The 132,220-nt window shown below is 44.1% G+C and overlaps 9 protein-coding genes and 3 non-coding genes across 14 annotated transcripts; 5 read left to right on the forward strand and 7 right to left on the reverse strand.

The window, feature by feature from the left end:
• Nucleotides 1-7,298: 7,298 nt before the first annotated feature.
• Nucleotides 7,299-12,998, reverse strand: LOC139644913 (protein Wnt-2b). 2 transcript variants are annotated; one of them, XM_071520450.1, is made up of 4 exons: nt 12,857-12,998; nt 10,546-10,827; nt 10,032-10,292; nt 7,299-8,501 (listed from the first exon to the last, which is right to left on the reverse strand). In XM_071520450.1, exons 1-4 carry the CDS (start codon nt 12,981-12,983, stop codon nt 8,272-8,274), a joined length of 900 nt encoding a protein of 299 aa, XP_071376551.1. In that variant the 5' UTR covers nt 12,984-12,998; the 3' UTR covers nt 7,299-8,271. The 2 variants fall into 2 exon arrangements, with proteins under 2 accessions (XP_071376551.1, XP_071376550.1); XM_071520449.1 differs by having other exon boundaries at nt 10,032-10,296; nt 10,550-10,827; nt 12,857-12,983.
• A 22,992-nt stretch (nt 12,999-35,990) lies between these two features.
• fkbpl (FKBP prolyl isomerase like) lies at nt 35,991-39,302 on the forward strand. Its single transcript, XM_071520460.1, has 4 exons — nt 35,991-36,078; nt 37,444-37,611; nt 37,718-38,016; nt 38,299-39,302. The coding sequence occupies exons 2-4, from the start codon at nt 37,446-37,448 to the stop codon at nt 38,971-38,973; spliced, it is 1,140 nt and encodes a 379-aa protein (XP_071376561.1). The 5' UTR covers nt 35,991-36,078; nt 37,444-37,445; the 3' UTR covers nt 38,974-39,302.
• Nucleotides 39,303-39,727: 425 nt separating this feature from the next.
• trnaf-gaa (transfer RNA phenylalanine (anticodon GAA)) lies at nt 39,728-39,800 on the reverse strand. Its single transcript has one exon. It is a non-coding gene; the product is annotated as a tRNA-Phe (tRNA).
• Nucleotides 39,801-40,648: 848 nt separating this feature from the next.
• ebp (EBP cholestenol delta-isomerase) lies at nt 40,649-44,411 on the reverse strand. Of its 2 annotated transcripts, none has more exons than XM_071520454.1 (5): nt 44,314-44,411; nt 42,223-42,535; nt 42,083-42,119; nt 41,848-41,978; nt 40,649-41,192 (listed from the first exon to the last, which is right to left on the reverse strand). In XM_071520454.1, the coding sequence occupies exons 2-5, from the start codon at nt 42,533-42,535 to the stop codon at nt 40,972-40,974; spliced, it is 702 nt and encodes a 233-aa protein (XP_071376555.1). In that variant the 5' UTR covers nt 44,314-44,411; the 3' UTR covers nt 40,649-40,971. The 2 variants fall into 2 exon arrangements, with proteins under 2 accessions (XP_071376555.1, XP_071376554.1); XM_071520453.1 differs by lacking the exon at nt 44,314-44,411 and adding an exon at nt 42,803-42,926.
• Nucleotides 43,549-43,620, reverse strand: trnah-gug (transfer RNA histidin (anticodon GUG)). The gene has a single exon. It is a non-coding gene; the product is annotated as a tRNA-His (tRNA).
• trnae-uuc (transfer RNA glutamic acid (anticodon UUC)) lies at nt 44,057-44,128 on the forward strand. The gene has a single exon. It is a non-coding gene; the product is annotated as a tRNA-Glu (tRNA).
• Nucleotides 44,412-44,478: 67 nt separating the features above from the next.
• ccdc115 (coiled-coil domain containing 115) lies at nt 44,479-47,584 on the forward strand. The gene is made up of 5 exons (XM_071520456.1): nt 44,479-44,722; nt 45,587-45,690; nt 45,799-45,911; nt 46,008-46,217; nt 47,062-47,584. Exons 1-5 carry the CDS (start codon nt 44,603-44,605, stop codon nt 47,199-47,201), a joined length of 687 nt encoding a protein of 228 aa, XP_071376557.1. The 5' UTR covers nt 44,479-44,602; the 3' UTR covers nt 47,202-47,584.
• Nucleotides 47,585-49,638: 2,054 nt separating this feature from the next.
• On the forward strand, nt 49,639-51,886 carry LOC139644914 (zinc finger BED domain-containing protein 4). The gene is made up of 2 exons (XM_071520451.1): nt 49,639-50,187; nt 50,407-51,886. The coding sequence occupies exons 1-2, from the start codon at nt 49,639-49,641 to the stop codon at nt 51,247-51,249; spliced, it is 1,392 nt and encodes a 463-aa protein (XP_071376552.1). The 3' UTR covers nt 51,250-51,886.
• Nucleotides 51,887-54,223: 2,337 nt separating this feature from the next.
• On the forward strand, nt 54,224-56,492 carry apobec2b (apolipoprotein B mRNA editing enzyme, catalytic polypeptide-like 2b). The gene is made up of 4 exons (XM_071520459.1): nt 54,224-54,516; nt 55,529-55,709; nt 55,881-56,230; nt 56,355-56,492. Exons 1-3 carry the CDS (start codon nt 54,236-54,238, stop codon nt 56,226-56,228), a joined length of 810 nt encoding a protein of 269 aa, XP_071376560.1. The 5' UTR covers nt 54,224-54,235; the 3' UTR covers nt 56,229-56,230; nt 56,355-56,492.
• Nucleotides 56,480-66,897, reverse strand: LOC139644920 (basement membrane-specific heparan sulfate proteoglycan core protein). The gene is made up of 20 exons (XM_071520458.1): nt 66,834-66,897; nt 66,663-66,715; nt 66,344-66,385; nt 65,142-65,432; nt 64,591-64,881; nt 63,879-64,157; nt 62,999-63,289; nt 62,282-62,560; nt 61,403-61,693; nt 60,680-60,958; nt 59,979-60,269; nt 59,592-59,861; nt 59,174-59,461; nt 58,631-58,745; nt 58,353-58,516; nt 58,066-58,167; nt 57,764-57,832; nt 57,445-57,504; nt 57,226-57,294; nt 56,480-57,086 (listed from the first exon to the last, which is right to left on the reverse strand). Exons 2-20 carry the CDS (start codon nt 66,691-66,693, stop codon nt 57,025-57,027), a joined length of 3,564 nt encoding a protein of 1,187 aa, XP_071376559.1. The 5' UTR covers nt 66,694-66,715; nt 66,834-66,897; the 3' UTR covers nt 56,480-57,024.
• A 2,375-nt stretch (nt 66,898-69,272) lies between these two features.
• Nucleotides 69,273-88,096, reverse strand: LOC139644919 (myosin-binding protein H-like). The gene is made up of 13 exons (XM_071520457.1): nt 87,805-88,096; nt 83,688-83,753; nt 83,114-83,248; nt 82,498-82,665; nt 78,651-78,739; nt 78,306-78,501; nt 77,571-77,710; nt 75,879-76,038; nt 75,118-75,254; nt 72,690-72,876; nt 72,300-72,362; nt 69,731-69,773; nt 69,273-69,600 (listed from the first exon to the last, which is right to left on the reverse strand). The coding sequence occupies exons 1-11, from the start codon at nt 88,094-88,096 to the stop codon at nt 72,322-72,324; spliced, it is 1,611 nt and encodes a 536-aa protein (XP_071376558.1). The 3' UTR covers nt 69,273-69,600; nt 69,731-69,773; nt 72,300-72,321.
• Nucleotides 88,097-88,595: 499 nt separating this feature from the next.
• On the reverse strand, nt 88,596-112,420 carry LOC139644916 (neuron navigator 1-like). Its single transcript, XM_071520452.1, has 28 exons — nt 112,380-112,420; nt 111,658-111,796; nt 108,070-108,376; nt 103,955-104,765; nt 103,340-103,734; nt 103,204-103,273; nt 102,047-102,088; nt 101,432-101,580; nt 101,136-101,318; nt 100,926-100,978; nt 100,641-100,661; nt 100,338-100,415; nt 98,317-98,400; nt 96,855-96,963; nt 96,613-96,734; nt 95,371-95,555; nt 94,945-95,107; nt 94,638-94,830; nt 94,423-94,511; nt 93,884-93,979; nt 93,571-93,742; nt 93,108-93,373; nt 92,828-92,979; nt 92,662-92,733; nt 92,329-92,531; nt 92,022-92,140; nt 91,695-91,883; nt 88,596-91,499 (listed from the first exon to the last, which is right to left on the reverse strand). The coding sequence occupies exons 1-28, from the start codon at nt 112,418-112,420 to the stop codon at nt 91,404-91,406; spliced, it is 4,599 nt and encodes a 1,532-aa protein (XP_071376553.1). The 3' UTR covers nt 88,596-91,403.
• Nucleotides 112,421-132,220: the final 19,800 nt, after the last annotated feature.

Genomic DNA, 132,220 nt, shown 5'->3' on the forward strand with positions numbered 1-132,220 from the left:
TTTAGTGTCTGATAAACACATTAGACCGTTGTTTACTCTCCCCTAAACTGTCCCAGTTCAAACACTTGACAGAGATGGGACTCCAAGCCAACAATGAAGACGTGAGCATCGCTATAACACTATGACAGTGAGAGCAAAATCATACTGCAACCCCATACTCCACACAAATAAGTATGTGCTGTAGTCATGTACATCTCTGACATTTATGAGTACTCAGTAGCCAGCGTGATTGAACTATTTCCCCGGGTGTCCATCCTTCCACCCTTCCCTCCATCCTTCCATACCTTTACTTCAACTCATTAATCATACAGAGCATCTTAAGCAGCGTGTGATGTCCTAGAGTTACTCTGAATGTGCGTATATGTGCATGTGTGTAGTAGGGGACAAGGTTAGTTACTAAGTTACAGTAACTATCTCTACACTCACTCTTCACTGCCCAGGGAGTCTTGTGAGATACCCTGCAACATGCAAGAGTGATGCTATGCTTTCCATCCTCAGTGTGTATTTGTGTGTACTTGGTGTGGGTGTATATGTGTTTTTATGTGCGTGTGTATGTGTGCATGCATGCATATGTGATGTATAGTGTACACACAATGCAGTGGGGTTGGTGCTGCTGCCTGCCCCCGCAGCCTCTGCACGAGAAGAGCAGTTTTCCACTCTGAATTGGATCAAAACACTGTCAGCAGGGGCTTTGGTTACAGGCTAGCTAGAAGACGATTTGGACATTTGGACTTCCCACCCACAGCCAAAACATGGTGTGGTCTGGCCCAGCCTATACCGCCAATGTGGCTGTCAGTGGGTATCATTAAAATGCCACTGTGTCTCCAGGCATTTTGCATGTGACACCAAGGTGATGCATCTGTTTCACTCTTGAGCTCATGCCTGTAATTAGGTTGGATGATTGCTATGTGGGTCACTGTGTATGAACTTATGATTGTGTGGGTTGCATGTGGATGCATGTGTGTTAGTTGGGTGCTGAAGGCATGCATCTGTGTGTTTGTTGATGACATTTGACGATTATTTTGTTATTGTGTTCCATTCTATTGTATTATCTGTGTGTCCTGTTATACTGCACTTGGTAGGTAGAATTTGCTTTAGATGGGATAAAGTCCGATTTATATCTTATACCTCTGTAATTGGGAATGGCCAATAGAAAAGTTACTTCTGTCTCTGACTGCCGCTGGTTATGGTGGAAAGATCAAATCTGTCTGAACAGAGTAAAAAGATGGTTGATTAATGACTACTAGCTATTCAATTACAAATAGTGGCAAAGGTCAGATGAAAGAGAAATTTACAACCTTGATCATATTCTATTCTATTCTATTCTAGTCTATTCTATTCTATTCTATTCTACTTCGATAGATGAGATCATGCTCCAGACGTAGGTCTTGTAGCATTAGCATTAATGCTGGGTTAAGCCTGTGTGAAAGCTCTATTATACTTGATTGAATTATCCCCTTACACAGAGTGGGAGCCTAAAGCATAAACAAGTCACTCTGAAGGGGGAGAGGGACAGATGAGTTTCCTCCTCTTGTTTTTGTTACACCAGCACTTTATTGTAAAACTGAAATGATATTGTTCCCCTGGCAGCTCTGTGTAAATGTTTTGTGCACAGTATTCCTCCATTCCATGCCAAGCGGCCGTTCTGTTTACCATTGTTTACTGAGCGACTGAGGCTACTGTACTGTGTCCTTGCTCGTGATCAGCTGTCTTAGAGCTGGTAGGTGAAGCCTAGTCAGTAAGTGTGTATTATAGTGTCTCTAGGCGCATTACTGCTCCACTGGACTGTAGGAATCAACAGCCTGATTATGGAAAGGGCACACAGTCTTCAGCTTTTTATAATCCTGCTAATGTGCCAAGAAAATACATATTCCTGCAGGATTGGCAGACCAACGAATATAGGGATGGGTTGCACCTCAAAACACAAACAAACCATTCTCCCAAATTCCACATGAAGAGTGTTTATGTTTGTATGGTGTGGTGTGAGTTTGTGATTGAGTGCACTTGTGAATTTGTGTGTATTCTTACATGTTGTTGAAGGTGAGGAGACTGGGAGAGAGGTGTTGGCTCCAGTGACATGGTAAACACACCTACTCAGCTCTAAGCAGCAATAAACACACATTTCTGAATATGTTTGATTACAGGTAGACACTCCAACAGCACAGCTCCCACTCCAACAACCCTTTTAAAAATTTGCTTTCTGGTATGTGAATGAAAAATCACCCGTTTTGCTGAAACGAGGTTGCAAGTTAGACTGAACTTGAAATTTCTAAAAATGTTTTGTTTCCTGCAGTAGAAGTTTGTATATAATGTTCAGGAGTCCGAGAACACGCCCCTGTGGTACACCATGTGGATTAAAAGCCATGGGGATGGGTTGAGGTCTGATTTGACTGTGTGTGTGTACACTGGGATGGCTCAACGCTATCTATCAGTGTCACTCAGGTAGCCATGGTATCACTGTTATTGTCAGCATCAGCGTGTGTCAGCTGGTATCACTCACTGGTATCTCTGCCTGTGAGGCCTGCACAATTTGACCCTGACCCTGTATCTCTCCTGTTTCCCACACCTCTGTCTCCCGTCGCTCTGTGTGTGTGTGTGTGTGTGTGTGTGTGTATGTGTGTGTGTGTGTGTGTATTGTCGGCCCAAACCCCCAGATTCCATGGTATGTTGGTGGAATTTCGACTATTTGTCCAGGTCACTGTTGTTTGTGCCTTGTGAGGTGTGTCTGTAAATTCCCACACAGGGAGGGAGATAAACACACTCACACTGTCACACACATATACAAACCTCCTCACATCGCAGCCCACACCTTGTACGGTGAAGAATTCACTTGCGACCGGTCTAACTGTCCGACTCAGCACTGACACTTTCGCTTTGTCCTTTAACCTCTCTGCAGAGACAGTTGTCAGCGAGCAGAACCTGCCTGTGGATATTCTGCTATCAAACACCAAGCTAGACATTAGACATAAGCAGCCATTATAGTCTTCTGCCGTAGCGGTGAGTGAGTTACATTACATATAAATTGAGGATGACAAATTGGTGCTGTGTCAGGTCACACAGATGTTCTACTCACAGCAAATTCATTGAGGTGAACCAGCATGTGGTTGCATGTGTCAGTAGGTGGAGCAATTACAGAAGTCCCACATTTTACTACATGCAACACTGAATGAGTACTGAAATATTGCCAATTGAGTGGAATTATTTGGCAAGTTCCAATTTTAATCTTTTGTTCTGCATTTTGAAGGTACAAGAAATGATCTGGCAACCAGTTGACTGAGGGGCACACGTTTTGAGTTACAGCAGTTGAGTACTATTAATGCATGATAGATGCAGCATAGATGCATGATGGGATACGTCTATGATGGCTACCAGTGTATGTGTTGCTGTGAACCATCCAAAGAAATAACTGGGCAAAGAGAGCAGTGAATACTGAGTGAAGTTGGGGAGGATGGGGGGCGGCTGGGAAGCTACATTTTTGCTGTAGGTCTCCACAGATAAGCATTTTGTGTTGTAATCCCCTCTTTCCCCCAATGCAGGCACTGCAATAGTTAGCTCTCTCTCTCTCTCTCTCTCTCTCTCTCTCTCTCGCTTTCTCTCTCCCCCTCAGGTCCTGGCAGGTCACGTAAATATTAGTCTGAGCTCCCTAATAAATCTGCCCCTCCTACTGCTCCCACAGCCTCCCAACCCAAACCTGTTGCCATCAAACCTGCACCACCTAATACCTAATGACTAACGCCCGCCCCATCAGACAGAGAGAGAGAGAGAGGGAGAGGATGAAAACAGAATGGAAGAGTTGACACTGTAGGCGGCTATACTGTAGGCCAGGTGTTAATCCAGCAGAGGAGGTGCTCCTCTGAATAAGTTCAGCTCATCTCCATTCATTCATGCTGACCAGCCAGAGCAGAGCTTAGCTACATATGAGCAATTATGTTGAGGAGGTGTCAACAGGAGACGGATAGAGAGAGGTGGCCATCTATAGTGCTGAAGGTGTTCTGTTGATACACCTAAACTGTATGACCTCTGACCTCGCCAGACTCCTCTCCCCCACCTCCGGAAAAAAATTGACCCAGGTTCCACTGGCCCTGAGGGGTAAACACATCCCACCACACACACACACACACACTCGTATGTTTGTGTGTGCGTTCTGGCCAGGCTGGTCTTGAACAGTGAACAGTGAGTGACAGAGTGGAAAGACTTGCTAACATACTGAGGATCTTACTCGACAGGTGAGAGGTGAGCATAGGGGGAACTGGGGTCTAAAGCCTGCAGGTGTGTACATGTGAGCGTGTGTGCGAAACAGATCGCATGGGTGCACCCCTGACACCCGGACCACCCCCTGGGTGAATGTTATGGGTATGGGGAGGTCGTTGGTGGGGTTGCTGGCTAGATTCCCATCGAGGCCTGTGCGTATCGGAGACGGGGAGCAGGAGGGAGGCGGTGAGGGGGATGTGGCAGGTGGGGCGGGTAATGATGATGAATTGTGGGGAACGCGGTTCTTTCTGCTCAGATTAAGATCTGCACTGCTGATAAACATGCCCGCCAGGCCTCTAAGTAACCCTATACATTTCCCTCTCCCCAACATCCATCCGTCCCTCGCCTACTTGATCTCTTTACTTCTCCCTCTCTCACACCTCGCCTTTTCTCCTCTATCACTCAGAAGAAGCTGGACTTTAGAACTGGATGTAAGAGTCAGCTCTCCCTCAGTCTTGGTGGGCCCTGTCCTGTCTGTGTACCTCCAGGCTGAGTGTGTGTGTGTGTGTGTGTGTGTGTGTGTGTGTGTGTGTGTGTGTGTGTGTGTGTGTGTACGTGTGCGTGTACGTGTGCGTGTATGTGTGTGTGTGTAATCGGAGCACAGTCCGTTCTCTATTCTCAGGGTTGTTGTCACTTGGCAACCAGACCTCAGACTGACATGCATTACAGCCTGGACTTAAGGTTGATAAATCTACATAGCTGTCACTACGGAGAAATGAGGGGAGTAACAGAGAGAGAGAGAGAGACAGAGATAGCAAGAGAGAGAGAGAGAGAGAGAGAGAATATAAAACAAGTGTAAAACATGGTGACACGCAGTTGGAAGAGAGAAGAATAACTGTGATGATGTTGAATAAATGATTGCTGCCTTGTGCTCTGTCTGCGTAACTCATCCTAAGATACTGCAGAACAGAACAGCCCTGTGCGTGAGTGTATTAAGTCAACATATGATTGTTGTTGTGTGTGTGTGTGTGTGTGTGTATGTGTGTTTGTGTGTGTCAGTATACCAGTTTGTGTCCAATGTTTTCCACTACAGGGGCAATGTCACAACTGGCTAATGTTAGGCTACTTTTCATCAAAAATATAAAAATGTACATAATTATCTTTGCTTTCAGCCAGACTACATAAACTACTTGTGCTTGTGATCTTATTATAAAGATTTTATGTAAGCCGTGAGTCTGGTTCAAATCACCAAAAATGGTGATTAAACCTCCTCTGCTGCTTGATGCCATTTCTGTGCCCTCAATACCATCTCCCTGTCCTGGGCCTGTACCACTGCCTGCCAGCTGTGAAGACTAATGGTTTGCCTGTGATACTCTGCTAAAGGAATGCCCTCACCCTGGCATCCAGGACACAGATAGACTCTGCCACAGGCCATACGCAGGACACTGACACTAGAATAGTCTCAATGACTGGAATGGCTTGATAATATTACCCTGAGGGACAATAAAGCTTATCTTATCTGGGGATATGGGCCTCCTGTGGCTATTATAAGACCACTCCTGGGATGTTAAGGGCTCTCTTTCGGATGGATGAGGTTGGTAGACTGAAAGGTGAATCACGCATGGCCTGAATAGTAGTCTGTTAAAAAACTTTGAATTATAAAGCCATGTCACCAGAATGAGTTCATATTGATCAGTTCTGAATACGGAGGCATCTCAGGAGAATAATGTAGGTTAGGCAATATCGGATTTTCAGCTCAGCTATCTGTTAGAAAGGTTTTTGTGTCTCCGTCCTGTATAAGGGTATCTCCACAGCAGATGCTTTGCATTTCCTGTGTCATGGAACCGGCGTGTCCAATCAGGCCTGAACATGGCTGCTTCCTGTCCCAAGCCAGGGCGAGGAGAGATGATCTTATCACCAGACACAGACACACATCTACCAACACAGCACAGAGGGTTATAGGATTACAGGAGGTTGCACTAGTGTTATATCTCTCACAGTGCAAAGCTCATGATATTATATGGATATGCCCCACAGAAGAAGCAGTGAATTAATGCCGTAGCAGTTGGTCTCTCTGAAAAGGCAGCAATGCAGATAGCGCTGTGGAAATTCAATCAAGGAATCCTATGTGCACGCAATATATGTGAAACGCAAGCAATCATGTGTGCATGCTGTTGATTTGCCTTTGTTTCATTCTTGTGTGTGATATCCTTTTGAATCCATGTTATCAGGAGTTTCTGGACTCAACTTGGCCCTAATATAACCATGGCAGGGCTGGACTGAACTGAGAGGCTGGGGGGGCTGAGGCAGAGAAGATTGCTGGAAAGTATTCCCTTTGATAAGCCGGCCAAGAAGCCTTTGATTAAAGTTGGTCCCAGCAGGAACCCACACTAGGTCCTCTGTGGCACGACCATGTCCAATCACTAGCTATCAACAGGCTGGGGTAATTACAGCCATCTAGTCATTAGCCAGGGACCCACCTGGAATTCCTCATAGCAGGGGGTGGGATGGGGCCAACGGGGGTCGGGGTTGAGGCTGGGCCTTTAATCAAACACTTCCCTCCCCTTGACTGATAGGCCACACCCCACCTCAATCCACACAGAATCAGCCTTTGTTAGCGGCATAGATTGTATTGTATTACGGCCCCAGTGTTTCTCAGCTCATGCACTGGCCAGGAGCAGCGATGGCGTGTTTCTGTGTATGTGTGTGTGTGTGTACGTGTGAGTGGTGTGTGTGCGTGTGTGTGTGTGTGTGTGTGTGTGTGTGTGATGGGAATAACACCGGGCGGGTTATGACAGCAGCACAACGGAACTCACTCACTGCCTGCTCAGTCACACTGATTAGTTCTGCTCTGTCTGCACTATCTAGTCTCTCTCTCTCTCTCTCTCTCTCTCTCTCTCTCTCTCTCTCTCTCTCTCTCACTCTCTCGACTTCTATCTGTTTGTCTGGCTGAAAGAAACATGGATCCCAATGTCATACTAATGCACCATATATTTCATATGAACATCTGTTTTTATAATAATAAAGCAATATACACAAAGTTACACAAGCAAGCTGGAGAGCAGAGAAGTCAAATCTGTCTGATGCTGTGGTTATGTGTGGGCAGAATGGATGACTGAATGACCATCCAGGCCTTCTTCCTCTCAGTGGCGATTTGCTGTCTTTTAGTAGAGTACACTGTATAATAAGAATAGTGGGAGTGCTCTTCTCTCTCCTCATGTCAGCCAATGTAGTGCAGTCTCATCCGCAGATGAGAAATGAAACAACACTTTACAATTTAAATAAATCACTTTACACAGCTCTCTTTTTTTACAGTTCCATTCAGAGTTCTAATGATGCATCCGTCCATCCATTTGTCCATCCATCTGTCCATTTGTCCATCCGGTGTCCATCTCCCTGTCCTCTGCTAGTCCTCTGCCTGGCCTTCTGTCTGGCCACACAGAGCCAAACATACCCATTGACGTCCACACTGTCCACTTTCAAAGTGCACCTGTCAAGCTACTTCCCACTGTCCAGCCAAGCATTCATTTTGGTACATAAAAGAGTGTATTTCCCAAAAAAAATATGTAAATTATGTGAGTATATGATAATGTTGTAATAATACTGGATATGCTTGAAGGCTCAGTTAATGTAAAAATGTGTCTTTAAAGCATCATGAAAGCAGCAAACCATTTTTTTTTTTTAAACCCAGAACAACACGCTAGAAAATGGCCTTCTGGACTGAATCTTTGATAAAAGCCAAATCCACCCACCTCCCAAACTTCACTGAGTGTTCACTGGTCTCACTGTCCATCATCTAATCCCATTCCAGCACCAAACAGTGAGAGGAATTCTGGGATCTGTAGTTCAGTCACAGGGCCATTCATAAAGAGGGGCTGATGGGTATTGTATTCATATTGATGGGCGTTGAATTCTAGTGCTTTCACAGAGACAGGTAGAAAAGCCATGCAATGAGGAACCGAGATTGGGGGGGAAGGCGGGGACGCAGAGCAGTTTTGGACACACTTTCCCAGAATGCCATGTTCCACAGGATGTCCTGCAAAGGGGAAGGGGCGGGGTTGCGTTAGAAGGGGTGTGTCCTCAGGTCTGATCCAACCAATCGGCTCGTTTGGGTGCCTTGCACGTGTGTATGTCCACGGCTTCCTCACAGTCCTTACACTCCACAGCGCAGCACCATTTGAACTTGCACTCGCACTTGGTGATTCGCTTGACCCGCGTGGTGTCGTAGCCCCGCCCACAGCACATGACCTCACAACCGTCGGTGCCGCGTGATGTCTTATTGCAGACCCGCCCGGCCGTGCCCAGGGATCCTGCACACAGAGGACACAAAAACATGCTAGATCCTTTTAACTGGTCTTTAGTTTGATGTTTTACTTTTTCACCACTCCTTAGGATTTCCAATAAGCAAGGTTCTGGTTCTGCTTTATGTTAAAGTACATGCTCAGATATGGACATTTGTTGAATATTTTCAGTCAAAATTATTCAAGACCTTAGTTTCCTGCAAAATGGGAATAGGTAGACAAAATAGAGGACATTGTTTCATATTAGTCAGGTATCAATGCATCTGCAGCAGCTTGCTAGCCAACACTGCAGAGTGTTTAGCAGTACTCTGGCTAACTATTACCTAATGCAGAGGCATGTTGTCTGTGTCTTGTGTGAATGTCATACCCACAGAGATTAGGGCTGGTGTTTGGTGGGAGAAGCTCCCTGTTTGAACTGCTACCTATCACAACAAGCTGCCCATAGAACAACAGACCCACACACACAACTATGCACTGTTGGTAGAGTGGCCTATAGTTACACTGCCTTTCCCAAGCCACTGCTCCCTTTGAAGCCACAGTCCTATGTGTGTGTGTGTGTGTGTGTGTGTGTGTGTGTGTGTGTGTCAGGGTTAAATGGACAGTGGAGCGTGACAGACAGACAGGCTCTCACACTCTGAGGCCCACTCTGCCCTCCAGCTACGCTTAGTTCAGACACACACAGAGAGAGAAGAGAGCGAGAGAGAGAGAGGGAGAGAGAAAGAAAGAGAGAGGGAGAGAGAGAGAAAGAGAGACTGTGACAGACAGAAAGAAGATTTTTTTTTTTTGGAAAAATGAGCTGCTTGTGTCCCTAGGCTGTGGATTCCACTGGGAGGGTGAGAGAGGGGGGGAGGATGGACCAAGAAAGAGGCAGACAAAGGGAAGGAGGAAGAGGGAGAGAGGTGGACAGACCTTTGATTTCTGAGAAAGATGGAAGTGTTGCCAAATATCCCAAAGGTTTGTTCTGACAGAGTGTGTCAGTGTGTCATAACTCACTATCAACCATCCAACCAAGAATAGTCACAGCTGATCTGGTGCTTTGTGTAAGCCCAAACAGGTTGGCTATCTTCTGACTATGGTTTTGTGTGTCTGCGTGTGTGTGTGTGTGTGTGTGTGTGTGTGTGTGTGTGTGTGTGTTGACAGAGACTGACAGAGGTCAGGTGGTCACAGAACGACCATGTCCCCAGGGTACAAGGATATAAGCTTCCACAGACATCACAGGGGAGGCTTGCTGTGTTATTTAGCTAACACCACACACCATACACACACACACACACACACACACACACACACAAGCATGGTCAGAAGATAGCCAACCTGTTTGGACTGACTTTTACACAATACACCAGATCAGTTGTGATTATTCCACACTAGTCAAGCATGAACATACACACAACATACACATAGCAACCCTAAAACATAACACAGTCGGGGCAATCCATCAACATCCATGAGAAACTGTCTCTCTGCTTCCATGTCTTTCTCTCTTTCACTGCCTGTCTACCTTCCACTCTGGCTCTGCCTCTCTCTCTGCTTACCCACCTGCTGCTTTATCCTGCAGGCAGTAGTCCGGAGAGTTCTCAAAGTAGACCAGGTCGTTCTTGGTGGCCTTCCTGAAGGCTTTGTTGGCTACAGCGAAGCCTGTCCCGTCCTGGTTCATGGTCACCTCGATGGCCCCGTTGTATTTCCTCCTCAGGTAGTCGCCTGTCTTCCTGAAGTCTGACATGGCCATCCAACATGTCCGCAGCGTGCAGGAGCCGCTCACACCATGACACTTACACTCCAGCTTCATAAAACGCTTCACTGCCTAAATACAGAGAGAGAGGGAGGGAGGGAGGGAATTGTGAGTTTGGACTCTATGCGTTTTAATGGAGATTGTGTGGTTTGTATAAATTCAGCTGCTATACAACTTGTTTTTACATGGTTGCTGGACTGTCATTGCACTGTTGATCATCCTTCAAGGAGGATTCTTGATGCAATGGATTTCTAAAATGGATCCTACCATATAGTGTCGATCGCACACTTGCATGTCCACCTGTGTCCTGCACACACACACTTACTGTTCTGCCACAGCGGTTGTTGTGCAGGTTCATGAGCGCCCGTGCATCTCGGACAGTCCTCTCCTTGGCGTCTATGAAGGCTTTGGCAAACTTTATCCCATAGTTAATATTATCGCTACAGCCGCCCCAGTCGAACTCTCCTCTCTCGTCGCTGGCCCGCCCGCGCTTGTGGGGGTCGCAGTTACACGTCTTGAGCTCCCCCTGGCTGCAGGCGCGGGTCAGCGCATACACCACGCCTGCCGAGGAGATGGCGTAGACGAACGCTGCTTCACGGCTGCCTGGGAAAGAGAGAGAGAGAGAGAGAGAGAGAGAGAGAAAGAAAGAAAGAAAGACGTTAACATCCATACACACACACACGCTGCCATGACCAGGCCTGGGTGTGAGCCATCAGGGCGTGATAGTGCAGCTGACGGGGGCATATCAGGCCTAGTGTGGAGTATAGGACAGCTCTGTTTAAATATTATCATGGAAATAATCCTAGCAGCGGGGCTCTCCTCTGCTCACATAAATTGTTTAAAGACAGACACAGTGATACCCCATTAATCAGCACCAGGATGATGTCATGACAGCATTATCTACCATTGCTGTTCTCATCTGGTCTCTTTAGTTTCTTAGAACTTGACTCATCTACCGTGTGGCCAGAGACATATCTAGATTTAGATATAAAGTTTGGTCACAGTTGCTTTTAGCAGCGCCCATGCACGGTAAATGGCAGCGAGAGTCATGAGAGTTTGTCCATGGTGAGTCGCTACACCCAGACCAAAGCACATCAACAGATTTCACCTGATGACTCAGTACCATTTTCTTACATGATGCTGTAAACATTTTCTTTTAGTAGGCGCAATGAATATTTACACTGTGCTCCAAAATGACCTGACAAAACTTACTGACAATGAGAATGGCTAACATAAATGCATCTGAAAACAGCAATGTACAAATTCACTCTACAAACCTATCTGAGCCAGCCAGGGCCAGAAGAGTGATCTGACCTGCTTGTTCTGTATTCCCTGGAATGTCCCATTTCATCCTTGGGGTGGGGTGGTGGTGGGGGTGGGATGGGTGGGGTTGGGGGGGTATGTGGGGGGGGGGGAGGGGGTGTTGGTCATCACTCAACCTGCGCTGTTTGTCTGACGGCGAGAATATCTCTCTAAATATTTACATCTACATTACTGTTTATTCCTTTCCACTGCACACACCCGTATCTCCGTATCTGCTACTTGTTTCCATGCATCGTCGGCCCCCACACATGCTTAGGATGGCTGAGAGAGGGACAATAACAACCCAAGGAGAGTGTCTTCTGTGACTGAAGCATTTAGGACTCTGCCTTGCTCAAATAGAAAGAAAGAAAAGAGAAAGCATAATCCAAGAGCATGATCCTAAAGATGTAGCCATCACAGAAGTCCCAGTTTTGCAGCAGTACAGACGAACCATTGCATCTATGCTACACCCACGAGAGTAATTGTTAGTTTTGTTCTCCATTCAGAAGTGAGAAGGCAGCAGTAATGATCTAGCAACCAGTCGACTGGCAAATATATTTTTGTTAGTATATACCTAATCACTTCTGCTTCATAACATTTCAGTAAAAACAGGCTATACTGGCCACTGCAGTACTAATGCAGGATAGATGCAAAATAAAAGCAAGGCTTCTACAACAGCTACCACTGGAACTCCCAAGGGAAAATGCCAGCTGACTCCAAGACACCAATAGCCTGGCTCACAGGTCTTTGGTTACATATTTAATATCCAGTGGGCTACTGAACAGTGACTATCCTTCTGTTATTTCTGTTATATAGTAAATGTTCATGATTCAGACTGTCTGCGGTAATAAAACCCTTCATAAGGAGGAATTATGTACACATCGGCTAAGAAGATGGGGGGAAAATGTGAATGTGTGCATGGGTGTGTGTGTACTGTATATGTATGAATCTGTTACAGAGCAGCAGAGTCTGGCGGGAGTGGAAAAACAAAATGACGACAAGCCCGCGTCTCCGAGCTTGTGTGTTTATTGACGAGGCGCAAGGCATTACAACAGTCCATTAGCGACTATAAACACGGAGCGCCGGTATACGTGAGTATGGGAAGGAAAGATGGGAGGAAGAAGAGAGCGGGGGGAAAAAACGGGGAAGGAGGGATGGTAGAAAGAGTAAAGGAAGAGAGGGCACAATGAGGAAGAGTGAGGCGAAAAAGAGACAGAATGAGATCGGCAGGGGATGGGGCCCGGGGTTCAACATCTAATCCATACGCTTACACACACACACACACACACACACACACACATATACACATGGACTACACACATGGACTTACTCCGTAGCATGACTCGTCCAAAGACGGTGTGGTCGCGGTCCAGTGTGCTGCAGTTCCAGCGGTGGTGTCTGAACTGGTGCTGGCACTCTCTGATCCATTCCTTGGCGCCCTCGCCGATGGACTGCATGATGTCCGGGTGGCGCTGGCAGAGCTGCCGCTGCTTGTTCACCAGGCCTGGGATGTTGTCACAGATCACACGGGCCCCCAGCGCACCGATGTACCTGAAGACATGAGAAAATTATAGCCGCTTCTTAACCTAATTCACACTAACACGTGTCATTTAGAGTGATTCATTCATTATCTGAACTGGACTGAACCCAGTGTACTTCAGTAATTGATGATATGTTGCAATTGGCTTCATTAGTATACATGGGTGTCAAAGTGTCAGCGAATTGACCCCCTCATATGGTAAGTATTGGTCTTGGTGTTGCACATGCGGTCTCACACACACACACACACACACACACACACACACATAAGGTAGTGAGTTGCGTGAAGGAGAGTGGTAGTAACAGTCCTCTATGAGTCAGAGTTCACTACACTTAACAGTTTAAGGTTTGCGAGTGTGGGGGGGGGGGGGGACCATTTACTCTGGTCTCCAAATAAATAAGCACTTAAGCACCTCTCCCCATGAGACCTGTGTGTGTGTGTGTGTGTGAGAGAGAGAGAGAGAGAGAGTAGGTGAGTTTGTGTGTGTGTGTGTTTAAACGTTTCCCAATGGGGTGTGTTTGAGTTGAAATCATGTCGTCACAAATCAGAGCAAGAAGTCAGGGGCCTCCAATAACCCTGTCAGACTAAGACCCCATTTACTCACTTACTCCTCTCTCTCCCTCTCTCTCTCTCTCTCTCGCTCTCTCTCTCTCTCTCTCTGCCATCTCCCTAACTTAATAGAGACTTTTACAGTATCCCATTAAGGTAAATGCTGCACTGAGTTTACTCAAAACGCAGTTTTAATCCGTATCCAATTGTGACACGTATGAGAGTGTGCGTTCGTGCGTGAATGTGTATGCATGCATGTGTGTGTACATACGTATGTGTGTGTGTGTGTGTGTGTGTGTGTGTGTGGGACTCCTTGCAGCTCGGTGGCTGCGGGGCTTTGGCGGGTCAGTGAGGGGAGGTCAGGGAACGTGTAGCTGTGTGGTCGTGTTTTACGAGGCTGGGCGAGAGGATGGAGACTGGAGGCTCTCTGCTCCCCAGAGTGGGATTAGAGAGGAGGAATAAGAACAGAGTGCTCATCAAAGGAAAGAGCCAGGGCAGCAATTCACACTTCATTCTCTCTCTCCTTCTCTCTCTCTTTCCCTCTCTGTCTTTCTGGGAGTCAGGAGGACTTGTGGGTTTTATAGGTTAGTAAATCATTATCCACAGGTCTAAAACAACACGATGTAAAGCCCCACGACTGCACTGTGGATGATAGGGGAACGACAATTAGACAGCTAAATGTGAGGTGGGACACAGGAGGTTTCTGTTGACTTCTGATGACAAATAAACCATAACTTCTCTTATATTACATTGGCCTCTGGCTGCTCTGTCATCTTCTCTAGCCCTGTTCTGGGCAATCCTCCTGTTTGAAAGCTATATAAAGAGGGAGCTTTGATCATGTAGAGTAGCAATTCAAGAAACTTGGCACATTCATTCAATAATCTCATCCATATCTCCTCATTTTTTCTGCTGTAATGAAGACTTAGAAATCTACTAAGAAATCCCATCATTTCCCCTACAAAGATTAGCCAAGACCTATGGATCAAGTGGCTGAGAGAAGTAATGTTTATTGAAGTAATTTTGCTTTATTGTTATGGATGAAACTGTCAAAGGGAACTTGGCCATATCAAACAGAAGCCAAACTTGCAATTGCCTGACATGGCCACACACACACACAAGATGCACAAGATGGATGAACTGTAACATCAAACACTAATAATTTTCCCTATTCAGGCTATTGCACTTGATGAATTATTGGAGGCAACCTAGAGGCTGTAGATGTTCATTATTTCACAAGAGCATTTATCACAGAGATTATAAACATGATATATTTTCTATTAGAAATATATATTTTTCACATTCCGCAAAAGGCTGAGACTCCCCACTATCATTTTGCGACCCCCTGGGGAGCCTCAACCACTGTCTAGATCATCGCTTATATAGGGAAACTTGATAAATGCAGTCTCTGGATGCGTTTTAACCCGTTGGATATTTTTGATTGAAGTTCTGTGAAACATTCTAGAGACCCAAGTTCACACGGACAACAGTACATCATCACAAGAATATCCCCTGTTAAATTTGCCATCTCATGAAAAGACACTGAATTTCCATCAAAGCCAATAATGTCCAGCCAAATCTGTTACACACACTCTTTCCACTGCTCCCCATAACTGCTTTTAATCTACACAAACTATTAGGCATTCCTTCACCCCCATACCCACCCACACACAGACACTTCTCATATAAACACGCTCACACACATGGACATTTTCACGTATGTTATTGCGCAGGCAATGAGATATTTTCACCCCTCACCTATGCTCTAGATGGCTGGTTTTGGGGTATTTTAGTGAAGTCATTGCTTTGAGTGTGTGTGTGTGTGTGTGTGTGTGTGTGTGTGTGTGTGTGGTGGTACCTGGTGAATTAATGACTGTTCTGCCTTGCCGAATGCAGGCTCCAGCTGAGCTGAACACGCGCGCAGCCAACAGCACCGACATAAATTACATTTATCGCTCTATTATTATTGCTCAATATGGCAGGCCAACAACTGACACGAAGAAAATGCATATTCGAAACAAAATCTTAGAGAGCCTTGACTCTCATTCACAAACTCGTAATTTAGGTTATTTTCACCGGTAAATGAATCTTTCTGTTCTGTTTTTTCAGGGCCAATGTAATAGGACCTAAATTAAATTATCTTAAACCAATGCTTCCAAAAGGATAGGAAAATACAGATCATAGTTTTTGTTCGCAGTCATTAACCCATAAAAATAATAAGAAAATGCACCCATTCGTGACAAATAAATATGAATTTTCTTTTAATAAATCATGTGCGTTTAAATTAACTGCAGCAATCAAAATGTAAGAATAAGAACAAGTACAAGAAAGTTGTTCAAAAATATTGCCAGCAACTAACCCTAACCCAACAGCCTTGATGAGAAATGCACCGTTACGTCCGTGATAATAAATTAATTGATAGTGGCCCTCAACATTATGGCCTAGCCCATATTCTGCTGGGGAAAAAAACACTGGTCCAAATTAATTGGAATGCACTACTTTTAGGGGAAAAAAGGCTGTTAAAATAGTCATAACTTAAATTCGTTGGCAATGTGTGCAGTTCTAACGAAAGACCCAGAGCTAGGCTGTAGTCCCAGGTTCGTTTCATACGATTAAGCTGAACGATGAATAACAGCCGCATCGTTCAAATGCGTGGGATGCCATTGCCCTCCCTTCTCTATTCAATTAGACCAACACCGATAGGTTCGTAATAATAATGGACAAATTAGGTTAATATTAATACGACAACAACAACAACAACAACAACAACAACAACAACAATAATAGCCTACAAATAATAATAATAATAACAACAATAATAATAATAATAATAATAATAATAATAATAATAGCCTAACAATAATAATAATAATTACACTAAATCATAATAAAACGCTTTCTTTAAGCAGCACTTTTCAGAGACGGACCTTATAATCCCTGCATTTATACGCCCAAAGACACCAAACATTTCAGCTCCCATAAATGTTACTGGCAGGCAGGTAGACCTGTAGGTGTGACGGGCGCAGGCTACTCACCACCACGACGAGTCCACCCGGGGCGTCACCAGCAGCAACAGCAACAGACACGCACAGTATATCCGCGAACTGGCACCGGGGCTTTGGCATGACGATGCCCTGGAAGAGTGTCTGACGCCAGGCGAACCAAAGCTCCTCATCCGGCCCGCCCGTTGGCTCTGAACCTTATTAAAACCCAGCATGGCAGCAAGGAGTTCCAAAGTAATTTCAGATTTCAGAGGAAAATGCCCAAGTTTAATAGAGAAGGTTTGATATGAAGTATGCTAAGTAACCATACAGTAGGCCTCATTATCCAGTGTGTGGCTCCCCGTCGCGCGGCTGTCAGGAGTGTGAGGAGCGCCTTTTCAGTGCCATGTGCGCACCAGACTCTCCACTGGGCGGTTATGGCTCCCGACAGGAGGTTTACCTGAGGAGACGGGCAGTAAGTGTTGGCTATTTCACCTCACGGGGCGGCCAATCATCTCCCCCCAAAAACACCTATCCTTGTTCTTTGCTCAGGTCAGAAGCAGGAATAACATCCAGGGTGGAAGGCGCTAGACTCGCCGCGGTTCTGCCGGCTCCCTGACTCTCTGCCGGGTCGGATGCTCGCGGCGGACCTTTCCTTTATCAGTGCGCGGTGGATAAAGTCACAGGCGCTGAGCTGAGGGGAGCTGAGAGAGAGAGCGTGTATGAACGAGTGTCTGGCTGTGTGAGAGAGGCAAAGAGAGACAGAGGGGTGGGAGATGAGGGAGGGCTCGCTGCTGACAGCTCCTCTCGCCCATTGGGCAAATGTATAGGGGTTACAGAGTTTGAGGAGGAAGGAGATATTGACGGCGAGAGGGATGGATGGAGAAGTGCGAGCCTTCAAGCCTTCATTTACAGCCCACAAGTAAGTGCGGCAATTTGATTATTGAAATTAAATGTCCAAACATATTGGAAATGCAATATTTAATAATGATACTATAGTAGGCAGAATTATTTGATTTATTGTAATTTTTACTGATTGATAATTATAATTAACAACAATAATCATATTTATGATATATATACATATGATTTATGCATCTTCTCCCTTCTCATGTAATATGCTGCCCCCCCACAACACAACACACACACACACACACACACACACACCTCTCAAATCACTGGCATTGCTGCATATTGCAAACATTATTACAAATGATTAAGGAAATCGTCAATAGGAATTTTATTTATTATTACAAATTATTTTAAGTATTTAAGTATTTTAGTTATTTAAGAATTTGTTTTGCCTGCAGGCTAAACCTAAAACACAGCAGAAGAAGTGAAAATCAGAGAAAAAAGGAGGGAACGTGGGACTGGGAGAACAGAGCCAAATCGTCCAGTGGAACAGCACTGTGGCTTAAATATGAACCACATGTGCCGTGTAAGAGAGAGTGCTGAGACAGCGCTAGAGTAAAGCATGAAACACTCACACACACACACACACACAAGCACACACACACCATGCGGTGTCCCTGGAGAGCGACCATCCTTACCTTCCTTCCTGTGTGTGTGTGTGTGTGTGTCTTCAGATTGGCAGCACAATGTTGTTCATCACCTACTCTGATGTTTCTCCTTGTCCTTGAATGGTTCCTGACAGAAAAACTTGCAGTTAAGGACCTTTCACAAACTCAAAAACCATTGTCCAACTTGCTTACAGGCACAAGTTCATATGCTATTTTTGTCGCCATAGACTCACATTTCTCTGGAGAGTTTGTGATATTGGATTAAGAATACCACAGTTGATTCAGCTGACCCAATAATACTAACTAACAAGTAAACAAATCAGGAAATCCTTGTCGGAATTGAAACTATTAGAATTAGCTAGCTGTCGCAAACTGCTATTTCATCAAAAGCCTGAGAAAACAATTATGGTGTTTATGCCAAAGCCGCTGTTAAAGCTAAGCTTCTTTTAGAGACATTTGTATTTCTGCTTAGAGCTCGGCAGGCAGGCATATATGCAGTCTGCTGTCAGAATGGGACACACACCCACACACACACACACATACACTTTGAAACATTTTCAGATAGGCAGGCACACACACGCACAAACACACACAGACTAGAGAGTGGGTACAAGTTTGTGAGAGGCCGTGAGGTGAGGAAAAGGAGCCAGACTCTGGTGAATATTTGTGCGCTGCAGCTTAGCTCACGATTTTCTGCTAAATCAAAAGGAATTAGGGAAGCACAAACACCATTGAGTTATGCTCCCTCTCCTGGGGCTGGAGCTGGAACAGGCTCTCCCTCTCTTGCTCTCTCTCTCATTCTCTCCCTTTCTCTCGCTCTCTCGAGTCTGTGAACTTGACCCCAGCTTTCTCTTCATAAACAATAACAGAGTCAAGTGGCTCCTTGTCAGCTGGAGGAAAAGTTTGCCCTGATGTACGGGGTCCAATCTGGCAACCATCTCCCCAGAGGAAAAGTACGGATGGGGGTTGCCATGTTTGAATGCTGCACTGGGGTGAAGGAGGGATAAGGGTGAGATTTAGAGAGGCAGGGGTTTTTGGGCTAAGCCAATTGATTTCTGTGTTGATACATTATAATCACTCAGGATTATTTTTGAAAGAAAAGTTGCTGGGGGAGCAGTGGAATGGGTTGAATGAATCAAGGGCAAGCCAGAAGCACGCGGTGTAGGTGGAAGAGTTGGACTAATGGCCCAGTAATGTGTCCCCTGTGGGGCTTATGCTGCGGGCTGTCACCAGCTAGGCGGTCAGGCAGGGATGAGCTCAGCGTCTATTCCCAGGGAGGACAGCCTGCCGTCAGGCCTGGCACAGCTCCCACACAGATGGGACGCACAGGGGAACAACAACAAGGGACAGGTAGACAGGAGGAACAGAGTGAGGGACAGAGGGGAGGTGAACAGATTCAAGATGGGGAAAAGTGGGGAAGGTCGCTGCATCTACCTTCATTCTGCCACATCTCAAATAAACTAAAGGTATTTTTTTGGAGATGTAGCAGATATGTACAGCGATATCGGGAAAGGTGGACAAGGTTGCTGCAACCACCAGGTCATATTCTAGAAATTAAAATAAAAAGTTCATTATGATATATCCATCTATATTTGCATTATTTCCTTTTGTCTGTCTGTCTGTCTGTCTGTCTGTCTGTCTATCTATCTATCTATCTATCTATCTATCTATCTAGATGTATATGTAGATACAATTGAACTGAATAGATATTGATCAAGTTTCAATGAATCAAGATGATAATGCATGAGAGAATTGGAAATCACAGCAGAAGACTCAGCTAGCTTTCTGCAAACTCAGACAAACATATCATCATGAGACAAATTATTCAATCACTGCAAAGGCGAAACACATGAGTTGTTTCATGCAGAGATTTTATCTGTATTTATTTTTGTATTCATTACCATCACAGTTGTGTGTGTGTGTGTGTGTATAGGTGAATGCGAGAGAACTTCTGTGTGATAAGTAATCATGAGGATAACAGGGCCAAGCCTGAGTGGCTGTCTAGATATTAATCAGCTGGAAATCCAGTAGCATTATCTATAAAGCTAATGAAAGGTCAAAATACAACACAGACCCTAAAAATACCTCCGCCCTCCAGGGACAGACAAACCACAATGTGTGTTTGTGTGAGTGCGCGCGCGTGTGTGTGTGTGTGTTTGCATGCATGCGTGCAAGCCAGAGAATCAGCTCTGTGATAATTTATTATCCTGTAAATTTAGATCTGCTGACAGCGATGAACTGCCTTGAACAAACTCAGTGGCACTGGAACTCCAGAAGCCTCTGAAACTCGGGGCTGGTTCTCAGAAAAGGTGTCAGGACCTGTTGCAGTTCCAGCAGCTACCTCCAATGCAAAGGGTAAGAAGAAGGTAGGTAAGAAGAAAGGTATGCAAATCGAGAGAAAGTTTGCACATGCATAGATGCATAAAACGTACTCACACACACACACACACACACACACACACACGCACACAGAGACACACACAAGTGCTGCTACACTATGTACCCTTGGGTTACATCATGGCTGGCCTCTATGGGGCTAAGCCCTCAGTGCATGTGACCCTTTCTTTCTTTATCCCCAGGATAGCCTGTCAATAATAGATTTTATAGTTGCTGTGAACACACAGTGTCAGTAGATGTGATGGTGATAACTCTATAATAGAATGTTTACTAAATAGCCGGAGGATGCCGTCATGCTGGACCAATTTGGAGCACGCACACACACACATGCACACACACGCACACGCACAGAGTATGAGTGTAGAGCAGGTGATACATGAGTGAGATCAAAGGCAGATCTGGGGCAGCATGGCCTCTTTGACACCTAACACACATCTCAGACACACCTGCATGCCACACACAGGCAATACACAGACTGGGAGACAGATACACACAGAAGTAATGAGACAGACATCATCCATATTAGATGAGATGAACTGGGATCAGCAGTAAGATGACTGCTTCAATGCCTTTGTCCAGTTAAAATGGTCCCTAAAAGAGCAAATTATCAAAAAAAGATTACTTACAAAAAATATGTGAATCCAACATTAAAGTTTACTTTCATGGATGCCGGTGGCTTTGTACAGCACAGTGTCTCCCTGCTCCTTCTGAGTGGAACTGAGTTTGTGCTGACTAGTTTCCTGTTCCAGTGGGGAACTGTCTGTGTGACGCACACCGCAGGTCATGGGCAGCTGGTCACATGGCGGCTAGCTGAGGTAGCACAGAAACAGGCCCAATGCTGCTCCAATAGTGGATCCTTCCTTTCTCTCCTCCTAGTTTCTACACAAGATAGCCAATGCAGAAAGAATGTCAGGTTATGGTTCGGCGCCAGTGTTTTCCATTTATTTATTCAGCAGTTAAGTGAAAAAGTATGATAAAAGCATTCTATTTTGTCCATTGCAGGTATGGTTTTCATGCAAGAGGCTGCACTAGAACATAAACTGCAATCGAAACATGGAGGGACATGGACTCTGGTGGGTATGATTACACTGACAAACAGAACACCCTGATTGCAGTTTTTTCCTGTGCTATTACATTTGTCTCTTTGTCTTTCCCACAGCTCTCATCTCTCTTTTTTTTCCATCATCCTCTATGTTCACAAGTCCTTCCTCCCTCTCCTCAGCCTTCACCTTGAAATTAGAGATATTTTCCATTTTACATAGCCGTTGTGGTTTCATTCCTCTCACACAAATGCTTACACATCCATGAGATTCAGATGATTGACTTTGTGTGTGTGTGTGCTCGTGCATGTGCATGTGTATGTGAGTCTGTATATGTGTGCATATATGCAGATGAAAGAGAATCGTGAATTATTTTAATGAAAAACAAGTATTATTTTAGTCAGAGTGGCTGCCTGTATGTGTAGCAATACTTTGCAGTCTGTCATAAACTATTGTCCTACTGTCATACAGTCAAAATCAGGCTAGAAAGCACAGTTTAGAACTCAGCTAGTGTAATTTGTACAAGAAAACAAGCCAGCCACAGTGTTTCTCTTTTCTCAATATCTTTCTCCTTAAAGGAATAGTTCACCCAAAACTGAAAATTCTGTCATCATCTACTCACCCTCATGCCAAATGAAACACAGGTGAAATTTGTTAGTCCATATAACACACAGGGAGGTTGCCAGCACAACTTGGTAGCAGCCTTCTCCAAAACAACTGAAGTCAATGGGGACCTGTTCTTTAGAGTTCCAAAACAAAAACAGCCAAACAATCACACTGTGAAGAGAAAGACCTATACACCATTATTTGTTGCAAATCAATCAGCTGTAGTTAAGATTTGCACTAAATAGTGGTGTAAATATACTGTAGGTCTTTTTGGAACTCTGAAGAACTGGTCCCCACTGACTTCAGTTGTTTTGGAGAAGGCTGCTATGGAGTTGTGCTGGCAACCTCCCTGTGTGTTATATGGACAAACTTCACCTGTGTTTCAACTGGCATGAGGGTGAGGAGATGATGACAGAACTTTCAGTTTTGGGTGAACTATTCCTTTAACTTACCAAACAACTGAAATAACTGAATGGCAAAGCAAAGTGTAGCTCTTTGTGGAGCCTTAAAGGTACAAACAGTATTCTCTTTAAAATCACATCAGACACATCGGAGTGGCAGGCGTGTGGGGTGCGTCCAGAAGGTAAAGAGACAGAGGCACCCTGGGAAAGAGCTGAGTCAGCAGGACTGTCATACCACAGAGGGCTCTCGGCACAGTGACTGGGTGCTGATCGCTGTGCGTGAGTGTGTGTTCTTGTATGGGTTTTGTATCCGTGAACATGTTTGTGATTTAGTGATTTCCATATACATACAAGTAACTGTGCCCCTGATTAAGGGCTAAGCCTCTCTGGTGTTTGTTTAGTCACATAAGCCCCAGCTTACTTACACATTTCTCTCTCTTTCGCTGTGGAGGAAACACAGGCTGACTGGAGTTGGTGTACGCTGTTTGAGCCCTGGGGTGGCGGCTGTCTAGACCAGGGGTTCTGAAAGTGGGGTCTGGGGACCTCCAGGGGTCCTTGTCGTGGTTCCAGGGGGTCCCCCGGCAAAATGAAGAACAGTTTATTCTCACTGCAATTTTAATTTAGTGATCCCATTGAGAACATATAAGAATGACTATTGTATTCATAGCTTTCACGCTCACCACTATTATCTCTCCACATACAGTTCTGCAATTCAGTTCTTAATCCAGAACAACAAAAACCTTCCCATGTGGGGGTCTCTGGGACAAACTCTTATCTAATAGGGGTCTATGGGCTAATTTGTGGCTGTTTGGGAATGAAAACATTTGGGAATACCTGGTCTAGACCTTATGGTGGAAGTTATATGGGCACTTATACCATATGATTGAGGCTCAGTTCTGTAGCAAAGGTTGTTGGGGCTACCTGGTGTTCTAGGTTGAATTCTTGAGGCCATTACGGCCCTTTGGCAGAGGCTCTGTGCTGTGTGGCGAGGGCTCTAAGTTGTAGGTGAGGTCTCTCCACGCCCTGAGTGATGAGAGCAGGGTTTAACCGGCTGCAGGTGCGCCTGAGACAGGCGGGTAGGGCCTTTGAAGTGGAAGCCAACTGGGACCCCGGCCCATCTCTGACCAGCCCAGCCAGCCCAGACACATTCGCTTTCAATTAACACTCTCCCTTCCCTCCCTATCGCTGCTCTCTCACTTTCTATCATTCCCTCTTTCTTTTCTAATACTTATCTGTATTTGAGTTTAGATGAGAACCATTTCTGGCTGACAACTGCAGTGCAATAATTTTGATTTCCTGTTTTGTAGTGAAGAGTGAATAACCACGCACTTCTGATCAGTGCACCGCTATCATGACCCTGTCATTATTGTTAAGCGGAAGAATTCACAAATGTGCTTGCGTGCAAGTCATTGTAAGTACATGTTATTTGGTCTGTGTGTGTGTGTGTGTGTGTGTGTGTGTGTCTCTGTGCGTGTGTGGGTGTGTCTATGTGTGTGTGTGGGTGTGCGCTGGGTTCTTACCTCACCTCTCACTCAGGCTCCATGAATCTTCTTGTGTCTCGGGGCCAGGCTGAGAGTCCAGAGGACAGTGAGTCCACAGAGCTCTGACACCCTGATCTATCGTCTCTCATTTATCTTTATGTGATGAAATCATGGATCTACTCACTCTCACACTCTGTCTTCTGAATAGGACACGTCCTGTCTTTGGCACGGACAAACGAGCGAGGGTAGTCATATCACTTCTATTACACATTATTGAGTTTGATAGAAAAATAATCAGCAAATGCTATTGTGGCTCATTGGCCCTTTTTACTCACACCTATATGCACACAAGTGTGTATATGAGCATGCACACACACACACGCATATACTCATTAAAGAGAGTGAAAGAGAGAAATAAATGGCTGCTTCGATGGTAAGCTCCCTGGAGGCAGCCACATCTGGCTCCTGTTAGCCACAAGCGTATAAAAATCAAATGCGGTTTAGTCCCAGGCATGCTATAGTACGGGCACACACACACACACACACACACACACACACACACACACACACAGACACACACACACACACAGACACACACACACACACACACTGGGAGGTAGGACTCTGGCATGGTGGTCACCCCCACCAGTCCCAGCCCCTCTGCAGTGCCAACCCTAGTGAACCCAGCAGACATCAAGGGGCTCAGACAGGGACTAGTGTTCCTGGCACAACAGCAACAGCAGCTCATCTACAGCCACCACACAAACATATGAAACCCTTAAAACCCTGTAGATACCTGTCTGCCTGGCTTCTCCTACTATGTCTGAGTGTGGGTGGGGGGTGTCGATAATAATGACTAGGTAAGTAAGCATTCAGAGTTAGAAAAAAACCCCCATCTAGCACACAATTCTCTCTCCGGGAACCTCATGGAGCATCAGGGAAAATAAGTTGTTATTTACCAGTAAATTAAATTTAGTATGCAAATGTATAAGAACACACTCCATAGGTTTAGTCATGAGCCTGTGACACAGAGTGAAATGGAGTGAAAATATGCTACTGTACAAAATGAGGAGGCTATGAAGAGAATATCAACAGAATCTAAGAGCAGGTTTAGGGGACATAAACAGACACTCATGGCCAAGCCAGTGAACTCAGACCAGACCACCTCTGGATCCCAGACTTCCAAACAAATCGGTCTCACTCCCTGACACATGGCAGCGCAGCAATTCACTGGAATCATGACTCATCGATCGGGTCGCCATCTTCGCTGGTGATACTCAAATTGACGACTCACATGCGAAAATGTGCTGCGGTGTCTTGGGCGTGTAATCGGTGTGTAATCAGTATGTGTCAAGTGTAACTGAGCGTCAACAACATCATTAGGGAAGACTGTTTACTGTGTGATGTTAGAACTGAGACACAGAAGCAAGACAGAAGCAAGACACAAGCAAGCGAGTGGAGAAATAAAGACATAAATAAGGCTATCAAATGCAAGCCTTTTCACCCCGTATGAGACTGAAGTTTAAGTTTATTTCGAAATGTTTCTGGTATTGTGATCGTCTCTAAATGTCACTGAGGTCAAAGCCAACTCAGCCTGTGTGTTCTCCCAAGCCCCGCAGGCATGTCTGAAAGACTCTGAAGCTCTGTGAGTCTGTCTCTGGCCTTCAATTTCCTGCCATGTTAAATCCTGGATAAAGCAGCCATCTTCAGTGCAGCTTGGGTGGGATAGACAGCATTTCAATAACTTTTGTATTATCAATATTAGCATCTGATGTTGCAGTAATATCACTTGTCTGCAAGCTGGCTGGTTGGAATCTTACAGCTTTAACAGAAGTCCTCACTCAGAAGCGTACGCATGCGAGTGTGCATGTGTTTCTGTTTTGACAGTTTGGAGGCTGGTATTATCTAAAACCTTTGTGACGCACGCTGCCCTGTGTGATATAGTGACACCAGTTTACCAGCTCCATATATAAGGCTCTCTGCTCGCCAGGCCTATGTCAAAAAGCTGCGAGAGACTGTCAGCATCAAAATGAAAACATTTTCTTGGTGAAGAACATCAAATTTCACGCCATCTTTCAACAATAGGTGTATTGTGGCCGGCTGAAGGAGTCCAGTAAAAGCTGGCGTATCCTTGGCAGCAGGCTGGCGCTAGTCCTGGCCTGTCAGGGTGAAATGTTGCCCCTGTGTCAGCTCTCTGTAAACTCTACTATCTCTGACTGTGATGGACGGAGATCCAACACACAGCCAGTCACAGGTTGTGAATGTTATCGGCTCATAGATCCGAGGCTTAGATCAGCCTCTGGACTGCTTTAAGGGCCTGGAAGCGTCTGCCAGGGTTCTGTAGATGGTAAGGATCAGAGCTTGAGGTCTGCTTCTGCAAAAAGATACACTTCTCTAGCCTGGCTGCCATGTAGGTTTGCATGTGTTGATTTCTTTCATGGAGATATTACGTACATCTTGGAATTAGCCCTACATGAATAGTCATCCATGTTACGTATGTCTGTTGCAGATATCTAAGCCCAGCCACGTCCAGAAGACTCTTAATGCCCATCTGACTGCTCCCACATACCCTGATCCTCCCAACACACACACACATACACACACACAAATGTTGCAACACCCGGACCTCTCACCATGTGCTTCTAATCGAGCTCCAAGGCCCTCTTTGGTGGTCTTCGGTCTCTCCATCTTCTTACCCCGAGCTCTCTCCTACTCCGACTCCTTCAGCATCCTGCCCCCTCCCCTTAACCTCTCTCCTCCCGTCCCTCGCTCACCCGTCCAGCTCTGCTCCACCACCCTGATCGCACCTGACACTAATTCATCTCTTTCCCCAAGACACTTCACCCAGATTTACCACTGGTAATGCATGATCCTCTTGATCCTGCCTCAGTTCAACACAAAAACTTACCCTGCGGAAATATATCCATCTTAAAAAGTCATTGCATCTGATATCTGACATCTTCAAATTTTATGTTCAAATTGATTTTTCCTTCATCTGGTCAGATCAAGCAGAAAAGGAGGTTTCACACTACAAGAGAATCCAAAAGGAGTTTAGATGACATTGCATGATCTACAAATTAAAGGTCTTGTAAATCCCACAAACTGCCTTATTAGCCTTGCTCTCTGTCGGATTTCCTCATTCAGTGTGTGTATATGTGTGTGTGTGCATTTGTGCCCTGTAGCACAATTTTAGCAAGGGAAACACATGTCCACATTAAGCAGTTTCACAGATCAAGCAGATATGACTGGGGATGAAAGAACGGATTGGGAACTTGCGGCTGCTGTGAGCCGTCAGTGACAATACTCACCAAATCTTTTCATGTTCATTATCCAACTCTTATGTCACTCTATTGACGCTGCTTATAAGCCAGAGTAAATTGCAAGGGAAAGATAATCAGAGTAGGTTTCATTGACTTTGACAAAGGTGTTTGTGAAACACACGATATGAATTCACATTTCAACACAAAGGTCTTCACAAGTTTTTGCAAACGTCTTCAGAATGAAAAGGATGAACAAGAAAGAGAGGGAGGGATGAGAGCGGAGGAGTGACTGATTGCAGGGCATCAGACCAAATGGGAACCAGAGACTGCAAGATGTCAGAACTGCTATGGATTTATACTTTACCTGCTCCCCTGAGATCTGCCACACATACACCCACCCTAAACAGAAACAGAGAGGGGGAGGGATGTGAAAAAGTATGGGCAAGAAGTCATAGGTCAAACGGTGCGAGAGGATTAGTAAAAAGAGGCCTAGGAAGATGAGCGAGAGGTGGAGGACGGGAGAGCGAGAGAGGGGTGGGTCTGAGGAGAAAAGAGTAACATCAGCTGGGTCTTATTTAGACCAACCTTTTGTACTCTGAAAGGAGCCCCGAACGGCCTTCTCTTACATCTGTCCTCCGCATGTTGGACTCAGATGGGTGGGCTGCCCCTTTCTGCCTTTGCCCTCTCCTCTCACTGCTCTATGTCTCTCTCTTGGGTACAGGACTGGTCAGATGACTCACTTGAAGGGTTTGACCTAAATGGGATTTTGAAGGCTGGTACTCTTGTATTACTGCTGCCAAAAGGTGATATTTTGCATCACATTCGATATGTTTAAATTTGAGCATTTTTATACCCCCAAAACATGACAAGTCCTTGTCAGGGTGGAAAAAAGCCTCTGAAACTGAATTTAGACCAAGAGACAATAAAACACAATTGAAAGCCATACTAATGAAATTGTATTAGTTGCTTTGGCAGCTCTTTAAGGCAGGTGACACTCCCCAACCCCCACCTTTTCGATGGTATAGAGAAATTCTGGGACACATACTTTTAAAAAGCCCCTAAATGGAGAAATAATTGACAAAATCATTTTGAACAACTGAGTAAATTAATATAATCTGCAAATACAAATTCATGGAAAGTTCTCCAGGCTTCTTTTTCTATAACTGTGGCCAGGGAGGAACCTCCATCATATCAGTGGTGGATGACATGACAGGCCTGACATATTGGCAAACCGATGTATCAGTCTAACCCTACTCACTTGTATCTAACTGTATCTAAGCCACTCCAGTGTTGGTGCAGTGTGGACAACTGACCACTATCCTCCAGCTACAAGACAAACACAGCTCTTGTCTGATAGACGAGTGTCGTTCCTCCACAGACAGCGTGTTGAGGTCAGCGCTGTGCGGTGTAACTTGACAGACACAGATGACAGGACATGCCCGAGTCACACTCCACCAGCTAGCAGAGCGCAGAGCCGCTAACTGTTACCTCGACTGGAGGCTGGACTGAATTAGGCCCCCTCGCCCCCTCCGCAGACCTCAGACCCCGATCCAAACCTAACGCCTATATAAATCACAGCAGGCCAGGTGATTTCTGAATCTTGACATTTGTTTCTTTTCACTGGCCAACTCAGCCTCTCTCTCCCTCTCTCTCTCTCTCTCTCTCTCTCTCTCTCTCTCTCTCTCTCTCTCTCTCTCTCTGCCCCTCCCTCTCTTTCTACCCACTATGAGTTAACTCACTGTTTAAGAAGGTGTGCAATTGGGTGTGCCACACCTGTACGGAGTTAACTACGATCTGATACGTCGCTAAATTTAGCCTCCAGGCCTCACAGACAAGGCCTCCCCTAAGCTTCGGCCGTAAAATCTTTATGGATATGTCAGCCATGCTTTAACATCAAACCCCCTTATAGGCTGCATCATCAGAGACGGATGCTGCTCTTACTGATTACTCTGTTAACAGCTGACAGAGTGTGTGCTCGTGTACACCAACTATAAGGTGATAACTGACTTCATATTCTTGTAGAATCCTTCGCAGATGTATGGCAATAGTGCGCGCATACATTTACGATCTATGGGAAATGATCAGATGGGCAGGTGTGTGTGGGTACAGATATGGTGGTCACACACTGGTGGTGGTCATATGCCAGTTAAAAGCCCTAACTGGTTTTATCTAAAAGTGTTCAACTGGCATTACAAGGTCAAATGCACTATCAGACTGTATGTATGTATGACTGTTTAAGTGGAAGCATATCCAGATGTGTGCTAGTATGCGTGCGTGCGGAGGTCTTATGGCCCACAGCGACTTGCTCAGATCATAGAACACACACACAATCACACACACACACACACACACACACACACACACACACACACACACACACACACACACTACATAGGAAAAAAAAAACACATGAAAGCTATGTCAGGAGGAACACCTCCGGCCCCCACACAGGAAGCCCCCATTACAGCGTGTGTATTGATAAAAACGGTCCCCCCATCTGCCCCGTAGCTCCCGATAGCCATCTCCTCCCCTCAGTGGGTTCCCACTCAGGCTGTGCGGGTCCGGCGGTATAACTGGCCCCCAGAGAAACAACATAATGGAGTTAAGGACCCTGTTTATGCTCCAGATAAAACAGATTTACCCTTACTTGCTGCACTTACTAATGCCAGATTCCCCATATTGCTGGTGGGCATACACACACACACACACACACACACACTTTACAAGCTGCGTCTTAAATGTGCTGCAGTAATGGCAAAATAGTGGCATACTGTATGTGCGCGTGTGTTTGTGTGTCTGTGCGGGCAGCGGCTTTGATGTGTTGTGGTTCTTATGATCACACTTCAACACATCTTGGAGCAGGAGAGGGAGTCTGTTCTGTCTGCTTCTAAACACAGCATCTGGAGCCACCAGAACACCAGACAATGCACATGCAGACACACACACACACACACACACTCACACACATACACTGCCAAGCAGATTGATTCTTTTATCTGTGCAAATTTGCTCTTGCTTTCAAGAACCACAGCACTGGAGTAACATTTATCTACCGATCTGTATCAAGGATAAAGATAAATAAGGCTTGGTGGATCTTAGCGGGTTTTTTTTTATAACCAGACCATATTATATCTAATGAAAAACTGTCCGAGTGAAGAAATGTCATTCAATCTCCCTCTCTGTCCAAGATAATCAATCAATCATCAGTCACTCTGAGCTGCAACAGTTTTTAATGGCAGTCCATGCTCTTCCCACAGTTGTCTGTGGACTTTCATGCGTAGCCTCTGCGCACGTAGTGCTGTGTCTCAATCTGCCACGTAACAATGCAATGCTATGAAGTCCAGTTACCCTGGGAGTTGAACTAGGACCACGTTTTTCTCCTGCAGTGGGAGCAATCTCATCATGACATTGTAATGTAGATGAATGGCTCTGACCTGGCAGACTCCGCTCCATCACTTCTAATGGAGGAGAAAAGTCATATTTCACTACTTGTGCAACTCTGCTGGCAATCAGCCTGAATTACAAGGCTATGCACCAAGACAGTCTTTGTTTTTTATTGATTGGTCTTAACGCAATAGACTAAGACAGTGATTGACTGGTAGATAATGGACACAATGTGCCTCCTATATTGGTACCACAAGTGGTAGAGTGATGCCTTTCACCCTCCTTACATCTGTCTCTCCTGACCTCATCGTTTCAGTGGCTCTAATCAGCCTCAGGATCAGCCTTGATCCCCACTTGACCTGGAAACCTCAATAAATCAAACTCCTCTGACTGGCAACTCTTTGGTACAGTATGCCATTCTTCATAAGCCAGCATAACCCGATTAATTTACATCTATGATAACCACTAATTTCTTGAAGATTACAATGCTGTTGTTTCAGTGTTTGACTCAAGCCAGTTTGACTCATGTTAGACCTTACATCTTTAGACAAAAATACAGTCTGCTGGAGGAGTCTTGAAGAAGAAGTATGATGATTCTCTAGTTTGTCTAATGTACTGATGCTGAGTGTGGGAACCACTTAGAACGGGCTTCTGCCTTCACATTGACAGTTTACATAATGAAGGCCGAGCTGTTGTCAGTGTGTTTCTCACTCTCAACAACAAATAGCCCCGGGGGACCAAAACTAGATGTGATAAAAGTGCACACATGCTCACGTGCTTGACATACATGCACGCATCCACACACACATGCACACACATACACGCGCAGACAACATTATGTACAGCCGTCCTTCTGTGAGGGATAAACACCCCGTTAGTGTGGCCCGATCTGTTTACGAGTTAGCCTCTGGCCAGCCAGGGTCGTGGAGGTTGTGTGTGTGTATGTGTGTGAGAGTGTTAGGGGATGTGTGATAGAGGGATTACAGGCGAGTTGACTGCTCTTTCATGAGGCAAAACAAACACAAAACACAGCCCGAATGTTAGACAAGCTTAATGTTTAAGGTTTTTGGTGGGGGAATCAGTTTGTCTTGAACACAGCCTGTCATCTATCAAGTAACAGCACACACAGAAAACCCACATCTTCTCCCCTTCTGTTATGCTTTCCCCACTCTCGGTCTCTTTAAGATTTTTCACAGTGCCTTATTCCCAATTAAGACGTACCGTATCATAGGTTAAAAGGTCATTCTCTCAGTTTATCACCTCTCTCTCTCTCTCTGCCTCTCTCTCCCTCTAAGTGAGCCAGTGAATTGTGTTGATAGTCTCTGTGGTGGGATTGACATTCTCGGTTAGTTCCGGTGTGCGCTCCCGCTGGTGGTCGGACCATCTTTATCCCCGTGGGAAGAGTCTCCACCCCAGTCACAGCGGCCACTCATCCATCCATCCATCCATCTATCCATCCATCTATCTATCTATCTATCTATCTAATCTTATGGAATTGCAATGTTGCAAGCTAATATTTATTTCACTGCAGAGTCAAGTAGGAACATGCAGGTAAGCATTTCACTGCGCTGTCTAAACTGTATCTGACCTGTACAAATGACCAAAAACAATAAATTTGGAAAACAATTTCTTCTTTGTCCTGATTTTTCCACTTATCTTCCCTTGTCTCTATATCTGGCTTATTTCTCCTTTGCGCTCACCTGTCTCGCCCCACCTTCTCCCCGAATGACGCAAGTAGAGGCCCAAAGAGAGAGCAGCAGAGGTCATACCAACCCTGCTAGCAGCAGTCAGTCCTGGCTATTGGGGTTGCAGCTGTTCCCTGGACACCACTACTGGCAGGTTGTAACACCCTTCTGACGAACATAGAGCGGTCCGCGGGCCCTGAGATACACGCTTCTGAACCTACCCACTGGGATGTTTCACAAGAGGCCAGCGGGGGAGACGATAGGAGCCAAGGGGAAGGTGAGGGGGGTTGAAGAAGAGGGCAGATAGGAGAGGCAGGGGAGACATAGACGATATGGAGAACACATGGAGAAAGAATAAAGAGATGGAGGTTCTGGTATTGTGTGTGTGTGTGAGAGAGAGAGAGAAAGAGAGAGAGAGAGAGGGGGAGAGAAAAAGAGAGAGAGGGTGGGACAGTATTGGAGGAATTGGTCAATGAGGTAGACATGGAGGAGAAGAGGGTTGATCTCCTTCCCTCTCACTCTTTCACTCTCTCTCTCTCACACACACACACGCACACGCACGCACACACACACACACACACACGCACGCACCAAGCTCTAGCATCTCCAAGCTGATTTGTTCCAGCACATTAAAGCGCAGCTATTAAGGACTGGCCTCACTCTCGCTCGTTCACTTGAAATCAAGACAACTATTTGTCTTTTCTTTTCTGGCTGCACTACGCTGAATGATATCAGTAAGACATAATGGAATAATTTCCATCCTCCCCCTGCAAAATACACCATGCACACAGGCACTGTGCAAAATATTGCTTGCATTATGATACACATGCAAGTAAGTAAGGATTACATTAGAGTTTATGAAGACTTCAAAAACCTCATGCAGCAAAATAACTGGAACTGGGTAACATCAGCCTGCCAGTGATACTGACAGTACTGCATACCTGTCCAAGTTATGTCATATTACTAGGGAGAGGGAGACCCCTATTGGTAACATAGGGTTTTAAAAAATAAAACAACAACTGAGCTACCTGCTGGCTACAACAGATCTCAAACAGAGGAGGGATGTGGATAATGTTGATCACATGAGTGGAGATAAACAGTAACCAAGCTAATTATTTTACCATCCCACTGTGACAGTATAATCCAGGTAATTAATTATCCGGTGATGCAAACGTCTTCTGTTTTGTACTGGTATATTCATCTGTTTTGGATTACTTTAATATCTAAACATCTGCTTTTTTGTCAATCTTTCAACCATCTCATGGAGAAACAATTATAGAAATATGCATTTGATTAGACTTTTCTAGGCAAATTAGAATATATCACACCATTACAGCAGCTAAAGCCCCACACTATACCATGCATATGTGTTCGGGTATAGAAATAGGCCTGCCCGTGCCTTTGCCCTGCCACTCACCAAATGCCCTCAAAGAATGTGTTCATTTGTGGGTTTTTGTATAAAGTTGTGTTGCTCATCATCTTAAAACAAGGCGTAACAACACCAGATGGATACTCAGCAGGAAAACTGCAGGTAGCAGAGCTTTTTCTTACTTAGTTATCTCCCTGCTGTGATCAGAGAGGCAAATTGGTTTGCTGTGTGTATGGGTGCGTCTCCTATCTCTTTGCATTTCAGGTTGTTGTGGTTGTGGCTGGGCAGTGTCAGTGTGGTCCTGGACTCTTCTTCCCTCCTTGCCTAGTTGTTGCCCTTGGTGACCGAGGCAGCTCTGACGTCAATGTACTGGATGATGACGACAATGACGATGGTGACCGAGTTGGTGTTGATGCCCCTGTGCCAGACCTGGATGCTTCACCCAAGCACACTTATTCTGTTTATTCTGTGTGCTTTGTTTATGTTCCGTTTTGTCACCAGTATTTGATATTTGTTTGTTTCTAAGCACCCATTGCACGCCTGACCGAAGGGAGATGCCTCTTAGTTCCTTCCCAAGGTGGGCTTTTGTATGTTGTAGACCAGCTAATCCCCAAACTTTCCAAGTCAAGGACTGCTTAATAGATACACATAAGGCCAAAGACCCCCATTTGAGAACAATTTTTAGATATGATTTTAGTCCGGAATTGCTGCCTATGTAGGTGGGGAGGTAACAGTGGATTTTATTCCACTGAATAAAATAATAGCAAAATTCAAGTTTTCCTCATTTTCATGGGAGCTCCCTGAACCCTCTTAAGGACTCCTGGAAGTGTCTGGAGCCCACTTTGGGAACCACAGCTGTAAACCTAACGCTAAAATGTGCATGACTCTTGTTATCCAGCACAGTCTCATTAGTGTAGCAAGTTTATTACCTTGTCTCACCCTCATAAGGAGACAGACAGCAACTAAGATAAGTCATCCCCCCCTCACTCTCTCTAACACACACACACACACACACACACACACACACACACACACACACACACACACACACAAATACATGTTGGTTGCTCAGTGAGGTATCCCTCTGATAGCCCTAATGGTTTCTAGTGTCCAAAAGATAGAGCCCTAACCCATACTGACAGGGGGGATTAACACACAAGCCTTAAACATGAGTGGTACAGGTCAAAGGTCAATACACACAGATGCAAATGTGTGTGTGTGTGTGTGTGTGTGTGTGTGTGTGTGTGTGTGATGTGGTGAGAGGTGGGGAGAGTTAAAGCACTAGTATTTCGTCACATTGTACAAAACCATTTTCTAATCCCTGTAAAGAAATTATATGACATAAATTCAGGGATATGTATTATAATAATGTATTATACTTGGTACAGCTTGCTTATAGTAGTATATAGTCCAGTATATACAGTATATATATACTTATATAGCCCATCATCCAAAAATCAAAAACACTAGAGCATTTTTTTTTTTTTTACGTCTATTTGTAATGTTTTGTATCTATTGCCGCGTTTTCCCCACTTGCTTCTTTCTATTCACTGTTCATCTTCCTTTCATTTTCTACTCTTTCCTCTCACTCAGTTGTTTCACAATCTCCCTGGTCTTTGTCTCCACCTGCTGTTTGTCACGATAGCTCTTTTTTTATTTTGCCACATTCCTGTCTGAGGGAGTGGCAAAATCTTTTAAATCACCACTTTCTAGACAGGCTTTCGTATAATTTATTTGTCACTATTTTACGTTTTATTTGGGCCTCATGTAAGGCAAGTCCTTTCAATTTGGTAACAAACCTTGATTTAGCTTGTTTTTAAATCATAGGCAGAATGAATTGTTTTCCAGAAGGTTGTTTTCTGAGACTTCCGGGAAATGGAAACCGTCCCCCAAGTAGTCAAAGGAACTAAAATTGTCCCCTACATAAACTATAGCACCATCATGCTGGTTATCTGCAAAGTACACTGTTAGTAATTCATAGTATTCTGTCACATCACCACACTGCCATCTTGGTAGGAAAATAACAGGTGATTGTAATAAATTAACAAGTGATTACAATCAAATTACAAACACAGCCAATGAGATGTGTAGGAAATGGAGAATTGGTAGGAAATGCATGTGACATCATGGGAATACTATGAATTGATAAGAGTCTTTCTGCACCAAGGAGGTTCTGCACTAGAATAATGCTTCAACATTGCGTGTGTCGTCACGTCCGGTAGTAGACGGACGCTCTCACTGTCACGTGGCTTTTGTTTATGATCTGACACATTAGTCTGTCTCATCTCTTTGCTAAGCAGTAGCTAAATTCTTAGTCGATATTAGACTTGTACAGTTTTGAGGTAAGATAGACCATAGATGTCTTAAATCTACGGACACGAATACCATTCTGAATGTGTAGAATGTAATACGTTGAAATCCAACGTGTAATTTTGCTCGCGCTTGGTTTTCCACGCTAGCTGATGCTATCTAACGTTAGCTTGTTAGTCAGTAATCGAGTCAACGAGTTTGCTAAGCTGATGAAAGCCTTTCCGCCTTGCTGGTTTGTGTTGAAGTAGGCTAGCAGGTGTGGTAGGACTGTTAAACTTTCACTTCTTAAGTCACAGTACGTGATTTTAATTCAACGAACAGAACATAAACCCTCCTTTTAACTTATATGCGCTCGGGTATTGGCTTTTGAAAGTCTTCCAATATAATGTTTCAAATCATAATTGTAACAAAACAGACTTCTTAGCCATCAGTTCCTCAACTTGCTTCTGGTCAGGACGGTTTGCTGTAATGATTTACGTTTGGAATTAGCCTACCTACTGGAAGACATGGATATTTCGTCAAGACCCAAACAGCAAACAGGGCTGTAGCCTCTTACAGGGTTTGGCTTCAGTCAGTTAACACTCCCGTGAAAGACACTCAAGGCTTACTGCAGCTCGAATATTTATGATGTGTCTTGATTTCTACATGCCGCTGCACAAACAGTTCAAGTTTATTGCCGTGTCCATTAAAAAATAATGTCAGACTCAGTCCATTTTCGATACACTGAAGCGGGCAGTACGAGCTCTGATGCTTTGATATCACTTTCCAGATGGCAGAACTGAGAATAGACCATGAGCTGGATGGCTAGAATCCTCAATGATGCTCACAGCGAGTGGTGTAAATATCCTGGAGCTGGAGTGGTAGTTCTGTGCCTATGATTTTTTGATGCAGATTGTATAGTTCTTGCATGTGGTCCCGTTTGCCAAACTAATGCCTGTAGTGAGGATGCTCTGATAGAAATTAACCATGGTTTTGGTAGATAAGCCAGATCTTTTGAGACATTTCAGAAAGTGAAGGAATCTGAGGGAAGGAATCTGATGTCTGGATCTAATACCTAAGAATTTGAAATCTCTAACAACTTCAACATATGTCCCATTGATGTATGTTGTGGTGTGAGTGACTTTGGACCTTTCTGAAATCAACAATGTCTTTTGTCTTTTATCGACATTAAGAGAGAGGTTGTTCTCCTGACACCATAAGGATAGGTCACTCATTTCCATCCTGTATGTATCCTCATGCATTTATCTACAGGTTATGCGGATGGTTAGCATAGATAAATATTAGATGTGCTGCAAAGAACAATTATCTCACTCATAAAATATGCAAATAAGGACATGACAAGATGCATATCTGAAACTACTGTAGATGTGAAGATCTCTTATTTTTTCTGTACCCAGCGATGGATCCTGTTCACCCTCCAGAAGCGCAGGATGGCGATGGTGATCATGACGGCTTCGATGTCACATCCTGGGTATCTGTGTGTCCCAGAGGCCTCTGGAAGGTCCAGCGAAGTCGAACCGACAAGAGGGGTCAACAGACTACCTGTAATGCTGGAGATGATGGCTGTATGGCTCTTTTCTGACCTTACATTCTGCTTCAATGTAAATGATTCATTCTTAGTCCAAATGCCATACTAGCAGTGATGAAGCTCTGCATCTTTGTCCCATGTAGCATGCTCATCCAGCGACTACCCGAGGCTGGGTTCACTGTGTCGAGTCCGAGTGTGGCTCAAAGCGGATCTTGATGAAACTGAGAGTCCAGCGTCTGATAAGGGAGATGAGAAGCTGTCGATCCAATCTGACCAGCCAATCACAGAGCTCCCAGAGGTGCCGGCTCCGCCCTTTGCACGCTGTCAGGACTCTGTGCTGCAGGTTCCGCTTGGTGATTGGACGACGCTGAGGCTAGGGGAGGGTCAGTGCGACATCACAGAAGTGTGTGTGGAGGGGATGAGAGCTGAAGAGAAATGTGAGGTAAGAAGAAGTATAATAATTTACCGTAACAAAAATAATCTGACTCTTGCACTTTTTAGTATTGGTTGTTTGTAATGTTGGTGATCTATGAATTGAAGCTTTTTCTACTGTTGCTGTCATTTTAAGATGCTAGGGCTAAGAGCATCAGTTATATCCCTAAAATGTAGAATATGCATTGCAGGCTCAAAAAGAATAAGACACTATTTTTATGTAGTCTTTATTCTTTCAAGCATGTGAAAATGAAAATGTACAGCAGGTCTGATCATTTTATTTGCCACTCAGATTCTACTGTCTCCACTGGGAAATGGACCGGAAACCTCTGCGCCCCAAGCTGCAGAGGGAAACCGGCCTTTATGTGCCACGGTTGAACTGCACTCTTTCACACCAGGCAGGGAATCCTGGGAGATGCCTCCTGGTGAAAAGTGGGAGTGGGTGAGGTCGCACAAGGAAAGGGGTGGAGTGAGATTCAGGAGCGGGGATGTGTGGGGAGCTGCAGACAGCTACAGTCGGGCCCTCAAGCTCCTCATCACTCTCCACAGCCGTATCAGCGAGTCGGGGATGAAAGGACAAGAGCAGAAAGACTCAGACGGCTGTGATGAAACACAGACGCTGCCGCAAGACTCCCCGGTTCCTTCCGCTAATGAATACAGAACCATGAAGGCAGATCTCCACTCCAACCTGTCTTTGTGCCAGCTCAAACTGAACCAGCCGGAACGGGCCAGGGCCAACGCTGCGAAGGCCACACAGCTGGAGCCCAGGGGGGCGAAGGCCTGGTACCGGCTAGGCCAAGCCTGTCAGATGGTGAATGAGCTGGAGGAGGCCAGGCGGGCGTTTAGGAGACTGTTAGAGCTGCAGCCAGACTCGCCTGCTGCACAGAAGGCACTTAAGGATGTAGCAAGTAGAGAGAAAGAGACAAACACACAACTGGGACTGAGACTGAGCAAAATGTTCAGCTGAAGACGATAAAACCTACAACCCAACAGGAGGGTGAAGTCCGGGTCTGCGGTTATTTTCACAACTTGCATTAAAATAAAAATGCATCTACAGCTACTGCCTTACCTTACAACAAAAGCCATTAATATTGAGATGCATGGCTTTTCTTCCATCTCTATATTGATTCACTGCAGCAGTCAATTTATGGAATGTGACTTGCCTGAATGTAAATTATGCAACTTGTTTACACATAACATTATTTGTCGTGGCGCAAGCAAATGCACTCATGTCTGGAAATGAGGAGTAGATGACTGGAACGTAGTAGATTCTGTATTCTACACTAAATAAAATAATACACCAACAAACTTGTATTGTAATGCAAATCTTCACAGATGCAATTTTCTAATCTGCCACGAGGGGTCGGGCTTTGCTAGCCTTGTCCCCATGAGAAACGGCAAAGATGAGAGAGGAAAGTCAGTTTGCAGAAAAAGTCAGCGGTCCTAAAACGAGCAGAGTAACTCATGGACACAAATGGTTTGTTTTGTCATTCTGACTTAGATATTTAATGAAGTGGATTTCTTCTTGAAGGGTTTGCACAGTTGTAAGTAGATTTGTCCTACCACAGTACAGTGTATGTAGCTTTAGGGAAAGACTGCACTGCTGCCATTTTGTCCGACAGTGATTGGACAAAAAGTCTTGAGTCTAGGCAATTACGTACTGCGTTAATGGACCTAACAGGTTTGAAATTGTTTTTTGTCAATATCCAGCTGAGACAAAATGCCGAAACCCGGGATCGAACCAGGGACCTTTAGATCTTCAGTCTAACGCTCTCCCAACTGAGCTATTTCGGCGTGGAAACATATAAGTATACTGTAACATAATGAATATGTCTCAACGTAGTTTACAGTGCTAAATTTGACGTCAACGCTTTATGTTCAGCTCAACCTCATTTTGTGTTAAGAAATGTAAACGTGAAGAGAATGTAAGATGGTCCGGTCAGTGGGAAAGGAAACATGACAACTAACATTGCATCTGAGTGCATAGCTGCATCCTTTGACAGATAAACTATTTTTCTTTTCATAAACATAAACATGCATGAAGTTTAGGTTCAAATAAGGCCTTACAGAAGAGTCCCTGTTGACCAGTTGTAATAATATGGGATAACCACAAGATGGGGCACTTCTACACAGTCTCCCGTGATCACTCCTTCTCAAGTGACTATCAATTCACTTCAAGGCACAAAATTTTAAGATATGATTAATTTTCTCAAAGCTAGTTAAATTTTAGTTTAATTTTACCAGCCTTCAATTTTCAGCTGCTGGAATAATGGAAATAGTGCTTTGTTATATTCCTCTGTGGTGTAACATTTTACACCCATTGTTTGCTTGGTGTTGTGGTATGCATTTTGCTCCCTGATCATTTATTCATTAAGCCAAGTTGTGGATTAAATTCATTGGCTTCCATAAAGGAACATTAGAGCGACCAAAAGACCAAATAAAGTCTTAAATCAAATGCTCCAGAGGGAATAAGGCTTGACTTCAGATTATTGTTGTTTGCAAGTGGCAGAGTAAGAGAAAATGCTACATCAGTGATAACCTTTGTATCACCTAAGGCTAAAGTGTGTTGAGTCAAATAATCATGAGGATTGTGTGAAATACAAACAACAGATGAAGATGATTTTGTGAAAACACAGGTGATTTTATTTTCCCTCCCCCCTGTGACCCCTCCAAAATAAACTCCACAAAGTCAGACAGTTCTTGGGTTTTGTCTGTTCAAAAGGCACAAGATGCAACAGGCTACATTGGGAAAAATAAACTTCTTAGATAAGAGAAGTGCAACTCCATACTCGGGATAACATAGAAACAGTCACACATTTGTTTTGCATCAGTTTTTTGTTTTTTGAACGCACAGTATTGTGTAGTGTATGACTTCCCCACTTTTCTTCCCCATATATGCTTCCTGTTGCCAGTAGACAACAGTAGCCTATACTGTCCCACAGTCAGTTATCTCTCCCTTTGCTGCTCAGTTCCTCTTCGACTTCTGCGGCCTCCTGGCGTCTGTGTGTGTCTGGGCTGCTGACAGCTGTCTCCATGCGTCCACAATGAGCAGCAGGGGGATGACGATCCACAGCACGTTCATGAACACAAAGTAGAACCAGAAGTAGATGGGGTGTCCCAACTCGCTGTGAGCGTAGCCATCTCTGTGCTCTGTGTAGAAGTAAAGCACCGCTCCGTACAGCTGACCTGGAATCAGATTATGCATTAAAATCTAATAGAGATGGTATACAGCAATTCATTGGCTCCAGAGAACTTTTTTTTCCCAAAAGTGTGTAGGTCCTAAGTTAATCGGTTAGTCATTTAGTCTATAAAATGTCAAAAATAATAATGACAAATGGCCATCACAAGTTACCAGAGCCTTAAGTGATGTCTTAAAATTGCTTACTTAGTCTGACCAGCAGCCAAATAAAACCCTAATTATTCATTTTATAATGATATGAAATGAGGAAAAGCGATCTTAGCATTTGTGAAGCTGTAACCAGCAATTGTCTGGTATTTTTACTTGATAAATGACTATAAAGATTAAACGGTTATCAAAGCCATAATCGACTAATTCTCTGTTGATCGACTAATCGACTAATTGGTTCAGAACTTAAGTTATGGTCATCATTGTTTCACTGTAAGCCAATAGACAAAGATGATCTTGGTGCTAAGATGCTTTAGTGAAGTTGGGCCCTAAGCAACAGTTGTGGATATTGACAGATTACCACTCAGACTAAAGATGGATTTAACTGTCAAACTGTTGATTTTAGCTGTTTCATGTTAGAGTAATTTCCTCTGCATAACACAGTATGATGGAGTGGTAGGGTGACAAGTTTTGTAAGCAACTGCATCCTCTTACCTAATGAAATGATGAGCTGCAGTACGAATCTGTAGGGCTTGTTGGTCAGGAAGGCAAACACAGCCCAGAAGCTGAATGGTCCCCACATCCACGCAGTCACTGTCTCCATACAGACGGTAAAGTTATCCGCTCTGGATAGGAAAGAAAGGCGCGAGGTACAAAACAAATCACAGCTTAGTCCTCCTACTTTAACGCTTCGTTCTTTCATCGTATTTCTGTGCAAAGGTCAACTTACATTACATATCGGCTGTCACCTTTGGAGTACTCTTTCCCTGCGGGTAAGAAAAGTGACACTTATTATATTGACCCAGCATGCAGCATCACACTTTACCACGGTTTGACACTTCTTAAACCGTTTCTGTCGTCTGGACTCACACAGCTGTGAAAGGAAGCTCTGGTCCGCTGGTATGATATCGTAATACAGTGAGAACCAGCCCTCAATGACGCCGTGTATGAAACCGCAGACGGCGAACCAGCACACCGCCAGACGCCGCCAAGCCCCCAGCCTGCCGGCGGGCCCTTCCCGGCCGGTGATCAGCCAGGTGACCAGCAGAAACACTCCAGACACAGAGAACAGAAACACCAGGATCTCTGACATAGACCGGTCGTTGGCCACGTAGGTAGGGATGGACAGGTCACGTGGCCAATAGGGGTGAAGAACCCCAGTGGTTGAGGTGGTCTCCATCATCTGTTAGAAGAAGGGATGGACAGAACACTTAAAAAAATCCACACTGGGTCTAAAACCTGTGATAGATTTGAGACAATATGCATAAATTCATAGTGTCAGCACTGCCTGCATTGTACTGACTCACATTGCATGTGGATTTGGTCTGCAAAAGGTTCGTCATAGATAACAAATTCCCAAATTAAGTAAATACAATATGGATTTAATTTGATGTGTTCAGTAGTAAGTCAGTAATGCATACTGCATAATCAGTGTATCTTTTGTTCTTACCAGTGATGCTGCCCAGAGTGTCAAGCTGCACAGATTTGAAAAAAGTAAATAAATGACTGAACAAATATATGGGAGACTTAAGAGTCCACTGCTGTCTAATTAGTGTAGTCTCAATGGAGACACTCGAACGCGGAACTCGGTACAGTAATGGGGAGGTTACTTGTGATTACAAGGACCAATCAGATTGCCTGATTGGTCATAGAGCATAGAGCTAGCGACACATGCGATCTGCCGGCTCGTTGATTGGTTTTTCATCTCGGAACATGGATGTTGTCAGCGGATGTCGCCAATGAAAATGCATCTCTCACACCCATGACCGCCCACTGGCACTTTTACGGGCAATTTTGACTTGACGACCGTTATATCTTTACCCAGACTGTGAATTGTGAAGGTAGTTAATGAATTTATTTCTCTGCCGAAATGATATGAGCAAATTGAAGAGGCCTTTTTACAATACAAATCTGTATCATTTCAATAGTATCAGTATCATATCATATTTCAACAGGTAATAGTTTTGCGATTTGCATTAATTTTTATTTTCAAATTGGAGTTACATTTCAGTGTAACTTCAGACGTAACGTTAACTCAGTTTGTGAGTTCTAGACAGTGTCTTTAATTTAACATGACAACATTTACAGACGTTGTCCATCAATTCGGTGCAGCATGTATCACGTATTATTCCTTTATAACGGATGAACATAGAGGAAAAACAGATCCTCCCAAGCCGTGCCAGGGGTGTTAATCCCTGCCGTGACCCGGATTCGAACCGGGGTTGCTGCGGCCACAACGCAGAGTACTAACCACTATACGATCACGGCGAGCTACTGGGAGTCATGCTACCAGCCCCCTCGCAGGGCTTTATGAAACCAAAATGAGAGACTGTAATTCACTATTTGTAGGGTTCTGTTTTCTTTAACGCCAAACGTAACTACACGCCGTGATAACCATTACAAATGTTTGAAACGACGCCCTTCAGACACGTGAGACCATGTAACGTTATCTTCCACCAGTAATGACAAACGTTGAGAGTTTCTACTTTTTCTATGGAAAGGAGTTACGCTAGCTACCGCTCTGTTAGCTAGCCGTTTGCTAGCTAGCTAATGTTATCGTCACGAAGCTAGGGGATGGATGAAACTTCTGATTCCGACGCTGTGAATGGCACACGATAGTCTTACAGCGTCAAACATCAAATTAACGGTTTGTACGGTTTGCTTCAAGTTTATGATGATAGATCTTACTTATTGTTAACACCGGTCCCATATGGTCTAGCGGTTAGGATTCCTGGTTTTCACCCAGGCGGCCCGGGTTCGACTCCCGGTATGGGAACTACCTTTTTTCTTTTGTATTTTTGAGGTGGTTGACATCCACTGCTACTTTTACGTTTTAATATAACATTATATTGCCTGAGTTTTAGGTATATCAAGAGGCAAATCAAGCACGACGTACGCTTGCCCTCCGACTAAACGTGCACAATCAAAGTAAATACAATATTGTAGCTGTAATGTACTTACAAAAGGTACAGTTTACATAAATGTCTTTCTTTAGCTTTGTGAGTTGTGGCTGGCAGGATAAAGGAAACTTCTTTGACCTTATTCTGACAAAATATCTGTTCGACTTTTGTTTGCTATTTGAGGTATAAGCCAGGTGACGTAGTTTGTCACATGATGTTAAGCGGAAGTAGCAGTAGCGTCCAGGCTAAAACCAAGGAGCTAAACGTCCACCACAAACGTCTGAGTTTAAAAAAAAAAAAAAACGTCTAGCAAAGATTGTATCAAAGAAGACTGAAGCAAAGAAGCCGAGATGGGTCTGTCAGAGTTGGAAGAATCATCTCTCCTACTGGACGAAAACCTGCTTCGTTTCATGGACCAGCTGGAGTTACTGGAGGAGAAACGAGCCACTCTCAACTCTCTCATAGAGCAGGTGGGACTGCGAACAGAGAAAATTGTATAAAGCATATCTGTAATTGTCTTTTTAGCAAGCGTAGCACCAACAGAAAGCCTCTGCCAACAGAAGAATGTATAGCGTGTGTGTCCTTAGCCAGGCCATACAGCAAAATATACATGTAACATGTCCCGTGCTTCAGACATGCTTAGAGATGTGTTTCAGAACATACAAAAATTGGCCCAAAAATATATTTGAACATGTAGGTGGTATTCATTCACTGATTCATTATTTTGTATGCACTGGAAATAGTTTCTTCCTATGTGCTGTTGACACTACAGATCTGTAAGTAGGCTCTATCCAAAATATTTTTTGGCCACTTAATATATTTGATTTTCAAATGAATGTCCTTTGCATGCACAAATACATTTTGGACAGCATGAAACATATCTCTAAGCATATTGTGCAATATGTATAATATATTATTTTCCACATGAGGTAAATTTAGAAAATATCAATGAAGAAAACTAACGTTTTTGTTTGAATTATGGCTTGTAAACAAATAATCAAGATCCTAAATAGGTAGCCAGGTTTGGCAAATTCTCCAAAACAATATAGGCCAGTAGTGCAGTGGAAGTTATAGCCCACTCTTTCTCGTGGAGTACACCCACCTATTAGCCTGACCTCCAACAAACAACAGGACTATGGCATCATAGTGCATGTGCCCGCCTCCTCAGCAGGATACCCAGCTGTTTAACTTCCACTACACCACTGATTCAGGGAATTTCTTTATCACATTAATTTTGTTAATTGCATATATTTCTTCCTGCATCCTCCTCCTTCACTCTGGTGCCTATTTGTTATAGATAAAGATCCAATGTTACTATTTCACTCCCCCCACAGGGATGGTTTTCCATGTCCAAGGCGCGGTATTCCATGGGAAACAAACAGGTCTCTGCTCTTCAGTATGCGAGCGAGATAGAGCCACTGGTCTGCGTACATGCTAGGTGAGGACTTACACACATTTCATGGAAGTGAATGCTCCCACATGAATGGCTGTCCATTTTGCAGAAATATTGTCTTAATTTTGCATGACCTTGATTTCTGTGTTACAGGACACTGGATAACAGTGAGCTAGAGTTCTCCACAGAAAGAGTTACGCAAAAGTGTAATAATGAGTCTGGGAAAGATGTGAGGTCTGTAGAGGATATTGGACCTCAAGAAGAAGGTGAGTCTGTCATGGTCAGTATGGTGTGGAAAATGTCTGTTTGCATCCACCATAAACAAATAAATGTGTTATTCATTACATTATTTCATTTCATAGGTGTAAGGAGAAGAATCAAATCAAAAAAAGACTTTGCAGAAAAAGAGGAGGGTGAAAAAGCAAATAGTGAGAAGCTCTTTACGAAAACGGAGCCTCCTGATGTGCCTCCAGTAGCCAAAGGCAACCAAAACCCTCAGCAAGACCCACTGAAATGGTTTGGGATTCTGGTGCCGCAGTCTCTCAAACAAGCACAGTCGTCATTCAAGCAAGGTGTGGTGTTACACTTCAGAACATGTTGATGCTGTATTTTGTTAAGTTTAAAACAATCTAAAATGTCTACTACTTGAATTGCTTTTATTATTTTACTCAAAATATAGTTAAGGTTTACAGTCTAAGAATAACACAGATTGCTGTCTCTACAGAAATAAACTGTGATAGTACAATGGGCCAATGTGGTGAATAAACAACTTTGTATTCTTAATGATGATGACGATGACGATGATGATGAATGGCTGGCATGTGATTGGACAGGGTATAACGGTGGCTTGAGCCCCTGCCTGTCCCAAAATGCTGTCTAGAATCTAGTCATAAGTATAATTTTTGTGTCAAGATTTTTATTTACTATCAGGTTAATTGAAAACAATAGGAGGATATTAATAAAGAAAATAGGAGCCTCATAGGAACCTCATTCAGTATATTAGGCGTGAGACTGATCTTAGTTTTACCTTTGCCTGCTGCCCTCCAGATGTCAGTGTGTGGTCGTTGTGAGAGGTTAATTAATTCAAACAATCTAAATTGACACTGATGAATTTGACATGATGAAAAAACAAAGGTGACTGGTGATCGGATGACCGGCATTCATTTTGTCAATCGCATTATTTATCCTAACAAAACACTGATCACATCCCAACCCATCTTACATCCAACATGGCACTCTCCCAATAAAGTGAACCTTTAATTTTTCACTAACACTAATGAGATGAACACTGTAATTTCATGGGTGACTGGTGGTATTGATGCATGGACTGTGAAACCTCTGAGACAGTCCTTGGGGGACTAACTCTCATTCTCCACCTTTTCCCTTGTCTCCATTTTCTGTTCTGTTGTGTTGTAGTGATAGAGCTGTCTGCTGAGATCGCAACCCTTCAGAGTGCAGTTTTCAACACCAGAGAAGAGCTGAAGCTCGGCATGAAACAGAAACGCTTTCTCCAAGAAGAAACCTCCGCAACTCAGTTGGACAAGGTCACAGAGTAACTGTTTCTGTCGAGTCAAACCTGGAGAAGAGCTGAGATGAGTCTCCAGTGTGACAGGTTCAGGCTGGAGGCACAATGGGTTATGATGCTTCAGGGCCCATCTAACTCCAAAATGATCCCTGGTGGATTTTAGGCCTGCACCACAAAACATCTGCGTAGGGAAATGGTCAGAGTGAAGACCACAGACCTGGCAGTTACTGAATGATTTATTGCCAATAGATTTTGTGTTTGTTCTGTTTTGACTGTGTGTCTATAGCAAATGTGTATTTGAGATGGATTTGTTTGTGATTGCTGCTGGTTCATTCAAATCTTTACTCAGGCCTAGTTAAATCAATGTTGTAGATCGTATGCATAAACAGAGACCCCTTGAACCTATTCCATTAAAATGATTTTTGATACAATCTGTGTATTTTGTTATGGCTTTTCTAAAGAAATGCAATGGGCTAATTAAGAGTGATAAATCTGGTATATAATAGCCTATAAAGAGTCTTCTCAAACGTAAAGATTCATAATTCTATTCCAACTTATATATGGGGACCCAGTCCCTAGGAAAATTGCGTATTCCTCTTGTTTTCACGGATCCGACCATTAAATGAAAACATTTGACCGAGCGCCACCACCCTCGGATCCTCACCGAATCGTAGCAGCTTGGCTGGGGACAGCCGAACATTACCGGGAACTGTCGAAATAGTAGGAAACGAAAGTCCCGTTTATTGTGTGTACTTCCTGGTCCAATTACAACAGAGATAGTCTGCCTGTATGCCTCCATGAAACACGCCGCTCAGCCTCCACTTCGGTTGCGTCCGGAGGTACGACGGATGGGAGCGCAGGAACAACGGATGCAGCTTCACTATTATATTACTGATGTTTCCAAACATCCGCAGCAGCTAGTGTAGCCCGATTGTGGCCGATTTCGGACGTGCAAGCGACGCAACTCCTGCATGGAATTCAATTTTCTTTTGTCTACGCAACTGGCAGCAACATTTTTGATGTGTGATCACCAGGATTGAGAAGTAAACACGTCGGCCTGTGCTGATGATTAGAGGCGAGGTGAGATTCATACCTCTAACTCGGATTGTCCTTGATCGCAAGTTGATTTTTTACTTCTGGGCAGAAGAACTGTGAGCTCCAATGGCGTCAATTTCGAAGGTGTCTATTCTGGATTACTTTAATATTGTGTTTGAGGGTGAGAATGGCAAGATCGAGTCCAACTGCAAGGCTTGTGGCACCAGGATTCAGGCGAAGCGAAGTGTCACGTCCAACTTCGTAACGCATCTCAAGGTAATGATTTCAAAATAAAATGTTCTTTATCCCTGCCAGCATGAAAGGACGAATAGCCTAACCCTCTAATACACTTATTGCTGGCATTGCCCTATTTCTATTTATCATGTATGCATCAATAAAGACGGCCCTACAGCATCTTTTGGGGGCTGTATATTACACTTGGACAACTAAGTACTGTGTTGTCATCAGATTGACTGTAATGGCAGTCTGTTGCTTTTCTTTACCAGGGGATTGCCCATGTGTCTCCCCTCACAGATATGAAGACAAGCCAGACACCAAAATAATCTGACTGTCAGTAAATAACATTGTTTGTACCCCCTCTCTCTCTCTCTCTCTCTCTCTCTCTCTCTCTCTCTCTCTCTCTCTCTCTCCCTGTCCCTCTCTTACTCAGCGTAAGCACCAGGCTATGTATGATGAGTTTGTGAAAAGGAAGGATATGAAGAGAGAGGCTTACTCCTCTGGTTCGCTGCACAGTTTCACCACCAATGGAGGGAACACCCGCTACACCCACCCTATCAGCACTGGAGGAGGAGGAGGAGGAGGAGGGGTGGGAGGAATAGGAATCCTGGAGGGAGGAGTAGGAGGAGGTGCTGGAGGAGGCGTGACCAAGTTCGACAGACATGACCCACGGCAGGTGTGGGTTATAGTCCACCATCACTTAGCAATGCGGATAGTCAGGCTCCTAGTAATGAAAACCTACCAATAAGTCTTATAACATTGCAATTACATGACAAGATAATTTATGCCGGTTCTTGTCACTATTAGGTTCTAATCTCCGAGGCCATAGCTAAGATGATCGTGCGTGACCTGCAGCCAGCCTCCATGGTGGAGAACCAAGGCTTCAGAGAGTTGCTGCAGCTCCTGGAGCCACGCTACACCCCAGAGCCACAGCACTACCTCCAGAGCCAACTGCTCCCAGCCTATGCCTACCAGGCCCAGCTGGCAACCCGTCAGGCCCTGGCCTCAGCGCACGCCCTCAGCCTCAGCTTGGATCTCTGGAGGGGCCTCTCTGGAGCCACTTCAGGGTAAGGAGATAAAATCAACCAGAGACAACACAATGGCCACGTGGTTTAATTATCTCGCTGATGAGTCCATTTTTCTTTCTCTGCAGGTACCTCGGTGTCACCTGCCATTTTCTTACATCTGACTGGCAGATGCGTTCAGCCCTTCTGGCATGCCTTCCCCTGGTTGGTGGAGGCTCAGCCAATCGCGTGCTAGCAGATTTCGATGAGGTGTGTCACTCTCACGGTGTGTCCGGGAGAGCGTTCCGTGTCGTCGCTGACCCTTTCCTGGCCCCAACAACACTACAGCCATGTTGTCTTCCTGGTTTCCATATTCATCGCAGCGGGCAAGAGGAGGAGGATGAAGAAGAGGTGGATGATAGTAATGATTTGGAGGAAGGGAGTAGGAACGGTCACGGTGAGGAGGGAGGAGAAGGAGAATGGGAGGACTCATGGGAGCAGGGTCTGGGTGTATGTCGAGTGGACTGTTTCTCTCGCTCTCTTGACCAGTGTGTCAGAGAGGGGTTGCACTCCTGTCCCCAGCTCTCCTCCACGTTGGCCAAAGCTGCCTGCTTCTACAACTACATTACCTCCGCTGTCCCACCAGAGAAACTCAGCCAGGTGTTCGAGGGTCCTGGGGTGGTGATAGGGGGACCAGGAAGCGCCCCTCCTGTTATGAAAGACTGGGCTGCTCAGCTTAAGGTATGTAATGTTGCTAATGCATTCGTACACATACAGTAGATGTGTCCATAGTTGTGTAGATTAATTATGTAGCTGTCTCAGCAAGATGCATTAATCTGTAATGGAGCGATGTTAGATTTTGTGCAATAATACCATGAATGTGTTTCTGTAGTTTGCCTGGCTTTTGACTGTTTGAGTGATGTTAATTTATTGGTGTTTGGTTTGATCAACTGTGTGCAGGTGCTTCGGCGGCTGCTGGACTCTGTGGAGTTCCTGGAGGAGGTGAGCGGTAGAGGGGAGCTGGCGCTGGGTGGTCCAGAGAGGGCCCTGCTGAGGGAGCTGACTGACACTCTGGAGCCCTTCACCGAGGCCTGGGACATGGTGCACGGGGACAGACAGGCAGACAGACAGACAGACAGACACGTATCCATCAGCCTAGCCTTGCCATGTGTCCTGGGCCTCCGTAAGCACCTCTCTGAGACCTCAGCCCCCCACTGTCCCTCTCTCCTAGTGGGCCTCGGCCAGGCTGTAGAGCGTCGGCTGGCCCCCATCCTGGAGGACCCCCTCTACATCACTGCCACCACCCTGGACCCCCAATTCAAGCTCACTTGGAGCAGCAACCCCGACTGGCACAGGCAAGTTCTCATAGAGGAGTTGACCAAACATTCCCCGGCCTCCAGCCCCTTAGACCCCAACACAGACCTCCATTCCCAAGCCCAGTCTCCTCCAGCTTCCACTCCATCTCCGGTCTCCTCGCTGTCCCGGCCCTGCAAGCTGTTCTCCTTCATCAAGCAGAGACCCACGACACAGGCCAAGAGCCTGGAGCAGGAGCTGGCTGTCTACCTGCGTGAGGAACCCACAGATGAGGAGGCCTTGCATTACTGGCGACGTAAGGCAATTGACTTTCCTCTGCTTGCCCAGGTGGCGAAGAGGGCCTTTACCATACCTGCTAGTGGCACTGCGGTGGAGAGCATTTTCTCTACCGCTGGGCGCTGTCTGCGGCTGGAGAGAGGCCGTGTCTTACCAAAGAACCTGGAGACGCTCATCTACCTCAAAGCCAACTACAGATTATTATGGACTTAGACATTAGGGTTAAGTGTTTCTCTCATCTAAAGAGCCACTGAGGGTTGTCACAGAGCCAATTATGTTTTACCTACAGTAAAGCTACTTCTCGGATACTAACCTACGTTCTCCAAGGAACATGACCTAGCAACATAACATGGTCCTTATACATCATAAGTGGATATGAGGTGACATGAAGACTTACCCAGAATTCAGAGCGGAGACCCAGTTTCCATTCTTGAGTAGGACTTTCCAGATTACTGTAGGTGTGGGATACTACAGTGTATGTCTGTTTACCATGTAGCCTGCATATGGACTATCCTACCACATGCTGTGGACCAAGGGGACAAGAAGCAGATCAATACTAAAGAATTTACTTTGACATTATAGCCTGAGCAGGGTGTCCACAACACAATACCACTAATCCCGTACCCTCCACCCTCCCACCCCCCAAAGACAGCTTGTGCCCGTATATTACCAGCCAATAATTACTCCAGTGGTTACCTCCAAGGGTAACCAAATGGTCCTTTTAAAGCATAACATACAATTTATTTACATACACAATAACCCTAGAGGTTGTGATTAATTCAATTTGATGTAGTCTTCGAAATGATATAGAGATGGAAGGCATCATCCAGTGAACAACATGACATTGCATCATCCCATTTTTCTTTTTTCTCTCTGTATGTATGCCTCATCACTGGGACATCATAATAAATGAGTTTCACTCCTTAATGCAGAGGTGTGTATATAGCCTAGTGTGCGGGTGTGTGTGCATTCATGTATGTGTGTGTACGTTTACACACCATTTTCTTGTTAGTGGAGGAAAGCTGAAAGCTGCTGTGCGTCTGTCTCATTTTTTTGACCCTAATGCATTTATATCTTCCCCTGCCAATCCTCCTAACCCCACATGCCCTCTAGCGGAGTGGAGGTCAATTCCATTTCAAATTCATTATCGGCTCTTTTTTTCCTTTTCCAATTGCATGTCCAATTCTATTCCTGAATTGTGTGGAATTGAAATGGGTTTGACCCTGCTTCTGCCCTAGAAACCTTAGAGAAGAAGTGTGCATGTGGTACACCAGAGGATTTCTCTTTGTCTGACTCCACTGAATTATTGTGAAACCACTGTGCTGGGCATTAGTTTGAAGGAGAAACTGTGAATCTTGCAGTGTGTTTGTCTTTATTCAGGGACTCTGTGTTACTCTGGGCTGGGCCAGTGGGGAGGAAGGGTAATTGGAAGTAATTCCATTACAGCTGAATTTGAGTCAGCAGGCAGGCAGCAGTCACGTCCTACTCTGTCCTTTCTCTCACAGCACTAACCTCACTAAACCTAAAAATACATGGAAATAAATGGGGAAGAAACTATATTAAGCTATATACTCTTGTTGCTACCCTCTTCTCCAGCCATATGGGAGAAGGTACACACTGCCTAAATGAATTGCTTGATGTGTTGTTGTTTGTTATTAATGCGAAACAAAGGAAGACACATCCATCAATCAATCAATTTGTTAGTGACAGGTTGTGAAGGGAATGGAATAGATCTGATTCTAAGTGTCACAAGGATTATATTTATTTGTCACCAATGGCAACACAACCCCCATCCCAGTGACACTTTTTTTCCAAAGCGGCTTTCTTGCCATGTGAGGTGAAAACCACTTCAGAGAGAGCGCCTTAATCTGTGTGAGATACAATGAGATTACCCTCATAGATCATAATTATCAGAGATTGCTGTGATCTTAATGATTATCACCCCAGGATGTCTCTGTAGATTTAGATGTGCTGCTAGATATCTGTGTGGCTGTGTCAGTGTGTTTATCTTGTATGTCCTTTGAAAAGTGTGTTGTTGCTCTTCCCATGGGTGTGTTGTTGTTTGTGAGTATGTGGAGCAGCTTGAAGCCTCCCTCTCCCTCCCCCTGGCTGTGACAGCTCATCCATTTGAGTTAGACGAGCAGACTGGGCTGCAGTCCTATTGGTAATTGCCTCTGAAATGAATTACTTGGCAGAGAGTGAGACTGAGGGAGGGGAGGAAATTGTAATTGAACTGCCCCCTCCCTCCCGCCCTCTCCCTTATGCCTCAAGTTATTACATCTGCAGTGCAGAAAGCCATTTTGCGTCCACGCACACACACACTCACAAAACCAATTTTTCCCTTCCCCCACCCAGTGGCCTCAGCAGAGGACCATATTGATGCAGGGTGATTTCAGAGATTGATTGTTCATGGGCACATGCGCACTGGGCGACACCACACTCTTACACTCTTATTCATAGCACAGAGACAAATACTGCCTCTACACATTCTCAGTGTGTGTGTGTGTGTGAGTATGTTTGTACTGCTCTGCTGCCCCCACCTTCCCCTATTTGGGATGCCCTTTAGCTGGCCTTGGTGTATTGCTAAGGCCCAGCGGGCTGCAGGACTTTGGAGTTGGCAAGAACAAAAGTGGTGTTCAGTATCAAAAGAGAGCCCTGGTTACCCATACACATAGACACACACACACAGCCAAAGTATCGTTATTTATAACCTGCCTGTTGTTGGCCTGTTGACAGTCACAAAGCCTGATGGATTGGAGGGGCCAAGGCTTTTTGAGTATGTTTGTGATTGTACATTTATATACAAAGTATGTAACAATCTGTTCTTAATTTGGGCATTGTATTAGGTATGTAAGAGCTATCTCATCAGTCCAGTCTTGCTCCACCTATCCACACACTTCCTCGCACAATGCATACACACACTGTGTTGCCCCTTGGCCTTTTAACAGCTAGGGCATGGAAAGAGGGGGAGTGAGTTAACTGAGCCACATATCACTGCCTTGGCCAGACGCACACGGACCGCAGCACACAATAGCATCTATTTCTGTAAATGCACTCAGGTTATCACTCCACTTACACTGACTGACACTCTCTCTCTCTCTCTCTCTCTCTCTCTCTCTCCCCTTCTCTCTCTCCTCCCTCTTTATCTCTTTCTCTCTCTCACACACACACACACACATACATACAAACACACAAGATCATGGCCGACAGAAACAGCCGGTCCAGTGTGAAGAAGAAAGAGAAGAAGGTGGAAAACAAAGCACATGAAGACAAAGAAAAGGAAAAAGTGAAGGAGAAAACAGCTAAAAAGCCTGACAAACTTGTAAAAAAGCCTGAGAAGACTCCTGAGCAGCCCAAGGCGGAAGAAGAGACAAGGAAAGAAGATGATGGAGGAACCGTGGAAGGAGCAGAGGGCAAGAAGACGGAAGAGAACGGAGAGTTTCAGCCCATAGAGCTGCCACCTTTTGAGATCGTCACAGGGTGGGTAAGATCAAATCCACACACCACAAAGAGGCTACATACAGTATATCACTCTAACACACTCTTGTTTTTGCTCTTTCATTGTGTATCAATTTATCGGTTAGTGGTTTATCTTTTGCTCTGTTGGAGTTGTTTTTTTTCTTTTTGTATGTCAGATTGTTCCCAATGTAATGTTCTTGATTTCAGTGAAGAGGGATACTAATGACTTGCACCTGCCATCTTTACTAACCCAGCAGTAAGAATAGGGATGAGTCACTGAGTCGACACAGAAGCCAGCCCCTGCTATATCACTCTCCCCAAAGCATCTGTTCCCTCAGTCTCTGCCTTTGAGTATTAGCTATTTGATATCAAGGCTGTAAAAGATCTATTTGTGTAATCCCTCTGGCTATTCATGTACAATATAACAATGGTTTAATCAAGAAAGGCAGGAGGGGCACGTGTTTTGTAAATCTATTGCAGCAGCCGAATCATGAGTTATCTGGGGCCTGGCACATCCACAGATCATGGGATGATTTGGAAACCAACAGTGTTTGGAGAAGCATCAGTATACTTGGACTGGTAGCTGCAATTTACTGCTGTGATTTACTTTGTCATCATAGTCCATGTTGAGGACTCACCATCATCACTGTTTTATTAGCCTTTTACTGTGTCTCGCATGGTTGACAGTTTTGGATGGTTAACAAATTCATCATCGAGTGAGTGACTCGATGATGAATCTCTCTCGCATTTCCGGTTCCACTGTAATGTCTGCACTATGAGTGAAGTGATTGGAATTGACAGATTACTTTGAAAGCATTGTTGATACACATGGCATGCTGATTGTTTTTCACTCAGTCATGCTCATCCAAGCCTCGTGCTAAAAAGCCCCAGCCATGATGACAGATGGAGCTGTCAGGACAGAAATAGTGTTTTGTGAAACACTTGCTTTGGTGTTCCCTGAAAAGAAAACAGGCTACTTAATATTAGATTCATGGAATCTCTCTCTTTCACTTTCCTCCTCTCTCTCACCCAGGGAACAAATGAGCCCGTTCTACTTTAAGTTTCAGTTCAGGAACGTGGAGTACTCGTCAGGGCGGAACAAGACCCTGCTGTGCTTCAGAGTGGATACAACAGGAGGCAGCGTGGAGCCTCTGAACGGTTATATGGAGGATGAGCATGCCACAGCTCATGCTGAGGAGGCTTTCTTTCAACAGGTACACACACACTGAGCTGTTCTTAGAATCATGTTACACAAACATGAGTGAACTCTATGGAAAGTCCCATTACAATCCAGTAGTTTGCAATCTTCATTCTTTTCTCATATAATGACTTTATTATTTTCTCCTTCTCTATGCCCCCATACACCCTCACTCCTATCCTTCCAGGTGCTCCCTAACTATAACTCTTCTCAGGAGTATAATGTCACATGGTACGTATCATCCAGTCCCTGTGTGGCTTGTGCAGCCAAACTCGCCAACATCCTTCAGCAGCGCAAGAAGCTCCACCTCTGCATATTCTGCTCCCGCCTCTTCGAGTGGGAGCAGCCAGAGATAGTGGAAGGGTTGAAGGCCCTGGTCAGTGCGGGCTGCAAGCTGCGGATGATGAAGCCGTCTGACTTCCTGCACGTCTGGGAGACATATGTGGAGAAGGAGGAGCAGAGCTTTACCCCCTGGGAGGATTGTCAGGAGAACTATGACTACTACGTCGAGAAGCTGGCTGCTATCTTGAAGTAGCTGTGAGTCCATCAGATCAATTATTGCATTCATATAGCAGGCCTACATGCTTATTCTGGAAGTCAATAAAAAATACTCTATTTTGTGTGTGATTCTAACATTTCACCCGTCTTGTTTCTGTTACAGGATCATCTCATCAACTGAACCTCAGTGACAGCCTGCTCATGTGAAATTCCCACCTTTTCTATGCGTTTCTTGCAGTCACATCAGATGCTGCTGATCAGTACAAGTTTGAATGAACACTCATGGAAATATTTATTCTTTTGTATTTTGATATTTTATGTAGGGAGGCACGGCATGCTTGAGAATGCTCTATAACATGACATGGATAAATATATCATAAACATATCACACAGACTTATCCCTTTAGTAAACAAAGCAATACCATACATACTGAACCATTTATGAAATTAAAAAGGCAGAAAGACATTGGAGAAGGCTAAATTATATCTACTGACATCTGGTGTTTGTTCAAAGAATTGAAACATTAGCTATAAGGCAGAACTGATGGTCTACATGTTTGATAAACTGCTGATAACACTTGAGATGTATGCTTATTTCATGAATAATGGTCCGTTACATATTAAACAGTGGCTTACAGTAAAACCTCTTTATAATATAGCACTAAATTCAACAATACAAGTAATAATAATAATAATGTGAATAAAAAAGGACATTTACAGATCTCAGCAATATGTAATGTGCAACCATGAGTACTGTTCAATGCAGAAGAAATGTGTACACAGTTTTTAATAATTATCTGCTAAAATTATGGATATACATCGTCAGTGAGTCATTATTTGAAGGACAACAGCCCACCATTGCTGTCTGCTGTCTCAAGGCTCTCAGGTGTCACAGCTAGAGAGAAAGAGAGAGGGAGATGTGGAGAGATGGATCAATATTACATTATGTGTGTGAAGGAACTGGCAACGTGCCCGTCGTCATAGAGAGAATGCTTCGAGAGAATGTAAGTGCATTTGCAATATGGCTGAAATACCTTGGTCCTCCTGGGAGGTTATGGGTAGGGGTGTTGACTCACTGCAAATTGTGCCATTGTCATCCCCATCTGCAAGTGAGATTGCAAAACATACACACAGATTCACAACAAGGCAAAGATAAATGGTCAGGTAAGAGATGAACTGAGGGACTTAAGGTCATTTTTATCATATTAATCATTTTTTCCATCAACTGCATTACTGTTGTCTAGGTTATTTACCTTTATTTGAAGCAGTCAGTGCTGCCTCAGTGACATACTCGGCCAGTGGACAGGGTGCATCTGTAGGAGGGAGGAAGGTACTTACAATAAATACAAAGCCATATATGAGGAATATATATATATCTATCTCTCTCTCTATCTATATATATATTAAAGGTGTTAAACACAGGCCTGATTAACTTGGAAAAATCAGTAATAGTTTCACATGCAGGAGTTTCAGAAATAGCTCTAAAATGAGTCCCTGTTGGTGCCATATATAAAATATGCAGAAGCAGTCACAGAAACCACAGTTAGACAGTTAGACTTGGTGTCAACATACCATCACGTGCCTTCAGCTCAGCCATGGTGAGAAACAGGTTGGCCTCTTCTGACTTATCTCCATTCTCAGCTATAAGAGTATAAATAAGAGTATGTCACCTCATTGTGGCTACAGAGGCCATGACCTATGCGTGTCATTTGAGGTGAAAGATATTCTCATAAATGATTGTGTAGTCTACATGCAGTACATAGGTTGATGTTAAATGAAGCTATCAGGATGCCACTATGCTATTGTCACATTTAAAAATGCTTATTTTTATACAGCGCATGCACTGAAAAACTCCCAAAAAGGTAAAGCAAAACCTGGTTTGCGGGTCAGTCTGAGGGCGATGCATCCAAGAAAGACGGCGATGATGCCAAAGAAGAGACAGCCAGAGATGGCGAGAAGCACCCTTCTCTTCAGAACTACAGAAAGAGGTGAGAGAGACAGAGAGAATGACAGTGAGAGAGAATAGATAACATTACTTCATCTCATCAGGGAGATATAATTATACTCTAAGCAATATAATTCATCTATTTCCAGAGCAATCCTCACACAGACTCCCCACCCTTCCTACCCTCTCTTCCTAGCTGACCCCAGTAATACTCACGGAGGTTCTTGGTCTTGAAGGGCTCGCTCTTTGTAGAAAAAGATGGCCTCCCAGTGCGGGTACCCTGGCAGATGTATTGGCTCTGGTTCGGGTTATCCTGGGGTGTGACTGTGTGTTTTTCAGAGTGAGCCAGGTCGATTTTTTGTTGTTGTTCCTCTCTGTACCTGTACAATTTTGCATGTTTGAATGTTCAAAGAGGTGAGATTACACACAGTACACATGAGATACGCATTTATTACACTTCATTCCAGAGTGTGAACTGGAGCTTTGGATCATACCATGTGTAGTTCCAGAGGTCTTGGCTTCCCTGCACCTCACATCTGAGCACCAGGCTATCGGTGGAGAAGACTTCTGACCAGCCAGTTAACAGGGTCATGACCGCCCATGGACGCACTGCAGAACCACAGTCGGAAATTAGATTGACTCATATTCACTCACATTCAATTGTACATCTCCTTGTGCTCTGGATTCTGCATCAGTATAGCCTGAGGCATCTTATCTGAGGGTAGGTAATCATGCCATTGTCATCAATATGTTAATACTTTGATGTAGATTACACTGCATTTTCCAGTGCGAGGAGCAACTGACCTTTCTGTCTTAAAAGGATACTTTGACATTTTAAGGTTATATTTCTTCACCAGCATAAAAAAAAAATGCCAGTACGTGTCGTACAGTTTTCCTAAAATTACTAACATTCCTTATTATAGAATCTCTCTCCCCTCCTCCAGTGTCTGGTGAAGAAAAATAACAATATACAATTCAAAATGTCAAAGTATTCCTTTGAAGTGCTGCGTCACTCAATTAAAAAATAAAAATCTCACCATAGACTTGGAGTGTAAGTTCAGAACTGGTCTTGGTGCTGAGAGACCTGCTCTTGTGTCGTCCCCTACATTTGTATTGTCCTTGGTGTGAGTTTGAAGCAGAGTGGATGGATAGAGTAGCTCCATCCGAGGTCAGAGAAATTGAATGATCAACCAGGAGCTCACTGCCTCTGTACCAGTGATAAGACCAGTCAGAGTTGCTCTGAATGCCACAGCTCAACTCTACACTCTCAGTGGGGAACACATCCAGCCACGGGGTCATTAGCTTCAAGAGTGGTACAGGAATTTCTAAAGACAAACAGATACATTAGCCCTTTTCATATCCTTAGAAATATCATGTTATATATTTCCACATTATTGCTCCTATGTAATACACATCAAAACATGACAACAAAAAGTTTTTTCTTCTTTGGCTCACCAGATATGCATAGAATCCGTTCCTCACTGTACTCTGTATTGAATACTGTGTTGCCTCTCCACGCCATGCATTGGTAAGTCCCATTGTCCAATGAATTAGCAGCAGGGATGTTAAAACTATCGCCACTGGTAGGGAGTAGCGCTTTATTTTTGTACCATAGATACTTCCAGTCAGATGAGACATTGACTGTACAGCCAAAGGACACGGACTCTCCAGTATACACCTTCTCATCACTTGGATCTTGAGTCATCAAGGGCTTAGGCTTGTTCGCTAAATACCCAAAGCAAAAGAAATGTGTGTGTTTATTTTTTGTGATATCATCAATTGTTGTACAAAGAACAGTAACCAGAAGAGGACAAGTTATTCTGAGTCTTACAGAATACTCACGATAAACAGTGAGAAGGATTGCATTGCTGAGTTCGGTTTTTACAGGCCTGTTTTTGTGTTGTCCGCTACAGGTGTACCCTCCCGCGTATTCTTTCTTAGCAAAGAACAAAGTGAGAGATGATCCCTCCACACCAAGGGACACATTCTGGTCAACACTGAGTTTCTGGTCATTTCTGTACCATGTATAAGCCCACTCAGAGCTGCCTTGAACCCCACAGCTCATCTCCACTCTCTCAGAGGGAAACACATCAGGCCATGGTGTCTGTAGCTCCAGAGATGGAAAAGGAATATCTACATAAAAAAACAGCAATATATATTATTTTGTGAACATTATATTCATTAAACATTTTTTTCTGGGTGCTGTAAAGACATCTCCCTTAATACTATCCAATGCATTGTTGATCAATAATTGAACATGAGATTGATAAATCCCAACATACTGAACACTGTGATCAGTTGTATCTGATCACTGCTTTTCTCTATCCTGTTTCAACAGGAAATACATCAAATTAAGAAAGCAAGATGCTCTCAAAATATAATTTCATTGTAACTTTAAAAGCAGCTTGGAGGTTTATAAAGGCTTCAGTGAGGATAGCAGCATACATACACAAAAAAACAATATATTTTACTAAAACATAACACAAATAATTGAATTGTTTAATTGTTTAATTGTTTCACAAATAATAATTGTTTCTACCTACCAATAATATCTAGAGTCAATTTGTCACTGTCCTCTGTGAGGAACGCTGCTGTTCCTCTGGTGGCCTTGCATGTGTATTTCCCACCATCAGAGAGAGCAGGAGAGCTGATATTATAACTTTCTTTACTGTTGTCAGAAGTGGAGAGTTGTTTTCCATCTTTGTACCACAGATACTCCCAGCCAGACGACACATCAACCCTACAGCTGATGGACACTGCTTCTCCAACATATATCTGCTCAAAGCCAGGATCCTTGCTCAGTGTTGGTTTGGGTTTGTTGTCTAAATGGAAAGGACAGTTAACCCCAGGTCATTACTACTGTAGTTCATTACTTGAAGAGCCTTTATATGTAACCACAGTTACATCTACACTATATGATAATGTATTAATCCAAATTTTGTCTGATATGTCAATGACATATAATGTATCATTACAATATCAAAAGTCTTAGACAGCAAACAGTAAAACATTCTTTGTATTCTAGGAACAGAAACGATACTGTGCATCTGCCTACTATGTCTCTTCACTTCATGTTAGCATTTGGTGCTAAACAACACTCAAACCAAGTGTCTGCTACAAAGATATGCAAGTGTAATGTCTTTGGTCAGATTAGATTAAAGAACATGGCAAATTAAAATAAAAACAAAAAAAAAACAGGTAATCATATATTTTTAAGACAGCTGAGACAAATTTATTAAATGTTTTACAGAAGCATTAGAACTCACCGTAAACTTTGATATCAGTTGTGTTGCTGAGTGCAGAGCTGATTTTCCTGGTTTTGTGATGACCTTTACAGGTGTAGAGTCCTCGATGTGTTGGACCGACTGAAGAGATGGTGAGCGATGATCCCCCTGCACCCAGGGACAGGGTTGAGTCTTTAGGGAGGTCCTGTGCATCTCTGTACCAGGTAAAAGTCCAGTCAGAGCTGCCAGTAACTTCACAGCTCAGCTCCACTTTCTCAGTTTGGAACACATCCAACCAGCGTGTCTTCAGCTTCAGAGATGGTTTGGGTGGGTCTGGAAGTATGCAACAAATGGTAAACTCACAGTGGTTTTGATATTAAAGATGTAAGGTGTTAGAGAACCTAACTGATTCCCATGGGCAAATGGCCTAATTAAGCACTGGCATACAAGTGGCAGTGACCAGTTTCTTTATAGTTACAAAAGAAAAAATATGACTTGTTTCTAAAATAAAATCCCAGTGTCAGTTTTAGTTTTGTGGAAAGGAACTGAATATGTGGCCTAAAGGAAAGGCAGTCATCAAGTAAAATTCCTAAATACTCAAAAGACAGGACTTAGTCACTTTGTCTTCTAGTAACAACAGGTATAAGATATTTTGGCCTAGTTTTTGAGTTGGTATACAATATAGGTTTTGTCTTCTGAGCATTAAGAATAAGTTTCAAATGAAATGGAGTAGCTTGTACAGTTTTAAAAACAGCTTGGAGGTTTTTAAAGGCTTCAGTGAGGATAGCAGGACGACAGGAAATGACCATGTCATGTGCATATAGATGAGGATCAGCATTTTACACATTTCCAAAAAAGATTTAGTCATATTTTCCTAAAACATAACACTTAAAATAATTTTAAATAATTGTTTCTACCTACCAATAAAATCTAGAGTCAATTCGTCACTGTCCTCTGTGAGGAACGCTGCTGTTCCTCTGGTGGCCTTGCATGTGTATTTCCCACCATCAGGGAGAGCAGGAGAGCTGATGATATAACTTTCTTTGCTGTTGTCAGAAGTGGAGAGTTGTTTTCCATCTTTGTACCACAGATACTCCCAGCCAGACGACACACCAACCCTACAGCTGATGGACGCTGCTTCTCCAACATATAACTGCTCAAAGCCAGGATCCTTGCTCAGTGTTGGTTTGGGTTTGTTGTCTAAATGGAAAGGACAGTTAACCCCAGGTCATTAGTTAATTACTTGAAGAGCCTTTATATGTAAAATCACAATTACATCTACACTATATGATAATGTATTAATCCAAATTTTGTCTGATATGTCAATGACATATAATGTATCATTACAATATCAAAAGTCTTAGACAGCAAACAGTAAAACATTCTTTGTATTCTAGGAACAGAAACGATACTGTGCATCTGCCTACTATGTCTCTTCACTTCATGTTAGCATTTGGTGCTAAACAACACTCAAACCAAGTGTCTGCTACAAAGATATGCAAGTGTAATGTCTTTGGTCAGATTAGATTAAAGAACATGGCAAATTAAAAAAAAACAAAAAAAAAAACAGGTAATCATATATTTTTAAGACAACTGAGACAAATTTATTAAATGTTTTACAGAAGCATTAGAACTCACCGTAAACTTTGATATCAGTTGTGTTGCTGAGTGCAGAGCTGATTTTCCTGGTTTTGTGATGACCTTTACAGGTGTAGAGTCCTCGATGTGTTGGACCGACTGAAGAGATGGTGAGCGATGATCCCCCTGCACCCAGGGACAGGGTTGAGTCTTTAGGGAGGTCCTGTGCATCTCTGTACCAGGTAAAAGTCCAGTCAGAGCTGCCAGTAACTTCACAGCTCAGCTCCACTTTCTCAGTTTGGAACACATCCAACCAGCGTGTCTTCAGCTTCAGAGATGGTTTGGGTGGGTCTGGAAGTATGCAACAAATGGTAAACTCACAATGGTTTTGATATTAAAGATGTAAGGTGTTAGAGAACCTAACTGATTCCCATGGGCAAATGGCCTAATTAAGCACTGGCATACAAGTGGCAGTGACCAGTTTCTTTATAGTTACAAAAGAAAAAAATATGACTTGTTTCTAAAATAAAATCCCAATGTCAGTTTTAGTTTTGTGGAAAGGAACTGAATATGTGGCCTAAAGGAAAGGCAGTCATCAAGTAAAATTCCTAAATACTCAAAAGACAGGACTTAGTCACTTTGTCTTCTAGTAACAACAGGTATAAGATATTTTGGCCTAGTTTTTGAGTTGGTATACAATATAGGTTTTGTCTTCTGAGCATTAAGAATAAGTTTCAAATAAAATAGAGTAGCTTGTACAGTTTTAAAATCAATTTGGAGGTTTTTAAAGGCTTAAGTGAGGATAGCAGGACGACAGGAAATGACCATGTCATGTGCATATAGATGAGGATCAGCATTTTACACATTTCCAAAAAAGATTTAGTCATATTTTCCTAAAACATAACACTTAAAATAATTTTAAATAATTGTTTCTACCTACCAATAAAATCTAGAGTCAATTTGTCACTGTCCTCTGTGAGGAACGCTGCTGTTCCTCTGGTGGCCTTGCATGTGTATTTCCCACCATCAGAGAGAGCAGGAGAGCTGATGATATAACTTTCTTTACTGTTGTCAGAAGTGGAGAGTTGTTTTCCATCTTTGTACCACAGATACTCCCAGCCAGACGACACACCAACCCTACAGCTGATGGACGCTGCTTCTCCAACATATAACTGCTCAAAGCCAGGATCCTTGCTCAGTGTTGGTTTGGGTTTGTTGTCTAAATGGAAAGGACAGTTAACCCCAGGTCATTAGTTAATTACTTGAAGAGCCTTTATATGTAAAATCACAATTACATCTACGCTATATGATAATGTATTAATCCAAATTTTGTCTGATATGTCAGTGACATATCATAATATATCATTACAATATCAAAAGTCTTAGACAGCAAACAGTAAAACATTCTTTGTATTCTAGGAACAGAAACGATACTGTGCATCTGACTACTATGTCTCTTCACTTCATGTTAGCATTTGGACGACTGGCAGGAGTGTTAAACAACACTCAGAACAACAGTGTTTGCTACAAAGATATGCAAGTGTATTGTCTTTTGTCAGATTAAAGAACATGGCAAATAAACATAAACAATAAACAGGTAATGGTGTATTTTTAAACTAGCTGAGACAAATGAAATGTTTTACAGAACTCACCATAAACTCTGATATCAGTTGTGTTGCTGAGTGCAGAGCTGATTTTCCTGGTTTTGTGATGACCTTTACAGGTGTAGAGTCCTCGATGTGTTGGACCGACTGAAGAGATGGTGAGCGATGATCCCCCTGCACCCAGGGACAGGGTTGAGTCTTCAGGGAGGTCCTGTGCATCTCTGTACCAGGTAAAAGTCCAGTCAGAGCTGCCAGTAACTTCACAGCTCAGCTCCACTTTCTCAGTTTGGAACACATCCAACCAGCGTGTCTTCAGCTTCAGAGATGGTTTGGGTGGGTCTGGAAGTATGCACATTAAGGGTCACTATTAAAGTTATTTTACTCTTGCTTACAAAACAATTATGGTTCTGAGGATCATCTGTGCTCTTGAAATATTGACTGATGAAGTTCAGATAGCATTTTTTTCACAAAATGAATCTACTGTTTTAGAATGACACCCTTCAAAAAGTGATGGGAACCTGCATGATCACTCCTACACTAAGAGGCTTGATGAAGGCAAGTCTTTGTCTATGACACAACCATTAAAGTTGAAATCTCACCAATGACAGCGAAAGAAATAGCATTGCTGAATGCTGACAGCTCCTCTCCTCGCTTGACTTTGCACCAGTATTTGCTGCTGTCAGTCAGCACAGCAGGCATAATGGTATAACTGGGATCAGAGATTTGCAGAGGTGTTTCTTGGTCATTATGGAACCACAGATAGGTCCAACTGGGAGAGCTGCCACTGGCTGTGCAGTTCAGAGTAGCCCTCTCCCCTTGATAAATCAGGCCAGCAGGTGGATCCAGAGACAGAGTCGGAGTCACACTCGACATTGGGAGCAGAGTGGAGGCTGGGGAAAGCAGGGGCATGGAGGGCAGCATTTACATCACGACAGCCAACACCTGTGCTTTAACAATATCACAAGTGGATATTTAAACAGTGATAGCAGTAACTCTACTTCTGCTTCTATGTCCACGTATGAAACCTTGATAGAGAAACCACTGTGGATGGAACCTGTGTTGAATTTAAAGCTAATTAAATTGAAAATCAATTCAATAGACTTTAGATAAACAGGGAGAATGCCGTGTATTGAAAAGAGTAAATATAATACTGCACAATACAACAATACAATAATAAAACAACACACTTGACAAAAATTAGGACATTACATGGATGATACAGTTCAGAAACAGGCAAATAGAGCCAATTGAAAACATAATACTACCACAGTATAATGAAATATGGAACTGGATTAATTATTGCTGGGAAGCCTGTGCTTGTAGTCATAGTAACAGCATGACAATAAAATACATTCATCAGGTTCAGTTCCCAACTGTTGTCTTTGTCTAATTCAGTACCTTGTGTTAGCTTCCTCAATACAACACGTTGCAGGTGTCTAAGCTTGAAATTAAGTCTATGAGGGACTCAACAAATCAAATGAATTCCTAAAGTTTCAAAACTGCACAGTTATTCCAAATTTTACCACATTAACACGGTTTAGTTAATTTAGTTTATGGTGACAACACTTGACTAGGAGATGGGTTTTTTGGTTGGGTTTTTTTTAACCTCTGTATTTTGTGTCTTGTGTCTGTCTCAAGGAAATGTGATAGGCATGAAAGAGTCTGAGTCCAACTGCTTCAATCTATAAAACCCAGGGGGAAAGTTCTCAAGTAGCTTTAAATTGCAAATTCCAAATCATTTGTCATCTGTGGCACAAAACATTGAGGTTTTGTCAAAGAGTGTGTAAAAAACCTTTCTTACCATCCATTTCAGGATCCTCAGCTGCACAAAGAGCAGTGAGAGCTGTTGAGAAGAGACAGATTCATTTACGGCTCTGAATTCAGCTAAAGACATATTTCACATATTTTATTTCTTGAATTAGCTGATAGCTTGATAGATTGATTAAACCCTAATGCAACACAGTTTAAATGTAATATGGTGAAATTTCTGTGGGAATTAATTAAGGTAATTTTAACTCTAACATGAATATTTAAAAATATGTTTTGTCAGTAAATACGTGTTGCTGAATCACAAAGATTGAGACAGTTGTTTTTACAAAAAGTGCAACTTCCTAACTTACATATTACGCTGAAGATCTTGATAAGCCACATTTTCCATTGAGCTGTGTAGAGACTGTGACACATGCACAGAGCACAGCTATCGTCAGCGAGTTCAGTCATATATCTGCACAGTTTCTGTCAGTAAAGGAAATAAGTACATGGGTGTGTTTGAAGTGAATTTCTAAACTCACCTCAGGACAGCAGCTTTCCTGTCTATGTCTCTGTGGCGCTTTCTTTGAAGCAACAGGAAATGTGTTGGCCAACCACACTCAGATGTTTGTCTTCACGACATGAATTTGTTATTGCTCATCAGCACAAAAATGGTGTTATGCAAACGTACGTTTTAAATTTTAAAGATCTGACAAAAAATATCTCAAATGCCTATTCTTCTATTCAATTACTAAGTGTTTTGAGCATTTAAAATTATTCTAGTTACTTTTAGAACTGATTGATCAAACTGAAAGCAAAGAAGACCTCAAACCAAACCCTATGCAATGAAGCCAAAGTTACGAATGGCTTGCTGTAATCCCATAATGCATCATCTTATTTTCACCAATGTGCATGTTCACTTTCCAACTGTGTTTGCATAACATAAACTTGGGAGCATTAGAGGAACTGCAAGCTAGTTTCATGAATCTTTTTTCTGCAAACCCTGCCCATCAACCACAGACACCACAGTGACATTTGTGTTTTGTCGGCTAGAAGTCATCTTCCACTCTCTGTTCTTGAAAATGGAAAGCATTTTATTCACAGCTGTCAATTCCCATAAGTCAAAAACCATTTTGCAGTCATCAAGAGTTAATTAGTTTGAGAGAAGAAGGGTGCTGTAGAGAGTTATCCATACACAGTGGTAAAGGGTGACTAAATGTACAGACAACATGAGATGTCAGACAGATACTGTGACACATGGGCGTTCCCCTATCAGTGGTTTTGTCTGGCCATAGGGTGTCAGTATAGCACAGGAAAGAGAAAACTGTCTGTAATATGCCTCTTACATGGGCAGACTGCACATTTCTAACAAAGCTTATAGCATTTGCTGTTTTAGACAAATTGGTGCTTTTGGAAAAGATAGATATAAAGCAAAGTATACTGTTCACATACTACTGCATGTCAGATAATGGGTTTAACTGAATGAACCACTTGCTTCTCACAAACCCAATTTGCACACAGTTATGCAAGAATTTACTAAAATGGCCTTAATACACAAAATCGTAATTTGTGGTAATTCATGTTGATGAAAACATCCTGCCATAGAAGCATATTTTTGCCCAAATAAAATAAGCATGTTTCATGAGATACATTGAAATTAACAAACTGTGTAAGAGTGCCTCTTCAGGTCCAACATCAGTTCTGAAGAACATGGAAATATACACTCACCGAGCACTTTATTAGGAACACCTGTACACCTGCTTATTCATGCAATTATCCTATCAGCCAATCGTGTGGCAGCAGTGCAATGCATAAGATCATGCAGATACAGGTCAGCAGCTTCAGTTAATGGTCACATCAAATATCCGGGGGGAAAAAATTTGACCGTGACATGGTTGTTAGTGCCAGACGGGCTGGTGTGAATATTTCTGAAACTGCTGATCTCCTGGGATTTTCACACACAACAGTCTCTAGAGTTTACACAGAATGGTGCAAAAAACAAAAAACATCCAGTGAGCGGCAGTTCTGCGGACAGAAACGCCTTGTTGATGAGAGAGGTCAGAGGAAAATGGCCAGACTGGTTGGAGCTGACAGAGAGGCTTCAGTAACTCAGATAACCTCTTTACAACTGTGGTGAGCAGAAAAGCATCTCAGAATGCAACATGTCCAACCTTGAGGCGGATGGCACTTTGGTAGCTGGTTGACACTGAGCTGAAAGCTGATACCTACCCAGTATTAGCATGGTGTTCCTAATAAAGTGCTCAGTGAGTGTATATATGGTCCTTCAGGCATCAGTTGAGCTTTGAAAAGCAGACAGAGCCCTGGGCCAAATCTGAGGTTGCACACTGGGAGGTAAAGAGGCACCGCAACTTGAACTAGCACCAACAGCAACATCAATGTTGTATGGTTTAATAATAATTTAATAATGTGATACTTTATTGATCCCCCGTAGGGCGCTTTTGCCTTGCTGCCCTCCACCGGCTGGTCAGACTGCAGGGGATTCACTGTGTTGCTCAAGGACACGTCAGCAGGTTGGGTGCTTGCCCACATGGGGGCCTGAATGTGGGACCTCTGGTTGTGGGGTGGTCATGCTACTCACTACGCCACTGTGTCACCCCTTTTAAGCCAGCACTGCTTTCTAGGTGACTCCATACTGAAGACACTGACTTTTATGAGGCAGTGGAGATGAGCATTATGCCTTCAGCAGCGATGGGGATTAGCAACTGGGACTATTTCATGAGTATTATTCATAAATAAGTAATGGCCAAATGTTTCCTATGCATCATGGCCTATAGACCCAGATTTTATGTAGCCTAAAGCTATGTGTAGTGTTACATTGTTAGGAGCTTACAATAAATATTGTGATCATGGCATTGATGACATGTGATAGGAGCCAAACAGAGGAATAGACAGCAAATTTTCTGTAATGTTGGCTTAATACACATCCATACAGTCATTGCTATAGCATGTCCATGGATTCACTATTTTATTGAGTAGTACACATAAATAACAAACAGTCCACAGGCAGGAAATAAACACTGTCAATACAACCTTAGATACATGTCGTTATAGCCAACTAAAATAACGCATACAAAATGTAGCATGTTTCTATTTCTGACGGAAGGAGGGTGGGGGGGTGAGGTGATCTTCCCTGCATACTGAAAGCGGTGGGGAGGGAGGATGTGTAGGTGGGTGGGGGCGGAAATAGATGCAGAGTTGGTGGTGTGTGGTGCGCTCTTCCTTTCTTCATTATGTACACGCTGCTGCACAGCCAGCCTCTTGTCTCTTTCTCTCACCTCCCCAAACACTCTGGAGCAGAAAAGGAGAAGAAGAAGAAACACAAGCAAACGGTCAGAGAGATATATTACACATGGGCATTGGGCACACATACACACAGACCCAGAGACACATATAGACACAGACACACATGAAAACTCACCTTAAAACATAAGACCTGGACTCCTGCTGGTCCTTCTGAGGCACTGGTGGAAAGAGAGTTAAAGCAAGAAGTGGATTAAATTGGGTCATAATCACTTGGGCCAGGAATATTTTGCTTTCCTTTTGACAGAAAGTGTGTGTGCAGGACTGTGCATTTATTTGTTTGTATGTGTGTGCATATAGAATCTACTGTGTCTTTCCATAGGTGGGGGTTATCTGGCCTGGTCCTGTAAGCCTGTTGACTCATGGTAATGTGAAGAGTTTCTCTGAGTGGCGGATCATATGGAGTCATTTTTAGAAGCTGTGAGGTGCCGTGCTGACACCCCCACCCCCCACCCTAAGGCGTTCCCTCCCTTCACTTCCCTTCACTGAGGAGCCCTCCCATGTATGGCTGTGACTTATAGGACCACATCACACACCGTCCCACTGCCACTTATATGCCAGTGGAGATTGACAGGAGACTACTGAGTGGGAGAAGCAGAGAAACTCAACTTAACAAGCCTGATCACGTCACTTAATCATTGATCTCCTCTAACCTACCTACCACTAGTTCTGCTTAGGAGATAGCGAGATTGAAGACAAGGAGAGAGGGGGAACGGATAGAAAATGAAAGCAGATGAGAGAAAAAGAAAGGTGGGCTACTGAGGAGATAAAACATAGCAAGCCACTTTATGAAAACCTAATTTAATTGGTAATGTGAATACAGAAGTTGACCAAACATTTAAATGCTGTGGGAGGGATCAGTCATCTGACTAATATGACATGATGCGATTGGCTCCTTGCTAACAGGATCTGAATGTACAGCAGGAGTGTAAAGTGATACAGTGTTTCACAGTGCCGTAAAAATATCCAGTGGTATGTCCTTTACAGTCAGAGAAAACCATTACTCTATCGCTAACCCTCTTGCAACTCTGAACTATCCTATGCATCCATTTACCGATATCTCTCTCTCTCGTTCTACATAATTCTCTTTCTCCCCATTTTGCCTTGCCCAAATCTCTCTAACACCTCTTCCACATGCTTTTTTTGCACTTAACGCCCTTTTGACACCAAGCAAAACCCCACTTTTGACACTGAACAAGCATTGTAAGCATTGACGTAAGTAATGCTAGCATGGCAGCATGATCACATCATTTTTAGTATCCTATTCATATCCTAATTAATATTCTAGGTCAATATTAGATTAATGTAAATATGTTAATATTCCCATGAAATACTATATATTCAAAATGTTATTTTATAATGTTTGGAGTGTGAACTGGTCAAGATGAGCTCTGATAGTAAGACTGCTGGTAGCTGAAGTTCTCCCTCAGTGTTATGAGTTTTACAGGTCTTTGAATGTGTCCCAGGAAACATCAATAAGTGTACTGGGACACATATTATACTAGCAAAAGAAAAGAAAAAAAGTAGTAGTTTAGAATCAAAAGTCGTTTCTTATGTCTATAGAGGTTTATTAAAAAGGTTTATTAAAAGTTTTTAACAGAAAAAAAAAAATCAATCAATTTGATATGTTCCATGTAGCCTACAATTTTAAAGGCCTTGGTGAAAGTTGCTGAGCATTACTTAAAGATAAAGATATTAATTCTGATCTGTTTTATATTTCAGTGTTGATTGAAGTGTAAATGCTAGATTTGTATTAAAATGAGTTTTACAATTGTTTACTTACATACACCCATATTCTGCATGGCTGTATTGGGATAATGTTTGTGCCAAAAAGGCATATTTCACTCTTTTGCCATTTTTAAAAAAGTAAACAAATATAATTCAACTTAAACTGTAGCTGTATTGTTTTATGGTAATGCTCAATCTGATAACACAAAAAGTTAAAATATTGTGCTTAGTATGTGGTAACGGCAGCTGATCCAAGTTTGATCAAAATTTGTTTTGGCTCTCCTGTAAAATCTACTATAACGCACTTACGCCCCTTTGGCTCCAAGCCCTCGATTTAAAAAGCTTAAATGAGAGCGTCAATACCCAAACCTTCTGCTTAACAGTGAGGACAGAATATAGAAATATCAAAGCTGGAAAAACATCAATTAGCTATTTGGTGTTGCTGTTTGACTGACATTAATCTTTGCCACATTACTGCATCCAAAAGTGGGGCATGCCACGAGTAAGAAAAAGAAGGAAGGAGAGGAAAGGTGGGGAGGAGGGAGCAAGGGGGGTGAGACTGGGATCCAAAGGCAGGATCCAAAGGAGGGGGGGGGGGGGGGGGGGGGGGGGGGGGGGGGGGGGGGGGGTCAAGAGGGAGGGGGTGATGAGCTGTTATTGGCTCTAATGTGATGCTATGAGCTTGAGAACATTGCAATTGATGGCTGGCCAACACACACTGTAGTATTTTCCAAGAGGTTAATAAGCAGTGTCCTGTCAGAGAATCATGGTGACCCTCAAGAGGGGAGGTGATTAAAGGATATTTTAGTTTCTGAGGAGATGGAGAAAGATATATATAGAGATAAATTGGGCTCCCACAAGTGGCATACTAGTGAGTGAAACGCTGGATTACACTCTGGATTACACTCGCAGACAAGATCTTGTATGTGATTCTCTCTCTTTCTCTCTTTGTTCCTTACCTCTGGGTGTATAGGTGTTGGTTTATTTGGCCTTCTCCTTGTCAGCTTCCGCAAGAAGAATCTCTGTTGGGACCAAGAGGAGGAAAATGGTTTCATAACAGCTTAAAAATGGGTTTACGTCTGCTTTTACACTTTTCAGGTTTCAATTTTGGGTCATGGAAACAGTATCATGTGTTGTACCAATAACAGGTATTATAAACTCCCTACATTTTGGTAAAAGAGCTCATGTAACCCTTTGCCTATAGTTTTGGACAGCATTTACAGATAATTGTGTCCATCATATATCTTCTGTGTACATAATGCTGGAGTAACTCTTACAATATTGCAGCGACAGCCATTCTGCCACTTCCAGGTGCATTTTTAACTGTTCTGCCATTTTCAGATACATACGTTTGACCTCCAGCTTGCAGGAGACAGTGGCCTCTCCCTCGGCGTTCTTGGCTCTGCAGGTGTACACACCACCGTCGAAGCTGCAGGGCTTACGGATCTCCAGGGAGCAAACGCCCTGGTTGGAGATCTGACGGAACTTGGCGTCTTCACCAATGACCATCTGGTTCTTCAACCACTCCACCTTAGGCTGAGAGGGGAAAGAAGAAAGAGTGCGAAGGAAAGAGGAAGCAATGGCATGAATGTGTGTCACCATTGGATGTACAGCTGATTCCCTGTTACACTGGATCTACACAAAGCATTAGTGTCTCAAATTCTGCACATTTTTTGTTCCGTGTCTCTGCGGCCTCGATGTTAACTAGCTTGGCGTTACTTGAAGATTAATATCAAAATGTGAAATATTGTAAGTGTGTATGTGTTCAAATCCATCATAGAGGAAGAATATGCTTTTACTCAGCTGGAAAAACTCACTCTCTTGTTGTTACCATGCTATCGCTATCACTATACCCCTGCTCTCCCTGCTATTATTTTAACCTTGTCCCATCCTCTCTCTGTCTTTTAGCACCCGGTGTGGGTCTTTCACTGATAGCCAGTTAGCCATACTGATAACAGAGCTGCGGTCTGGACGGGTGGCAAAAATAGTACCTTCAATCTGTGATACAGCAACATCTCCACTTAGCCATAAGAGGACAACAGGCTGTTCTTATCTCCGTCTCTTCTTTTTCTTCCCGGCTTATCTACTCTTTCTCTTCTCCCTCTCAGCTCTATCCCATTACTATTCCATTTTCTACCTCTCTATTCTCACTCAGTGACAGCTCTTTATCAGAAACTGCAGGAGAACTTATCATACTAGTGTCTACATGCCTCTCTGTTGGACCTCCTCAGTGGTTCTCAATAGGCTATGGACTCTGAGCCAAGGAAGAGACGGTGGCACAATAGAAGCACGTTGCAAACACTCACATAGCCCACAGACACACACACACACACACACACACACACACATACACACACAGTAACACGCCTTTGTTTCCACAGCCCCCTAAAGATGATTAGTAGCGGGTAGGTTTTCACACAGTTGCTACTGCTGGGTTGCTGCGCCTGCAGAACCCAAGCCTCCCCTCCCACAGAGAGAAGCGTGAATGACTCATTTAGACGTGGTAAGTCCAGTTATATAGATCCTGGTTTAAGGCCGAGGGCGTGAATCAGCACCTGGCTCCTCATAGAAACAGAGGGATTCATTTGGACACGCCTGATGAGCCAGGGTTTCATTGTGCATTCAGTAGCCGTGCCATTAAACACATTCAGGGCTCTGTGACTCACCCCCACACACACACACATATAGACACATGCAACCCCGCATTAAAAGCTACACATACACAGGTTGCTAGTCTCTCCTCAGCTGTCCCTGAAACATGATTATCTCCCAGCCTTTTACCCCCCTGTTCAGTACTCCTCCATTCCTCCTCTCCTTTCTGTGTACTGTGTGTTGGTCTTCATGGTCAACTTGGTGCACTTAGGGGACAATTAGGCAGGCTGAGGGCAGCCCTAGCCTCTATGGACCTGTGTGATATGTCTCAACTACACTGGCATGCACAGACTGTCCACTCCCCTCTGTTCTCACTGGGTGAGGAGCCAAGGACGGCTAGGTCGCATAATCAACTGCATTTCCACCATGGCCATCTGCGTCAGTCAGACAACTGTAAAGATATGTTTAACCAGAGCCGTGGTCGCCAAGAACAGAGAGAGAGACATACTGAAACCTCACCCACACATACCAATGCTAGCCCAGCCCTGTTCAACAGCGGCTTTACAGCAGCGACATTAATACCTCATTTGGAATGGTATACAAGACACTCAAATGGTTTACTGAGGGTAAGAACTTCTGGTATTTTTCTGGTAAGACAAAGAGCGACAATGTTAAAATAAAGAATAAAAAATTCCATGATTGGATCCAAATTTTCAAGAATAACAGGAAAATGGTCATTTCAGCTTCATTAAAAAAATATCCAGACTCTCAACAGACCCACTGCAGCGTAGTAATTTGGTGGGAATATCTTGCCTGTGCCAGGATACACACTTCCTTTCTTCACAAGGATCAACAGAGGCTCTCCTAGCTATGCTAAGTTTGCTTGTGCTCCAAACAAATTACTTACAGGTCGCCATTTAAATACCATCCAATCACATGCTAAAATGCCAGCCAATCAGCAGCTGTCAGCGGCTATTGGTGAGGCATGCTGGGAAGGCCATTGTGATGCTGGACATTCAAGCGTGGAATTCGTAAACTGGATATTAACCTCAGGAGGGGGCTTAGAGGGTCATGGACATGTCACATGACACAGTGAGCTGACCCAGGGGCTTCAATGCAGACTGTAGTAAGTGTGTGTGTGTGTATTGTGTGTGTATATGTGTGTTAGCAAAGTAAGAACCTGACCTTGGGGAAACCACGAACGGAGCACAGCAGTTTGGTGGTGTATCCCACAGTAGCAGCGCGGTCTTTAAGGTTTGTAGTGAACTTGGGCGCCTCACTGAAGTTGTGCTCCAGGTACTCGGGGGGCCTGTAGACGATGCCTGAGACACACGGAACAAGGTCTAGATCACACTGGCCGCAGAAAGACTCTGTACAGCTCTTACACCTTGTCAGCATACACTTTTCAGCATGCAGGCAACATTAAAAGAGAGGAAAAACACATTGGATGCACACGCACACATACACACAATCCTGAGCGGGAACGACAGAGATCTAGCATGTACACATATACGTCACTAAAAGACACTCATTGCAGGAACTAGGCCGATATGAAAGTTTCCTAGTATGATTATCTCGGCCAAAATGATCTCTATATACAATGCTATCTTGATAATTAGTGACGCTCATTTATCGCTTGCAGCCTGATTATCCCCGGCTTCAGCCATGACTGTGTTTATGTGTTTACCATGGACAGTTCCTCTATAAATAAAACATCAATGACGACAGTGCATATGTGCACATATACGCACGCCCACACACACACACATACACACACACACACACACACACACACACACATACATACACAGAAGTCTCACTTATAGCCCATTAAATTAATATCCCAGTAGTTTCCAGCTGTACCAAAAAAACTGCCAGTCAAACACACTTGAACTCTTGATCATATAAACAAAAGGACTTCTAAAAGGCATTCATCCTAAGGTTACCTGTCTTCTGGATGGTGGCCACCTCTGCGGTGACAGTGCACGTCTCACTGATGCCCACTTTGTTCTCAGCAAACACTCTGAAGGAGTAGGAGTTGCCCATGATGAGGTCTGAGATGGTGGCATTTAGCCTGTGGTAGTGATCCAGCACGGTGAACCAGTCCTTCATACAGAGACACAACAAAAGTCAGATTTAGCACGGCACACAGCATGACTGGACAAGATAACACAAAATCACAATAAAGTTTCTCTTCTTTTGCAGCATAACACCTGGCAGAGACCACTACCGTATTAGTAACTGAATAATCTAACACTAGTTATGACAATTCATTGTTTAAAAGTACATAAATTGCTATATGCCATATATTGTTATTAAAGCATAGATATCTGATCAATTGTTATCAATAATCCTTTTCCGGTTAGCCTGACAATCATTATGCATTTAGAGACCGAAGAGACTGACTGGAAGTGAGAAATGTTTTTTGTTATACTGTTATGATGTTGTGATTTGTCCTAGTCACATCAATTATTACCAATAGCTTATTATTATTGTTTTAATTCCATGTGAGGAACTCCTTATGAACCTATGGCTTCTGACCTCTCCTGCACGCTAACTATATCTCTTTTTTCTTTTCTCCTTTGTACCAATTTTTGTTATATTATGTGCAAATTAATAGTAAAACAAGGTCCAGTAAATGTCAGACCCATACAAGGTCTATAAACTGTGTATGTTGTGTTTTCTGTAGTTGACTGTTGGCAAGGAATGTGTGTGTATAGCAACCTACCAGGTGTCATGTCATATGTTGTAGCTGCCTGTCTTATCTTTCCACTGTCTTGCTTTTGACATCCACCTCCATGTGGCGGTCAGATTTTCACTTTGACAGCCACTGGGCTCCTCATAAAGAGCAGGACACTTGTTTTAACCTCACCCCATTTACCCTCATCAACACCCTAAATCACTTTTCACACCACCTCACTGTAACTCCATGTGGGACAGAGAAAGAAAGAAAGAAAAGGAAAGAAAGAAAAAGAGAAGAGAGACAAAGAGGGAGTGTGTGTGCATGTGTGTGCATGTGTCTGCACTGGGCCAGGCCTGTATCTTTATTTCTTGGCTCTGGGCGCGCTTGGTTAAATAACCCCAGGGCTCCCTGGCAGCAGCACCCTCTCACCTCCCTGCCAGACTCCTTTCAGAGCCACGAAAGAGACCATCAGTCATGGCGCTAAAAAGACTCCTTAGCATTTCGAAAGGCTGAAGAATGATCCCCCAGATAACAGAGACATAGTGTTCCGAGTCAGATCCACTGATTAGCGGTAGTTTTGTCTGGATCCACAAGATGGAGAATGAGGGGGGCTTCATAGTTTAAATCCTGTGCGATTAAGTCCATGGCACATCCACATCTAAGTCTGAGCTCACATCATCTTTATAAATGTTCCCAGGATGCTGTTATAGTTGAGTCAGAAATAAATCAGCTCGATGAGGACTCCCATCGAAGTGACTGAGCAACACTGATGAAAATAATTGATGATTCGCTGTTGAGGTTCAAATCTCATTTCCCATTCCATGTTTCCCTGCCTCATACTTCCAAAAGTGTGTGATCCTGTGTCTGCTACTTAACACACAGAGTCTGACAGTGTGATTGACTGGGTGCTAGCACGTATGTTTGTGAGTGGACTTGTACTGTGTGCGCGTCTCACCCCAGTCTTCTTGTCGGCCTTCTGGATGGTGTATCCGGTGATCTCTGTGTTGCCATTATCGGTGGGTGGGGTCCATTCCAGGGCGGCGTTGAAGCCCCAGGTGTCCACCAGCTTCACACTGGCAGGAGGACCAGGCAGCTCTGTGGAAACACATTGTTATTATCATCTAAGGTTAAGTACATAACAACGCTAATTTGTACATAACAATGTTAAGTTGCGGGAAGTACATAGAAGTGTCAACATATGCGTGGTAGTACATATCTGTGTTACAGACATCATTCGCTAGCAAGAACTAAAGAGTCTCTCCAGTTTTGTTTCTGAAAGCATGAGATGGCTCCGCTACCAACTGAGGTAAATCAAAAGTGAATATCTTTTTTTTTTTGGACAAACACATAATTTTTCAAATAATGAGTTTAGACTAACTTCTTGAATTGTTGCACACATCATAACAGCAACTAAAAGGGAGAGCAGGCTGCTCCACACAATCAGGGTCAAACGGCATCATTGTTACAGGTGTCATTGATGTTGGCTAGCGCTCCAGCTTTCTTTTAGAGTCAATCTCCAGTCTAAGACCCAGACATCCTGCGCCTGCCAACAAGCTAGACAGCTGCACACCCAAAACAGCTGATTCAACAGAGTGCCCTTGAATAAGACTGGAGTTCATGCATGTCACACACACATACAACTGTGCAGCTAAATATTTTGCTTCTTCTGGATATGCATGTACAAACTTACCCACAATCTGCAGGATAATGCTGGCCTTGTCCTCGAAGCTGTCCACCTTGACAGTCATCTCGTAGACACCGGAGTCCTCCCTCTGGGTGGTGCGGATGAACAGGATGCTGTCCTTGTCACTGTTCCTAATGTTGGCCCTCTTTGGATCCAAAGGCTGGCCGTCCTTAAGCCAGGACACCACAGGCTTGGGCTTACCCTGAGGGGTTGGAGAAGAGGCAAAGAGGCACATATCTTAACAAGATGCAAGGTTGTAATTACTGTATGTATTTGGTGCTAACTTTATATATTGCTATTGGAATATGAGTGTGTGTGTAAATATATATGTGTGTGTGTTGGCTGGCTTACGTTGAAGGGGATGACCAGATTGACCTGCTGTCCAACCTGCTTGACGTAGCGAGCTCTGAGAAAGCGGGGCATGCGGATCTTGGGACGGTCTGAGGAAAAACATAACGACATCATTTATGACACTTATGGAGAAAGGTTTTTGCATATTATCTGCTTAATACATATTCTTTATTCTGCTTAACACACCAACAGTAATTTGGTGCTGCGTGGGGTGGATTTTATCTGTTGTTGCTTTGGCTGGAACATTTTGTGTGGTAACTACCTGATATCATTACCAGCTAACTCTGTACAGAGGCAGAAATGTGTGATGCACACTCCCAATTCTGAGTGGGGTCACGTATGCTGAGAATGACAGGTCAGCAGGACCCTAAATAGACCAGCCACTCATGGGCAAAGCTCACAGGGGAACATGTGTGAAGGACCTAAAATTAGACACCTAGTCAGCCCAAATGGTCCAACCATCCAAACAGGAACGGAACTGTTATCAAGGCAAAGCCGTTTTAATAGTTTTAAGTACATTAAATGGTATAAAGGCATTCATGACGATTATCAAGAAAATGTTTCTGAAGATCATTAGTGCTATTACTGCTGCACAATTTCATTCATAATTGTGTCTGGTTTTAAATGAAATGGGACAAATTCATTCTAGTGTTGCTGGGGGAGGGTGAGAGGAAAAGTAGAGCATCTAGATGCAGAGAGGCAAAAGAGCATGCCTCCACATCCGAGCTGCTCCTAAAATAGATTTGATGATGCGACGGTCTGGGACAAACCCCAACATGTGTTCACACATATTAAAGAAGCAGTGGGACGGTGGCACCACTTTCAACTGATGGGCATTGAGTCAGTCTTTTGGATTGTTCCAACATCAAGTCTAGAAATACTGGCTTCACTCACATTATGACAAAAAAATATAGGCAAGCCGTCTCAATTGTGATTCCTACAGCAGAATAAAATGTAGCTAATATCACAATTCACTTTTCTGCCCCACGATACGTATTGTCAGTTTTGTATTGCGATATATTGAATTTCAATATATCGTCCCATCCCTATCTCTTGTATATGAAATTGTATAGTGGTTGAAACATAGTCAATGAGGCAGTTAATAACCTAACCACTATGTGGGACTGTTTGGTTTAGGCAGGGTGCTGAGTGTCGCGAACAGAATCCCTAGCATGTTTCTACATAAACAGCAAATCTCTCAAAAGCTCTCACGGCTTACAGGATATATGAAACCCCCAAGCTGTTACCCTCCATCGCCTCTGCCGTCCTGCCGCAACCATTTCTCCTCTTCCACTCAAAATGTGCTCCGACCTCACACCCCATGAACCTCCTGTCCACCTTCATCTAGCTGTCCTATCTCACTTTCTGCGTCTGTTGGTCTCTGTCTCACTTAGTCCCCCCCCCTCCCCTTCCCCCGTCCCTCTCTTTTGTCCCTCCGCCTGTGCATCTCCATGTCCCATCTCACCATCACTCGGCTGTTGGGATATTGGTGTATAGGATGGGATCAGGCACCTGGAAGCATCGTTCCAAATGAGGATCTGGTCCTCCTGCTTTGGCTCAAACCCTAATCCCTTCTAATCAGCACACTTCTCAGCTATGTCCAGAACTGTTCCTGGCATGACAGCGTTCGGCAGCCAGCGCGTCCTCCCGCAAAGAAATGATCTATAATCTGGCTTTGTCTCCGGACAAAGGTGTCTTTGCGGGGGCTTGCAGCATGATTTATGTGGGACAGTGTGTATGTCTATCAAATGTGTGTACTTGGGCGTCTGCAGGACAGTGTGTGACGGACACACAGCTGAATTTATCCCCCACAGGCCACCCAAAATCCATCAATTAGGCTCATGTTTCGCTCCCCTGAGTTGACCAGTGGTTCTGGTTGCATGACCACATTTCTCCCCACTGGGTTCCTGTTTGTTTCCCAGTAGTTTATTATCCTAAGAGACAGACAGTAAGGTGTCCTTCTGAAAGTGGATCACTAGGACGTGTCAGGTTAGGTCTGCACTGCATCCTAGTCCAAATATGTGTTACATCGACCTCTCAGGGGAAGGCGCTAAGACTCTTTAAGCCATGAGGGACTCAGGCAACTCAGGCAACATAACAACATAACTCAGTAGGGATGGGACGATATATCGAAATTCAATGTATCGCAATTCAAAAGTGTGACAATACATATCATGGGGCAGAAAAATGTATGGTGATATTAGCTCCATTTTATTCTGCTGTAGTAAACACAAAAGAGACGGCTTGCCCATCACAATTTCACAAGCTCTCCATCCAAACTATATTATTTGCACTTTGTAATGACATTGTTGTTTACATTCTAGCAAGCCAATGCCATTGCTAGAAAGATTTGTGGCTACTTCGTCATACTTTGTTGTCATTGAACTTTTATTCCTTACATCATATCGTGGTTGTATGGAATCATAAGCCCCAGATCACGTATTAAATCGTATCGTGAGATAAGCAGATCGTCCCATGCCTATAACTCAGGCAACTGAACTAAGGCAACATAGGTGCAGATGGAAAATCAAGGCTCTAGTAACTAAACAGACTCACTGTTTAGAGGGAAAGTTCCCCCACAAACAAAGAGAAGGTTGATAACCGTTTTGTCCATGTGTATTTTGAGGCCATGCAGGGCCTCTCAACATAAACCAGTATCAGAGGAACAGTACTCTATAGCTAATTGCATAAGAGTAACAGTTACTGTTGGGATCATTACAAGGACATAAGGAGCATCAGTCTATCCTGAGTACCCTTTTACTGCCAGTGCCAAAAATGTCCAATATTGACAGTTTATCAGGACACTGGCTTAATGTAGATAAGGAAGACGAAATAAATAGTTATGGCTACTTACAAAAACATCCAAACGTTTCCCTTTGGACTGTTATTTAAGCACAGGTAAGCGAGGTGATTGTGACAATTTATATACAGTAACTTCACTCAGCTATAGGGCTAGTTGTGCCAACAGTGCACTTGAGAGTCAATGGCATAAATGATAGTGAGGTTTGACAGTGAGGTCACACTCACAGGGTTAATGCCAATAGAGAGTATGGCTGACAGATGGCTTATTAGCCAAACGTCTTCCCTCACCTGCCTGAAATCACACTGCAGCCTGGCTGATACTGCAGCACCCATGTGTGGAAAGAGTGTTGACCTTGGCCTGGATCCTATGTTTTACTTGTATCATGTTTTTTCTATGTCTACATCCAAAATATGTCACATCAGTCAATCACTAGTAAATTAATTGTAACCAATTAATCATATTTGTGTAACTAATTCACACATGTTCCAGTTACACAGAAATACTGTATTGCCAAGCCTGCCTACTTTAGGTGTGTGCACACTCAACTGGAGGTATAATTTGAAGCTAATGAAAGGTCTTGTCAGCAGCTATGGGATTTATGCGCGTACAGCTGTGGAGTCCATCTGTAGCACTGGCACTGAAGACTACCTCTACCTCCTGAGTTGCAATATGAGTATGCTAAGGATAGGTCATACGTTATAACTATCAAACAGCTTCTGATGAAGAGGCTGCAGACACCTGAAAACCTGACCTTTAGACTACGGGAGGTTATTGTGTTTTACCCCCACAAAAACCTCAGAGAGCATCCACACAAAAAAACATTTGTGTTACTTTTTGGTATTTTGTTGGGTTTTTTTGTGGCATATTTTAAGTGGACGTTTTTCCTACAGTAGAAAATATTTTGTATGGTAAAAAAAAAAAAACGTCAGCTTAAAATATACCACAAAAAAACCAAACAAAATACCAAAAAGTACCACAAAATTCACTTCAAATAGGTTTGTTTTATGAGTAATTGCTTGAGTAATAAGTGCGGTGGGTACTCACCAACAATCTCACGGATAGGCACAGGCTCGGCGAGGGCGGCGGCTTCGCTGCGGCCACCGGCGTTTACAGCTACCACACGCACATGGAGCAGGTCACCGGTGGTCAGGTTCTTAATGCAGTAGCGGTTCGCTGGGGTCAACGCCTCATTGGCCACAGTCCAGTCAGTCGCTATAGGGAAACCCAGGGTTGTGATTAGTTGTGAAATTTGGACTTCTTATGGTGAAGAGAACAGAAAGACATTTACATCTTACATTAGTTACACAAGGTTTAAATTTTGGTTGTTTTATGCATTCGTTAACAGTTTTCGATTTATCAAACTGTAAAATAACCACTAACATAGTAAGTGGTTTATCGCTTGTCGACACAAGTTTACAAAGAACCTGCCCATAAGGGGTGCGTTCTGGCCGCCATGATGAAACCTCAGAAGGCATGTTGTCATCTAAGCAAACGGGCGGTTCTAAAAGTGGCGTCGGGAGATATGGTGACAGCCGCTGAAATGCTGCCGGCCGTATACGGCCTGGACCCAGCAATGAGTCAATCTGCCCTCTGACACTCTGGGGACAGGTGCAGGCTGTAGGCCTCACACACACACACAAACACAAAATACACAACTTACTTCCATCCTTGCAGTACTCGATGGTGTATCCGTCCAGGCCAGAGTCTCCAATGGTCTCTGGGGGCCTCCATTTGATGGTGAGGCTGCTCTCATTCACATCATCCACAGCTACGTTCAGAGGGGCGCTGGTGGGGACTGAATAGTTCAAACAGAGCCGCTGAATTAAGGATTGTAGTTGCCAATAGCAAGATGGACACAAAATGGAATAACGGTGGACACAGAGATGATTAGTACTAAATCAAGTGGAATAATATATGGAATAATTGCCCCTACACTTTCCATTCCATATTGTGATTTTGAGAGTTTTATTCTGAAAGCCTATGTACATCCATTTTCTAAACTAACTGTTACCTGAGGCTCATCATCAGATATATCTGTGAAACAATTATCATTCTGTCAACAAAGGAGTTAACAAAACTTCAGGTGCTGCTTTGAGCTGGTTGCATGTGTCCACAGCGGGGATCAAGACTGTGTTATGAATGAATGAACAAAAATGGATTGCTAATGCTGGATGGTTGGCTTAGAGGAGCAGGCAAATTTCTCAGTGAAACCTGAGCTTAGAGGCTGATGTTACCTGCAGGAGGTGGGGGCGTGGGGGCCTTGGGTGGCTCCTCAACTGGGGCGGCTTCAGCTGGAGCAGCTAGCATTAAACAAGCAGTAGGTTAATGTCATTATAGCAACAAAGCCAGCAATGAGGATCTAAGCATCTAAAAAGAGGAACAGATAGCAGGAGGTTCAAAGATTGTGTGATCCCATACAGTTAAGAACCAGCTAGTCCTCACAGCCGGATGGATGGAAATTGCGTGATGGTGTTTTTAATAAAGCCTTTCTTTTAGAGCATCAGCGTTTGTAGTATAGTGTCAGTGTCTGTTATTTTGTAGTTGAGTAGTAATGCTGTTATGTCTGTGTTGTGGTTCACGTTTACCATCTGCGGGAGCATCTGCAGCGGGGGCGGCGGCACCGTCTTCAGCAGCTGGAGCAGCAGCTAGTGTTGAAATGCCATTAGAGAAGCCAATTAGTAACTTACATTACGACATTACTCATGCAGGGGATTAATCCGTTTGAAGCTAATCTTATCAAGATCTAATCTGTTCTACTGAAGCAAGCAGCGGGACAGAGCACTGCAGACACAGCTTTCTGTATTCAGAGTGACGAGGACGACCATGGGCTTGTGACCAAAAAACAGACTCCTAAACACACTTCTTGAGACACTCTAAGACATTTGCAGATAGACCAGTAGTAGGACCACATGAACAGCAGAATGCATAAGACCAGCATACGTCCAGAAAAGAGAACCTCCACGGCTTAGTGAAAGAGACACAAACCTAAAAGATACGGACTCACACATGAGGCAGTACTTGTGACAGAAACAGCACGAAACACAGCGTGTCATGAGCAGGACATGTACACAGCATGTGTATTACATAGTGGGACACACACACACACACACACAACATGCATTACAGCTTGTGTGTGCGAGTTCCCTGTGGTGTGTGTTTACCGTCTGTAGGAGCAACGGCTGCTGGAGCAGCTCCATCCTCGGCGGGCGCAGCAGCAGCTGAGGTTACGGGTTACAGGTCGAGGTTAGCAGGCGGAAACAATGCTGGTCAGTCTAATACATTCATCTATGTGCTACACCAATCGAGGGCTGGTGAGTGACATTCACAGAAGTAAAGATTTGAATAAGATAAATGAGAGAAACCTTCTATGCAGGTAGAAGTATAGAGTGAATTAGAGTAGGAGAATGCAAAAACTGAAAAATAGTGATGATAGAGGGTGAGTAGTTGGCCCATAGTTGGTTTGTTTTCCAATAGAAGGTGTGTGAAACAGGATTATGGTGCAATTGTGAGTAGCTGCTAGCTGGTCTGTGGGTTTACTAGTAGCTGGGGGGGTGATATAGGTGTCAGTGGTTGGTCTACCAATGTAGCCATTATACAAGTCCCACTTTTAACATGCTTGATGGTTGTTCCTCCCCCCACGAGAGGAACTGCTGGAACAACACTGCAATATTTCTGCAGGATGCGTATAGGAGGGGGGACTTCTACAATGGCGAATTCAGTGTGAGTGTATTGACATTAATGGCCAGTAAATAGTCATTAATGTGTGTAATTTACCGTCAGCAGCAGGGGCCTCAGCAGGTGCCTCGGCGGCAGCATCAGGTGCAGCACCGTCCTCGGTAGCAGGAGCGGCGGCTGCTGTTAGATGTTAGATATGTATTAGCAGGTGATAAGGAGAGGTTAGTTCGAGACCTAATTCAGTGTGAATGTACTGACATTAATGGCCAGTAAACGGTTATTAATGCCAGTGTAATTTACCGTCAGCAGCAGCAGGCTCAGCAGGCGCCTTACCCTCGGCGGCAGCATCAGGTGCAGCACCGTCCTCAGCAGCAGGAGCGGCGGCTACTGTTAGTGTTAGATAGATGTTAGCAGGTGATGAGGAGAAGTTAGTTCTAGACTTGGAGAAATAGCCCTATGAAAAGGCACTTGGTAACTGCAGGTGTATTTCTCCAGTTAAAGGTTAGTATGGTACAAAGAGTTATGGGAACTGCCATCTCCAGTCTCCTGTGTTACCATTACTGTCTTACCAGTAGCAAAGACTCAACCATTGATGACCATCAGAAGAGACCAGAGCAGTGTTATGCTTTTATTATACTGTACCTTGAGTTGGAAGAGGTTAGAGAATGTTCTAGCGTGCAAAGTTTTACCTTTACCATGAAGAATGACCATATTTTAGAGTTACAAGACGTTATAGTATAGCTTGGTTAAGAGAGATGCGGGTTACCATGATCTGGGGCAGCCTCAGTTTCAGGAGTTGGGGCTGGAGCCTCCTCTGCAGCGGGTGCAGCGACTGGGGTTAGGGGTTGAATGTCAGGAGTCAGAGGTTAGTATGAAGGACTAGAGATAGATTTCCTCATGGAAAGTAGCCATAGTATTCAACAACACTGACCTATTAGTAGCCAATAATACTCAATAAACAGTATACTGTCATTGGTATACTTCTCTGTACCTCTTAGGGGGGCTTCAGCTGCAGGAGCTGCTGCCTCCTCAGGTGCAGGAGTGACTAGTTTTAATGTTACTGTACATCAAGCACATGCAAGAGATGCTAAAACAACTAGACTACAGAAATCTGGATAGGTGCAACTGCACTTCAAAATAGTATGTAGACCTGGGGGTATAGCCTGGCAATGCTGTCCCCAGATCGAATAATAATTACTTATACTTATGATAATGCAAATACTAATAACTAGTAGTCCAATAAGTGTGGAACTAGCCAGGATTGGGGTTTAAGGTTTGCCTCTGCAGGGGCATCAGCAGAAGGAGCAGCCTCCTCAGGTGCAGGAGCAGCTGGTGTTAACAAACAGTTAATGTTATGAGGTCCACATGCAAGAGATGTTAAACCAAATCTTACCTTCATTCATAATCAAAAAGGAGCCATAATTCAAAATTCCAGCATCACTGCAATTTCATCACATAAACCATTACATTTTGGCTATTCAGTGATGAAGCATGCATCACAGAGTAATGCTTTCCAGGAAGCTGCATAGTATGAATGATATTTATTACTAGATTACTAGACAAACCACCAGTGTAATTGTTTTTACCTTCTGCCGCTGGCTCAGGGGCAGCGCTGGGTGCAGGAGTGGGGTCTGCCGGTATGTTAGGTGTTAGGTATCAGACAACATGCACATTGTGGGCCTGGAATTTACAATAGTATATCACATAGTGAGAAGAGGGTATTTGTGTTGCTTTCTGCCACAAGCCTTTGAGATTGTATGCCGGCAACAGGTCTTGATCTTTAATCAGTACAGATCAATTATGCTCTCAGATTCTGTCCTTAACCACAAACCTTAAAAAAGATTATTATCATTAAAAGAGGAACTTAACATTCTTCTCTGTAATCAATATGCCTGGAAACCACAGATACTGGAGACCTTGAAAGTAGAGGTGCTGCCAAATTGTAATAAGTTGGCAAAATGTTGGTCAGGAGAAGCCAACAGCGATTTTCAGTGATGAGGCAAACATATGAGCAGCACTTCAATTATGGCCAACAATGATCACCAGATGACAAATATCTCCAGTGTGAATAATTACACCCTCGTCAACTGGCTCAGAGATGGGCTCAGCTGGGGCAGGTGGTGTGGTGCGTTAGATGCCATGTCAGCAGTTAAAGGGCAAATCAGTTGCTCTGACATTTTAAAATCACAGTATTTGATCACAATGAGTGGAAACAAATGCCCAAAAAATGTATAATGTAATGTAATGTGTAGAAAGTCCAATACCAGGTGCCTGTTGCATGGAGCAACTGGGTCAGTACATGCAGGACACGATTGGAACATATTCATGTGGAACATATTGGGTTACAGGTACATGCATGGGATAGCCTATACATAGTCAGCGCTGCTCATGTGGACTAGCAGATGAGCATGGCCTAAAAACGTGCTGGTCAAAGTTGAATTTACCATCGACAGCTCCGCCTCAGCTGGGCAGGTGATAGGTTACCCGTCCATTTATGGTTAGGTGTAATAAAGTTAGAAACAAAATAGATTTCCAATTAAGATGGCAAACAGACTATAATAGCCTAAGTCGATATTCTGCGCCATTTAATATTAACTAGAATTAGTTGAGACGTTAGTAAAGTTAGCGTATCCGTTCGATATTTCGCAGAGATTGGCACACTTAATTCCAAGGTACCAGGAGCGCTACCTTCAGCAGCGGGGGCTTCCTCTGCCGGGGCGGCGGGGGCTGCCTCTCCCTCGGCTGCAGGAGCTGCCTCGGCCGGTGCCTCGGCGGGAGCAGCTTCCGCGGGGGCAGCCTCGGCGGGAGCAGCCTCCACAGGTGCAGCTTCCGCAGGTGCAGCCTCCGCAGGTGCCTCGGCAGGCGGGGCTTCTACCGGGGCGGCTTCGGGCTCCGGGGCAGCCTCAGGCGCATTCTCGGCGGCCTTCTTGGCGGGGGACTTCTTGATGGGTGCAGGTTTGGCTGGCATGATGCCGATTACCCTTGGGAACGGCCAGTCCTTTGGATGAAGGAGTCAGGAGGGACTTAGGTAATATATATAGGTTGGGGGCTACGGGACTCCACCCCTTCCATGACTTCGACCTCCCCTCCCTCAGTCACAAAGTCTAAAGTCCTGCCTTCTTTAACGCCAGAAACTTTGCAGAGACAATATTGTAACCTATGTAAACGTATCCATTTTACACAGACGTGCAAAAAACATCATTTTGGACAGAAAAAGTAAGTACACACAGACATGGTAGCTATACACCAATAAATAATCATGTAGGTTTGGTGCCCTCCAGTGGATAAGATTCATATAAACCAACAGCAAAACAGGGAAGACTTCCAAGAGACATACTGATGTGAAGAATGGCATGACTTTATTGAGTGTCCATAGAGCAATGTTAGACATATGGGATTTGTTGTGGTTATAGAGACATGCCATAAATCCATTATTAGCCCCCCCCCCCCGCCCCCTATCAAGCCAAGTGCTCCTTCCCACTGGAGGAAGACAATAAGACCACCAAGGATGCCCATGTTCTGCATACAGGGGCCATGCCTTCTCTTAGATCTCTATACTTTAGTGATTGTTGTCGCAGACGCGCTGACTATTTACAGTGTGTACAATAGTGATGTCCTGTACAAAAGAGAAAGAAACCTTTACAAATAATTGCATAAGAAAAACAAATATCTGCTCTTAAAAAACAACATGGAAAGAAGAAGATATCCAGTTATTAAAAATCCCCCCCCATCCCGCTTGATAAGGTAAGCATGGTAGGTCCAATGAAACAAAACTTTGGGAACACTTCAGGGTTACATGCATCAACATTACATCTCCAGGTAACATCCACTGCAGCTCTTGTTACACTGCTTACACTCTCAGGCAACTCCTCAAAGATACTAAGTATTTCACACTTATATTCATAACACGCTGTTATGTGTTAAATGGTGTCAAATCACACATACTGGTAAGCAGCCCAATCATGACCCACAATCTATTCTATTGCAGAGTGCACATAGAAACTGATACACACACATCATCTTTACTATCAGTCTATCACCATGACTACCAGCCAAAGGTCAAAATGGCTGCCCACTCTCTACCCAGCATGTTCTTTAAAATCTGGGCATTAAAGTGACATTAAAGTGACATCAGAGTAGGTCAGAGGAAGTGATGTTCCCCAGGTATGATATCTCCCTCTAAATCCAGGCCTCTGTGTGGTAGTTTAAAGCAGCTAAGGAGCAGCTCCAGGCCAAATAGTGTTTCAGGCACAGATAGTCTGAGGCAGCATGTCTCTACTTTACACCAGCACCCTGTTTGGAAGGTAGAGGGACACCGGAAACAGAATATGGCAGTCTGAGGTACTTCGGGGTCAAGGGGCACAGAGCTGAGAGGTTAGAGTGCATCTCTATTACCTACAGTAGCTTCCTCTCCTTGCATGTCCTTTCCATGCGTTCTTCCTTCATCAACACCTCCGCGAGAACAGTCAAGATGTAAGCAATAAATATTCTTTGTAATCTAGTACTCTTTAGCATATATTATGTGCGAAGCAATGAAGGAGGAAACCACTTGTAAATGAGATGCAACCATTCCTACCTCCAGCTCTGTGTACAGCAGCTGACACTGTGTCTAACTCCTAAAAATGATATATAGAAGGAAACTCATTTCTACAGGTTGAAAAAAAAGTAATGTTATTCCTCAAAGATATAAATAGCCAATACAGTGAAGTAGGAGAATGCTTATTGTTGTACAGGTTCCACTCACTTGAATGGCAGTTTCTTCACTGGTGTTCTGCACTACACCATGTGGGATGATGAATGAGAGATGATGGAAAAAGTGACGACTGATGTACAACGTCTCCATACTGCCGCTGTCAAACTGACTTCCGCTGTCTATCAGACTCGATGGCATGTTAGGTAAGGGTGATAGTTACTGTATACAGGTGATCAGTCAGTGTGACTCAGTATAAAATCCTACAAAAAACAAGATTTCAAAGCTGTATCCTCCTTATCTATCACAAGAGGATTTTGTATGTTTTTAAACCGATATCTAAGTACAGAATGTAAGCAAGCATAGCCAGAAATGGTTGGCTGTGTTGGCAGACTAGATAAACAAGCAGTTTTTCGTCCTGTGTGTTTGCAATATGTTGTGATGGGTCAGTGTCTGCTCAATTCACCACAGTCAGTTAGCTAACACTGTCCACAGGTGGATAATGAGGGAATGTTTGGTGCCAAAGTGACAGGCAGTTTGCTGGAGTCGGCACATCTGTGGTTATGGGCATCAGTATATTACTGGACTAAAACCCTGAACCACTGAATCCACTGATAATGATATTTTCTTTATAGATTGACCCTAAAACTGATTCATTATTCACCCATGCATGTCACTCTTACAGCTACTTGCAAATTCACAGTTCTGATATCTGATGCATTTGATAAATATCATTGAATGGCATAATGGCTAAAAAAAAAAAAAAAAAAAAATCAAGGCCATTTTCATAGTCATGTGAGTATTGGTTGTATTCTACCAAGCACCTTTGATAAGTGAGATAGCACTGAGGCAGGGATCAGTAAACACTGTCACCTAGTGGATTTACTAGTGAACTACATGATTAGGCCAATCTAATAGTCCCCCTTGATACACAGTCACTGACACAGCCCCCTAAAATCCAATTGCAACAAGTACAAAATAAAGTGCATTTTTGGCTGTTGTCTAGTGATGGTCCTACTTCTGGGGAAATCATGTAACGATTACATCTGAGGTGAATTTCTTTGTCAAATGAAGCACATGCCTTGAAAGAAATCCAGTCAGCACCAATCTTTAGTGAACGTTATGGCAGTCGAAAAATGAAAAGAGTGGGTCTTGATCATTAGGGTAAAAATTTGCATCATACTATTCTGGTTACCATGCACTTGCAGATTCAATAACAACCCATCTAGAACAAACTGAGGGCAGAAAAAAGACAAATCAATATCTTTCCCTGACATGATCACCACAGCTTTTCCTAAGAAAGCGGTTTCATAGTTTTTCCAATGTTCTAATAGTAGGGCAGACCATATCCTTAGTCCATAATCACTCTCTCTGTCGGTACTTTATGTTCATCATTTAGTTTTGTAACTGCTCACTGAGCACACAGTTAAGTTCATTATTGAGTCTTTGAAGTCTCATTGGGATTGCACCCTAGGTTTCACACTGCTAGCCATTGTTAGCCATAATAAAGAGTCCATAGTTCCATGGCTTGACTGAGGGCCATTAGCCATATGACTAGGCTATGACAGTGTGGCACATGTTATCCTCAGAGTGTAGCCTGGAGACTGGGATCCAGACTGCCTTCCCGCTCTGGAGACTCGATGTAGTTGGCCGACTCCTGGAGCTTCAGCAGCATGGCCATCTGGACAGCAGGGGGAGACAGAGTGTTAAACTACAGATGTCACACTGAAACCTTTTTCCCAGGTTTAGGATTAGTTGAAACATGTCTTGTAACTCATATGCATTTCACCTACATTTAAACCCATACCCATCTACCTACAACACCTTCAAACTGCCCTTAACTAGACCCCCTCTAAACAGAAACCCTTAGTCTCACCAGTGGGTCGGACTCCAATGTGCTGGGTGGAGGTGTATCTTTGGGGGGTTTCTTCTCGTCACTGGGTGGACCAGTGCTGGGGGGAGGTAGGTGAAAGAGCTTGGACTGGTCTTGCTGGGCGTCGGGCCAAGGGAGGGTCCCTCTCACCCACTCCACTGGGTCCTCCCACACCGCCTTCTGGCCATGCACCTGCGGGAACAGACCGAGGAATACTTAAGGAAACACACCGAAGCCCATAGCACAACAATGTATGAGGAGATGAAGAAATGAACTTCTTGTTACAGCTGATGTTACAGTATGGAAATTAGTCTATGAGTGTGTGTTCACCTTGATGCCATCCTTGGCTCCCTCCTGCAGGTACGGTATGATGGAGTGGTTCCACAGGTCGATGAACCACGGCCTGAACTCCGCCACTGTCACTGGGCACGACAGGAAGAAGCAGGGACCTGGGAGAGGCGACACTTCCTTTAAACTCCTGATTCTAATGAGCACTCTCATAGTTATTCTGCTCCACTTTCTGGACCATTATGCACTATTCTAGGTCCTACAATCAGGTCATTCCAGTTTCCCTATTTCCTGATCAAAATCTCAACTTCAGCCAACCCTCCTTGCCCATTCTTGCCCCCTCTCTCACCTATGAGGAAGTCTGAAGTGCTGTGTTTCTCCAGGAAGGTGTGGAGATGGTACCAGAGCTGAGGGACCCAGTCCAGTACATTGAGTAGAGCTTGGTGCCCCACTGTGTCCTTCTCTGCCTGCTGGGCCTCCACAGCTTTACGGTGCAGGTACCTCACTAGGAACCCATTGGCCGGTTCCACGTTGTTGGAGAACATCACCATCCTGCAGTTGCACACACAGAATGGTCATTATGAGAGAGGTTTTTACTGTATATGAGGGCTTCGCTTTGTATTTGATAATGTGTCACAATAGGAGAGAAGATACTGTGAAATAAGTCAGACTCTGTGGTTACCTGAAGCTAAGGTGCAGTCCATGGTTAGATGTCATCTTCACAGGCTGATTGGTCGTTCCAATGATGTAAGGACTGAAACATCAATACAGATGAAATTATGTTTTAATCATCATGAACTGAATCTTTGCTTGACTCTTTGGAGAACTAACTCCTGGAGGTGACTCACCATTTGTGATACTTGCAGGTGAGCGCTCCATTGACTAGCTCACTGGTGGCTGTTGCATCACTAATGTCGTCTAGGATAACAACCAATGGCAGCTCTGCACCACTTTCTCTGTTAATATGATTTGCCAGGTTGGACAGATACAACTGCAGCTCCTGTGAAACAGATGACTTTATATCATTTTCTGTATGTATAAAAAACACATTTGTATTTGTGTATGAAAAATAGACTTCAAAATAACTGGTTGTCCAAACAGTGACAAAGATACTGAATCATATGTTACCTTTTGTGACTGACGATGCATGTTGAAGGTGACAGCAGTACTGTGACCCGGGAGTGAGGACTCTTGGTCAGCCTCAGGCGAGTCGGGGCGGCTGCGCTGCAGGAGGTACTGGGCCAGACGCTGGGCCAGGTAGGACTTCCCGGTCCCACTGGGCCCTGATAGAACCAGACGCCTGTGCTTCAACAGCAGGCTGATGTAGTGCTGCATCATGGGCTTGGGAATCATAGTCTCAAACACCAGGGAGTCTACACATTTCTCTCTAAGACCTAGGGAGTGGCAGAGATAGGGGACAAGGAGAAAAATTTATACAAGTGGATTTATATAGCAATATATATGGAACACTTCTCATTGTGTGAAAAGTAGAAACACTTGCACACTTAACAAGTTCCACTTAACGTTCATGGTGATAGTCTGCACTAGTGTTTTTGTAGCTTTGTTTCTACTCTCAGTAGAGGACACCGACCTTTCAAGGTGACGAAAATGCGGTCTGAACCACTGCCGAGACAACGAGAAGGTGAGGCTTGGGGCTTGTCTCCTCCGATCACCCTCCGCCCTCCCTGGGTCAGCTGGTAGCTGTGCAGCGAATCACAGGACAGACCCAGGCTGGCTGTTGGGTCCACTTGAGTTATGTAGTCCTGAGCAAAAACAAGGAGACAGTCACACAGAAGAATGAATTCATAAAAATCCATAAAGTGTAATCCTTTTGAGTCTTAGCCATACCATCTGTTAGAACTACTAAGGTCTTCGAAGTGAAATGAGGACAAGCGGTGACTTACTCTGAAGGTCTTAGCTATGAGTGAGTCCAGAGAGGCCCAGTCAGTTCTCCCATTAACCAGCACTGAGCCTAAGTAGTAGTCCTGCTGCTGCTTACTCTCCTACGCAGAAAGAGAGATAGAGAGAAAGAGAGGATGACCAACATGCAATGAATAATATCCTAGTTGTTCTATTAAAAGCTGTTGATATTATTGGATATTGTATGATGAATAATTTTATAATAAAGACAAGTTTGCTGTCTGTTGATTTAGTGTTCTCTTTAATGATACATGCTGCATGGAGAGAAGTACATCATAGCAAAGGGAATGGTGCAGTTCTCTGACGAGGGTCAGACTAACCAGGTTTATATCTTCAAGGACAGCCACCTGCAAGCCTCCCCCTAAGTGGGTCTCAGGAACAATAGGATCTTGTCTATGCATGACAGTCATAAACCCTCACATGCAGAGCACATGAAAGCACATGATGAGCTCATGACAATCAATAAATTGGAATAGTACATATTTTCTCTACATTGTAGCTATTAAATGTGTTACATGTTTACCTCAGGTTGGTCTCCAATGCGTACCAGTACTTGTGCACACACCTCCTCCCGCTGAAAAGACACACTAAGCATGTCCACTGGAGAGACGTCTTATAAGAGAGGGGGAGAAGGAGGAGCAGAGGGAATTAGAAAGAGGGAGTTTGAGTTTTCATGCATACTATAATGTGTATATCAAATACTGGTGAGAAAGGTATGTTTATGAGCATCTCCCTCACCTGGATCTTTACAATCATTCAGGCTGAGGCTGAAGGACTTAGTGAGGGACATGCTCATTGGCTGCCTTGGTGAGGGCCCCAGGAGAGAGGCCAATCCTGAAGGCTGGGAGGTGGAAGTGGTGGGACCGGAGCTACCATCAGAACCTCCTGTTTTTAACTGGTCATTCTCTGCCTTCAGGTTCTCCACCGTTGACTAGGCCACAGGAGGGTGAAAACTCACAATTAAATTCAAAATCAATAAACACATATGTGCACTCACATTCACACATACATGGATATACTTTATTGAACGTGCACAGACACACACCTGCATGCTGTTCATGGCTTCTTGGAGCTGCTCCAGCTGATGGGCGGAGTTTAAGGCCTCCAGTCGGATGTCTGTCAACTTCCTCTCTTTTTCCCAGAGTTCTGAGCGTAACTCCGTCACCACCTTCTCCTCATTCTCTGTCTCTTCTGTGCTCTCCATGATCCTGGATATAACAAGACACACTCATCAGAGCCAGACACCCACACAAAATCATAAGCTGCTCAACACACCAAGACATTTTTACCTGTTAACAGACAAGCTAATAGGTTAACAGGCAATACAAGGGTAACAGGTGAACCCTAATAGGTTTAACCGCATTAGCATGGATACCGGAAGGCTAAACAGGCATCTCAGTAATGAGCTAAGAGATGATTGAGCTCCATCTGGCTAACCCAGTGAAAAGAGACGAGGTGTTTCAGTACTCACACAGAGGAGGTGGCAGAGGTGGATGTTTTGAGGGACGGAGGCTCGTTCTCTCCTCCTTCTACCCCCTCGTGCAGCATCTTTGGGGAGTTGGGAGCCGAAGAGTCTGGGGTGGCAATCTCCTCAATGTCCGAGTAGGTTTTGGAACCTTTCTTGATGCTGAACGCCTTGTTGAAGGAGCTCCTCAGCTACATAGAAACAGACAGGGAGACAGAGAGACAGAGGATGGTGTTACGCCCCGGCCTAGGGGAAACCTGGGCGCAACATAAAAGGATGGCTCCCCTCTTTCCCCGCTCCCAAACACAACCAGCAAACACGTAGTTTGAGCCCCAAACAGTTTATTGTTTCAGGGAGAACAGGCGTCAGGGTGGGTAACTCAAAGGATAACTGAATTTATAATCGAGAAGGTAAAAAAATAAGGAGTTGTTAGAATTGTTAATTTGACACATGCTAAACATGGAATATCCAGTCATTGTCTGTAGATAGGTCAAAGTTCAATTTGTGTATCAGTACAGTGAGTGTTTTAGCAAAGATTTAGTACCCAGTCCCTGGGTCAGTAAAAGATATTTGGTAAGGCTGAATGTTGGTCACAGTACTGACTGTATATGGTTTACTGAAAGACAAAAAAAAAGATCCATCCATCCATCCATCCATCCATCCATCTATCCATTCATTCATTCATTCATTCATTCATTCATCCATCCAGCCATCCAAAAAGTAGAGTAGCAGTGGTGTAACTGAAGTAAAACCATGATTGAAAACAACATTAAATTAAGCTTTGATGTCATTATTAAGCCGTGAACTCCGGTCGTTATGGATCAGCATGTCTGCTGATTGCCACTGTTACTGAATTACAGCCATCCAATCAATTTAAATATTCACAGATTAGGCAGCCAATCAGCAGTCTAGGATGTCAATCAGCAGAGATGGGGGGTCTTGGAAGATTGGGTTGGAGTTTTAGATGGTCCATCATGCTACATGGCAGAAAATTATAGACGCTATACAGGGACACTAGACTCTACTCACCTCACAGACCTAAAACAACACAATAACACAACACAGAGGAGGGAAAGACTGGTCACACTTTCTCATTGGGGTTCACACTGTTATGTCATTATCATAGAGGAGAATGAATTGAGCATACACAAACCCGGGTTGTGAGGCTACAAATGTACAGACATACAGTACATACTGATGCCTGCATGTCTGTGTGTGCCTTACATGCAAGTGTGCATTCACTCTTACCCAGCTCTTTTTCTTCTTCTTCTTGGCGTCCTGGTCCTTCAAGCTGCCGACACTGGAGAGACTGGTCAGGCTGTTCAGACTGGAGATACTCTCACACGAGTTCTGACGTCGAATACGTATGTCTGGAATACAACAAACACTCAATGATAATAGATAGATAGGGAGATACATAGATAGATAGACAGACAGACAGACAGACAGACAGACAGAGAGAGAGACCAGACAGATCTTGATCTCCTGACCTTTCATGTTGTCTGGGGTGTGTAGGGCTCCATGTATGACAGCTTGGGCTTCCTCGTTCTTGGCCTTCAGGGCCTCGATGGTCTCCCTCAGGTCCAGCAGCTCAGAGTCCTGCACAAACATTTCAGCAAGCGGTCAGGGTCCTGTACAAATAACTTTGTCAGCCAATTAAAATCCCATCAAAACAATGTCAGCCAATCAGATGGTTGGGTTGGGATAGTTCAGTTTCTACCTAAACCACTTTTACCCTTGGATGCGCAAATTGTAAATACAAACACTGGTGTTTATATTTTATTTTGTTTGTATTATAAAATATTGCATGACTGCGCATAGCTACTTGTCTACCTTCTATTCTATACTATATTATATTATACTACACTATACTCTGATGTGCTGCACTGTACTCTACAGTACTGTACTATACTGTACTGTACTATACTATACTATACTACACTATACTATATTATACTATACTATACTATACTACACTACCCTATGCTATCCTATGCTATACTACACTAAACTATATCACATTATTATAATACACTATACTACAATATACACTATACTATAATGTACTATATTATGCTATACTATACTATACTATACTATACTATATTATACTATACTATACCTCTTCAACTATATCACCTTTTATTCACAACTAGACAAATCCACAGTTTGAACTGTGTTGCAGTTGCTGATACACCTGGTGGGCTTGAACCCTCTCACCAATGAACAGTTCAAAAGGACAAAGAGCCCCGAACAACAGAGCCTCTCTGTGCTGCCTATTGTGTAGAAGTCGATACCAGCCGCTCTAAGTGGAGCCGCCAAGCCCATCTCCTCAAGGTTAAAGAGACTGTGCTAAAGGCAGAGCTGTACAGGTCAGTGCGCTGGCACAAACAACAAAGGCTGTTTCTGGAGTGGTCTAGACAGGCCTTTCACTGGGAGCAGCAAGGCATGAAGAACCGAGAGAGACTCCTCACATGTACACACTCCCACACACACACACACACACCCACACACACACACACCCACACACACTGAACACTGCCTCAGGGGTTGATCAACTCATTCACACCAAAACACATATAAGGGCAGAAGAATGTAGGAATGCGATGTGTGATGTGTGTGCACGTATGTGTGTGTGTTTACTAATTCTTTGCACTCTGGGTCAGGCGGATCATTTAGCTTTCAGGGAAGGGATTTTTTTCCCCCGAACCCCTGTCCTCCGCCCACACCAACCCACCCTGTGGGGCTGCAGCCTGGGCCCCCTGACCCATATTCAGCTCCTCATCTCAGGCTGTGATCAAAGTCACCTCGCTTCATGTTAGCACAAACCCTGCTTGCTCTTAGCTTACTGTTAAATAGAGGGGTATAATGGTGAAATGCAGCCGGGAGGTGTGTGTGTGTGTGTGTGTGTGTGTGTGTGTGTGTAAGTGCAGAACTGATAGTGTTGCGTACCTTCTGCTCATGGCTGACTGACAGACTCTGTAGTCGAGTTGTCATGAGGGACAGACTTTGCTCAAAGGCAGCCACCAGATTTGCCTGTTTAGAAAAGAACAAAAATAACTCACTTGAACATCACTTCAAACAGAGTAAAAACACAAGAAACAACATTTACATTTGCTAATGTACATAAGCTAATGTTCTGTAACATAAAATCAACAGCATATGAATCTACTGACATTTCTGATATGTGTCTAATGACAGAACATCATTTGGACATCATAGATCTAGAAACTAGAAAATGGCAGCCTATGCAGGGATGGATGAAATAGATTTTCTTTGTCCCATTATCCTTCCTATATGAGGTGCTGAAAAGCTGAATAAAACACAAAGGCTGAACAGGATGTCTCCTGAGGAAATCCACCTCCTCCCTAATCTCTCTTTCTCTTACACACGCCCACTTTAGCCCAGAGCAGGAGAGGGAAATTACTTTCCCTCTTTCCTTCACAGAATGTATTAATACAGTGGAATAATTGATACAGCCCAGTCATTAATCCAGCACGTAATCATGTAGTGTTTGGTGCATCTGTTTTGCCTCTTCGCTGCCCTCACATAATGAGGTCAAACACTATGAAACAATCTCAGGGGAGGAGGCAACAAACACACACATGTGCGCACACACACAAACACACACACACACACACACACACAAAAAGACTTGATTGATGCATACTGTATTGTATGAAGCCATGCATAATACCTCTACTGTATTTCTGCACTTGAACCAATGAAAAAGCTGAGAGGGTAGTTGTACTGAAACAACCTTGTAGAGAGAAAGGACAAGCAGAATACTGGACCTGAGGGTGGTGTGTGTGTGTGTGTGTGTGTGTGTGTATACTGAAGCTAAGTGGCTTGCGGAGAGGTTAGGCCCCGTCTGGATAAGAGAAGCGCTGAGACTGCATAGACATGATCTACGACTGACATGCTGCAGCTAGGATTATAAATCTCTCTCTCTCTTTCTCTCTCTCTCCATCCTTTTGTGCGGATCCTTGCCTTGTGTGGCCAACAGGAAGGATTGTTAAGAAGAGATGAGAGAGGAAAGGAAGGATGAATAGAATAGCAGTGCATTAATCTTGCCCCAGAGGCAATGGGTAAAGGTCAACACTCAGTGGCTAGCAGAGGATGCTGAATGCATAAAAAAGAACAGCAGGAGTAAGGCTAAGTCCAAATGCAAAAAACTAGTTAGCAGGTTGTGTATGTGGCAACGGGAACAGAAATTTTACCTGCTGACTAGCCTGCGGCTCATACACTTTATACTGAACACTGTCCTCACTAAGCTACAATTTGAATGAGGTTTAAAGCTGCAATATGTAACTTTTGTGACATTAAAATAGCGACAAATAAAAATGATACATTATACATTATCAGTCTGTGACTCTGTGTGCCTAAATCCTTCCCTTTGCCTGAAATTGGTTTTTCAATAATATTCAGGGTGTTTTGGGGCATATACCATTCATGGTCTGTGCCATATGGGCTTGGCCAGCAGTGCGGGTTGTGGCTATCAAGGTGAGGCTAGCGGCCACAGAGCAGGGAAGTCAACACAGCAACAGTTGAGGAAAGCAATAAAAAACAAAAGAACAATGAAACTACGAGTCCCATTTGAAAACATGGATGAGCAGTCATTCCTTTTTTTTAATGCAGATTGCCTACGTTTGCCATCTGTCTCTGCGACGCCTGCGGTGGCTATAAGGATACCTCATGCGGTTAACTCAGCCTCAGGCTAGACGTCACTTCAAGGCAGACAGCTCATCAAGATGAACGAAAGTGTTTGGGTGGGAACTTGAGCAGCTGATGTTGAGGAGGGCAGGGCAACTAATACTTCACCTGCCTCAAGGCGAAAGGTTGCATATTGTAGCTTTAATGATGACATGAAAATGGCACTCAAATAGACCGGTCCTGTTAACATCCCAAATCTTATAGTTACGTCTTACAGTGTAAAAATTAGGATATGATAGGACAATTAGGACTGTACATACATTTGCGGACAACTGCGTGGTCAGGTTAGCCACCTTCTCTTGGGATGATTCCAGCTCCCTCCTCAGCTTACGGATTTGCTGCGAGGGAAAACAGAGGGGTTACGCACTAAAATATCAGAGGCTGCTACAGCTGATAATGGCTGACAATGACAAGTGACAAGAGTGGATGGAGTTCATGAAATGGATGACAGACTTGTTCTTCCACAGACAACGGGGATGAGAGTGATGGATGAAAAAGGACAAAAGGATGAAAGGACGGAAATGCGACAGAGAAGGAGAGAGAGCAGGAGAGACCACACTTACCTCTCCCTGAATCCTTTCCTCCTTTGGAAGCAGGGGGAATAAAAGTTAGAGTGATAGATAGATAGAGAGTAGGGTAAACAAAGGAGGAGAGGAGAGGAGAGGAGAGGAGAGGAGAGGAGATTGCTAATAAGGTACTAGGTACACCAATGGAGAAAGTGTTATCTGTACTGCGTACTGTAGAGAGTGTGAAACAAAGAGAGGACAGCATCACTTCACACACACACACACACACACACACACATAGAACACTATAGCTACCTGAGGTTGTGTGCTGGTGAAACTCACCGAGGAGTAACTTGACGAGGCATTGGATGCCAATGACAGCACAGAGCCATGAACTGGAGAGAGAAAAGGAAGAGAAAGAAACAACAAAGGAAACCAATGAAAAGACGAATTAGAAACTGTGAGAAGAGGGAATCATACAGCAACACAGAACCTAACTCTAAATAACAAATATCATCCCTCCAGCCTCCTATTTCAGCATGGTGGTCTCACCTTCGTCATTGGACTCCCTGTCTCTAAAGGACCCGGAGCGAACCATTCCCATGCTGCGGGGCCGTTCAGCCAGCGACAGCGTGCTGCCCAGCGGCGAGGCCCCGTACAGCTCCAGAGAGGCATCTTGTGTCGGGATGCTGTTGGATCGAGTCATCCTGGGAGGTCCAATGGGGCTTGGGGCTACTGAGAGAGCAGGGGTCAAAGGAAGATTGAATTAAATACATAATTAGATACATATTAACACAAATTATTCTGTCCAATATTCTCCCAAGGAGCGAGTGCATGTGTATACCCACCGATATTGGTCTTGGATGTGCGGGGCAGGGAGGTGGGTGAGGGCAGCAGTGGAGGAGTGAGAGAGTCGGTCATACCGAGAATGCTGTGAGAGTGTCTCCTCTCTCCTCTCTCCTTCCCTTCCTCCTCACACTGGGGTACACCAGTGAAACTGCACAGAGGGAGGGCAAAGTTTGCTTTATACTAATTGAAGAAATTACAAAACTGTTAGCATCAATATATATGCATTACTTAGCAGGCATCCATTTTTTAACATAACAATTAGTTTTGCATATACATATACATTTTTTCTGTATTGTCGTCTAGTTCAGAAGAAATTATAAATTATGCCAATCTCCTATGTTGAGTTGAAAGACAATATGTTGAAAGGTAGGATACATGAGACACATTTTTGAGAGGATTAGCAGGGTTCTTGGAATATGAGTGACAGATACAGATGTTTAATAGCCCTATGGGCAGGATTAATGCAGTCTGTCAGCCACAGAGGAACCTATCAATGGGATCTCTGTATGTGTGCCATTAAAAGGTCAAACCCGCATTGCGTCAAAGCTGTCAGTGCCTGACAGTCTAGCGTAAGAGTGTGTGTGTGTGTGTAGCTGTATTTTGTGTCTATTTACCTCAAGCCTTTCTTTGGCAGTGTGTTTCTGTCTCTCTGAGAACTGTGGAGGGACAGAGATAAAACAATGTCATTACTTAGCCAGCAGTGTAGGGAGTTATTAAGCTCTCAAGAATAGAGCAGCAGGCACAAAGAAGCACAGTAAGAGTGGTAGGCAGCTGGTGTCAGCCAGTAATTATGACTTCAGTCAGTGAGGCCGGTACAGTGCTGATAATAGGCCTCTAGTAATAATGCTCTAGCAAAACCTCACTGTGTTGTGTGTGTGTGTGTGCGTGTATGTGGGTGGTGGGTGGATCTGTGTGTGTGTGCATGTGTGTAGGTGCTTTTACTTGCTAGTTGATTTCTTAATGTAAACTTAGCCTCCTCATTGTGCCAAATAACATGGAAAACAAAATGTACTGCTCAGTGCTTTTTATAATCTACATTGGTCTAGCATCTCATGCAGCAAAAGTGTAAAGATACTGTAAATAACATATATATATACTGTATATGGTCATGGTGGTTGGTTGCTAAATGTAAGAAATCCACTGAACTTCGCTTTTTGAGTAAAACCAAAATTAAATTTGAAGTAAAGTTATGGGGAAAAAAATCAAAATATTTGGCACATCCAGGCAGGATTATTTGACAAGGTATGGTTTTGCCTAGCTCTGAAATGATGCTCCACACTAAAATTGTCCACACAAGACAAACCGACATCCCCACCAATAACTGTATGTTCTATCTTGCATATTTTTGTGCTTTCATATAGCAACCCAATTATTACTGCTACTGCAGTTATAAATGGCACCTGACCAACCTTTTCAGTATAAAAAGCATCTTGTTATCAAATGGCAACTGAACCAGTTTGCCACTTGCAATAATAGAGGCTAGGGGAGGATGTGAGATTATACTGTATGGGGTAGAACAAAGTGAATACGATATCAAAGCCTCTCCCTTTACCACTCCTGCCTTCTCTGAACAATGGAAAGCAGTTTGTTCAGTTCCTAAACTGACCAGTAGGTGGAGCTGCATGGCAGTATTCGGGATGAATGAAACATGGATGACAAAAATCTGCTTTGTGTGTGTGTGTGTGTGTGCCTACATGTAAATTGAGATGTGCTTAGTGTTTTGAATTATATGTAAGGTTTGTGCTTGTGTTTCTGCAGAATTGAGACTCACCTGTCTGTGAGGGTCAGCGAGGCCCTGCTTCCAGAGCTCCAGCTGGCCGGAGGGCCTCTGTCCTCCTGTCTATCCCTGTCTCGGGACTCTGTGCCTGTGTAGCCTCTCGCCAAACTCTCCCTATCCTTCTCCCTCTCCTGGGGCTCGGGGGCCAGGCTCATCTGGAGGGGCAGCGACTCCATGCTGCGATGCAGCCCAGAGAGACGAGGGTAGAGCAGGGGAGAGGTGCCCCCTCCAGTCCCGGTGGTCCCTCCAAGCCCAAGGGAAGAGACTTGCCTGGGCCCCAGCCCAATCCCTGAGCTTGAGAAGCAGGCGGAAGAGTTGACATTGAGCAAGGGAGCAGGGCTGGGGGTCAGGCAGGGGCTGGGGGAGCTCCCTGCTGAGCTGACCAGATCCTGGAGTTTGGAGTAGGGAGGGATCTTGGGAGGCAGGGGGTCCTGAACACCCATCCCCACCTCCAGGCTGTTGGAGTTAAGCTTGTCAAGCTGGGCCATGGACGGAGGCTTTGCCAGGCTGCGCATACCAGATAACCTAAAGACAATAAAATGTGGGAGGGGGGACAATGTGGATTTTTAATGCAAATTAAATACTTTATTTGGAATCATTTCAACAGATATATAGAGGGACACTGTGTTTGTATGTAAATGTGTGCGTACGTTCTTTGAATTTGTACATGTGTTTAATGGGGAAAATAGTTGTATCCATATTTAGGTGTTTTGTGTTCAACTGTAAGTGGGTGTGACCTTGATACCTGTGTGTGCTGGGTGAGGGCAGATCAGAGCCCTTGCCGGTGCTGGGAGGTCTCAGCCCCTGTAGCTTCCCTCCATTCTCTGAGGGGGTCTGGGCAGGACTGGCCTTCAGAGACCCGCCTCCACACTCAGAGTCAGACACCACTGCTTTAGCCTTAGCCCTCTCCTTCTCCTTCTCTCTGTCTGTTTGATTGACAGGACTGGGGCTAGGGATCCCACGGCCCCCTGCCTTACCCAACCCTGTTCCGCAGGTGGGCTCTTTGAGCCTGGAGCCCTGGGGTGCTGTGGTGGAGGGTTTCATCAGCCCAGAGCCCGTGTCCATGGTAGAGCTCACCGGGCGAGCTGAGCTTGGCCGGGTTAGAGTCAGGGTGCTGGTCTTCGCTGGGCGAGGCAGAGAGCGGTACTGGAGGGAGGTCCTGGCATTCGGAGACAGGAAACTGCTCTGGTCGCTGCACGAAACATCCAGGCTCGTCTTCCGCCCTCCACCTGCCGCTGGTTTAACAGGGATACTGGACGTTTTGGGAATCTTACCCACTGTTGCAGAGCCACTGGGTATGGCGCTGCCACCTGTGCTCATCACAGTGGGAATACTGGTGTTGTTTGTGCCGTTACTGGTAGCTGCGGTGGGCTTCTTGAAGCCAAAATTTCCACCCGTTGAGGGCCGGACCAGGCCGGATGGGGGTTTACGTTGCTCAACAGTACCGGTGCCATTCCGGTGGTCTTTACCGGCATCAGAACAGGAGCGCTGGAGACCTGAGGCCTTCACTGCTAACCGAGACTTATCCACTGGCCTCCCATCTGACTTGACTGTACCTAGAGGGGCAGAGAAGAAGAAAGAGGAAGAAAGAAAGAAAGAAAGAAAGAAAGAAAGAGAGTTAGTCATTTATTGAACAGTTTACCACACAGGCTCTTGTGGTGACTGGGATTAGGGAGTGATGATAATTTATCTTCTGTGAACACCTACATGGTCTGCCTGTCTGCTGATAAACAGAATCAGAGCAGACAGTTGGTGTACAGACCAGACACACAGACAGCCTCACACTGACACACAGTCACACTGTTATCATTCACTTACTCCTCTTTTCCATCCCGAGAGCTAAAATAGTTTTCCCTGCATTTCCAGTTAAGCGTGTGTCTGTGTGTCGCAGCTGTGGAGCACTGAGATTAACATGAGCAGCATGGCTTGTGGAAAACTCGTGTTCACACTCACACAGCGTGTCTGCGGGCACAGGACTGCATGCAACCGAATTTCTCCACCCTTGAAGGCTCTTTGGGGAAAGAGGGTGGAGTGAGAGATCCATTTTAGGGTTTGGTGGAATGGAGGTAGACGGAAAATTATGTGATTTTGTCCCCATCTGTACATTTCCCACTTGGCAAATTAATTGGACTTGTTTGGAAGTTATTATGAGAAAAAAAAATATCTTAAGGGGTCTATTAGACACATGTGCACTCTGTCTGCATCACCCACACACATGTGCGCCCACCCTACCCATGCTCTTAATATGTATCTAATGGGAGTTGTTATGGGAGGTTTATATACAAGGCATTAACACAGTCAAAGAGCTGCTGTTGTACGAGACCCACCGGCGTGCTGCCTTGGGACATCTGGAGTCACTTAGGGGTATTTATAAACCCGCAAAAGACACACACACACACACATACTGGCACGCACCACACAAATACACCACACACACACACTTGCAGTTCATAGTGATTGGATCTTATAGGAATGTGACACTGACAACATACACTTGGACCTCTTTTGTAAATGTGAAAATTGGGTTTACATGTCAAGTCATAAACCCAATCCATCGTATAACCGCAATGTTGTGCCCTCCAAGAACATTACAGAAACAGGCACTATTGGCAATGAGTAGGACACACACACACACACACACACACAGGCAAAATCAGGGTTAGAGAGTTGTACTTATTAATTTTGACAGGAAATTAAGGCTGATTTACTGAGAGCAGCCGTGGAGAGAGTGGCGCTCACACTTAGTGATTTCATCAGTCAGACTTGACATGGTGTAGTGAGTAGAGAAGACCATGGATCACTACACGACTCTACACAAGAAGACTGCATGTCTGAAGAGGAAATCTGAACACTTTGGTATAGAAATCCAGACAGACAGACAGACAGACAGACAGACAGACAGAGAGAAGTCCTTGGCATAAAATCCCTGTCACTGCCATGTCTCTTGAAGGAAAATGTCTCATTCGTATTCTTCTTCTTTCCTAAGTCTTCTTCCATCTAAAGCTAAATCCGCTGCGGTAGTGGGGAGGACAGTGGAAAGAGCGCAGTGTGGAATGAAGATGCATTTTACAGAATCCTCATCCATTTCCCTCCCTTCTATATAATGCACACGTTTACATGTGGGCTCACACACACACACACACACAAACACACACACCCAGTGCAGATCACCGCCACTCCTCCCCTGCAGCCTCATATTCCCGTCTATCATTCCCGGCGGTTTCCCAGAGAGACGTGCCGCCTCATTCCTAGACTCCATAATTCTGCTGACACCGTCTCTCATCCCTCCATCAGACCGTGTGTATTTATGTGTGCATTGGTTTATATATCAGTATTTATTTACACGCGTGTGTGTGTGTGTGTGTGTGTGTGTGTGTGTGTGTGTGTGTGTGTGTGTGAGATGTGTGTACGTGTGGGGCAATAAAGTGGTTGAATGTATCTGTAGGTGTGAGAGTGTGTGACAAAGAGAGAGAGAGCGAGAGCGAGAGAGGAGAGAGAGAGAGAGAGAGAGAGAGAGAGAGAGCGATGACCACTCAACAGCCAGTTGCACAGCGCTGACAGAATGATGAACACCTTGTCTATCCTAGAAAATATTGCTCCTCCCAGGATCTCACACCCTCTCTCTCTCCCACAAAGGCACACTGCCAGAGCCACACACACACACACACACACACACACACACACACACACAAACACACAAACACATGACACAAACACACATTCCCACCAACCCTCAGAAATGAACAGATTTCAAGCACGGGCAATAAGAGCCTCTCAAACATCTGAGAATGCCTGCGTCTCATTTAGCTGACTTCATGAAACCCTCGACACTGATCAGCGACAAAAGCCTTTTCCACTCTGCTTTCACTTGACTTCTTCGTCTGATTAATTACAATCTTAAACTCAGTGGCAGACTGAGTAGCCTTGATGGCAGATTTATACTGTTCACATCAATAACAATAATAGCCTGGCACATAGATCACAGCCTGGTTCAATAGACATGTTTGGCATATCTGTCATTGCAACAGCTGGCATTACAAACACAGGACAGCGCCCGCAGAAAGAGGACTGTTTACCCAGCCAATAGCAATGCCTATCTAGACTGGCATACAACGCTACAGCTAATATCCTGTTGTTTTGGTTGTCTGTGTGTGTGTGTATGTGTGTGTGTGTGTGTGCGTGTGTGTGCACTTGCATAAACAGCACACAGATGGTGTGCTTAAAAGGCAGCTGCACAATCCCCACTATTGTGCTCTTTGTCTCTGTATGTGTGTGTGTGTGTGTACGTGTGCGCGCCCGTGCTAGTGCGTTTCCTCAATGTTAAGTGTGATGGGTGGCACTCTATTTGGCTGCCACAATCAAAGACGTGTGTGCACTCACACACATACACTATTACAAACACACAGTGTCTCTAGTCCAGTTTTTTTTTTGTACAAGTGCTATAAATTCCCTCTGTCCGGCACAAAAATAAAGTTTGGATGGGAAAGGCAGGCCTAATGGGTAGAAAAAGCAGTGTTTGTCAGTGTGTGTGTGTGTGTGTGTGTGTGTCAGGCTGGCTGGCAGGAAGGGAGTGGGTGGTGATGGGCGTTTGATACATGGCACCACTTTCTAAAGCCCCAGAGGGTGGGCTGCAGCTGTGGGTGAATGTGTGGGACAGACAAAGACATAGAGTGTGTCTGTGACTGTGTGTGGGTGTGAGACACAGAGAAAGAAGGGAATATTAAAAGACAGGAAGAAAGAAATGTCAGTATCCTCAGGTTATGAAACCATTTCAAGTGTAGCTATATTTTGCAGCTCGCTGTATGTGTATGTATATGTGTGTGTGTGTGTGTGTGCGCGCGCATGTGTTCTCCCACTCACCTGCTACTTTCAGCCCACTCTGAGTGGTGTGTGTGATCGGGGACGTGACTCCCACAGGTGGATTTCGCCCCCCTTTCTTCAACACGTTTGATTGGCCGAGGGTCTGGGGCTTCTTCAGCTCGCCCTTCCCTCCCTCCAGCCCCTCCCCCTGCAGCCGGGTCTTCCTCCATTTATTGGCCGACTCGGTTTTGAGACTTCCCGTGTCGTAGACCCCGCCACCATGGCTCTTGCGGCTGGGTTTCGTATCGTCACTGTCCCAGGACAGACCGCTCTCCACCAGAGACCTCTTCTCTGCATCTGTACGCAGCTAGAGAGAGGAGAAAGAGAGAGAGAGATGCTAAAAGACACTGTATCAAGAAAATACATACATATGTAAAGTGGTTGTCAGATCTAAATTGTGCATTTTGGCAAATAAAATGAAATGAAAATCTAGTTGATCAAGTTGGTCTCGTTGATCAACTGTTGTAGATGTGTGATGGAGATTAAAGGAGAGCTTTTGGGAGAGTGTCCCATTGGTCAGCATAGCTGTTAAGTAATGAGAAGACACCAAAATCATCCATGGGTCCCCAGGTTTGCTCTGGTGGTCCATGGTAAGACTTTAGCATACACTACATGCTGTTGATTATAGGTGTAGCATTATCTCAAACGTGAGAAAATTAGTCTTTGTAACATCTCTAAAGCTAAACTTAAATTATATGTCAAGTCTGGCAGTTTTCTGTAGCAAATTGGAAAAATGTACACAAAATATGATATCAAAATATCAAACTGTTTTGCACTACCGGGGACTTTCCCTGTTTCCATAGGAAGTGATTGTGGTGGGCAGTCACAGCAATCACTACACAGTGGATGAATAGCCACATTGAGTTAATGATTTATGAGTCTATACTAACACTAACAACCTTTTATTACTTTAATGTCAGTCTTCTCACTTTGTTTTTAGTCACCTGCTATCACTCAGCATTGTGCATGATAAAGAGTTAGCATGGAGCACAAATGATCTGCGCAAGTTGACAAATGGGGCAATCTCCCCTAAAGACCAGGTGTATTTCTTTAAAAATAAAAATAATAAAATCACCACAGCACTACAGTTCATCATGGGTACCAGTCAGAGATCTTTAGTCCACAGTTTGAAGAAAAGCACAGAAAATAAACTGATGAGGTTTAGACTTTGGGTAGCCTTAGATTGTGTCTTGTTCCTGTCTGAGCAGACTAAGATGAGCGTCTGACCCAGTCAACCCAAAACCACAGTCACTGCAGTCTGTTTAAACACTTCAAAAGAAAAGGAGACCGAGACTGAGACAGCAGGGGAGAGGCTGACCAACAGAGATATCACACACACACGCGCACATATGCACGTACACATAGATGCACACACACACAAAGATATCACACACACACATATACACACTCAACTAAAAAAATCAGATTAGACACAAATGCTCACACACACACACACACACACTTGACGTAGAGAGGGAACAAGGAAAATAAATGTAAAATAAGGAAGTAAATGTAATCCAATAAGGAAGAATGTCAAACAATAATCTAAAGGAAATGTGAAGAGTAGGCCATGCTTGAGCTAAGCTTGAGTGTGTGTGTATGTACAATGTATACATACATGATGTGTGTGTGTGTGTTTATGGGGTTCTACATGAGGACGGAAATTACTAGTTTTCATGGAGGCAAGCATTGTCCCCCTGTAGGGGACCAACTATTACACAATGTGTCAGGAGGCATGTGAATGTGAGGCCGTGTATGTGTGTGTAGGTGTGTGTGCCAGTTTAGTACATTGCACCCAGCGGTTCCCCTGAAGACTCATACAGTGAATTCCTTTTTTATTAAAACCAATAGACCCCATGGGCAGGTTCACATCACATGAGGAGGAGGTATGTGTGTGTGTGTGTGTGTGTGTGTGTGTGTGTGTGTCCTGTCTGACCAAACATTGTTGATAAAACATTGTCATTTCCTTACACACATTCCCTGCTTATTGAGACAGGGGGAATGAGATACACATGTCTGGTCAGCTAGCTGTCACACAAAAACAGATAACACAGATATACAGACAGTAAATCTGTCAAACAGGCAGATAGACAGAAAAACAGACAGACAGACAGACAAACAGAAAATCATTGGGAAATTAACTCTGTGTGTGTGAAAATGTCAAGGTTTTATATGCCAGTTTTACTTTCTTCCTGATTTTTATTCTCTCTCTCTCTCTCTCTCTCTCTCTCTCCCTCTTTCTCTCTGTTTCTCTCTCCTATGTCTCCTTTGTGCCCCCTTTCCTCCATTATCCTCCTTTCCTCCTCCTCCTCCTCCTACTCCTCCCCTATATATGGGCATGTTATACAATCTGTCTGTTGGAGAGACGAGGAATGGGCGGAAGATCAGAATTGCCTTTGAGGAAAGAAGGAATCAACAGGGAGAGAGAGAGAGACAGAGAGAAGAAGGAGTGATGGAAGAGAAAGAGAGAGGAGAGTGGGTTGTGGAACAAAGAGAAAAAGAGAAACAGACAGGGAAAGAATGATTGATTGTAGAAGCGAGTGAGGCAGAGATGGAGAGAAATATAGAGAATGACAAGAGAAAGAGGAGCCATGTGTATTGGGTACCACAGGCAGAAGGAGAATGTGGGGTGCATGATGATTATGTGATGGTTGGTTGCCATGGTAATGATGCCATAGGGGGGTAATGGTTGCCATGACTACTGCAACAAGGCGTGGAGGGAGGTGCCCCGGTTCTTCCGGCTGGCTGGCCCGGATGCAGGACTGCAGATGGCCCCTGTGTGTGTGTGTGTGTGTGTGTGTGTGTGTGTGTGTGTGTGCATGTGCGCAGATGGCTGTGTTCTAGACCTGTCCTTCACTATACCGGAGGAGACAAAGACCCATTCCGCACTCTCAGCATCCCTGTGCTTTGGTCGCTATGGTTACGCTGATTCTCTCTCTCTCCTGCTCCTTCTCCCTGTCTCTCTCTCTCCCTCTCGCTCTCAACTCCCACTACTACAGTCATATAAAGCCACACTGCGGAGGTGTGACCTACATCAGACACTCTGGGAAAACCACTCACGTACACACACACACATGCACACAAACACACACACTAATTCACACTGTCTGGCACCCATACAGGTTTAGCTAGATTTTACGAAACTAAGAGCTAGAAATGAAGCTCAGCTTTGAAAAGCTCCACTGGAGCAAAAAGTGGCCTAATGGCACTGTGGAGCTGTACAGCAGGCAGCGTGTGTTGTGGCAAACATTGATCGCTGCAGAGGTGATAAATATAATGTGTGTGTTTAGAATACCTAATCAGGCTTTGTCCCTGATACCATACTCAGGAGCAGTGTCCTGTTGCCTGCTGGGTGTGTGACTGTGTCTGTGTGTGTGTGTGTGTGTGTGTGTCCCTGCACTATACGGATAAAGCGTATGACACACCACTCAGCACCTCATCAATACTGCACTGGATTAACAGCTTAATCAATAGTCCTGTAACCAACACACACATTGCCAATCCATCTGTGTCACCCGTGTGTGTGTGTGTGTGTGTGTGTGTGCGTGTGCATGTATGTATATGCACTGGAGTGTGTGTGTTACTTACCACGATGGCTGAGTTTCTGCGGGAGCCAATGGGAGTGGTAGGAAGGGAGTTGAGGGTGGGACTTGTGTTAAACTCTTCTGAGCTGAGATTGTCTGAGCCGTCACTCAAACCGCTGCTGATGGAGCTGCTCTCGTCCCAGCTGCAAGAAACAATCAAAAAGCAAATATGTCAGAAAATATGCATAGAGTGCATCAAAAGAACACAACTTGTAGTTAAAACCAAGAAGCGATGTCCTACTCAATGCAGCACTAGGTCAACTGTGGTTAAAAGTATCATTGCATAAGCCTGGATGTGGTAGCTTACACCTGTTAAGTGCAAGAAAGTGAATGTACTACAGTAATTAGGTTAAAGCCAGAGGGAAGGTAGAGGTGTGCTCCTATTTTCGGAACACATTCTGAGCAGCAGGGTGGCATAGCGGTTAGACAGACTTCAACTGGAGCACCTGAGTTCAGGCCCTCATGCCAGCAAGCATCCAACTTGCTAAAAGTGTCCTTGAGCAAGACACTGAATCCCCTGCCAACTCCAAGGACGCTGTTCTGCAGCCGATCCTGCGCTCTGACCTCTCTGGACAGGGGCAAAGCGGAAAGACAGTTTCCCTACAGGGATCGATCAGGTATCACATATCACTCGCACCCAAAAATATCTTACAAATCAAAGCAATCTGTGCCAGTTAACTGGATATCTACTGCAGTTTACACACTCCGATCTAGTGTATAAATTACCCAAGCTCCGCCAGCTTGGTTACATCAGCAGCAGGCTCCATGTCTTCCAGTTTGTTTTTTGATCAAATATTCATAGACAGAGGCCTCATTTAGCACGCTGCCTGTTCTATATACCTAACTTTCACACTGCATACAGATACACTCTTGGCAGACTGAAGTTTGGAGCACATCCGACATATCAACCCACACACTTACACACAAAAATAGCACCAAAGCACATATAGGCTACTCATGCATGCGCCCACGGGTGCATACAGAATCCTCTTATTACAGAGATAGTGTGTGCCAGGAGGACTATGGACTATGGAAAGTCTGTCTTTTTAGATGCTTGCTGCATTATCTATCTAGCTACATCTAAAAGCCCAATATCAATAGACATCCCACAAAATTCCACCCTCAGATATTCCCACACTGTTATATCATCAATCTGTTCAGTGTGTTCCAGGAGTTATTTTGTGATAAAGTGTTGTAATTTACTTTTTTGGTGAACCCACATTCTCTCAACCTGCTACATCTACTTCCACTTCAGTTAGTAATTTCCTATATTTCCCAGAATGCCTTTCAGCAACCCCCTAGAGAATGTGGCTGAACTTGTAGCATTCAACTGTGGGTTTGACATGTAGGTGGAGAGAGTTTTTCCAGCTGAGAAAAAGTCACGTCCCTTACTCAAAACGCAGCTTGTCTTGTGGCTGCATGGCATTGTGGTCTATTGAGGCTATTGTTGGTGGAGAAATTGGCATCTCTCTATATGATTATTGAATGTTGGAGTGAAATGAGTCTAGAAAGAAGCCCTTGCTCTTTGATTCTGAGAGACTGACACCAAAACCTGCCATTTTCCATGGTTGTTGCAGGTTGTTGGAAAAAAAATTCTGCAATTAAACTCCTTTGTTGCTGCACTGCAGATATCTCTATGTGATCTCATGTCGTCTACATTTGGTCAGCTATCCATGGGTGCAAGGAAAATACACCACCAAACAACAAAATGGGCGGGAAATGCAAGGTACATTGCCAATAGCTGTTTTTTTTGTAACAGTGTTATTAATTATTATAGTTATTATTAATTAAAAGTGTTTTAGTTTGTATATTTCCTTTAACAAATCAACAGGGCTTGACTTTTAACCTTACTGCTACTGTCTGGGGCGCACAGACATCTCATACTATATATGATATGACCAGTCTAGCCATAACAACCTCATTAAAGAAATACTAAATGTGTCATCTGACCTGTAGGAACAAGGAGGGGGGAGGGTGGGGGAGCAAAGAGGCTCATCTGAGAGGTGTGTTTGGGTATGAGAGTATCTGTTTGTGTGTGTTAGTGTGTGTGTGTACATGCACACGTGCTCGTATACAGTGAGTGGGTCATGCTTAGGAAGTTAGGGGGTGGGGTATGTACTCTTATTAGGGTCATTTAGGTAGGATGTGGACTGATGTCGTAGTGTAATGTAAAGCAAGTTAAGGGGGGTTGGTTTGCCAAATGGGGTCATGTATAATGAGGGGGGGGGTGAAAGTGGTGCTGGGCCTTCCAGTTGGGTGCCTGTATGGGTCACACTGCACCCTGGGGGGCTTGACAGCGGGGATAAAGGGGAGAGGGGCGTGGGGAAAGCCGTCCCCGTCTAGCCTGCGCATATCGTAGACGCAAAAAAGATCAGATGAGATTTTACGTCTGAAGTGGCTGTCATGGCTGTCTATATGACAAAATAAGATTAAGGGCAAATTTATGATAGAGGGCAGACAAACCCAGAGACCCGAGATACCTACTGTTTGTCTCTATATATAATTGAAACATTGTGTATACACTGCAAAAAAATGTCCATCTTAAAAAGCCCTTTAGTCTGGACTTCGAATCATATTTTTCTTAAAACAAGTGAAAAATTCACTGGTTTCCAATGCAGTTTCCAATGCAGTTTCACTTGTTTCGGCATTGTTTTTATCTTTGAGACAGAATAAGGCAAATCACTCTCCTAGTACCAAGAAAATGACACTCGATTCAAGAAATTTCTTGAAACGTGTATTTCAGTGTTGTTGTATGATAACATTGTAATTCCAATTTCGGTAAGTTTCATGCTTTCAGTTCAAATGAAGCATTACATGCTCCTCTATATGGGTTGAGAACATTTTCCGACCCTTTGGGCTTGTGAAACCCTTTCAAAACCCATTGAATAAACTCAAAAATGCATTGTCAGCAAGCTAAAAACGAGGCTGTTTTTTTTGACACCTGATATAAGGTTTTCACCCCACAGTGATTTGCATTGAAACAACAAGGATTTGCATTGGAAACGTGAAATTATCTCATCAAATTGGCAGATTCTTTCACTTTTCCTTTTTTTAAAGAAAGTTTTAAGGCTCAATTAGGGATTTAACAACTTGTTAAGATGGATATTGTTGCAGTGTTTCTTTAAAAGCCAATCTTGGATGCCTCCTTTATACTAGCTTCCCATTTACCCTCTACTATGAAAATACACACTACAACTGAACTAATAAACTTCAAACTCATATAAAGTGCATCTATATGTATCCAATGTGTGTGTATGTGTCATTCATTCCTCTGTGAACAACTCACTGCGGGGAGTTAGACGTCTCTTTGGGAGACACAGCTGTGGTTTACCGTCAGCGCCTCTCTAAAGCAATACCTTTCTCTCCATATCCTGTTATTCACTTCAGAGCTATCTGCGTGTCCACCAGTGCTTTTGTGAAAGATAATTCCCTCTGTGATGAATAATTCAAATGTGATGAGAAAGGGAACAAACACAGTCTCTGCTAGGTTTGATGTCACTCAGCTGACTGATGTGAAAACAGAAACACACACAGCAGAGAGACAGGGTCAGGGTTCAGACAGCACTGACAGCACTAGCTAAATGAGTGCAGAGATAAAAAATAAAATTTCATCTGATCTAACGTTCAAATTATTCCAACAGTGGATAGAATAATGAGAAAATCAACTCTCAAAGTAAAAAAATCAAAGTAAAAAATTAATTCTTCAACAGCTGTATTATAATTAGCAGTTGCAAAACACGATGTAATCCCATATCCATCATACTAAAGAGAGACATTTCATTATAGGCTGCTTAGGTGAGACCAAAGGACGCCTCAGAGACTCGTGTGGGCGCCAGGAGGAATATAAGGCTGATATCATAAGCTAGTTACAGTACACACAGCCGGTTCACTGAACTAAAGAGTGCATGAGCTCACCACCAGTGTGTGTGTGTGATTGAGAGTGAATCTGAATGTGTGTGTAGACATTAGGCTACCACTCCTGGGTAATGAGTTGGATTGCTTTCAGCATTGATCCTCAGAAATTACATATTATCATACTTCAGCGACCCATGCTTCTCAGTTTGGAGAGTGGGAAACATATTTTCCCATGAGCCATAAATTCTTAGAAGATATCTGCTGGAACAAAATATCCATGTCTTAAGCTTCATGTAATTGCAACCGGTATTGTTTGTCAAATGTTGCCGTCTTTCCAAGCGAGAGGTTGGAAAAGAATTCGCTGACTGTCCAGCCAAAAGGACAACTGATATTCACAACCAGTGTCAACTGAAGTGCAGCTAGACCAGATCCACTCTCATCTTCTTTGTACTATTGTCCTCCATCAACTCTACTGAGTGGTAATAGGATGTCTGAGCTTGGAAAGAGGCTGAGGACATGTGAGGCGAACTCAAGAGCAGAGGGTGACGGGAAGAGCGTGAGGGAGGGTGAAGTGAGTGGAGAGAGAATAAAGACATGAAAAGCGGAAAGGGAGGTGAAGGGATGACACGCAGGGAAGCTCCTCAATGTTCTCTGGACATAATTCATTCCCTCAAGAGGATCATCGCTCATCTCTCCCTCTATTCCTCCGGCAGCTTCTCTCCTCTCCTCTCCTTCGACCGCATCTGCCGACATCTCCTTTCATAACCTCTCTGCACTCCTCCTCATCCCTTCCTCTCTTCGGCAGCAGCTGCAGACACTGTGGGATAATATTAGCTCCTTATTCATCTACATCACCCCGTCTCAGATGAGCTAGCATCTCACACCCAGTGTCTTAATTAATCTCACTCAAGCCACTTCCCTGTCACGTTTTAATTCACTTTAATTGGCCGAGCCTATATCTTCCCAAAGCAAACTAACACCACCCAGCCAGAGAGTTTAAACACATCTGGGATCTTCTAAATCATCTGCAATATGCAAGGACTAATGAATGACATTATGGACTTATGAAATTACACAAAGGTATGATGTCATTAAAATATGAGGTGTGGACCATGGCCATAAACCACATCTGTTTGTCCCGTTCATGGATTTGTAATTTCGTTGGTCTTTTGTGGCTTTCGGCCAACAATATTAGACGTGGATAAGCTGAAGCGTATAACTGGAGGGAAAAGATCATGGCATTGAAAGATGGTATCCTATGGCTGTAATTCAATGAGTGAAATTTATATCAATAGTGATTTGATTTAGGCTGAAATAAATGTCAATTATGTTGAGGTGTGCTTGATTAAACTCATCCTTCATCTCCCCACGACCCAAGCTTCATTGTACTCCCCAATGCAAGAAATGCAACATCCCACTGAGCGGGGAAGACAATGCGTGCCTCATGCGCACGCTGTATCCCGTAGTTCAAGGCCAGTTGCGGACAAATGGTTTCCTACTCTAACTCCGCTTAAGGCATCATAACTGGTCTTATGAGAAGAGCCGCACTGAAAATTCTGTCTTGAGTCCAGAGCGAGCTTAGATTTCACCATCTTGTAGAAAGCGAGAGGACGTTGCAGAGAAGCGATTGCACATAAAGACGGTTTAACATTTCTTTATCATTTGTCAGATTAATAAAGGCCATGGTGGTCATTATAAACAACACTGTCTTTTCACAGATACATGATTCCTTTGTCCCTCATAGGCTGCAGAGAGAAGAGGCACACCCACACACACTAGCTATTGGGGTAATAGTTCAATAGATACCACTGAGCTAAATAGTCGGCTCTTGTTAATAGGTCTCTGTGTCCCTCCACTATTCAGACTGGAGCTAATTGCTCTGATCTCACTGTGAATGGTCTTTTCTGCTGCTCATCATGAGAGCTCCGTACTCTCTTCTCCCTTTGTCTCCTCTCCTCTCCTCTCCTCTCCTCCATCTGACCTCTCTGAGATTGAGGGATGGAGAGAGAGAGAGATAAAGTGATAGATGATAGAGATACAGTAGACCCAGACAGAGAAAGCTGCTGTAGAGACAAAGCAGCTTTGCTTGTGGGCTGTGGGAGCAGTGCTTGCTGGGAGTTGGAGTCCTGCCAGCCCTAGAGAGCAGACCGATTGGTTGATAAGCTGTTCCATCTAAACTAACATTAGCTTTAACTGTATGGAGGCCAGGACAATAAACCATGGCCGTGCTACAGATTTGGAGGAAGGTGGCACTGAAATTCTCTAGCGTTTTCACTCGGTCTGCGAGCGTAGAATAAAACCTAAATGTAACAGTCCAAACTTTCAGCACCAAACAAGTGAGTTTTCAGACAGACAGTCTTTGGTTAAAGATATTCGCATAAGGCTGCATGGTCAGAAGATGGATGGCGGTGATGGAAGATTTACTGTCTCTCACTGACACGATTGTCACAGAACCAATAAACTAATCATCTGATCAATAGCCCATGCAGAGTATAGAGGATGTTAAGGCACTTACCTAAAGAGGTAATATAACTTACCATTAAACAACAGATCAATAGGGAGGGATCTGCTAAATGTGATAATCAATATTGTTATCTAATTATGCCCTTACTTTGTAACAAAGGCAGAATACTCCTCTGGACCAATAAGAGTAAACAACTGCGTTTGTGTACTAATGTCACCTTCAGCCAGTGACAGCGCTAATGCAATCTGGCCAATCAGGAGCCAGCAGGAAATTACTGTTAGACCTGCTGGACCATGTTGGAGCAGATAAGGAGGGATGGCAAACACAGGAGGAGAGGATATGTTGACATAGAGGGAGTGTGATGGCTTGTCGAGTGGGAGACAGAGAGTACTGAGATAGAAAGGGACCTGAGACAGGAACAATGTGCAAAGAAAAGGTTTTAGGTAGTGCAGCAAATCATTCTCAGAAGGATAAAGTATACAAAAGCAATGTGACTTTGAATGGAGGAGCACAACTCCTCGTACCTTCATGGGGTTAAACGTGTGCTATCCAGGGTGATACTTGGACGCAGCCTCTCCCACTTGTGTAAATGGATGGAAAGTGTTTCTGCAGTCCCACAGTGGACAGGAACTTTCCATTCCTATTAAAATCCACAGCGTCACATGGCAGAACCCAAAATGGCTAAATCAGACGGGTTTCAGTGATGCCTGGTCGTAGTGATGCCTTTTCAGGCAAGTGGAAAGTAGGGCATTGCCAGGCTGGCACCGGGCAGCAGGCTCAGAAACCAGAGGGGGCATCCATGAAAAAGCTTTGATTCACTAGATTCCCTAAAGAGTACTCAGTAAGTTAGACTGAACTGGGTACAAGAGATGACAGTTAAGCGAGATACAGTGTGTGTGCATGTGTGCCTGTCTGCACTCATATTTGCAGACATATCTCAGATCAGCTGCAAGAGGAAGTGAACAGTCGGGGACCTGGCCCTCTGAGGTCATGGGTCAGGGACAGCGAGAGGACACACCTGCCTATACACAATAAAACAAGCTGCTAAAATAGACCATACCGTCAACCACACCTCTACCAAACTGCCACATTCTACTGGGAATACCCAGCCTCAGATTCCACCTAAAAGCAGGTGTAAGGATGCATAAAACCAGATATTTATATAACAGTCATAAAACATAATAGATCAAATCTACGGTTAAAATGAACAGGCTAATCATAAAAAGAAAAGGAGACAGCCAACATCCACATTTATTACTGGCTATAAGCTTCAACGTCTTGTCCAGATTTCAGTCTGGACAGGGCAGACACACTCTTAAAAAAACAGGATTGAAACCCCACAGTACACACAGCGCTTGTATAATTATATACTCATGGTTGAGTCATCTCTCTGTCAATAAAATAGTGATTAATTTAGGGGAACGGGCTGCTTTTTAAAGAGATGACTTACCACATAATTACTCAAATGCCCACAGACACTCTGATGCCCTCACTCACAAACACAATGACTAATTTGCAACGGAGAGCAGCATGAACCAGCCACACCCATCGCGGGTGTATCCTCACTCCAGCACAGCTGCGGTCCGGACCTGGCAGACCTGTCCGCTATTGGCTGTGCTGACCATCTGGGAGACAGAGTCTAAAAAAAACAGTGTACCGTAGATTTGTGCCTGATAGATATTAGGATAAAAACAAAAGCAAATCAACGTGCAGGAGCGCCCACGCCTAGTCAATGAATACGCAGGCTGCACACACTTCTCACATTTACCTGATAAGACTAAAAGAGAGGCTGAATGTGGTTGGTATGTGCACAGATGGCCAACAATATGGGTCCCTGGACCACTTCACCGGCTTATCACCAGGAAACACACACACATACACACACAGACACACACACACACGTCTGTGGACCACCTTGGTGGCTTATAATAAGAGCAGATTGTCCCAACAGAGTCCCTACTATCCAATCAAAAGCAGAGCAGAAATAGGAAGGGCTGTGATAACACTGAGAGGCAATACATAAGCTTCATATAATGCGGACCTAGCCTCGGCCAGATAAGCATTTAGTATTTGAGACATAGTTAACATTGATTTTTTAAATGGCCGGTTTCTTCTGCATACAATTATCCAACATACTGCAGCACCATATAGGGCCATGCAAGAGTATGCTTTTCCAGGCACGGCCCATGCTATATCTTGAAAGCCTCAAAATCTGACACAGGAGGCCGGTATAGCCATAACATGGTTTGGATATCTAGCTGCTGCAGACATAGCTAAGGTATACATTACCTATCTGTGATTGTAAACTTTGTTTCAACAGTGGACGGATAGATTGCAAATCTCATTTCAACTGCATATTTGGGTAAGGTATCAGCCATCTGCTGCTCTCAGGAGTGACAGTACGCTCTTATCAAGAAAGCACGGCTCTATATTCCATTCTGCAAGTCAGTCTCGCTGTTACATTACATATTCTACCACTTTTTAATGCAGTCACTTTTTTTGTACGAATGCTTGGAGCACTTGCAGAGTAATTGGCAAGCAATATGTCATTAAAAATGGCTGTGAATCAGCTACATGACACAGGTTCTCTCCTTGTGGTGTTAAACACCTGCAGTAAATTATTGACAGGACGCAATTAATGACTTTATTACCAGGACAGCCTGCCTTTGGGTACACACTAAACAGAGAAATTAATTTCCTCTTCCACTTTATTATTTACTCTCTGTCACTTTTCCATGATGTGAAATAGAACATTGTGATTTGCTGCTCTGACAAGCTTTTGTGGACACACACACGCACATACACACATAAACACACAAACTGCGCACACCACACACAGCAGTATTTGGGCATTACAGGGGATTACAGAACAGGCTGGAGTTAATGAGCTCGTAATTACTGCTAATTCCATCTGCCACCAGGATCAGAGCCGGCTAGGGGTCTCAGGAGGTGCTGTGTGTGTGTGTGTGTGTGTGTGTGTGTGGGGAGGGAAATAGGAGGTCACATCCCTAAATGGCCATCATAGCGGAGAAACCCAATTGTGCCTTTGACAGGCAATTCTTGACAGCAATGGCTTGGGGGTTTAGGACACACACACACCCACACACACACACACACACACACACACACACACAGGCATACATATTGGATGTATGCTCACTGAATTGCCATTGTCCCCTGGAGTGAAAGTTGAATTAGCTGTCAGAAGTGTGTGATGTTAGTGGCTGGTGGGAACGGCAGCTTTGCTCAAGTCACTGCTCCTCTGAGAGCTACACTAAGCCAGCCAGGCTGCGTATATTGGCTCCCTGACTCTAAGGTGAGCGTGACTGGATGTGACTGTGTGTGCGTGGAAGTATAGTGAGGCACATTATTCCTCCCAGGTTTTCCTCCCAGGCACGGGGACACATTCTACACATGCTTGGTGCACTCTGGATGGAAAGTTAGAGCACTAAAAAGGCAATTGAACACATCAGGACTCCTGCTCAGTAAAATGGATTATTCTCTCTCCTGCAAATCACAGAAAACTTGTGATAGATAGATAGATAGATAGATAGACAGATAGATAGATAGATAGATAGATAGATAGATAGATAGATAGATAGATAGATAGGTAGATAGATAGATAGATAGATAGATAGAACCAGAGACAGGCAAGCAGACAGTAACACAAAGAAAATGCTAGAGATGAAGTAGGGGAGAGGTTGAGCCAAACTAGCCAAGCTCTCCTCAGACAGAGAGTTTATCTCTCGCTCCTCCTGGCTTCCCCAGAGTGGACAGATGAAGTTTGTACAGAGTTCAGCACATCACAACTGAGAGCTGCCTTGGCTCTCAACAACCTCAGCTCCACGAGAATAAACAGGACCGTTGAAACAATGGAAGGATCCAAGGTTCATATAAGGAACTTTGAGTTGAGAAATACAGTTGGAACGTAAAATTGTGGGACTGTTAAGCACCCCGACGCCCACTGGAGACGGTCAGCTCCATCTTCTCATACTGTAGCCCCTAAAAGGAAAACAGTAGTGGCTGAGAGAGGGAGATGAGATGTCTGGAGGTAGACAGAGAAGATTCCTGGAGAGGAACCAGACTCAAGATGACAAATCCTCCTCGTCCTCCTCCTCCTCTTTTTCTTCTTCAGTCCAGGCAGGGTTAAAGGTCACTAGCCAAGCCAAGCCAGATTGTCCTAATGTCCAAACATGGCTTATCCAGGGGTTTGGATGCAGTTACACCACAAAAAATGTTTTGAGCCTTTTGAACATATTTTACAAGTGAATTGGAGAAACATAGGTAAATTTCCACAAAGATGCTTTATGCTCTACTGAAGAGAGCATGATTAAGTGGGTCAAATAGTTCTATTCTGCATTTCTGAAAAAAAGTGTGTTGGTGATAAGTGGCTGAGCTCTAATATGACCCAGTAACCCTTGACCCCTAAAGTATCATGAGTTTCTTCCAAGTCCTCACTCTTCCCGACAACAGAACAGGAAGCAGGAGAGGGACGGCACTCCAGGGACAAGGTGGAATGGACTTTTAAGTAACCAGCTTAAGTATTTCGGTCTGGGGTGTAGTGTGGAGTGCTCAACTGCAGGACTATAAGAACCAGGGAGGAGCTCACAAGGGGAACCCCGGAGTGCAGAGGCCCAAGACAAGGGGCTGGATCCTGGGGTAGAATTTCCTCTGGCCCCCCTCCAGACATGTCAGCTGACTTAACGGCCGTGTGAATTAACGGCGCACAGGAGATGTTTTGGTTTGAAAGAGGGGGACAAACGAGTGAACGGGAGGGAGGGAATGGAAGACGAGAAAGAGAGGGAGGTACCACTTTTTAAATGAAGCACGCTTCTCCCAGGTTGCTGTTAACTTGAAGCAGCTGTGTGAGAGACGGTGCCACACACACACACACGTGCACGGACGCAAACACACACGCAGTTCCCTTGACAGTTGCCTTTTGATCAACAGAATACAGTATAGTAAAGTAACAGAGCCTGGAGCGATATCAAGCAAGCGACAGACAGAAAGCTGAGAACAGCAATATCCTGCGAGAATGAACAAACACAGAAAAACCAAGCCAATCTCAAACCAACTACAAGACAAAAACACTGACAACAAAATTACATCCTACACAGAAAAATGATATACATCCAACCTGTTTGGTCTCGGGAAGGGAAAAAGGGCGCGCTGACATAAGTATAGTCACAGGAATAATTACTGATGTTGACTGACCATCCTGACAAATTACAGTATGTGTTAGGATAGTATCTGTATGCAGCAAGTAGAATGTACGTACACACACGCATGCATACACACACAGATACACACACAAAGCAGATGGGGAAACCATGATGTCAGCATGATATGAGCGCTTGTCCATGGGAAAAAGGGCAGTGGCTCAACATGGCTACCAGATGCCTCGGTCAGAGCAACTGTTGGACTGGTACAGACTCGCAAACAAATTTTAGGAGACGTCCAAAAAAAGCAGACTGACACCAGTGAGCATGGAGGACACACTATGATTCCCTCTTAGACCCTTATTTCCATTGTCAGCTCCCCGTTTTCTGATGACGACGGCTAATCAGCTACTTCCACCACAGTTAATTATGTGTTAATTCCACAGATTAGTATAGAAGACGACAGGCTCAGTCAATGTCCACAGTGCGGTGGCAGGGTGGATATGCAGATTGAGGATCAGCGGACCATTAGTAGTCGGGCTGATGGAACTTAGAGGCCAAGCAGTATCACTAAAGCTGCTTTATTAAGAGAGAGGAGAGGTGGGGAAGACATGCTGAGAGAGAAAGAGAGAGCAAAAGATGAGAAAGGACAACAAGGCCAAACAAGTCCAGACCATCTAACCGAAATGGGAATCAAATGTGACTACGTAGTTTTTGTTCAAACCGAATCAAGTCGCACAAAGAGACTATAGATCTGAGTAGAACACCACTGAGCACCTGCCAAAGGTTGTCCAAACACCGCCTGAACAAAAAAGAATGAAAGGCCCATTGACTGGAGCAGAGATACTCTTTCACTTCTTCTGGCTGAGATAAAGCAGACACCTATTAAAACATACACACACTCACACACAGATTACTCCCACGCTGTGATGGGACACACAGGTGGCTGTGTGTATGTGTGGGTGTGTATGCGTTTATGAGCACATGCGACACGGTGACCGACGGGCCTTGGGGCGAGCCCCGTAGCAGCATGCACCCATCACCTGCTGTCACTCATAACACACACTCTGGTCATGCCACTTAAAGCTGTTACAGCGAGTTTAGCAGACATTCCTGCGCCTCAGGCTGCGCAAAACACGCACGCCTCACATTCCTCCGAGAGCATTCTGGGGTCCCACTCCCTGAAACTCCAACACATGCAGACACTCATAAGCATGCCCACGCATGAGTGCACACATACCTATGAACGAACACACAGACACACAAACACAATGACGGTCCAGAGGTTCCAATAAAACCCAACATCTACAGCCTCCAATTCCCTGCTCCAACACAAACTGGAGGAGCCGTCTAGCTTTCCACTCTCAACTAGAAACTGTCAACTCAGGGAAAACCCTGGAAGTTTCAATACAAGACACTGTTTGAGCTTTTTTTTACATTTCCAATCTTTTTTTTCCTTCTAACAAAGAGTGTTACTATCAGGTAAAAATGACATTGTACTCCTAAGGTTAACATTCTGGCTCCTCACAGTTCTTTCTCTCGTCCCCAGTGAACCTGTTAAGGTGCTGTGTTGTCTGCCTATTAAGTCTCTCTCTGGCTTTGATGTAACAGAGACACTCACTAAACCACGGGAGGCACCACCTCATGAAAATATGAGCTCTGTTTGTGAACACGGGCTCCTGTGTGTACAATAAAGTGTGTGTGCATGTGTCTTACAAGCACAGGTTACAAGCATCTGTTGTTTCGCTCTCTGGCCTCCCTGATGACCTTGCAGGCAGGGCAGGTCAGCTTCACACAGAAAAATAAAGGTGCGAACTGGAACCAAAGCTGGTTCTTCGGAGTGATGCCACAGAAGAACAATTAAGAACCTTTTCATGAACCTTTTAATATCCCAAAGAACCATAATATGGTCCTTTGGGAAATTAAAAGGTTCTTAATTCTTAGTTATTTGGATGGAAGGTGATGGCATAAATGTGGAAAATAGCCAAACCCCTCCATAGTATATATTGTGCAATTGCAAATGAGGCTATACAAGGGCAGATAAACAAAAACACAATGCAGGTGTCTAAGCAAAGGAGTGCAGAAATTATTCTTTAAGGAACCTTGGTTCTTCTCTGGCATCACTCTGAAAAACCATTTTCAGTTCCAGTTCGCACCTTTATTTTCTGTACAAAACGACCTTAGAGTCAGCTGTTGTGGGACGAACTGACTTTAGAGAAGTGCTGAAAAGCAATAAGACCCGGTCACCATATATCATGAAGCGCCTGTGGGTCAGATAACATCGTATGCAGGCAGTTGACTGTTTTTTAACTCTTTCAGCGTCGGAGTCAGCAAGAGGTGTTTTCAAAACAACTTCATCTATCACCTTCAGCCCAGAGCCTTTAACCCCAGGGCAATGGACGCAAGTTTCTGTGTATGTGTGTTTGTGTGTGCAATGAACCCAGCGTGGTTCTTAATTAGAGCGCAGGGTCTCTAATAAGGCAGCTCCTGACAGGAAGCTGTAAAAGCCTTCGGCCAATCAGACGTGCTGTTACACTGACCAGAGCATGTACAGGTAAGTGACATCAGCTGTGACACAGACCCGATTGGTCGCACTCTGACTAAACCTGATAAATTTGATGCTCCTTTGTACTGAATTAAGATGAGAGGATTTGGGTGTGATACACTTTGATGAGAGTGAGGTCACCAAGCTTGCAAATCTGCTGTTTTTTGATGAGGTCTTGTTGTTAACCAGGGGTGGACGTAGATAGGGGTAGGTCACGCTGAGTAGGCTATTTGTGCAGTGTTCAGATGACACTACACACACACACACACACACACACACACACACACAGAGTGAGACAGAGAGACAAATCAGTGGGGACGTTAAGTTGATGTTGGATTGCTCTCTCTATGAGCTAATAGAGTTGATCAAACCTTTGTGTTGGCTGGAGCTGGGTTGCTAGTGATGCATGTTTAATGTTTGATTACACACACACACTGACACCCACACATAGCACTAGATACACACGTGCAAAACGCTCACACCACCACCTCTGGCTTCAATCATAGGTTTGGCTCGGTGACTGTCTTTGTGTATGTGTGTGTGTGTGTGTGAGTGTGAGTGTGAGTGTGAGTGTGAGATGCTGTGTATTTGACCGTTTATCAGTCTTTTGACAGCCACCCTGTGTCAGCGTACATTTCCAACTCAAACACACAGATAAACACACCCTACTTGGTCCTGTGGGAGTCAAAACTGAAAATGACTGCTGTGTGTGTGTGTGTGTGTGTTGTGTGTGTGTGTGTGTGTGTGTGTGTGTGTGTGTGTGTGTGTGTGTGTGTGTGTGTGTGTGTGTGCGTGCACGTGTCAGTTAATGTGTGACAAAGGGCCAATACTGAGATCAGCCTTACATTTAGCAGAGAGATGGCAACCATGTTAGGCACCAAAGTGTTTGTGTGTATGTGTGTGTGTGTGTGTGTGTGTGTGTGTGTGTGTCTAATGGCTTGATCAGGCCACTTTACTCTAATGGGTTTACATAAAGGGTCGATGGGTGCTAGGGGTCAGTCACCCAAAAAGAGCAAAAACACCCCCCCCCCCCCCCTTTTCCACACACACATAGAAAAAGTATTGATTCAGTGTGTGCGTGTGTGTGTGTGTGTGTGTGTGTATATGTACACTAGCACATGTGTGTCAGTGTGTTTGTAGTGCTGTTGGTGGTGAGATGTCTAAATGAGTCTGTGAATGTCAACTCCAAGACCGTCCCTCCGAAAAAAAAATCATTCAAAAATAAATCAGCTCATTTAATTTCTAATTTACAAATCAATGTCTTTTTTGTTTTTGTTTTAATGTAATTGTATAGGCCACCGTTCCCTCCTATCATCATCAATAGCCTATTCATATCAATTGACCCAAATTATATTCTTATGTGCAGTTAGATAACTCTCACATGGCGTGGGCAAAAAATGATATGGAGGAGGCTTGCTGCTCTCCACCCAATCACGGCAGATATACCGGGAGAAGGCGCCGTTCAGAATGTAGGTCACACTCGCTAGAATGCAGCCGCGGTCCCGCAGCGGATCAATGCGAACACACCCACCCACATACCTGCCTCTGCTAAGACACCAAACACCAGCAGCAACCAGTTGTCATCGCATTCATCTTAAAACAATGGCCATGTTACCCGACCGTAAAATGCAGCCTGGTGCATTGAGAGACAGAGACACTTAAAACACGCATGCACATGCGCGTACACTCACACACGCATCATTCACATTCATTGACTCCGCTCTCACTACATTTCCGTCAGACGATCTGTAAGCGATGATTTCCTCTAGATTGAGTCCCCAGTGCAACAACAATAAAACGGGAACCTGCCTTTCAAATGCCATCTCTCAATATACAATAGCCTACCGATATAGCCTAATGGGGAACTATAAAGCCAATGCTGATTCAACGTATGGCTTTGCGCATTGAAGACAGTGGCCAGACTATAGCTCCGTCCATAGGCTCACAGAAGCTGACCAAAACCCCTCTAAAACAGTTATTATTTATTATTAATTGAGCTCTAAAGCATCCTAACAGACAAATCTGAGCTCATGCCAGTCAGAAAAGAAAAACGTGCCACCAGACAGCTGCTGCAATTTTATCAATGAGACATGCTGCTGCTTTTTACGCACAGACTACCGGAGCGTCTACAACCCATTCACCATTATTACAGACTATCTGTTGTCTCTGTTTGACAGCATTTGGGATTCTACATTATCAGAAGATATGTCACCAGTGTGTCAAGTAGCCTTGTATCCTGCACGCCCAGTCATGGGCTCTGTTCTCATCCATTACCTTGACAGAAAGTGCATTGTCCTCCCCGCGCGCTGCGGAGCCGGGAGCTGCAGCATTTTCCCGTTCAGCACGCGCCCGCTCATTCTGCAACCGTCCAGGTTCACACCGCTTTGTTCCTGTTTGGCATAGCCCGCTACTCCGGCACTGTAGTAGAGAAAAAACCCGCCCGGTGCTTTCCGCCGCTGATAACGGGGGAACCGCCTGTACGAGTCAGCAGCGTTACTGACTGACCCACTCCCGCAGTGCCTCTACTCACACACACACACTCACACTGGCTGAGGGAGGGAGGGGATGAGCGAGGGAAGGAGTGGAGGGAGGGAGGCATGGACAGAAAGGCAACACCCCCAAATTCCTCCTCCTCTGCCCCCCGTTTCTCTGATCGCAACCAGCTGTGTCTCTCCAAAGCGCAGAGGCTTTAACGCAGAGCCGCAGAATAACCACGCAGTCATCACATTCTCAAAGCGACATGTCAAAGACATTTTCACGCTCTCAAATCTCTGATCAACACAAGAAACAGCCCACTGAGTCCACTCACTCACACCTCCGGATACCTGTCAAGTCAATGGGGAACACTGGCATTCATTTTTAATTTTGGTTCACCCAAAGAAGGTAATCCTATGATAACGTTTAGAGGGAAACATCACAGCAAAGCTCTTTAAGTAATATCTTATAGGAATATTATAGTGATATAGCAGATAACATAAAGCTGGGTATAAGATCACTATGAAAGAGACATAGGTTACTATAACCCCCTCTAGGAATACTAGGAATATTATAATGATTTTTGGCTTGGTTAAACATCCCCAAAATGGCACTCTTTGATTTATTACACATTAATATATCTTTTCAACAATGATCCACTATCCAGAGGAAATGCCGGCTAACAACCAAACCAACTGTGGCTTAAATGCACCCTGATCAAGATGTAATGAACCAGGGTCCTTGAGCTAAAAGCCTCTAGTGTTTCTATTGTAACAGAGTGTGTATTGGCTATTGGAGACTGGCAGTGGAATAGAGTGAGTATCATGTATCCCCCCACAGCTCTGCTCCTTGCAACATCCAGCGGTGTTTAACACTCCACACAGAGTGGACCCCAGTGAATAGCTCTGTCTGTCTGCTGTGCCTGTTCAATAAATGAATGAAGGGTGAGAAAGTGGGAGAAGAAAGAGGGGGGTGGCAGAGACAGAGATCATTAACACTGTCTTTTCAGTAAAGAGAGGAGAGGGAGAATGGTGTGAGCAAGAGGAGAGAAAGGAAGGGAAGACACAGAGAACAAGAGATAGAGATAGATAAGGCGAGAGAGTGAGAGAGAGACAGTTAGAGGAGAAAGAGAGAGAGAGAGAGAGAGAGAGAGAGAGAGAGAGAGATCATTAACACACTCTTCTTAAGTGCTAAGGGAACAAAGAGAGGATTCTTCAGGCTACTGCTCACCCGTACCATGCAGGACCAGGTGGGCACACTGTGTGTGTGTGTGTGTGTGTGTGTGTGTGTGGGTCAGGAGGGGGGGTGGTCTGATTGGCACATTGGCATGCTGAACTGCAGGTGTGTGGAGCTGTATCGTTGTTGCCTAGCATTGCTAATAAAGAGAAAGCGAAACAGTTTCCATGCAGATGCACACACACACACAAACACACACACATACACACACACACACACACACAAACACACACACACATACACACTTGAAATCCTCCTTAAGCCAGTGTGAGCAATTGCTTTTATTTATGTCAACTCTCATCCGAGTTTCTGGAAAGGGCTGTTGGACAGCGCTCTTCCTCCGTCTGGCCAGCTTCACTTTGACCACTGACTCATGTCCAGACATGCCCTCCCCTTTCTCTCTCTCTCTCTCTCTCTCTCTCTCTCTCTCCCTCCCATCCATTCTGTTTATTCAGTCCTCCTCATCTAATCTTTAAGCATCTCATCTTTTTTTCTCTGGAACCCTCCTTCTCTCTCAGTATCTAAGACCACAGTGTTTGTTTCCAGTGTCTCTCTAGGTGTGTGTTTGTGTGTGTGTGTGTGTGTGTCTGTGTCTGTGTCTGTGTCTGTGTGTGTGTGTGTCGGTGCAGTAGGCCAGTGTAATGAGGTGGTGATGTAACGGTGTAATGACAGTGTACAGGCAAGGTCATCGATTTGACCCTGGGAACCTGTCACTCCTCTGCTGATGAAAGAGACGGGCGACCTGGGAAAACTCATCCCCCTTATCAGACCAGGAACACACACAGACACAGAGATGCACATCCAACACATGCAAAACCACATACAGCTTATAAACATAAACACACACACACATATGCACACACACACTCCTATCAGACTGGAATACTCCTCTTCATTATCACACGCACAGTTTTCTCTCGTACTTTATCAACCTCCCTATTTCACTTAGGAATCTCTTTCCTTTTGCCTTCTCACTACAACACTTAGCTCCCCTCCTGTCCACACTCAACCGCACACACACACACACACACACACACACATTTACAAGAGAACAATCTACAAAGCCTCACTGTGAAACATTAGAATTTGCAGTGGTTTGCAGAAGTAAAGTCTCATTTTGTCTTAGCCCTGCCCCGTTTTGTTCCAAAATGATCTCAATTTTGGAACAAAGCTGCCGTTTGAAAAACCTGATAGTGAATGTTACAAAATGATTGCTGACATGTAAATTTCCTACCAAATGCTAACAATTTTAAGGATGGAGTCATCTATATTTTGAACTACTGGGTAATTACTGTAATTTCAAATCTTTTCCTGGAATGAACCCCTTTAAATATAGACACACAATTTATCTCTGCATCCCTAATATGCCCTTGAGGCATTTAAGGATCCAGTGTATTTATGAATAAATGATATGTGAGTGTTGTCAGAAAGACTATAGTTGCTGAACGGGCAGTTGCTTCATTTACTGAAACTGAATGTAAATGTGATCCACACTTCCTGGCTTCAGATCTGATGTCCTGCCTGTGCTCTCAAACCACAAAAGGCACAAAAAGGCAAAAGCAACTCTCTGGCATTCTTTGCATCCTGAGGTAGCCAGTGACACACATGCACACATATGCGCACACACACACACACACACACACACACACACACACACACACACACACACACACACATACATTCTTCTGTTTGATATTCGGGCAAGTAGCCACCTCCCCCAGGAAGAGTCAAACCAGTTTGTATACAGTCTAAAGCTGGTAGCATGGTAACAACAGAGCGAGGCTTTAAAAACAGGCTGAGAACACGACCTCACAGCCACACGCTCAGGGTTGAACATCAAAGCGAACGTCCCAGACTGGGAAGGTGCTCTTGTGGTTAAATTCAGGGACCCTCGAAGGCCAGACCACCAAAAACATCTAATTAGGCCTTTGCTTTGATAGGACTCTATTCTCGAGGTCTAGTGTGTTGAAGACAATGCAAAGTGAAGCTGGACAGAAAGGGAACACAACTCAACTTCAAAGCTATTTGCTCTTTCAAGAGACACAGAAGAAAGAAACAGCTAAAAACAGCCCCCCAAATTGCTGAGTTAAACTATAGCTCCACCAGGTTTTAACAACCGTTTCAGTCTGTGCCTCCTGGAACAATAGCAGAAGTGCATGCAGGAAAGGATGAGATTAAGAGATGGTGTAATGAGGAGGAGAGGGAAGGAGGAATGATGGCGGGAGGGCCGAAAGAAAAGTGTGTGACTAATGTCGAAACAACTCCTGAGAATAACACTGCGGGGGTCGATGGGAGGGAAGCATGGTTAATTCTTATGCGCATTACAAACCCCCGTCACACCCCACTGTTAAACTTCCAAGGCACAGTTCTAGTGTGTATGTGTATGTGTGTGTGTGTGTGTGTGTGTGTGTAGCATAGACTTGAGGCGGCTTCCATCCAAAGCTCCCGAGAAGCCTCCAAAGCTCGTCCTTAACCATGCAGTTTCATTTACCCCCTATAGAGGAGCTAAGTATGTATTTTAAAGGCTGTATAGATGGAGTGGGAGGGTACGACAGAGTGAGAGCAAGGTTAGTGGGAGTATGTGTGTGTGTGTGTGTGTGTGTGTGTGGGGGGGGGGGGGGGGGGGGGGGTGTCTTCTACTGTGGGAACCAATCTTCTGAGGAATGTACCTGATCATTTCTTCAAACTCCTCTCTTAATGACAGGGGAAGTACCCACTTAACATTGACATAGACAGTTTGCACACACACACAAAAAAAAGTTTTACAATATATGAGGAAAGAGGAATTTAATTATTTAAAAAAAAAAAAAAAATTTAATAATTTTTAACAAAA

The sequence above is a fragment of the Centroberyx affinis genome, unplaced genomic scaffold (genome assembly GCF_046629955.1).
Source record: "Centroberyx affinis isolate AG114_WGS23_722 - 3 ecotype Tasmania unplaced genomic scaffold, CSIRO-AGI_Caff_v1 ptg000803l_1, whole genome shotgun sequence".
Classification (NCBI taxonomy): domain Eukaryota; kingdom Metazoa; phylum Chordata; class Actinopteri; order Beryciformes; family Berycidae; genus Centroberyx; species Centroberyx affinis.

What these genes read in the sequence shown, in the direction of transcription:
- apobec2b (XM_071520459.1), top strand. Translation starts at nt 54,236, where the DNA reads ATGGCCGACAGAAACAGCCGGTCCAGTGTGAAGAAGAAAGAGAAGAAG. An exon ending in CCTTTTGAGATCGTCACAGG is followed by an intron (nt 54,517 to 55,528) that starts GTGGGTAAGATC and finishes TCTCTCACCCAG; the next exon opens with GGAACAAATGAGCCCGTTCT. An exon ending in AGGAGGCTTTCTTTCAACAG is followed by an intron (nt 55,710 to 55,880) that starts GTACACACACAC and finishes CTATCCTTCCAG; the next exon opens with GTGCTCCCTAACTATAACTC.
- LOC139644919 (XM_071520457.1), bottom strand. Translation starts at nt 88,096, where the DNA reads ATGCCAGCCAAACCTGCACCCATCAAGAAGTCCCCCGCCAAGAAGGCC. An exon ending in TGCTGAAGGTAGCGCTCCTG is followed by an intron (nt 83,754 to 87,804) that starts GTACCTTGGAAT and finishes GTTTAATGCTAG; the next exon opens with CTGCTCCAGCTGAAGCCGCC. An exon ending in ATCTGGTCATCCCCTTCAAC is followed by an intron (nt 78,502 to 78,650) that starts GTAAGCCAGCCA and finishes CCAACCCCTCAG; the next exon opens with GGTAAGCCCAAGCCTGTGGT.
- LOC139644920 (XM_071520458.1), bottom strand. Translation starts at nt 66,693, where the DNA reads ATGTGGCTTATCAAGATCTTCAGCGTAATAT. An exon ending in TGAGGATCCTGAAATGGATG is followed by an intron (nt 65,433 to 66,343) that starts GTAAGAAAGGTT and finishes TGCTTTCCCCAG; the next exon opens with CCTCCACTCTGCTCCCAATG. An exon ending in ATTGACTCTAGATATTATTG is followed by an intron (nt 60,270 to 60,679) that starts GTAGGTAGAAAC and finishes TTTTTTATGTAG; the next exon opens with ATATTCCTTTTCCATCTCTG.
- ccdc115 (XM_071520456.1), top strand. Translation starts at nt 44,603, where the DNA reads ATGGGTCTGTCAGAGTTGGAAGAATCATCTCTCCTACTGGACGAAAAC. An exon ending in CTGGTCTGCGTACATGCTAG is followed by an intron (nt 45,691 to 45,798) that starts GTGAGGACTTAC and finishes TCTGTGTTACAG; the next exon opens with GACACTGGATAACAGTGAGC. An exon ending in TATTGGACCTCAAGAAGAAG is followed by an intron (nt 45,912 to 46,007) that starts GTGAGTCTGTCA and finishes TTCATTTCATAG; the next exon opens with GTGTAAGGAGAAGAATCAAA.
- LOC139644913 (XM_071520450.1), bottom strand. Translation starts at nt 12,983, where the DNA reads ATGCAGTCCATCGGCGAGGGCGCCAAGGAATGGATCAGAGAGTGCCAG. An exon ending in TGGACGAGTCATGCTACGGA is followed by an intron (nt 10,828 to 12,856) that starts GTAAGTCCATGT and finishes TCTCTTTCCCAG; the next exon opens with GCAGCCGTGAAGCAGCGTTC. An exon ending in CCGCTGTGGCAGAACAGTAA is followed by an intron (nt 10,293 to 10,545) that starts GTGTGTGTGTGC and finishes GTATTTAGGCAG; the next exon opens with TGAAGCGTTTTATGAAGCTG.
- LOC139644914 (XM_071520451.1), top strand. Translation starts at nt 49,639, where the DNA reads ATGCGTTCAGCCCTTCTGGCATGCCTTCCCCTGGTTGGTGGAGGCTCA. An exon ending in ACTGGGCTGCTCAGCTTAAG is followed by an intron (nt 50,188 to 50,406) that starts GTATGTAATGTT and finishes AACTGTGTGCAG; the next exon opens with GTGCTTCGGCGGCTGCTGGA.
- fkbpl (XM_071520460.1), top strand. Translation starts at nt 37,446, where the DNA reads ATGGATCCTGTTCACCCTCCAGAAGCGCAGGATGGCGATGGTGATCAT. An exon ending in TAATGCTGGAGATGATGGCT is followed by an intron (nt 37,612 to 37,717) that starts GTATGGCTCTTT and finishes TGTCCCATGTAG; the next exon opens with CATGCTCATCCAGCGACTAC. An exon ending in GAGCTGAAGAGAAATGTGAG is followed by an intron (nt 38,017 to 38,298) that starts GTAAGAAGAAGT and finishes TTTGCCACTCAG; the next exon opens with ATTCTACTGTCTCCACTGGG.
- ebp (XM_071520454.1), bottom strand. Translation starts at nt 42,535, where the DNA reads ATGATGGAGACCACCTCAACCACTGGGGTTCTTCACCCCTATTGGCCA. An exon ending in GAGCTTCCTTTCACAGCTGT is followed by an intron (nt 42,120 to 42,222) that starts GTGAGTCCAGAC and finishes TCTTACCCGCAG; the next exon opens with GGAAAGAGTACTCCAAAGGT. An exon ending in GGTGACAGCCGATATGTAAT is followed by an intron (nt 41,979 to 42,082) that starts GTAAGTTGACCT and finishes TTTCCTATCCAG; the next exon opens with AGCGGATAACTTTACCGTCT.
- LOC139644916 (XM_071520452.1), bottom strand. Translation starts at nt 112,420, where the DNA reads ATGGAGCCTGCTGCTGATGTAACCAAGCTGGCGGAGCTTGG. An exon ending in CAGTCAGCCATGAGCAGAAG is followed by an intron (nt 96,964 to 98,316) that starts GTACGCAACACT and finishes ATGTTTGTGCAG; the next exon opens with GACTCTGAGCTGCTGGACCT. An exon ending in CATTGGAGTCCGACCCACTG is followed by an intron (nt 91,500 to 91,694) that starts GTGAGACTAAGG and finishes CCTGCTGTCCAG; the next exon opens with ATGGCCATGCTGCTGAAGCT.